We start from the raw sequence: 144,179 nt of genomic DNA on the forward strand, positions 1-144,179 counted from the left end.
AAGAAGTTATCATCAATGCACTGGAGGAACCTCCTAGACTGTGAATGATTGGCTGTGTGAGTCTTCCAGCAAATATCAGGATAGTTAAAATCCCCCGTGAGGACTAAGGCATGTAGTCGCGAGGCTACTTCCAGTTGCCTGTAGAAAGCTTCATCAACTCCTTCATCCTGATCAGGAGATCTATAATAGACCCCCACAGCTGTATCACCCGTACCAGTCTGTCCCTTAATTCGTACCCACAGACATTCCACTTGCTCCTCATCTGGCCCCGGACAGAACTCAATACAATCTAGTTGCTCTCTCACATAAAGAGCAACTCCACCACCTCGCTTTGCTGACCTATCTTTCCTAAAAAGGACATAGCCATCCATGACCACATTCCAGTCATGTGAGCTGTCCCACCATGTCTCTGTAATTGCCACTAGATCATAGCCTTTAGACTGCACACAGACTTCTAACTCCTCCTGTTTATTCCCCATGCTGTGTGCATTGGTGTACAGGCATTTCAGGGAGCGAGCAGAGCATGCTGATAGCTTCCTCGGGAGGCAGGAAGCCTTCTGGTCTTCATTAATACTAGAACAATAGTCCTCCCTAGTCCACCATCCTTTAAGCCCTAGCATATTTCTCATGGGCTTGTCCCTAACAGGCCTAGATAAATCCCCTCCCCCCTTTATATCTAGTTTAAAGCCCTGTCAATAAGCCCTGCTATCTCCTGCCCCAAAACTCTTTTCCCTCTCTGGGACTGGTGTATCCCACCTGCCACCAGCAAACCAGGTGTCTCATACAGCAGCCCGTGGTTGAAAAACCCAAACCCCTGCCTTTGGCACCAGTCACGTAGCCATACATTTGTCTGCAGACTCTTCCTATTTATCTCTTCACCCTTGCTTGTAACAGGTATAGAGGCAAACACCACTTGCGCACCAGACCCTTTAACCAGCTGTCCCAGGGCTCTGAAGTATCTCTTCATTGCCTTTGCCCTCCTTGTAATAATTTCATCACCACCAAGCTGAAAAACCAGCAGCGGATAGTAGTCAGAGGGCTGCACCAGATCAGAGAGTTTCTTTTTAACATCTCTAATCTGAGACTCAGGTAGGCAGCAGACTTCCCTATGGGATGGATCCGGTCTACAAATAGGCCCTTCTGTACCCCTCAGAAGGGAGTCACCCACCACAATTACTCTTCTTTTCTTCTTGGTTGGTGAAGTTCTAAGGCATGGGGGTGAGTGGCAAGCCCTAGGTGACTCACTAGAGTCACTAGATAGATTTACCTCTCTAGATAGATTTACCTCACTAGATAGATTTACCTCTCCATCTCCATTTACCTGGCCCTGTAGATCCAAGACCTCATACCTGTTATTCAAGGGCAACTGGGATGGAGGAAGGGATTGCGAGGGTTTTCGGTTACCTCTCCAAGGAGGGACCACCCTCCATACATCCTTGTCCCTTAAGTTCTCTCCTTCTGTCTGACGGTAGGAGGGAAGGGGATCCATCACTTGTTCAACCACTTCCCTCTGCCCTTGCCTTAGGGTGTGGCTCCACCAATCTATTTCCCTTTCGCATTCTCTGATGGCTCTCAACCTGTCTACCTCCTCCCTCAGTTCAACCACCTGCCTGAGCAGATCACTTATTTGCTCACAGCGAACACAAGCAGTGCCACTGGCTCCCTCCAATACAAGTGCCAGGCCCAGGCATTCGCTGCAGCCAGAGACCTGCACGGCTGCATGTCTGCAGAAAGGCTCAGTCTGGATACCCACATTATTGCTCACTACAGCTTTTGATCGCATTACAACCATGATCTACCTGATCCATCAATCCGTCTATGTCTCTCCACCCAAACAGCACTCTTTACTCCTCCTGCACTCCAGGCGAGCCCTCTTGATGAGGCGGTTAGCCTGCTCACCTGCCCACGCGAACTGCCGCGCAAACTGCCTCGACCTGCTCTGTTTGCCTGCTCTGTTTGCCGTGCTCCTGGTCACCGTGCTCCCTGGGTAGGCTTTTTAACCACTCACAGCTGGTACCACCAAGCCTCCGGGCTCCGCCCCCAGTGAGTCAGCCCCTCGTGGGACTGAGCTGCCGGCTCCTGGGCAAGTCCTATGGAGGACTTAAGGCTTCCTCCTCAGTTGCTCTTGTCACTCTGACGTGAGGCTCCTGGACGCTGATCTCTCCCAGCTCCGTTCTGGTGTTGCAGGCATCCTCTCTCAAGCTACTCACCTCACCACCATTGAGTGCTGCCGTACCGGACATGCTAGAACTTCAGTATGAATTAGAGTCAAAGGCAGCCAAGTGGTATGCCACGATTGATGTTGCCAGTGCATTTTTCTCAATTCCTTTGGCAACAGAGTGCAGGCCACAGTTTGCTTTTACTTGGAGGGGTGTCCAGTTCACTGGGAGCCGACTGCCACAGGGCTGGAAACATAGCCCCACCATTTGCCATGGACTGATCCAGACTGCACTGGAACAGGGGCAAGCCCCAGAACACCTACAAACATTGATGACATTATTGCGTGGGGCGATACAGCGAAAGAAGTATTTGAGAAAGGGAGGAAAATAATCCAAATCCTGCTGAAAGCCATTTTTGCCATAAAACGAAGTAAGGTCAAGGGATCTGCACAGGAGATTCAATTTTGGGGAATAAAATGGCAAGATGGATGTAGACAGATCCCCACAGATGTAATCAACAAGATAACAGCAATGTCTCCAACTAATAAGAAAGAAACACAAGCTTTCTTGGGTGCAGTGGGGTTCTGGAGACTGCACATCCCAAATTACAGTTTGATTGTAAGCCCTCTGTATTATGTGACCCGTAAGAAGAATGATTTTAAATGGGGACCTGAGCAACAACAAGCCTTTGAGCAAATTAAACGCGAGATAGTTCATGCAGTGGCCCTTGGACCAGTTCGGACTGGGCCAGATGTAAAAAATGTATTGTACACCGCAGCTGGGGAGAATGGCCCTACCTGGAGCCTCTGGCAGAAAGCTCCAGGAGAGACTCGAGGTCGACCCCTTGGTTTTTGGAGTCGGGGATACAAAGGATCTGAGGCAAGCTATACCCCAACTGAGAAAGAGATACTGGCAGCCTATGAAGGGGTTCGAGCTGCTTTGGAAGTGATTGGCACCGAAGCACAGCTCCTCCTGGCACCCCGGTTGCCCGTGCTAGGCTGGATGTTCAAAGGCAGGGTCTCCTCTACGCATCATGCAACTGATGCTACGTGGAGTAAATGGGCTGCACTAATTACACAACGAGCTCAAATAGGAAATCCCAGTCGTCCGGGCATTCTAGAAGTCATCATGGACTGGCCAGAGGGCAAAGATTTTGGAATGTCACCAGAGGAGGAGGTGATGCGTGCTGAAGAGGCCCCACCATATAATCAGCTGTCAGAAAGTGAAAAGCAGTATGCCTTGTTTACTGATGGATCCTGCTGTATTGTGGGAAAACATTGGAGATGGAAGGCAGCTGTATGGAATCCTCGACGACAAGTTGCAGAAACTGCTAAAGGAGAGGGTGAATCGAGTCAGTTTGCTGAGGTGAAAGCCATCCAGCTGGCCTTGGACATTGCTGAATGAGAAAAGTGGCCAGTACTTTATCTCTATACTGACTCATGGATGGTGGCAAATGCCCTGTGGGGGTGGTTGCAGCAATGGAAGCAGAGCAACTGGCAACGTAGAGGTAAACCTATCTGGGCTGCTGCACTGTGGAAAGATATTGCTGCCCTGGTGCAGAACGTGGTGGTGAAGGTACGTCATGTAGATGCCCATGTACCCAAGAGTCGGGCCACTGAGGAACACCAGAACAACCAACAAGTTGATAAAGCTGCTAAGATTGAAGTGGCTCAGATGGACTTAGATTGGCAACATAAAAGTGAATTATTTTTGGCCCGGTGGGCCCATGACACTTCAGGCCATCAGGGCAGAGATGCAACATATAGATGGGCCCGTGATCGAGGGGTGGACTTAACAATGGACACTATTGCCCAGGTTATTCATGAGTGTGAAACATGTGCTGCAATTAAACAAGCCAAATGGTTAAAACCTCTTTGGTATGGAGGACGATGGCTGAAGTATAAATATGGGGAGGCCTGGCAGATTGACTATATCACACTGCCACCAACCCGCCAAGGTAAGCGCCATGTGCTTACCATGGTGGAAGCAACCACCGGATGGCTGGAAACGTACGCTGTGCCCCACGCCACTGCCCGGAACACTATCCTGGGCCTTGAGAAACACATTTTGTGGCGACATGGCACCCCAGAGAGAATTGAGTCAGACAATGGGACTCATTTCCGGAATAACCTTATAGACACTTGGGCCAAAGAGCATGGCAATGAGTGGGTATATCACATCCCCTACCATGCACCAGCCTCTGGGAAAATCGAAAGGTACAATGGGCTGTTAAAAACTACACTGAGAGCAATGGGTGGGGGAACTTTCAAGCATTGAGATACACACTTACCAAAGGCCACCTGGTTGGTCAACACCAGAGGATCTGCCAACAGGGCTGGCCCAGCCCAATCAGAACTTTTACATATTGTAGAGGGGGACAAAGTTCCTGTGGTGCATATGAAGAATTTGCTGGGGAAGACAGTCTGGGTTATTCCTGCTTCAAGTAAAGGCAAACCCACTCATGGGATTGCTTTTGCTCAGGGACCTGGATACACTTGGTGGGTAATGCGGGATGATGGGGAAGTCCGATGTGTACCTCAAGGGGATTTAATTTTAGGGGAAAACAGCCAATGAACTTAATTGTATGTTGTTGCCTGCTGTGTAATACTTTAATAGCCCATCAACCAGATGTCTTCAGGCCACCAGCGACTAGCCCTGACTTCCCTTCAACCATCATCCCAACAGAGAATGAACTTTGACAGAACCAGACAAGTTCTACAGTAAGGGAATGATCAGCATCAGCAGGCAACGGCCCAATACTGCATGCAGCCTTTCCTGTTCTGAAAGACTGTTACAAGAGATGGAGCCTGACATCATGGACCAGATGGACTCAGCAGCTTTATAGGGACTAGTCCATGCACTAAGATAGAAGTGCACTGAGATCAGAGTGATGGTATATTGAAAATGTAGGATCTGAGCATGACGTGAATGGTATGGAATAAGGGGTGGATAATGTCCTGGGTTTAGCAGTAGCAGTCATTTTTTCTCCTTCTTGGCAGCTGGTGCAGTGCTGTGTTTTTGACTTTCAGCCTTTTTATTCCCAGAAATTTTAATCTCCTGTTCAGGCCCCTTGACCTTACCCTGGTTTAGGGCAAAACCTGCCTTCAGAAGGATTTTGATTATTTTCCTCCCTTTCTCAAAAACTCCTACTGCTGTACCTCTCCATATGATAATGTCATGAATGAATTGCAGGTGTTCTGGAGCTTGCCCCAGTTCCAGTGCAGTCTGGATCAGTCTATGGCAGATGATAGGGCATCCCTGGGGCAGTCAATTCCAAGTGTACTGGATGCCACTCCAAGTAAAATTGAAACATGGTCTGCACTCTGCTGACAAAGGAATTGAGAAAAATAAATTGGCAGTGTCATAGAATCATAGAATAGTTAGGGCTGGAAAGGACCTTAAGATCATCAAGTTCCAACCCCCCTGCCATGGGCAGGGACGCCTCGCTCTAAACCATATCACCCAAGGCCTCGTCCAACCTAGCCTTGAACACTGCCAGGGATGGAGCATTCACAACCTCCCTGGGCAACCTATTCCAGTGCCTCACCACCCTAACAGGAAAGAATTTCCTCCTTATATCTAATCTAAACTTCCCCTGTTTAAGTTTTAACCCGTTGCCCCTTGTCCTATCATCATCATCATGGCTTGACTTCGCGAACGAAGATTTGGGAAGGGCTTTACCCACACTTACTACAAGCGCGCTGATGACTAAGAAGGCCAATGTGGAATAGGCAATTCCAGCTACAAAAAGCACAGCAGAAGGTCTTCTTGGGTGGAACAGGTGGGTCCCTAATGAAGAGTCCCTCCCCAGCATCCCTATAGGCCCCCTTCAGATACTGGAAGGCTGCTATGAAGTCTCCACACAGACTTCTCCAGGCCTAACAGCCCCAACTTTCTCAACCTGTCTTCATATGGGAGGTGCTCCAGTTTCCTGATCATCCTTGTGGCCCTTCTCTGGATGTGTTCCAACAGTTACATGTCCTGTTTATGTTGAGGACAGCAGAACTGCACACAGTACTCCAGGTGAGGTCTCACAAGAGCAGAATAGAGGGGCAGGGTCACCTCCTTCGACCTGCTAGTCACGCTCCTTTTGATGCAGCCCAGGATACGGTTGGCTTTCTAGGCTGCAAGCGCACGCTGCCGGCTCATGTTCATTTTCTCATCAACCAGCACCCCCAAGTCCTTCTCCGCAGGGCTGTTGTGGCATCCTACTTGGCTGCCTTTGAGTCCAGTTCATATTGAAGTTCTAGCATGTCCAGTATGGCAGCACGCAAGGGTGGTGTGATTTTTCTCAGGCCTTGAGAGTCTGCTGTTTGTCTCCGCTCTCCATTAGACTTTCACACTGGCCATATGGGACTATTAAAGGGTGAGCATAATGCCAATCAATCCCATCATTAGCTCTCCAGTCTACGGATCAGCTTATGGATGGGAATCAGGGGTCTCGGTGCGATATTGCTGCCGGTGCACTGTTTTGGTTGCGATTGGCACTTGTTTTTCTTCAACCTTCAGCAGCCCCACAACAGAAGGATCCTCTGAGCAAGGTGGACAGCTGATCAGTTTCCTCTCTCTCCAAGGCAGCTATACCAAAAGCCCATGGGTACCCTTTTGGGATCTTGAATTACCCTCTCCTGAGCTGTCTATGCCAAAGATGCATGGAGCCTCTTGACCTGTCACGATGGGTTGCTTCTGCCACTCATTTGCAATTAGACTGATTTCAGCCTCCAGCACAGTCAGCTGTTGGGATCCTTCTGTCACTCCAGAAATACAAATGGGTTCCACCCCTTGATAACTTGATGGCATCACGGTACATTGTGCAGCAATGTCTACTTGAGCCTTATACTCCTGTGGGACTGATGTGCCAGGCCATCTGGTCCACACAGTCCAGTAAACCTGATTGTCCCTCTCCTCCACCTGGCTGGAGGCAAGGCCCCTCTAATAGTGATCATGAGATTCTCCACTTATGTCTTGTAGATCGGGATTAGAATTCCTTATCACGGTAGTTGGAGTAAAATCATCTCAATTCATGCACCCGTTCCTCCAGAACTGAGGTAGATTTTCCATACCACTTTCTCATGTCTTCTCCATGATCCCACAGATAAAAACATACTGTGGCCTATGGCGTGTACCTCCTATATCTTCTCTCTTGGGCAACAGAGCGTCTTCTGTTTATAGCTGAGATGTGGATTGGTACACATTGGGAGCTGGATAGATCGTCTTTTGATTGTTTGACCTCCTGGAATAGTTTTTCCACAGATGAAGTGGTGGAAGGGTGTGAGATTGTCTTCAAACTCTCAGAACTGATGACTCATTTCATCCACTCTTGGTGGTGCTGCCTCACTTCAGCTCATTGATGCCAATGAGTGGGCGTATGATGATGGCACACTCCATGAAAGTTCCTGCCACATGAGTCGTGCACATTTGACTTCATCAGTATTTGTGATTGCATTCCCAGCATCCGGCCAGGATCATCTCTAGAATGGCTGATTCCCTCAGAGACTGGATGCCTCTCTTTATTGTGGTCCACTTGGCTGAGTGACACGTAACATTATCCTTGTAGGGATACCTTGCCTTCACAGCTGCCAAGAGCTGCCTCCAAAGGCTGAGGGACCGTTTCTCTTTTGCAATCGCTCTGTCAATTCCTCCTTCCCTAGCAAGTGATGCCATCTGCTTGGCTTCCCTTCCTTCTAGTTTGTGACCGTCAGCTCCATTGTCCCAGCATTGGGGCAACCAGATGACAATGTGGTCCCCTGGAAGATGGCTGAAATCTGTTCGTATATTCTGCAGATCAGTTGAGGTCCAGGTTCAGGAAGTTACCTCTTCTTCTTCTCTCTTCCTCTGATTCCTGTAGTACTAACTCTTGTTCAGATGCTGCCCCCTGTAGCAAGTGCATTGGTTCTTCATTTTTCTTCACTGTACAGGTTGATCTTTGTGCCTCTCATTTTCTTTTCCCCTTGCTTACAGGGGCAGCTGATATTGTCACAGATTGGTCCTTTGGTTTAGCTGCAGTGGCTATCACTGTAGTTGGAGTGGCTGCCATGTCTGTCACTAGGGTTGGAATGGCTGTAGTGTCTGTTGTCGGAGTTGGTGTAGCTGCTATGTTTGGGGGTTGAGTAGCTGCATTGTCTGTTGCTTTGCCATCAGATCCCAAGACATCTTTTTCCTGCTCCTTACAGAGCACGGCTCTGTAGGCCTTGGCCAAGCCCCAGCATGTTGCTGTAATTTGTCCCTCTCTGGTATTGCCAGGACAACAGCACACCTCATTTAAGTGTTTTACTAGTTTTTCTGTATTTTGCACTTTTTCAGGGGTAAGGTTCCAAAGCACTGGAGGGGCCCACTGGCCTAGATACTTGCCCATACTGTCCCACACACTCTGCCAGTCATGACTGTCTAGCCTTGGGGAAAATCTCATGGTGGTCCTCTTAGATCATTGTTTATCCTTAGACAAGACCCAAGCCCGACCCTGCTTAACTTTCGAGATCAGATTAAGTAGGGCATTCTCAGGGTGGTATGGCTGTGGGTAAAGCACATACAGTATTTGTGGTATTATGCTGATTCCTAGCAAAAGCAGCAGGCAGGTTTCAAGAGTATTCAAAGGCCATCCAAAACCTTTAGAATTCTCAAATACTGCTGTAAATAGCCTGTTAGGGGAGCAGAGGGTGTGAGGCCATGTCCCCTTCATAGGTTGACCGTCTGAGGAGGAAAAAAAAGATGTGTAATTGCCACAAATTCCCGTTATATGCATTCCAAAGCATAGAGTTGATGACCACGCTGAGAAGGCGTACCAGACCAGTTTCATGATCAATGAGCCTATTGAATTACAAGTCATTACCATAAAGTACAGTGAAACAAGAACCTTAGCCCAGGCCCCCCAGCCGATAAACACTAAACCAGCAAATACTGGCTGTAAGTAAGGTATGACATGCTGAAACTCTGAGATCAAGTGCAACAACTCTGAGAGCCAATAAATAAGCATTGTGATGAGTGACTATTAATCCACAACAGTGAATGCTTATCACAAATACAATTAGACACACTCTGGTCAGACCTGTTGTTATCTCAGCCCTTTTATGCCCCATGTTAGGTGCCACAAAGAATTGTCCTGGTTTAAGCTCAGCTGGTAGCCCAGAACCACGCAGCCTCTTGCTCACTCCCCACCTTCTTCCTCCCCCTGCTCTTGGAGGGATGGGGAGGAGAATCAAAAAAAATGTAAATCCCACAGGCTGAGATAAGAACAGTCCAATCACTAAGGTATAGTGCAAAACCACTAGTACTACCACTAATAATAATAATAAGGGAAATAACAAGGGGAGAGAATGTAAAACTAACAGGGGAAACACAAAAAAAAGTCAATAACCACAAGTTATGCACAATACAGTTTCTCACCACTGGCTGACCGATACGCAGCCTGACAAGAGCAGTGATATGGGCCAGGTTTTAGGCATTGCTTTATTTGCTTAGCTGATTTTTTAAATGCTACTTATTTATATTACTGGGGGAGATGGTATTTTAGCAGTGACTTTTTCCTAGGGCTTCATGAAGATAAGCACAGTGCCAGCAAATACACTAGTTGCCATCTGTATGACTTCTTATCAGATGTCACCACCATGAAGCTTTGACAGTGGAACAGTTCATGCAAGTGCATTCACTTTAGACAAAATCAACTGGATTACTCTAAATAATGTCAATAGGTGGTATGGGTTCGATGGGCTGATATTGCCTGGAATGAGTTAGGGAACACTCATACAAGCTACTGTGATTGCAGATCTTCAGGATAATAAATTCAGCAGGGGGCAGGGAGGAGCAGCTTGGGGGGGGGGGCATAAAGATTTTGATCAGCACAGCTGGATCCAAAGCTAACATCTGTCTATAGTCTTAGACTTGACACTTTTGTTAATACTGTGAGCTGTATTTGCATTTGTTAGATTATTTTGGTAACAGTACTTTGCTGTGTCTAGTGTTCCATTTCTTTCCATAATCCCCTTTCACAGCACAATCGGTATTGGCAAGAAATAGAACAATTATAATCATATAATAATTTGTCTGCATATTACAAGCATGTTAAGATGCATTGTTCCATCCTCAGTTTACTGAAAAATTACAGCTTTGAGTGGATGACGGGAAGGAAAATATAACTGAGTGGTTTGATTCCTTTTCATACAGATACAGGCCCTCTTTTTGCCATTCCTACTGTTTACCCATTTAACTGCAGTACTGTGGAAAAGATAATGCTGAATAAAGGCTTTGGATATGTCATTCTTTGGTGTTAACAACTTCTCAAATTTCGTTTCAAGTTCTCATAGTGTTGTGTTGATTCTGGGATGATAGTAAGAAGTTTTCTACTACATAGTAAATATGTTATCTCTCCATAAATGAACATGGGGTAGCCTGGTTGTGGGGCTCAGATGTGATGCTGCAAATACTTAATTTTATGACTTATTACTCATGCTGCAAAATTTTTTATTTGAAAGACATGTTTTTGTTTTTTTAAAGAAAATATATTGTAAATTCTGCCACGTCTCAAAATAATTCAAATTTATTGTTATTTCCTTTTTAGTGTAGGTGTTTATGTAGTTACATTACTCTGTTGGAGTCTGATGCCATCTGAATTTTTCCAGCCATATCGCAGTAATCTTATTCTAGAGGGATCATTCCATACTTGTGTGTTGCTGTAACTCAAGATCCCCATCTTCTGCCTTTGTTTTCTGTCGTCTTCCTTATGTTTCTTACCTGAGCTTTCCTTACCTATTTTCCTTTTTCTTCAAGTAAGGAAAAAAAATTAAATGAAGGCAAATTTTTTTAATGCTGTACTTGAAACCTCACTTAGAAGCATTTTCTGAAAGATGTATTAATTTTTATGAATTCTCCATTGATTGGTTTTGATTATATGGTTGATAATATTATAATACAGCTCAAGAATTTAGGACAAAGGATAGAAGTTTTAAGTATTCATGTACTCTTAAATTTGTCGACGCGGGAGTCATGGACAACGCAGGAACGATCAATGTGATCAGCGAATGCCAATTTATTACAAAGCTTTAACTCCTTATATACCATTTCTTACAGGCACTTACAGTGATTTGGCATATTATGATTGGATACATGGCTTGAAAACCCTTAGCGACTCACACACAATTGGTTAAGCACAGGTGCGAGAACTTGACCTCGAAATCTTGCCAACAGTCCACAGTTCTCATTAACTCAGTGAATTACAGCTTCTTCTTATCTTGCTTGCTTAAGCTTCCTCGGACCTCTCACGGCCTTGCTGTATCTTTCAGGATTATTCACTTTTTGCACCAATTATGCATTCTCCTGTGAGAACACTGTCTCCACATCCCCCTCTTTTTGTTTTATGTATCGTTTGGATGACCCTACTTGAGCAGGGGATTTGGGCTAGATCATATTTTCAACATATGCCAACTACAGGCTGCTGGGTAGCCCCTTTTTTCTGCTGTATGGCTCTCTGGTAACAGGGGAGGCCATCCTTCACATCAAGGTCTGGCATGGCATGTGTCCCCACCACTCCATGCCTGCTGGGTTGTAGCCAGCAGCGGAGCTAAAGGGTCTTCTTGGTGGCAAACACAGAGGCTAACCCAATCTTGCCCTTGATTGTGGTAGTAGGCATTTGGTCAGCCTCAGTCCTTGCACCTTGTTGTCAATGCAGATTCACCTGCTTCATCCAATAACAAGTTGTTATTACGGCAAAGAACACGCACAGATTTACATTATCAGAGTAACTATTATAGGGTGCAGCAGCATGTTGAAGATGCTGATGCCAGCAAGGGACTAGCCAAAGAAATTTCTTACCAGTGGAATTCTCTCACCCTCTTAATTTGTTCCATTACCTGCTTAATAACACTACCATTGTATTAGAATATTTCTATCTTTTGCTTTAGCATTTTCTAGCAGCTACTACAAATTTGCATACTCTAACATCTCTTTTACAAGTGACAAATCTATACAAGGTGTAGTTTCTTATTAGCATTTGACTAGTAAATACAGGTGGTTTCATACACAAAATCAAAGCCTCTAACAATAGCTACTTTAGAAGCACACATATTCAACCTGTTACTTTTCAGTTGCCCCCAAATTATGTTTAGCTATCATTGGTTTTTCTCTTCCTCTATCTCATTCTGCTTGGGGTATTCACATTCAGCTCTTGTAGCTGATGTATCAGGTTCCTCCATTTGTCTGTCCTGCTCATGGCAAGACTTGAAAAACTTTGCAGGCAGTTGCCATGGACCTGTAGGCAGGAGGAGACAAATACACCTCCTCCTCAAGGTTATCAGTTCTTGAGAAGTAGACAGGTTAAACAAGGAGTTTGCCGCATCATTGCCCCCCCCTTTTGTTTTTTTCCCAAGTCGCTCATCGCTCATCCTGCTTTGCACAGCACCAAACACCGCACTTTTGCATTAACCCTTTCTTGACTGAAATGTTAAACTACTATCTATTAGAAACTTTTAAATGAACCAACAACAAAAAATACACAGAAGACTGTCTGCCCTCAACACACACACACACACACACATATGGGATCCTACAAGTACACTCCAAACAACTACAATATTTGAAGCACAAAATCCCAACAATCATTACTTCCACTACACAATCCCACGTACAGAACGTGGCACAAGGACCCTGTGGAGACTAACAAGAAACCAGCTCCGAGAAGCATCATCTCAGTGCGAGGTGGCAGGCTTAACCCTGGCGGGCATCCCGCAAAGGCTCTGCCTCCCTCACGTGTCGCATGAGGCTTGAGCTTTTATACTGACCAAAATGCACACTCATTCCAACACAGATGGCCAGCCTATGTTGGAAGAAGTAGCCAGCAGTATTCATAAAGGTCTCCAAAGGTCGATAGAAACCTGGACATACTTATTTTTACCAACTTCTAGTACATGCGTATCACAGAGAGAATGTATTAAATGAGTTGTATATGGGGTCATAAATCCTCAGTCCATCACAGTCTGCCTGATACTCCTGATAAGAGCATACAAGAGACCTTCCCACTGCGGGTCTTTATGCAGAACATACACCACCAGGAAAGCACACAATACATCTGCATCCCCCACTGGTCTCACTTCTCCCTTTACAGCTGTGCATTTAACATGAGGATCTGGGGGATATAAATCAGGCTCCTTTTCCAGATGAATAGGCTCCACCAGGTCAAAAGGACCATCCAGGACAACATCAGAATTATCAGGCATCAGAACCTCAGGAGCAGCGCACAGGCTCCTTCTTGGGGTCAATAGGGCCTAAGTCAAAAGGATCATCTTCATCTGTGTCCTCAGTGTTTACAGCCGCAGTGACAACCGGGGAAGGTTGGGAGGGGGGTGGGGAGGTGGTGCTGTTTTTGGTGTTGGTTTTTTTTTGTTTGTTTGTTTTTTTAACTTTAACATAAAAAAGGTTGCTCCCTTCACTTTAAGAAGGACTGAAAGCATCCATAAAATGGATGTCCTAAGCTCAAATTTCAATTCGTTCAATCACTGACAAGGGGGGTGTCCTGGGGCAGTGCTGACTCTTTCCAGTGTTTCACCCATCGAGCTGGCACCCACCACAGACCAGAGTCTGTAATTACACACATATTACCTTGACCAGTTAGTTTTATTTCTGCAGGACCTTTCCAAATGCCAGTTTCCAAATCCTTGCACTGGACCAGAATACCCAGAGTTTTAGTCATATAACCTGAACCTAATGCCTGACCATGTATTGTAGCAAGGGGGGGTCATTAAAATCTCCTGTCAATCGCAAAAAATGCATAACATATACAGCTTTCTGTATCCTTGCTATTGGTGTAAGTCCTTCTTCCCCCGTTTTTTGTTTTTCCAACAATTGTTTCAAAGTCTGATGTGTTCGTTCAATAATAGCTTGTCCTGTAGGAGAATGAGGAATACCAGTGATATGAGAAATACCCCAAGTATTCAAAAATCTAGAAAGTGTAGCTAGATGCATTGTCTGTTTTTAGCTGTTGCCATAGCTGCAAAACAACCACGCAAATGTATGAGTACATGGAGCACAGTCTCACCAGCCAGGGGAGTGGCCCAGACAAAGTGAGAAAAAGTGTCAATAGTGACATGGACATATTTCAATTTCCTGAAAAAGGGTACATGAATCACATCCATTTGCCAAAGCTGAAGAGGCTGGAGGCCTCGAGGGTTGACTGCAAGGCCTATACCTACTGCTTGGCCTTGACAATCCAGACAAGATTGTACAATGCCTTGGGCATCTATTAGGGACAGTCCAAACTGTCGAACTAACATCTTTGCTGATTGATGGAAGAAGGCATGGGGTGCTCGAGCTTGTTGAAAGATATCTACAGAGGGTCCTGCCCATGCTGGGGGAACTAATTTATCCACTTTGTTATTGCCTTCACTAAGGCTTCCTGGAAGGCCTGAATGACTGCGAATATGCATAATAAAATATGTACATTTACAAGTATTCACAAGATGCAATAAGGTTTTTAACAAGATCCACAACCTGTGATTAGTGACTTCTTGTAAAATTACCCTTTCTATACGTTGAACAATGCTTACAACATATAAAGAATCGCAGACAATGCTAAGAGGGGTGTCAGGCCATCGATGAAATACTGCAATAACAGCACTTAGCTCTAGTGTTTGTAGCGAATTGGAAAAATGACCAAATATCTTCTGCTCTTTCCAACCATCGTCTGTTTGTCAAACATATCCGGCTGTGTGATTGATTTTGCTTGCATCTGTAAAGACAGTTAATCCTACAACAGGTTTACTAGGATAAAAAGTAACATCTTCAAACTGATTATTCTTTAGCATTGTAAACATATTATGAGGTGGAAAATGTATATTAAGAGGACCAACAAAACCTATCAGAGCAAACTGAACAGCAGAGCTAGATTGTTGTGCCCAGTCTAACCATACCTTGGTAAGTGGCAAACAAATTTGTGATGGATCACAGCCCATAATTTCCTGACAACGTGAGCGACCTCGTATAATCAAAAGAGCAAATACTTCTAACCAAGTAGTTACAGTTTTACGTAGGAAAATCCATTCTAAAATGCATAAAGAATCAGTCTTTTGAAGATCCCACTGTGCTAGTAGACTAAATGGATAATACTCAATAACCTGTAAATTTGGATTCCATTGAGCAGCATAAGAGGTGGTGATTTTTGTCATGATGTGATCTAAGGCCTCATTCTGAGCTTTTAATAGAACTTTTTTTTTTTTTTCTTTGACTCACCCTTTAAAAGAGGCATGAGATCAGTCAGATCATCATTTGTGATTCCACACAAAGGGCAGATCTATTGAATATCACCCATCAGTTTCTGCACACCAGACAAGGTTTTTATCTGTGTGGTAATTTTAACTTTTTGAGGCCTAATTTCAGTTCTGGAAATGATCCACCTGAGATATTTCCAAGGGCTTCACGCTGCTCTCTGTCTGGTGCAATTACCAGTCCTGCTTTCGCTAATTCTGATTGTAGCAGGTAGAGCAGATGGTCCTTGTTTAAATCTTTGCCTGCAATTAGGATATCATACATATAGTGATAGATAACACATTTTTGCAGTTTTTATTGGATCGGTTGCAATACTCAGGCAACATACAGTTGACAAAGAACAGGAGAATTTTTCCTACCTTGAAGCAAAACAACCCATTCGTATCTCTTAGCAAGCTCTCCTTTGTTAATTTCTGGGACAGAGAAAGCAAATTTTTCACAGTCGCTTTGGTGTAGAGGAATTGTGAAAAAACAGTCTTTTAAACCGATTACTATTAAATCCCAACCCTGAGGTAACATTAAAGGGCTAGGCAAGCTAGGTTGCAAAGCAATGACATTCAATTGTCTTGTGTCCAGATTTGTCATATCTAATACATTTATCTGCAAAACCATTAACACTACCGGGGGGGGCGGGGTGGGTCGGCGGGCTGCTGGACTAATTTTCTTTACAGTACACTGTTTCTTTTTAAAATGTCCCGTCCGTCCACAATTATAATTTCTCATACCTTTAGCACCCCCACGATCGCCCTAACCTGATTGTAAAAGGGGTTTAACAGCAGCAGAAAAGGCATTAGCCATGTATCTAGCCTTTTCCTCTGCTGTACTCACTTTAAATCATATCTGAAGATGGGGAGTAAGCAACAATTGAGCTATCATACAGATATCATATGGTGCTAAGATATATGCAGAAAAAATATGTGCAATAATTGCGTGAGTATATGATGATTTTAACCCGTAGGATGTTACTGGTTGACGCGCCTCCTTTACTGCCTTTAAATCCAATGCCTCCCCCTCCTTTCCCCCCTGTGGAGTGTTAAACACCCGGAATGCCAAGGGACCCATAGCCGAAAATTCCCCCATAACAATTGCATCTTTGACCATCCCATGCCAACCTTTAGCAGGGTTATTACCATAATCCCCTAACCCGCGCCCAACACCCCCTCCCACTCCCCTTTCTTTACTGCTGGATTGTAGGAGGGTGGGGCAGAGGGTTTGGAGGTTTCTTTTGTCTCCAGTACTTTAATTTCTTCAGCAGCTGTTACAGTTGACCATCACTGAGGCTGGTTCGCATCTGCTGACGAGCCGAACTGTCTGAACCGCCTGAGTCTGAATTGGGATCAGGAAGGGGAGGGTACAAGTCCAGTTCTGTCGGAGATTCTGGGTCTGGTTCCAGTTCTGATTCGGGGTCTTCTTCCTCTAGGTCGGAGGTGACCGCGTTTGCACTTTCTACTTGTACTTTTGGACGCGAGCACCGTTTCACTTTATCTTCCTCCTTATACCGAGGAGGCTTCTGCGGTGCCGTGCTAGACACAACAGGGGGTGCAAATGACATAGACGTAGCACTCTTCTCTACTTCTGACTGACTTTGTGAAGGAGCAGCGGCCAGGAAAACAGATGCCACTGCTACCTGTTCTGATTTCCTTTCCTTTAAAGTTTCAGTTATCAATCTCCATAACGTAGAATAATTCAGGGCTTCCTTTGTCCCTTTACTAATCTCATCCCACAACGCCTGACCTATACATTCCCATTCAGAAACTTCAAAGGTGGCTTGCTCTGTGGGGATAAAGCCACTATCCCGGGCCCACTTTAACAGCCTCTGTGAGGCGGCACTATCATGTTGCAGTCCTCTCTTAGAGAGAATTATGTGGAGGAGCCCCATCACTGCTTGTTCCTCTTTGGAAGGTGAGTGCCCCATCTCCTCCCTGGCCGCTCACCTGATCAGGGCGAGATCCCACAGTTACTCCACTGTTTGCAGACGTCTGACTTCCACAGCGCCGGGACAGCGCTGACTTTCGACCGGCTCTCCGCCCCCTCTTCTTTTGATCGGACCTTCAAACTTGCATGCCACAAGTTACCGATCTGAGGGTCCCTGTTCGGGCGCCATTTGTCGACGCGGGAGTCACGGACAACGCAGGAACGATTAGTGTGATCAGCGAATGCCAATTTATTACAAAGCTTTAACTCCTTATATACCATTTCTTACAGGCACTTACAGTGATTTAGCATATTATGATTGGATGCATGTCTTGAAGACCCTTAGTGACTAACACACAATTGGTTAAGCACAGGTGTGAGAACTTGACCTTGAAAGCTTGCCAACAGTCCACAGTTCTCATTAACTCAGTGAATTACAGCTGCTTCTTATCTTGCTTGCTTAAGCTTCCTTGGGCCTCTCAGGGCCTTGTTGTATCTTTCAGGATTATTCAGTTTATGTACCAATTATGCGTTCTCCTGTGAGAACACTGTCTCCACAGACCCTAATTGACCAAAGAAGTGTTCCATACCACAGCATGTCATGCCCAGGAGGTAACTGAGAGCTACCCGGAAGGGCTAGTGGACTGCGGGGTTGGAGGAGGTATCGGTCGCTGCGTGGTCGGGCTGGGGTGGGCGAGGTATTGGTCAGGTGGTGCTGAATTGTTGTATTCTCTTCTCTTGTTATTTCCTTTGCCATTATTATTATTGGTGGTATGAGTAGTGATTTGTGTTATACCTTTTTAGTGACCAAACTGTTCTTATCTCAACCTGTGGGAGTTGCATTCTTTTGAATTCTCTTCTCCATCCCTCTGGGAGTAGGGGGAGGGAAAGAAGGGCGGGGAATAAGTGAACGAACTGCCTGACTGGTTTTAAACCACAACATTGACATTCAACCCAGCATGTGTAAGATTAGGCTTCCTGTCTGTGTTTATAGTCCTCAGCATAGGTTTGTATCCTCTTGCCATGAATTGAAGTTTTCTAGGTGGCCCCGGAGAAGTTGACCAGCTCACTCCCTTGTTGTAAGGACATTAGAACAGCTTATAATCCTTTTTTTTTAGATTTCTAATTGTGCCTGTCCATTGCTGTGTCTTTATAGAGCGTACATTTTAAGGGAGCTCATTTTCAGATGGGGCTTAAAGATGGATATAGTTACTAATTGACCACCATCCATCCATCTATCCTAACAAAGAGGTAGGTATAATACAGTCTTCAGGGATCACAGGAAAAATGTACTGGTGACCTCAAATCCCACTAGCTGTAGAGATTTTTTTCCCCCTTTTTCATAAAAATTGTGATTCAGGCATTTAAAAGTCACTTCGATAGCAGTGTTACTCAGAAGCATATTGGGTCTTAGAAAAATGCAGGTATAATTTTCCCTTTATAAATTTAATTTTTTGTTCCTCTACAAGAGCCGCAGTTTGAAAAAAGGTCTATAATATAACCTCTACTGAAATGCTTATATCTTCTTATATACACACATGTAGACATGCATGTATGTGTATATATATAATATTTTCTCACTATATGTCTGGTTTACAATCGGCCATTTGATATAGCATTGTAAACTGTTTCAAACATGGCGAAGACTAATCTCAATGAAATTAGAGCAGTTGTGTTCTGTGTTTGATGATTGTAAATTTTCAGGTTAAATTTGATCTTTCCAAGTTTCGGCGTACTACTACAGCGTACTATTCTCTGTAAGGGTGGTTTTGTTGAACTGCCAGCACACATTTATGACCAGCCAAAATTTTATTTCCATTTCCATGACACATAATATATTATTTATTAAAACCATTATTCTAATTGATGCTTCGTCTAAGTAAACATTAGTACATTGGATTCAAACAATACTCTGTTCACAATATTGTTTCCTTTATCGAGTCCTTGCTGCCATCAACCACACACTTTTATTCTCATGCTATTTATTTCATCTGCCCTGAACATTACTCTCACCTGTTTGTCTTTGAATTTATAAATTGCAGAATAGGGTTTGCTTTCGAAATCCACTTAAAATGCTGTATTTCAACAAAATGAGACAAAGTATTAAGTATTCCAGTTACGAATGCTTCCATGACTTTACATGATATGAAAAACTGACCATCACCAGCTAGCAGTTTTATTTTATAAAATAAATGGCAAAAATAAATATAACCATTCTTATTTTTTTTAATTCTTTAAACATAAATTAATGATAGTTTAATCAGTTTTCTGGCTGTTTGCATGTTTTTTCCTAGCCAGTTCTGCATCATGATATCCTTATACATTTTATTATGCTGTGATACAAAAGTAAAATTAATAGCTGCAAAAAGTGACAACATTGTGCTGTAAGGAAGTGCAATACTGTTTATTAAAATGATCCTGTTTAAAGAACATTTTACTCAACTTCATTTTTCTTGAACTGCATACTAATTTTAAAGGTCAGTGTGGTTAGTTACCATAGTAGTGACCTAAAAATAACCTTTCTAGTGTACCTGTATATTTCTTATCTCTAGTGTTAGCATTCAGAAATGTTCTTTCCATTAGAGTTTCAGGAGCTAAATAAGTTGTAACCCCTTCAGCTATATTCATAAAAATTTGTTTCCAGACAATATGGTCTGTTTATTGTGTAATAATTGAAACGGCACTAAATTGCAATGATTGCTGAACACTTAGGAAATGCATTAACCACTTAACTGCTAAACTTTCATTTTCTTCCTCTCTGTGAAGTACTATATTATTTTTCCTCTTTCTTAGAGCTGCTTAACTCAACCTCTGAGATGAACAGAATATTTTAGTAGCCTCATACACCATCATATTTTTAGTCAATCAGTAGTGACCTTGGCTAAGAATTTTCTAGAGGTTTTTAAAACAGCTATCAATCAATCAAAATAGCTTGCGGTGCATTGCCTTGAATCTTTACAGAAAACAGAGGGAAACACAAAACATCTCTAAGTGAGTTTAGAAGAATATAGGGAGGATTAAATCTTTCTCTTTCCTTCTATATTAGGTGTGTTATTTCCTTTTACTTCTGAAAAGACAAAACAGTTAATAGCTTGAAGCCTTATCCAGGGACTTAATAATAGCCTGTAATGTGGTTCTAAGAATATAATTAAAAATCTAAATACACTGACAGGTGAAGGATTTTAGTAGTGCCATTGTTTTCTTTGGGCATGTTGATTATGATTTTTTGTTGTCTACCTATTTGTGGTTAACTGAGGTAAACCAGACAAACATTTGAGCAATATCAAACTTCAAAGCTCCATGACTGCTAGCTAAACTAGTTTTGTTTCCAAATATTTTAGTTTAAAATGGATTTCTGTTTTCTCTCAAAGATTTCTAAATTCTGGTCCTGTTTTTTTCTAAGAAAACTTGTCAGAAAAAAGCAAAAGGGTTTTGGTTTGTGGCTTTGTGTCTTTTTTTTTCTTTTGTATTTTGTTTAAGCAAAACCCTTCTGAAATGTTGCTGCAAAAAAGGAGGGGGAAAGGCTGATACAGGTAAGGAAGAGTTAAATAGAAATTGAGCGGGCATGCTGGGGAAAATTGTAGTGTTTGTGCAAAGGCAAGTCATTTCCCGAAACACTGCAGACATATGGCCTGAGGCTGTCTAAAACCTTTGGAGACCAAAATGGCTCGCAGGAGTTAGAAGTAATAAGGTGTTCTTCCCTTCTTTCTCCTTCACTGAAATTCTGTAAGGTTGCTATGCATTACCAAGGAATAATGTCACTATTTTTGTGCCTTGTACGGGTATTGAGATCCATTCCAATTTGACATTTTTAAGACTGATTAGCCTGTAGTTTGGTGTTAAATTGAAGTTTTTTGTTTTGAATTTAATTCTTTCATTTTTCAAAGGAAAAAAAGGCAGGACTGTTGTGCTGACTGATAGCTTACTGAAGTATGCCAGGATTCGATGTTTGAATTGAATGTTTGCTATCCCAAAATATAGGCAAAATTATCTGTAAAACATGTCTGGGGTTTTATATTTTTTAATCTTTTTAAGTCTGAAAGATGCTTTCTGGGTAGCTTTTCACACTCAGATTGTAGAATATATTGCACATGTAATATCTTTAAGGCATGCTATTTCTGGGATTATTTTTTAAGATTATGTATGTTATGCATCCAAGATGTATTGTGCTTAATTCAACCTGTTTATGATTATTATAACCCTGTATTTTTGCAGCAGCTAAATGAACTCCACATCACATAAATTACTGAAGCAATGTTATTATGCCAGCAGCAATGTTAAGGACATCTGCTAACTCTTTCAAATGCCATGTCCTTACTCATTTATTACAAACATTTCTATTGTTAATTACTACTTAAGTACCTGAAGTAGTCATTCAGACATAGCTGTGAAGATCAGCTGAGGAGAATGAGGCAGGTTTTGGTCCTATCTTTGGCTCTAAATGCCACAGTCAGAGGGGACCTGTAATGTAAATTTTTAGGGTAAACATAGGTAAGCCAGGACAGAGCAATGGATAACAGACATATATTCCCATTACCTAATTACAGTAATAGTCATTGCTTTAGCCAGGGAGACCTCCTCTCTATATCAGCAAGGGTTAGGGTTGGCACAGTCCAAGCAACTTTCTCCACTTAGGCCCTAAAAGTCTGAATTCTTGTTATTATAGCTGGTGAAAAAAATTTGCAATGAAACTTTCTCTGTCAAAATATGTTTTTGTCAAAGATAAAATGTTTAGCAAAAATACATTTGGGTCAATTGCTGAGGTGAGTAGCTCGAGAGAGGACGCCTTGAACACCGGAGCGGGGAGATCAGCGTCCAGGAGCCTCAACTCAGAGAGACAAGAGCCACTGAGGGAGCCTCAAGTCCTCGACAGGACCTGCCCAGGAGCCGGCAGCTCAGCTGACGCGAGCAGCTGACTCACAGGGGGCAGAGCCAGGAGGAAAGGCGCTATCCCTGACTGGTTAAAAACCTGCCCCAGGGAGCGCAAGGGACTAGGAGCACGGTGAGGTAGTTTGCGCAGACAGGCGAGAGGGATGAACACTCGCCGTATGACCAGGTCCCAGTCTGGGAGCTCTGCTCTGGCTGCCCCGGCGGTGGCCACCGTAGGCACTCAGACAGAGCCAATGAGAGGGGAGGCTGCAGTGCAGACTTTGGGGTGTAGAGAGTGCCTGCAGTGGTCTGGTGAGGGAAAGGTATACAATGGGCAGGGCTGCACTCGGTGCTTCCTGGTGGAGGTTCTCCTGCAGCAGGTGGCTGAGCTGCAGGAAGCTATTAATAGGCTACAAAATGTCAGGGTAGATGAAAGGAAGCAGGAATGCTTGCTTCCTGCCCAAACTGTGCAAAGTCCTCAAGCTTCCCCTGTAGCTCATGGAGGAAAGAAGGAGGTTGCTAACCCTCGAAGCTGGGAATTGGTGACAAAAAAAAAAACAACAAAAAAAGGAGGAAAAGGACAATTAAAAGCAAGGTACTTCCTCCTAAAACTGTTGCCCCCATGCAGAACCGCATTGCTGTCCTGCAGGGGGCTCATGAGTAAATGCACTTGCGCCAGAAACAACCGGCTGATGCACTAATAAAGAAGATTTCTACTGGTGCTGCCAGGAAAAAGCGGCGGGTCGTAGTAGTAGGGGATTCTACTTTGAAAAGGACAGAAGCACACGTCTGTCGGCCTAACCCGGTATCAAGGGAGGTGTGTTGCCTACCAGGGATGTGGCAGAGAGGCTGCCTGCTCGCGTAAGCCCCACGGACTATTACCCACTTCTGGTGATACATGTGGGTGCTAGGGATATAGATAGTAGTGATGCGTGGATTGACTCCACAACTCATTAAAAGTTGTAAAGTAGGTATGCTTTTATTCAGTGCTGAGACGCACGGGGATAATTCCTCAAAGTCATGCATGTCTCAGTGTTGTTTCCCTCTACATTTATCCTCTCAAGTCACAAGGTTGCACAATACGCCTATACATATTCATATTCTATCCCCGCTTCGTATTATAATGACCTAGAAAGTCCCCTGTGCCTGCGCAGTGCCCCCTCTGGTCATGGGCAGGGGTCTCAAGATGAAGCAAATGAGTCTTCCTCTTGTGGGTAGGGGTCTTCAAGATGAAGTAAATGAGTCTTCCTCTTCCTGAACTTGTCACCTTTTAGTCTTCACACATATGGCCTTAGGGTTTGGTCGGTGCCCCAGCCATAAACCATCTGCTTCTTCCCATATCCGGTGTCTGCTTTTCCTTATCAATAGCTACTTATCAATAGAATCATGTCTCTGCTTTTCCTTATCAATAGTTACTTATCAATAGAATCACGTCTCTGCTTTTCCTTATCAATGGAACTAGGTGTCTGCTTTTCCTTATCAATAGGACTAGGTGTCTTTGTTCTGCTTAGTAGGCATTTACAACAGACAATACCTTGTCTAGACAAGCAAATTCCTCTAATCCCCCTGTACAACCCCCCTGTACAACCCCCTTGTACAATCTTGTACAACCCCCCTGTACATTGGTCAACCCTCTGCATCAGTAGTAGCCTGGGGAACATAAAGAAGGACTACAGAGCCCCGGGAGAGGTGGTTAAGGGCTCTGGAGCTCAGATAGTCTTTTTGTCTATTCTCCAGGATACAGGGAAGTACCTAAAAAAAAGCTAGGAGGGTTAGCTAGGTTAATAAATGGTTAAAAGGGTGGTGTTACAGTCAGGGGTTTGGGTGTCTTGAGCATGGGACCCAAGTTTGTAGGCCAGGTCTAGCGGGGGCTGATGGAGCTGGTCCGATAAAGAAGGGGAAGAGCAGTTTTAGTAGGAGGCTTGCCAGATTGGTCAAGGAGGCTTTAAACTAGATGTGTTGGGGGAGGGGGGCATCATTCCATCTCAGCACACCCAGTCAGTTGCCAGCACCTATAATAAATGCTTGGACCAATGCAGAGATATTCCGGCTGCTCCAGCCAATGAGCCAGCTTCATTTGGAGCTCGGCTCAGATGCCTCTATACAAACACACGTAGCATGGGGAACAAACAAGAGGAATTACAGATGTGTGCTTGTCTATGGGGTATGATATAACAGGCATCACAGAAACATGGTGGGATGGCTCCTATGACTGGAGTGTTGGAATGGAAGGTTAGAGACTCTTTAGGAAAGACAGGCTTGCCAGGCGTGGAGGGGGAGTTGCCCTTTATGTTAGGGATAGGCTGGAAAGTATGGAACTCTGTCTGGGGACAGGTGAGCAGTTAACAGAGAGCTTGTGGGTCAGGCTTAAAGGGAAAACAGCTATGGGAGACATTACTGTGGGGATCTGTTATAGACCACCTGATCAAGAGGAATCTGCGGATGAAGCACTCTATAGACAAATAGGAAAAGCCTCACACTCACAGGCCCTTGTTCTCATGGGTGACTTCAACCACCCTGACATCTCTTGGAATGACAGTACGGCCCGGCAAAAGCAATCCAGGATGTCGGAGACTCTATGTCATCGCGATGTGGAGGGAACACAGCACAATCAATATGATTGATAAAGTGATATGTTTATTCTGCTTAAGCCTAGGGTATATATAGAGCTAGATTGCTACACACACACATTCTTGGGAAACTCCTGTGATTACATCCCTTTTTCTAACATCCTTGTTCCTCCCTTCAAGATACTCGTTAACTACAAGGTCAGCTTATCCTTTTGCACATCTTGTGTTTTACCGAGCTGGGTTTCTTGCTGAATATTACAAAACTTGTCCCTGGCCAAGTTCAGCCATGGGAACGTGACCCTTGTCTGCTAACCACACTTCCACACCAGGAGGTTCCTCGATTGTGTGGAAGACAACATCCTTCTGCAAGTAATAGAGGAACCGACAAAGAGAGGTGCCATGCTTGACCTTGTGCTCACCAATAGGGAAGGGCTCCTTGGAAATGTGGCACTGCAGGGAAGCCTTGGATGCAGCGACCACGAGATGGTTGAATTTGAGATCCTCAGGACAGTGAGAAGAGCGTGCAGCAAGCTCACTGCTCTAGACTTCAAAAGAGCAGACTTTGGCCTCTTCAGGAACCTGCTTAGTAAGGTTCCATGGGATATAGCCCTAGAGGGCAGGGGGGCTCAAAACTCTTGGTTGGTCTTCAAGGATCACCTGCTACAAGCTCAGGAGTGTTGCATCCCAACCAGAAGGAAGTGCAGCAGGAGGGCCAGGAGACCTCCTTGGATGGATAAGGAGCTGCTGAGGAAAATTCAAATGAAAAAAGAGTTTTATAGAAAGTGGAAGCAAGGACAGGCAGCCTGGGAAGAGTACAGGGATGTTGTCCGGGAAGCTAGGGACCAGGTTAGGAAAGCTAAGGCCCAGTTAGAATTAAACTTGGCTAGGGATATTAAGGATAACAGGAAGGGATTCTACAGGTACATAGCAAATAAAAAACAGATTAGGGAGAACGTAGGCCCCCTCAGGAAGCTCTCAGGTGAACTAGCTACACAGGATTTGGAGAAGGCTGAGGTTCTGAATGACTTCTTTGCCTCGGTCTTCTCTAGCAAAGGCTCTGACCGCACCACCCAAGTCTTGGAAGGCAGACGCAGGGACTGTGAGAATGAAGACCTTGGGCCCACTGTAGGAGAGGAATTGGTTCAAGACCATCTTAAAAATCTGAACGTGCACAAGTCCATGGGTCCTGATGAAATCCATCCGCGGGTCCTGAAGGAGCTGGCAAATGAAGTTGCTAAGCCGCTGGCCATCATATTTGAAAAATCATGGCAGTCAGGTGAAGTTCCTGACGACTGGAAAAAGGGAAATATAACCCCCATTTTCAAGAAGGGGAAAATGGATGACCCGGGGAATTACAGACCAGTCAGTCTCACCTCTGTGCCTGGCAAAATCTTGGAGCAGATTCTCCTGGAAGGCATGCTAAGGCACATGAAAAACAACAAGGTGCTTGGTGACAGCCAGCATGGCTTCATTAAGGGGAAATCCTGCCTGACCAATTTGGTGGCCTTCTATGATGGGGCTACAGAACTGATGGACAGCGGTAGAGCAGTTGATGTCATCTACCTGGATTTGTGTAAAGCGTTCGACACTGTCCCACACGACATCCTTGTCTCTAAATTGGAGAGACATCAATTTGATGAATGGACCACTCGGTGGATAAAGAACTGGCTGGATGGCCGCACACAAAGAGTTGTGGTCAATGGCTCAATGTCCGGCTGGAGACCAGTAACGAGTGGTGTCCCTCAGGGATCGGTGTTGGGACCGGTCTTGTTTAACATCTTCGTTGCTGACATGGACAGTGGGATTGAGTGCGCCCTCAGCAAGTTTGCCGATGACACCAAGCTGTGTGGTTCGGTTGATACGCTGGAGGGAAGGAATGCCATCCAGAGGGACCTTGACTTGCTTGTGAGGTGGGCTGATGCCAACCTCATGAAGTTTAACCATGCCAAGTGCAAGGTCCTACACCTGGGTCGGAGCAATCCCAGGCACAGCTACAGGCTGGGCAGAGAAGAGATTCAGAGCAGCCCTGCGGAGAAGGACTTGGGGGTGCTGGTCAATGAGAAAATGAACATGAGCCGGCAGCGTGCGCTTGCAGCCCAGAAAGCCAAACATTATCTGGGCTGCATCAAAAGGAGTGTGACCAGCAGGTCGAAGGAGGTGATCCTGCCCCTTTATTCTGCTCTCGTGAGACCTCACTTGGAGTACTGTGTGCACTTCTGGTGTCCTCAACATAAAAAGGACATGGATCTGTTGGAACAAGTCCAGAGGAGGGCCACGAGAATGATCAGGGGACTGGAGCACATCCTGTATGAAGACAGGCTGAGAAAGTTGGGACTATTCAGCCTGGAGAAGAGAAGGCTGCTTGGAGACCTCATAGCAGCCTTCCAGTATCTGAAGGGGGCCTATAGGGATGCTGGGGATGGACTCTTCATTAGGGACTGTAGTGATAGGACAAGGGGTAATGGGTTAAAACTTAAACAGGGGAAGTTTAGATTGGATTTAAGGAGGAAATTCTTTCCTGTTAGGGTGGTGAGACACTGGAATAGGTTGCCCAAGGAGGTTGTGAATGCTCCATCCCTGGCAGTGTTCAAGGCCAGGTTGGACGAGGCCTTGAGTGATATAGTTTAGAGCGAGGTGTCCCTGCCCATGGCAGGGGGGTTGGAACTCGATGATCTTAAGGTCCTTTCCAACCCTAACTATTCTATGATTCTATGATTCTACATCTGTTTAAAAAACATATTTGTCAAGAAGGTTTCTCAGCTCCACTATGACATTTCTAGTGAGAAAGTGAGTCTATTGCCAAGTGGTTTCAGCCTTGATCTTGGAAATGAAAGATGAATAGTACCTTAGGCACTGTGTTGACAAGTCTCTTTTCCACTCACGTTTATTACAACACAGAATAGAAAACATTGTTGAGAACTGAAATGTTTTCTAGCTTAGTCATTATTGTGTAGTAAAATGTTACATGTTAGAACCCAATTCATAGTTCTTTTAAAAATTATTTCTTTCAATTTGAAATTTGTGGCAGACCATAAGGTGTTTTGCTGGCACCAAGTCACCCAAGTCTCCTTTTCATTTGCAATTCAGTGAATTGCAGATACTTGATCATGAAAACAAACAGGATGCTATTTTTCAAAGGTTAGATGGAACTTAAGAGCAAACAAGCAATAATAAAAAGTGCTTCAAAAATTCTCTACAGGCAGTGTCTAAAAGGTTTCTGTTGGGAAGTTTGCCAGGATATTGAGAACATATGTAGCTTTCCATCAGCCTTGTAGGAAAAATAGATGCAAAGTAAGGAATACTCAATAAGTGTGTTTTGGTTTTGTCATCTGAGCAATATCTGATTTTCAAATTACAGTCTTGCCTCTCAATGCAATTGAAGCAAACCTGTAGTATATATTTACAGTATTTCCAGTTCAGGTATTTTCTCTTGCTCAGTACTACTGCAATTCAGTTAATTCAAAGTGCATGTGGCTCATTGCAGTGTGTGAAGCTGTGGAAGATCACAGCTTGAGTAGAAACCTCTCATTAAATGATTCACCTGCAGAAAGAGTGAGTGACCGAAGACAGACTAACTGCCTGCAAATGTACAAGTTCAAGGTTGCAAGGCAAGTTCCTGTCCTTTGCCCTCCTTCTCCTTGACAAGGCCAAGGCATCTAAGTGGAGCACTTGACTTCTGGTTGCAAAGCCCAGCAGCTGCCACCAGCCATGACAGGTGTTTCTCCCACAGTGAGATTTCCACATATGCTCCCCAGAGGCTGTCAGGTAAGATCATGGGCTGGCCAACTTTTATTTACGGGCCAATGAATTATGCAGCAGGGGCAACTGGATGTTTTTGTTTTGTGAATCAGGATTAGTTCCTGGGATGCCAGCCAAGGAAAGTCTGTGAAACTGTAAACAAGTCATTTTTATGCAGACATGGAAATATTTGAATGCAAAAGAGAATATGGGGGGCGGAGCCAATGTCCTCATATATTTGTAGTGGAAAAGTTAAATGTAAACTCTAGTTGTTATCTATTAAAGCTTTTATTTCTCTTGCATTGTATAGGGAAGGAAGAGGCTGGTTTAGCATAAATTCCAAAGGAAAAGAAGGACTTCTCTCTTCCCCCAAGTAGAGCTATAAAATATAGATGCTTTTGTGTAGTTGGAAATCATATATGGAATTATAAATGTATATTCAGGGACTCTGTACAGTCACTGTATGCTATTTGTGTAATAGGAACCTAATTACAATTAAATTCAATATAGTTTCCATGATATCCTTCAGATGCATATATTTAAAGACATTTGAGGTTGCAGCTAGTTTGGGTCAGGTGTCCTGTCTCTGCTTCCTCTCGGCTTCCCCTCCTCCCTGGCAGGGAATGAGACTCAGAAAGTCCTTGGTCAGAGTAAACATTACTTAGCAACAACTTAAAACACTGGTGTTATCAGCATTGTACCCAAGCTGAAAGTCAAAAACATGGCACTGCACCAGCTACTAAGGATGAGAAAAATGACTGCTACTGCTGATCCCAGGACAACGGCAGCACACAAAGAGTTGTGGTCAACAGCTCAGTGTCCAGTTGAAGACCACTAATGAGTGGTGTCCCTCAGGGATCTGTCCAGGAAGCTAGGAGGCAGGTTAGGAAAGCTAAGGCCCAGTTAGAATTAAACTTAGCTAGGAATGTTAAAGATAACAGGAAGGGATTCTATGGGTATGTAGCAAATAAAAGACAGATTAGGGGCAATGTGGACCCTCTCCAGAATCTATCAGGAGAACTGGCTACCCTGGATTTGGAGAAGGCTGAGGTTCTTAATGACTTCTTTGCCTCAGTCTTCACTGGCAAAGGCTCTGACCACACCACCCAAGTCTTGGAAGGCAGATGCAGGACTGTGAGAATGAAGACCTTAGCCCCACTGTAGGAGAGGATCCGGTTCAAGGCCACCTTAAGAACCTGAACGTGCACAAGTCTGTGGGACCTGATGAAATCCTTCTGTGAGTCCTGAAGGAGCTGGCGAGTGAAGTTGCTAAGCCGCTCTCGATCATATTTGAAAAATCACGTCAGACAGATGAAGTTCCCGATGACTGGAAAGAAGGAAATATAAACACCATTTTCAAGAAGGGGAAAATGGATGACTGAGAGAATTACAGACCAGTCAGTCTCACCTCTGTCCCTGGCAAAATCTTGGAGCAGATTCTCCTGGAAAGCATGCTAAGGCACATGAAAACAAGGTGCTTGGTGACAGCCAGCATGGCTTCAATAAGGGGAAATCCTGCCTGACCAATTTGGTGGCCTTTTATGATGGGGATACAGAACTGATGGACAGCGTTAGAGCATTTGATGTTATCTACCTGGACTTGTGCGAAGCATTCGACACTGTCCCCCATGACATCCTTCTCTCTAAATTGGAGAGACATCAATTTGATGAATGGACCACTCGGTGGACAAAGAACTGGTTGGATGGCCGAATGGAAAGAGTTGTAGTCAATGGCTCAATGTCCAGCTGGAGACCAGTAACAAGTGGTATCCCTCAGGGATCTGTGTTGGGACTGATCTTGTTCAACACCTTTGTCAGTGACACGGACAGTGGGATTGAGTGCACCCTCAGCAAGTTTGCCGATGACACTGAGATGTGTTTATGTTGATACTCTGGAGGGAAGGGATGCCATCCAGAGGGACCTTGACATGCTTATGAGGTGGGCTGATGCCAACCTTATGAGGTTTAACCATGCCATGTGAAAGGTCCTACACCTGGGTTGGAGCAATCCCAGGCACAGCTACAGGTCAGGCAGAGAAGAGATTCAGAGCAACCCTGCAGAGAAGGACTTCGGGGTGTTGGGCGACGAGAAAATGAACATGAGCTGGCAGTGTGAGCTCACAGCCCAGAAAGCCAACTGTATCCTGGGCTGCATCAAAAGGAGTGTGACCAGCAGGTTGAAAGAGGTGATCCTGCCCCTCTGCTCTTGTGAGACCTCACTTGGAGTATTGTGTATAGTTCTGGTGTCCTCAGCTTAAAAAGTACATGGAACTGTTGGAACAAGTCCAGAGGAGGGCCACGAGGATGATCAGGGGCCTGGAGCACCTCCTGTATGAAGACAGGCTGAGAAAGTTGGGGCTGTTAAGCCTGGAGAAGGCTGTGTGGAGACCTCATAGCAGCTTTCCAGTATCTGAAGCGGTGGCTATAGGGATGCTGGGGATGGACTCTTCATTAGGGACTGTAGAGATATGACAAGGGGTAACAGATTCAAACTTAAACAAGGGAAGTTTAGATTGGATATAAGGAAGAAATTCCTTACTGTGAGGGTGGTGAGGTACTAGAATGGGTTACCCAGGGACATTGTGAATGCTCCATCCCTGGCAGTGTTCAAGGCCAGGTTGGACAGAGACTTGGGGTGACATGATTCAGTGTGAGGTGTCCCTGCCCATGGCAGGGGAGTTGGAACTTGATGATCTTAAGGTCCTTTCCAACCCTAACTATTCTATTCTATGAATCTATGATATAATTTATTTCATACAGTGTTGTTATTCTTTGAGGTGCTGACAGTTATTACTTACTTTTCTGTATTTCAGGGGAATACTAATTTAAGGATGCTTTGGTTCTCATTTAAGTCAGTGAAATCATTATTATTAGCCTCAGTAGGGGATGTATTAAACCCTGAATTATGTGGGACAGTGTCGTGTTTTAAGCCCAGCTGGCAACCCAGAGCCATGAAGCCAGTCACTCACCCCACTCCCAGAGGGATGGGGAGGAGAATGAAAAGAATGTAACTCCTACAGGCTGTGATAAGAACAATCCAGTAACTAAGGTATAACACAAAACCACTGCTGCTACCACCAATAATAATAATGATAACGGAAATAACAAGGGAAGAGAATACAACTGCTCACTACCTACCGACCGACACCCAGCCTGACCCAAGCAATGATCTGGCCCTTCTGGGTAACTGCCTCCAGTATATATACTGGGCATGACGTGCTGTGGTATGGAATACTTCTTTGGCTAGTTTGGGTCAGGTGTCCTGTCTCTGCTTCCTCCCGTCTTCCCCTCCTCCCTGGCAGAGCAGGAGACTCAGAAAGTCCTTGGTCAGAGTAAACATTACTTAGCAACAACTAAAAACATTGGTGTTATCAGTGTTGTTCTCAGGCTGAAAGTGAGAAACACAGCACTGCACCAGCTACTAAGGAGAAAAATGACTGCTACTGCTGAACTCTTGACAGACAGCTAATCACACATAATATTATACCTGGTTTTCATGTATAAAGTGCCTTTCAGCCAAAGATCTAATAGCACTTTGTGCAAGTAAACATCATTGTTGCAAAATATCTCCACAGTATCTCTTATGATCCAAGACCTGTTATTCAAAAGAGCAGACTAATACATACCTTGTCTTCCTACTCCTCTTCAGTGCATGGAGGTTGGAGAGACAAAATTCCTGGTATTTTTTCACTCCATAGATAGCTTGTCTTTGATTTGCTACCATTCGATTCCCACATTCAGACTTGGGCTTGAAGTGCAAGGCTGCTTCAAGGGTGTGCCATGTAGCTTGGGAAGAAACCAGCAGATCTTTTATCATTATTGCCTTGTCTTTCTGGGTGACAGAGAAGCAATAGGCACAGATCAAGACTCTGCTCTTGTGAGACCCCACTTGGAGTACTATATGCAGTTCTAGTGTCAACAGTACATGGAGCTGTTGGACCAAGTCCAGAGGAGGGCTATGAAGATGATAAGGGGGCTGGAGCTCCTCCTGTATGAAGACAGGCTAAGAAAGTTGGAGCTGTTCAACCTGGAGAAGAGAAGGCTGTGTGGTGACCTCATAGTAGCCTTCCAATGGGGGGCTACAAGGATGCTGGAGAGGAGCTCTTCATCAGGGACTGTAGTGATAGAACAAGGGGTAATTGGTTAAAACTAAAACAGGGGAAGTTCAGGTTAGATATAAGGAAGAAGTTCTTTACTGTGAGGGTGGTGTGGCACTGGAACTGTTTGCCCAAAGAACTGGTAAATGCTCCATCCCTGGCAGTGTTCAAGGCCAGGTTGGACAGAGTCTTGGGTGACATGGTCGAGTGTGAGGCATCCCTGCCCATAGCAGGGGGTTGGAACTAGATGATCTTAAGGTCCTTTCCAAACCTAACTATTCTATGATTCTATGATTCTGTGTTCAAAGGAGATATGTCAGGACAGAATTGTTTTCTGGTTAAGGAAGGATGGATAAAATATTAAATGCAATCCTCTATTTGCTCTTATCTTTGTGTTTCCTGACAAGAATATCATGCTGTATTTCCATGGTTCTATAATTCAAAGCTGAGGGTATACAGATTTGTGAAAAAAATTGATATGTGTTCAACAGTAGAAATCATTATTATAAAAATAAGTACAGATTTTTTGTATTACATGTGCTTTCTTATGTGAAAGCACTTCTATCTCAAGAAAGGAATGGCACACTTTGGAAAGTTACTTGGTTTAATTTTCATACACCTGCTGCTGTAATTACTGTAATTTAATGAACAAAGACATTTTTACTTTCTGAGCAGTTTGTCTATGAAAATTTCAGAAGAGGTGTGTCCGTTTCAATCCTCTTTCCCAGTTAAACCTTTTGGTATAGTGGTGGAGACCAGCAGAAGGGGGACAGAGGTAGGAAGGGGCTCAAGATTTTAAGTCCCTGCAACTTCCATGCGAACTGTTGGCTTGCATACAGGAAGGAGAAACACACCAGTCTCGCCATTGAGAAAGAGGCTATGGTATGAGCTCAGCAAGCTCTGTGGTACATTTGGCTTCGGGGCCACATATCTGATGGGTGGCTGATGAGCACAGGCAGCCTGGTGGGTCATCCACCCCATGGGACAATGCTCGCCTAACTGGTGAGGATGGGAGAGGAACCAACCATGCAGTAGTTCCAAGAATGTTTTGATAAAGATGAAGGTTTGGGAGGAAGGGGGGAGTTTGTGATAGGTGGAGGGTAGTACAGTGGACCGAGAGTATTTCTGAAGGAGGCAAGAGGTGATGAATGCTCTGTAGAGGAGCTGATTTTATTGTGGTAAGTAGTACCAGAGCAATGTGACACCATCTGTCAGAAATGAGGCTTAATTAACTTCTCTGCAAAGGACTATTTGTTTTAATTCCTACCTTATCACTGTGAGAGCATGTTTCTTTGGCAGACTGTTGGTCAGTATTTTATAGTAAATTCCTGCATTTGATTTTACTTGAAGTTATTTTGTCTTCAGTCACAGCTGGGAGGAGGAGAGGGGGAATCTCAGGAAAACCCTATTGTAGCCTGGCGAGGGACACATGGAGCACAAAATAATTTGCTCTGTGTCTTCCTTGCTGTCCTGTGGGAGTCGCAACTGCCAAGTTCAAGGCTGCCACCAGTCACTTTGGTGTGTTACCAAGAGAGTAGGATTGAAGTGGCAAGGGAGGAGAGCCAGTGGGGAAAAGGAGAGGATGAGATGGGAGAGGATGAGATAGAAGGGGATGAGAAGTTTTTATGCCTCATGTATGTAAGCAGTCTCATAATGAAGAGGAGAAAGAATTCATATATAAGTTAAATTCTTTTTTTCTGGTCTAGAACAGCTTAAATTTCCTTTGAATTTAGCTGGATACCAAAGCTGGTACCGATATATATTTGAGTGGGTATGATTTGGGAATAGCTTAGCAGTGGCAGGCCAGGAAATAAAGGATGTAAACATCTCACAACCATTTTTTTAATTCGAGCTTTTGTCTTTGTATCTCTTATTAGTTGCCATAGACACAGAAAACAAAGGGCTTGTTGGGGTTAATGAAAAGTCTGTCATGCTGGCAAAAGATGTAATTTTTCTGGAGAAAGATCTGCATTACTTCAATTCCACTATTCTTGGCAATTAATTTTAACTGTGGTTGCTTTCACATATATAATTAAAAAATCACGGCATTTAGTAGTCTGCATTTCTTATATGGCATCTATGGAATAATTTTGAGTACAATGCAGTACCAAACTAATTGGTCTTTAAATTAGAAATCATATTGGCGGATCTAAAACCCTGTTCTGTTAATTTAGAAGTGCTTCTGTACTTCCTAAAATCTTACAATTTTTTTATCCACCTTGCAGAACAATTACACATTATCAGGTAACTGACTGGCTTACCAGTGTGGTTATGAAGGTACACAACTTCATGTCATGATATTGCATGAAGCATATGCTCTTCCTATGTGAAAGTTCAGTATCTCAAGTGATAAATGCAATGAATACAGAATCCTAGAATGGTTTGGACTGGAAGGGACCTTAAAGCTCATCCAGTTCCAACCCCCTGCCACAGGCAGGGGCACCTTTCACTAGACCAGGTTGCTCCAAGTCCCGTCCAACCTGGCCTTGAACACTGCTAGGGATGGGGCAGCCACAACTTCTCTGGGCAACCTGTGCCACTGTCTCACCACTCTCATATCTTAACTCCAGCTACTCTGTCCAAATAGAAAGCAGTTATATGCTGTACATATACCTCAATTAATTCAAGAAATGGGTTTATGTGAAGAAATAATAAATTAAGTAGCTTTTCTATTACTATTTGGTAAGTGTATGCAGGATGGTTCCAGTCCTGTATGCTATGGACAGTATTTTTTAATAAGTGGCCGCATTTCTTACAAGTGTGTTTGTCACTGTTCAGGAACTGTAGTCAGGATGAATCTGAAGTAAGTATTACTTAGGGCAGGAGGGAGAGATACACCATGTGGGGAGCAGAGAAGAAAGAAAAATATTTTTGAGTCACCTTGACTTAAAGATCTATTTGGTGGTTACTTGGAGAGTTGGAAACAGTGGCAACAGCCCTGGTAAAGCAAATGCATGATCAGAATGCAAGTGAGAGGCAACTTAATGTAAGGGATTATTCCAGACCTGTGGAAGATGAAGAGTAGGAGTTTAAATGATGCTATTTATTTTTTTTTTTTAGGAATGCAGTGTTTTGGCATAAAGGCTGAATTCAGAGCACTGCTAAATAAATGGATTGTGCACAAGGGATGTATACAGCTTCAGCATAGATGAACAACCCTTGCAGCTGCAGCACATGCTTTTCCTGTGAGCAGTGAGGTTAGGTAGCAAAATCAATTAATCTGTTAACAAAAGCTATTCCATACTGGAGAACAGAATCACTCAGATCAAATGATCATGGTGCTCAAAGGTTGTGGGCTTCACCCTCTCTTGCTTGCAAGCTTAGCCATATTCATTTCACTACATTAAGCCTTTTGTATTTCTGGTTACAAGAGAATAGGATTTGCCCCCCTACTGTAATTTAATAATCAGGTATAGGAGAAATACCTTGAATGCCACAGCTCTGCAAGGAGTCTGACTTGGTACACTGGGAGAAAAGCAACAAACAGAGCCATGTCTTACTTGCAGTGTATCACTGTTGTGGTTTATGCCCAGCCAGTAAATCAGAACCATGCAGCCACTTGCTCACTCCCCCCCTTCTTCCCCCCCCACTCCCGGAGGGATGGGAAGGAGAATCGAAAGAATGTAAATCCCACGGGCTGAGATAAGAACAGTCCAATAACTAAGGTACAATACAAAACCACCACTACTACCACTAATAATAATGATAAGGGAAATAACAAGGGGAGAGAATATAAAACTAAAAAGGGAAGGGAAAAAAAACAATAATAAACACAAGTGATGCACAATACAATTGCTCACCACCTGCTGACAGATACCCAGCCCAACCCAAGCAGCAATCTGGGCCTTCTGGGTGACTCCCTGGAGGTTATACACTGGGCATGATGTGCTGTGGTATGGAATACCTCTTTGGCTAGTTTGGGTCAGGTGTCCTGTCTCTGCTTCCTCCCAGCTTCTCAGACCCTCCTCACTAGCAGAGCATGAGAGACTGAAAAGTCCTTGATCAGAGTAAGCAATACTTATCAACAACTATAATCATTGGTGTGTTATCAGCATTGTTCTCAGACTAAATTCGAAACACAGCACTGCACCAGCTACTAAGAAGGAGAAAAAGAACTTTTACATCTGAACCCAGGACAACCATACATGTTTCCCTACAATCTTTCAGTAATAGAATTATAATGAACTGTATTTTTAATGGCTAGAATCAAGATCCTAGAATAAGTATTTCCTGGGGAAAAGTAGGTTATTAAGAGCAGCAGTATGTAAAATTGGGATTTCAAAAGTATTGAAAACTTTTCCAGATGTCTTAAAGGTTTGAAAAATAATTTAAACTTTTAACTTAGAAATATAGGTTTTAATCTCTGAAATGGTCTATTTTGCCAGAAATAAATTGGAATTAATAAAAACAGTGGTTTCCTAAGGATGATAATGGTTGAATGTGTGTATGTATCACGTTTCAGTTTTAAACTCAACAGGACTGCAGTGTCTGTAATTTTGTCCTTTCAATTTCTAAATAGTCAGAGCACAGTGCTCTCAGGCCCAGTTTGTGCATTTTCTCTCTATATATATAAAGCCAGGATAAAGTATGCTGTAATTCAGTACCCTTGAACCAATTTAAACAACAAAAATAAAAATTATTTAGCATATCCTTAGAAAATAGTATACTGATATTTGACTTTATTATCACACAATGTCCTTGTGATTTTTCCACTTCTCAGCTGAGCATTGGTTGTGTACTGGGGCATGGTTGCTCACTATTTTCCCACAATGAGCCTTTCTCTTCAGTAGATTCAGAGGAGAGAATTGGGGTTCCCATGGGTCTCACAGCTGCAGAGGTTATTGCAGTAGTAGCATCCTGATACACCACTCACCTTTTTCCAGTCCTAGACTCAGGATGTACACATGTAGGATGCTGTACACATTTGATGTACTGAAGATGGCTTTATTTGCTGCAAATAGTTTTGTCCTAAATAGGTTCCTGAAATTAAACTGGTCAGATAAGTCTATGGTTAACATGAGTATAGCAGGAAAATTAGTCAGACATACTTAGTTGTAAATGAACTGAGGTCTAGCCTCATGTGTTTTCAATTGAGTTTCTTTACTCAGGATAACTTGGTAAGACTCAAAAGAATAGAAAAAAAAAAAAAGAAAATCTCATGTAATACTTTCAGAATTAAACTCATAATAATACATTTAAGATGTTTCAAATGATCCAGCAGTCAGTAGTTGTAAACCTGAGAGTACAAGGAAACTCTTTGCCATTTCAGGGCTTTTGACTTTGCTGTGTTCTCTTTGCAGGGTCTTGGTATGTCTGGTGGAGGTCAGGCTGGCTTGGGCACTCCTTCATCCCGGCAGCATGCACGACAGAAAATAACTCGCGTAAACCTCAGGGACTTCATCTTCTACATGGAACAGGAAAGAGAATCAAGCCATTCTCTCCTTCTCTATCGAGCTCTGCTTAAATAAAGCCAAGAATTGTACTGAATTCTCCATATAGAAGCTCAGCTTGCATTGAAAAGCTGTCATTTTAATGTGCCTTCTATTTTTTCAGAAGTCAATGTTCCAGTAATTTTGTTTTGTAAAATTGTCAGACACATGCAATAATTCCCTTTATGTTAAAAAAAAAATAATATAAAAAACACAGGAAAATGTGCAAAAGGTTTTAAAATGTTAAATACAGAGAGACAACCAACATCAAAGTCTTGCTCCATTTGTCCACTTCAGCTGCAGTGGATGGCGTTGACTGGCAAGGCTGCTATGATGACTCACCACAACTGTCTGTGTAAGGAGCACTGGGACAGGTTCACAGGATTAGGACCTAACTGTGGTGTTAACCTGTATGTTCATGGATGGTACTAGGTTTGTTTACTTTTTAGCTTCACTGGCACTATTTCTGCTAACCATGGTGATACCTGTTGTTATTTTAGATTAGTTATAATTGCAATCTTTGGCACAGCTAAGAGAATAGCCACTGCACACTCTTACAAATTTTATATAGTTAAGATTTCTGCTTTTACTGCACAGCTCATTTCTTCTGAGCCATTTGCTGAACCAAATCCTAAGTGTATGAAATCTGTGTGTGTGGGTCTTAGCTGAGTTACCTTGACTAGCTTCCAGTTGTTTTCTGAAATCTTCTCAACCTTTTGTGCATTTTTAGCAATTGGTTAGTAACACGAATCAAAGTTGGGTTTTATTTTCTAAGAAAAAAAAAAATATTTATTGCAAAGTGTATTATTTAATGGTGGTTTTAAAAGAGAATATCGTTCAGTTAACATTATAGAGTATTCTATATGGATTTTAAACTCACTGTAAAGGAAGTTTTGGGGCCCAGTTCCACTAGTGGAGGATCAGGCAAGCTCCAGTGCCGCTGTGCCAGGGGCCTGGCCATGCCCTGGCCTTGGACAATTGGACCTGAGGACGACGGTCAAGAGAGGCTTATGAACAAGAGCATGACTTGAATCATAATGAGTAGATGTAAGTACTTAAAGGTTGGATGAATGCTTTTTAAATGCTTTGCTGAACTGGGATTTAAGAGGCCCACACCAAAGCCAAGTGGCATTAGTGTGAGTCTTTTAAATGGGTATTGGCTAAGAGTATTGAGCAGGCACGTGGGCACAAGTTGTACTTCAAACATAACAGTATTAGCAGTAACCATGGAAGAGAGAAATTTGCTTTTCTATCTTGCCAATTTTTTGAGTCTCTTTTTTTTTTTTTTTTGGATGGGGAAACCATAGCAAAAGCACAAATAAAACTATTTGCCCAATAGTTTTTAAAAAAAAGTTTTATTTTTTTTAAGGTTTATGAAAAGCAGAAGAAAATTTATTCTGCTGCTGTTTAGCCAAAAGATTATTCATAAAATATTTAAGGCCAGGAAATGTAAAATTATGTTTTAAATGTACTGATAATTTGTACATATTGTTTATAAAGGCCTTGTGTTTATTAGAATTACATTATTTTGATGATTTATGTACATACTCTTAAATACCCCTAATTTGTGTGAAAACATACTCTTATTTGTATTTATTTTGTAAATAAATAAAAATTTACTAAAGTAACACATTGAGTGATATACAGTATTAATTTATCAAACAGGAATTTCACAGTCTTGTCATTCTTGAGCATTGTTCAGAAACATTTAGCATTAAAATATTAACAGAATGCCCACAAAGAAATAAACCCATATACTTCAATGTTTTGTTGTGCTGATCCTTATCCTTTGCAAACATCTAATAAAATTGTCATCAAATGTTGATGCCGTTAATACAGTAAATGAAATGCACTCAGCAGTTTCTTTCTCAAAAGCCATCAGTCCAAGAAGCACAACAGAACATTTTCCCTCTCTCTTTCCTTCAGAGGCTCAAGAGCACAGCAGTGGGAAATGTACGAGAAGTCTTAGTAAAGACGTGAGTTCTTCCAGCCACAGATTCAGTGCTCGGCACCAGAGAATCAGAACCATTTTGTGCAGTCGAATTGGGTGAGAAGCCTAGCTACATTTGCTTTTGGGCTTTTTTTTTCTTTTTTTTAGCCTTTGCTGGGCTTGTTGGGGTGTTCTAAAATCCATCCTAGTGATTCTGAGCAATGTTCTTAATTAAGTTATGCTGCTACGGTTTAAGGCCAGAAGTAAGAATTCAAATCAGTTTTTGCTGCCATTGCTGCCTAAACATATAGGGAAATAAGTAAAAAAGATATAAATGAAACTGTAATAAACTTTAAATAAGTGACCTGAAGTTACTAACTAAAAGAACATGTCTTAGCTTATTTTTTTTTTTTAAAGGCATATTTCTTCTAACCAAGAGATTGTTTCCACATCTTCCTTGCCTTAGTGCTATTTTGCAGTCAACACTGTGATGCCATGGCTCAAACTTTCCATCTGAAGTTCACATTTAACTTGGCTGGCACAGCCTGGAACCCTTTCCAATGCCACCTTAACAAGCTGCCCAAAGCACTGGAGCTGCTTTATTGAGCTCTAAAAAAACATACAGTAAAAACCACTAATCTGAAGAAAAACCAACCAACCACAAACCTCCCTGTCCAGGAGGGCAGGACATAAGCGTATGTAGGATTAAAACAAGAAGCTAAATAGCTTACTTAAGAATACTTTGAACTCAAAGTGAACTCAGTGTATGAAAGTAATAAATAAAACACTTTTTTTTCTCTTTGTAAGACATGGCTACATCGAGCTGAATGTAGCAAAAGGCCGGAGGAGATGCAATTGAAAACTCTCTTGTCTATCAAACAACATGGGAGATACAGTGAGTGTTCCACCCTACTTGCTTATTTTTGATCATTTACTTTACAGGAATGTTTATGGCATGAAGTACTAAGAAATGTGCATACACAAATACATGACAATTATACGTTAAGTTCTTTACAATATTAAACATATAATATACAGATATCTTACAAAGGTGAATGGTGTGCCATACATTCAAATATGGCAATGCCTAGCAACTTTAGAATGTCATACAAGTATAAAACCACAAAATAAAATAACTTTACAACTCTTTTGAAGTAGGCAGATGTGCTCAACTGTTCTGCTAAGTTAGCAGGCCAACACTGACCAGCTATGAGATTGCTGAGTTGGGTAACCAAGGTGAGGAAACCTGCAGAGGTCTGATTTTCCATGTACTGGTATCCAGCCCTCTTAAAAAAATTAGACCCCTGCCTAGATTGTCCCTTGGGCAGTCAGTACAGCTCATTGCTTTTGAAAATATTAGTTGTAAACATGATTTTTTAACTTTGCCTGATTGTAATCAATTGGCATTAAGGAATTGTTGACCACTTCATACTCTGTCCCTTATTTTTGCCGTATTTATGTATATAAAAAGAGTTTCATTAAAATTCAGCATCTACAACAGTATTCTATAAATTAATGTGGGAGAAACTAAACTGTCATTAACACATGAATTAGCTACTGACAACTCAATCATGCCAAGCAGCAATCAACAGGATTTAGCATAATGCTGTTTATAACCTTACACCTGAAAACCCAGTGCCGTCTCCTGAGTTAGGAAGCACTGTGAGTCAGAGTCGATACTGATGCATGGAAGGAGCAGTCAGTCACCTCCTGAAGACAGTCTGCTTCAATAGACAAAATTACAGGTAGAGAGCAGCTACCAAACTGTATTTTAATAATAGTTTAAAATAATAGAGGGAAACCAATCTAAACAAGCATGTCCAACTTTCATCAGACACTGGCAGTATAGAGGGTTTTAACATAGTTTTGCAAAACTCCAGACTCATAAAGAGTAGGCTTGTCCAAAATTCTTAATTTTTCCTCCTAAATGTGGGTTTACAACATGGTTAGTAAATGATTAACAAGGGGTGTCAGAGCTTGCTTGGCAGAACCATGCTGCTTAGCAGTTTCTGAGTCAAAACAAGATTGGCTTTAAGAGAACTACAGCTCCATGTTGGGTATGTGACCCACATGGGATGGCAGCTGGCATTTTATTTTGTGCTTCCAGATCCCTACTTTTGCAAACATTGCCATAATTGGCCTTGTCAATTTTGTTGTCACATTGTTTTGTGTGGGGTTTTTTAGTACAGAGCACCAGTTGACTATAAATCAGTCCCTTTCAGATTCTGGAGTCTGTCCACAGGGAGATGTTTCCGTTGGAAATATAGTATAAAAATAAGCCATTTGCTAATACAAGCAAGTACAATCACAGAAGTGTCACGTCATGTATGGAGGTGTAAACCACATTTGATATGAAGGAGGTGCAACAGTCAGGGAAGATACTCAGTGCATTTCTTAGGGAACCATCTTCCTCTCAGAGGCTCCTGCTTCCATGCATCACAGCATCGGGGTACGGCTGGAAAGGCTGTCAGAACTGCTTCTTCTGCTGATCTATTCAAATTGCTTTAACTGCTCTTTCAGAAATCCAACCAATGGACAGGGGTTGATGAAGCTTTGTCTTTTCCACCACCACAGCTGTTCAGCCCAAAGTACGCTCCCAGCAGGGCTGATATGCTGAGTATGCTCAGGAATTCCATAATGAAAAATGGACAAATATTTTTTCCAATGCATGTCATGGCTGGCTATGTGACAGGTGGTTTCAAAGTACCACTAACTGGCTACTTAAAGTCAAAATCTGTTTGCTAATATTGTTTTGCAAATCCTTAGTGTTTCACATAAGGGACTATTAAACACTTCTACGGTTACAAAGAAGTAGGGGTAAGGTCTAGTCCAGGGGCTCCTGTTTTATTCTGATTGTTGGGGTTGGTTGTGGTCGTCTGTCCTCACGACACAGGACGTATTCACTGAACTGAGAGGAATCCACCCCACCACCGCATGAAGCTGCCACATTAAATCCCTTCTGAAATAATCTTTCAAGCACCTGCAATGGGGGGGGGGGGAAATCAGATTAATATTTAGCTAATTTTAGTGATAAAAGCGTTCAGGAAGACCACATCTAAATGATGGATTTAGTCTTTTGAGTTAACATTGAATGAATATTATTCAGCTATAATTCTGTAAGTTATTGTTAAATGACTTATTGTTAAATGTGATTAAAGTCTTGCTCTCAGCAAGCATCTGCAGAAAAAAATTAATCAAACAAGCACTCTGCAGAACAGTTTAGTACATTATATAGTAAAATACTGGACTGTGGTGATATGGATACTCTCTCTTACTGTTTAAAGAAAGCAACATCAGATTTATGTCGTAATAAAAAGCATCTATTATTCATTAGTAATATGAACAGGCTTACAGAATGGGGCTGAAAACTTTTCTCTGCTCTTCCTTGGCAGATGACAATGTCTTAGGAGGCTGAGTAACACTTCCACTAGATCTCCACAAACATCATAGCCATGATTTTCCCTTGCCAGAAGGGAGTGCTGCTGCATGTGCATGCGGAGCATGGCTGGGACAGGATGCAGAGCCAAGACATGGACAACCAGGAAACGTTCCAGCCCAAGAAAGCGGTTAATTTGTAATGCCCAAATAAATATTTTCTCTTTCTCCTCCTAAAGAAAAGTTGGTGCAATTTAGATGCATGAATCTAAGGAACCCAGAAACAACTTTAATTTCTGAGGCTGTCACACAGCACATTACCCTAGGACATAGTGATCTTGGCAACATGATCAGGCCTGTGTTTTCACATGCATTAGCATGTTAATATATGGCTTCCCAGCAGTGCAGGACACACACAGACTTTTCTCAGAGCAGATGCCAGGTCCACCTTCAGCAGATCCACAATGCCAGATCTAGTGGAGGAGATGCCATTCAGCCTCCCACCCAGCATTGGCTCTCCTGGGTCCAGGGCAGCAGCCTGGAAAAATGGTTCCTCTACTGGTAAATGCCATCAAGGGGGGCAGCCTGTATTGGTCTCGCTCAAGGCACCACTTCTATTGCTATAAAACACAGGCCACTGTGCTGGGAACTGAACCTGATGATTGATTAAACCTGATGATCTTGGTAATACCAGCATCCCCATGTGACAGCTGTCTGCTGCCCACAGTGACATACTAGGGACAGAAAAGGGATTAAACCACTTAAAAACTTGATTATGGAATCACAGACTAGTTTGGGTTGGAAGGGACCTTAAAGCTCTTCTAGTTCCAACCCTCTGCCATGGGCAGGGACACCTTCCACTAGCCCAGGTTACTCAAAGGCTCGTCCAACCTGGACTTGAACAGTCAGGGATGGGGCAGCCACTGCTTCTCTGGATCGTTCAACCTAGAGGAGCATCTAAGCAATAGACCTACCTTCAGACAGAGGCAACACATATGCTTTCACAGGTTTACATTATAGTAAAACTTTATTTCTTTTTTGGTTTTACTAGCCCTGTGAGCACTGCAGCAGTTACACCTACTGCAGTAGTACTGAAAAGTCTTATGTTTCAAGGCCCAAGCTGACTGTTAAAGATCTGCACACCACACTGCTGCCCTGACAGAGACCCATGCAAGGCCATGGTGCATTTCTTAGTGCACCCTTTCCTTGGCCTGAGCATTGGCTTTGCTTCCTCCAGAAACATCAGTTTGGAGCTTTTATTAAGGGTAACTGAATTCCAAAGGACAACTGTATGCAAACCATGGCAGCAGTGTTTGCTGGTTTTAATCCATGGGAACCGAAAGATCAAAAAAGAACACCAGTGTATGGAAGAAAAGTGAACCTGAGGATATTAAAAGAAGGGGTGGAAGGGTAGTTTATCAAAATATATTTAAGATGCTTACAACTCTCATATCTGGGCTGCATGCTGCCTGTAGGACAGAAATGGTGTGTGGACACTAACACTTTTTCCACTTCAAAGAGGAAAGCAGAAGTTTGAGAGGGAAGGAGAAGTAAGATATCATCAGACTGCTGTTCCACAGGCTGGAGAGTATTTTGACTGTATTACATTCCTAGAGCTGGCAAAATGAAGATGAGAGGCAACCCAGCTACAGGAAAGGAGGCTGCTTCCATTGACCTGGATAGCAAACCAGAGGACTGAGAGGTAAGGTTTCAGAGAGAGACACAACTTCAAAATCCTTGATAAAAACTTTTTCAAATCAATTTGCTTGTAAGAAAAACCAAGCACAGAGGTGCCCTTGGCTTGCCTCCATCCAAAGCTGTGGAAGGCTGCCTGTTAACATAGGACTCCCCTAAGCCAGCTCTCTGCAAACACACAGTCTAGGTACATTACACCTTAGAACACCACACAGAACGTGATTTGGTTTTGCAACCTAAGTGCTCAAAGGACTAGACTGCAGGCTATCGTCTAGCCTTAAAAACCTTGGTACCATCCAGTTTCTCAGCAAGAAGCAAACCAAGCCAAATCCCATAAACAATGAAGAGAATATTTAAATATTGTAGAGTTTTAAGTGTAACTTCGATGAGGTTGAAGTTAGCTCTGTGGAGAAAGGCTCCTAAAGGCTGTTTCCATGTGTGCTGAGCACTGGTTTGTATGTGCTGGTGCATGCACAAGACAACAGCATGTTGAACATGAACAGTTTTAAATGCCATTTACTGCACTTGGTTCTATGCACATTACTTTTTAAAAAGGTAATTTACAGACAGAGGGAAACTAGTGTCTCTGAATCAAATCGGAGCTTCTGTCCTGTAAACCTCCAGAGAAAGTATGTAAAAAACTGACCATTAGCTGTGATTCTCCTATGTATGGGGCGCACACACATTACAAGAGGATTTGTGAGTGGTGAGGCACTTAATGCTTCTTGTTTAAAATTTGCAGAATGCTAACGAATACATTCTTAATTATGAAGACTCAGTGTTCAACATAAACAAGCATCACAGCATTTTCTCTAAGGTAAGCTCATGTATCTCAACAGAACCAGGATCTGAAAAAACTGTCAGTCTTAAGAAAACTCCATACCTGTAAGTAATAACAAATGGGCATTAAATGAAGAGCTACTGTTATGTTTTTGGCTACCACTATCTACTCAGTGTTGACATTCTTTGCTTGATATGCACAGCTCTTGACACAAAACATTTAATGAAAATACCTTCCAAAGATAGGAAGAATTTAAAAATATTGCCATTTTGCCACAAAATATATTCAGCAGGGCACAGGGAGGCAAAAGTTCTGTATCTGAGCAAGCAGCAGGCAGACTTACTGTTTACTCTTTGAGCTTCTTTGGAAATTATTCTGCTCTTCCACCCACTTCCCCCTCCTAACCCATTTCCCTTAATCTGTGCATCTGCTTCCCTGTACTTACAACTTTATGGCTTAATATTCTTTTGCCAAAATACCCTGAGAAGGGAAGGGGCAAGCACCTCTGTGCTGACCAGAGTCCCATAGAGCCAATAATAACTAGCTGCTGATTTCATCAGCCTTTGGTCTCAGAAATGCATCATTTTGCAGAAAGTGTTTGAAAACACTTTCTATTAATTATATAGTAAAATCATGTAATTTAGTAAAGTGATGTAATTTAGTATTATTTATACTGTAAGCTGACAGAATTCTTTTTTTCAACATGAACTTGTGAAGAGACTGATTCTGTCTGAATTTTGACTGAATTCAAAGCACATTCAAATATTAATAGTAATTAGCATTCAGCTTTTACTGCACATCACTTTGGCTAACCCAGACCCAAGTGCTCAGCCAGGTGAACTGAGGTATCAGTGTCAAATGGACATTGTTAAAATGACTGCATCCACCTTTACTGGTCTTTACAGTCTGTCCAGCCAGTCCCATGGGCCAGCTCTTCTGTGGGTATTTGACCACAGGGAAGTTTATCAAGGCCACTAAAGCATTTCCCACATCCCAGTTAACATCTGCAGCCACAGCCCATCTGCAAGGGACAGCAACTTCCGAGATATTCCCCACAGGCTGATTTCATTTCCACAGTATTTACAGCATATTTTAAAGGCATACATGCAAAAACCTACAGCTGTCTTGCCCTTGTTAAGTAAGGCACAACTTAACAGTATCACCAACACCATTCCTTCTCTGCAGCCCAAGGACTCTGCAGCCCAAGGACAAATCTGCAGCCCAAGGACAACTACAACACCACAGTGGTGGAGATCCCTTGTGAAATGGCATTTCTTATCCATAAGGCTGCTGCCTAAACACAAGGCACAGATTTATTTCTGCTACCATCTACCTATCTGTCCAGTTATCTTCATTTCATATGTTTCATTTTAAGCCTAATGGCAAAACTCTTGAGTATAAAATGAAATATTTTTTAAGTCCATCCCACAGGCACCATCATTTAATTATGAGTAAGATATAAATTATGCATTTACACATTGTTGCATTTTCTATAAAATGGTGTGGAGATATTTTTTTTTTAGTTTTTGGAACTCTCTTTTTTCCTGAGGGACACTTTGGAGAAAAAAAAAAAAAAAGAACAACCCTGCTGCAGGCTATACATTGATGAAAAAATTAGCATTTATCAGTATAACACCATTATGAGACCAGTATGGCACTAACATACACAAAATCTAAATCTGTTTTTCTGCTTAAACTTAGGAAAATCAGAAAGGCTGTGATCTCACCAGGCAGAAAATATCTCCTTACAGTATAAGCACTGAAGGTAAGTGGGCAGAAGTAAATAATTTTCACATAATTGAACAACAAATACTAAAAAAAACCACCTCAACAAATAGATGAGCCAGCACTGAAAGGCCATTACATTACCTGCACTGAGTTCAACCGGCAATATCCATTCAAAGGAAACCTAATAACATGGGTAGGGTCCTGGTTCCAGTCGGCATTCACAGAGTTGCACATGACATCCCCAGTCTCTGGGAAGATCTCTTCTATTAAAGCTTTCTCCCCGCTCAATGCAATTCTCTCCCCCAAATCTGGAGTCACTCTTACAACCAAGCACTCATAAGGCTGGAAATGTTTCCTTTGTTCTTTCTCTTGTTTCCATTGCTCAAGTTCCTTAATCATTGGCTGCAGCTGGTAATACTTTGCTTCCTCATATAAAAGATTAAAGTCCTGGGGGGGAAGAGAGAGAGGAAGAGAGAGAAATTAGAAATGCTTATATAGGTCTCTTAGCAACGAGTATTGTTCCTGTTTGATCTACTTAGGCTTATGCATTGTCAGCAAGAGTGCAAAGACAACAGGTACCCACAGACTTCATCTTCTTTGTCTTCACCTACACAGAAAACCACATTGTGTTAGTGGTGAATCTGTTACAGCTGACTGTGAAGTTCCCGCTGCACTAAATTATTTGTTCATTTGTCACGCCACAAGCTCAATGCCAGAAGGCTTTACTTTTGGATTAAGAAATCAAAATAACTGGTTGCACTAAGCAAAACCTGCTGATTTAAGAGATGTCCCAAGCCCTAATCTTTATTCTTGGCCTCAGATAGTCACTTCTGATCTTATAACAGAAGATCTCAGACTTTGCTGTCACCTCTCGCACACGTTAGGAGATGGAGATGTCAGTTCAGCTTCACTTCTCACCTGTCTTTGCTGAGTCTGAAATTCAGCTACAGCATCTGCTTCCTGTGTTTCATGATTATTCATGTACTGAAAGCCTACTTTGGATCCTGGAAAATTATACAGAGGTAGTGACCACCTCACTCCAACGACTTAAAAGAAACAGCTCTCCCCAGCCATTTGTCCATGACCTCATCTGGGCTTTGGGCAAATGTGGAGACAGTGTTCTCACAGAAGAATGGATAATTGGTACATAAACTAAATAATCCTGAAAGATACAGCAGGGCCGTGAGAGGCCTGAGGAAGCTTAAGCAAGCAAGATAAGAAGAAGCTGTAATTCACTGAGTTAATGAGAACTGTGGACTGTTGGCAAGCTTTCGAGGTCAAGTTCTCACACCTGTGCTTAACCACTTATGTGTTAGTCGCTAAGGGTCTTCAAGACATGTATCCAATCATAATATGCCAAATCATTGTAAGTGCCTGTAAGAAATGGTATATAAGGAGTTAAAGCTTTGTAATAAATTGGCATTCGCTGATCACATAGATCGTTCCTGCATTGTCCGTGACTCCTACATCGACAAATGGTGCCCGAACAGGGACCCTCAGATCGGTAACTTGCGGCAAGCAAGTTTGAATGTCCAATCAAAGAAGAGGGGGTGGAGAGCCGGCCGAAATTCAGCACTGCCCCGGCGCTGTGAAGTCAGACGTCTGAAAACTGTAGGATCTCGCCCTGATCAGGTGAGCGGCCGGGGAGGAGAACGGCACTTGCTATCCAAAGAGGAATAGGCAGTGATGGAGCTCCTCCAACATATTCTCTTTAAGAGAGGACTGCAACATGATAGTGATGCCTTACAGAGGCTGTTAAAGTGGGCCCCACAGCGCAAGCTACCTTTGAGGTTTCTGAATGGGAACATATAGGCCTGGCGTTGTGGGATGAGATTAGTAAAAAGACAAAGGAAACCCTGAAGTATTCTACGTTATGGAGATGGATAATTGAGACTTTAAAGGAATTAAAATCAGAACGGGCAGCAGAGGCATCTGTTTTCCTGGCTGCTGCTCCTTCACAAAGTCAGTCAGAGGTAGAGAAGAGTGCTACATCTATGGTATTTGCCCCTCCCCCCCCCCCCCCCCCCCCCCCGTTGTGCCTGGCACGGCATCGCAGAAGCCTCCTCAGCATACGGGGGAAGATAAAGTGAAACGGCGCTTGCGCCCAAAAGTACAGGCAGAGAGTGCAAATGTGGTCACCTCTGACCCAGAGGAAGGAGACCCTGAATTGGAATTGGAGCCAGACCCAGAGTCTCTGGCAGAACCGGACTTGTACCCCCCCCCTTCCTGACCCTGACTCAGACTCAGACAATTCAGATAGTTCGGCTCGTCGGCAGATGTGAACCAGCCTCAGTGATGATCAACTGCGACAGCTGCTGAAGAAATTAGAAGCATTGGAGACAAAAGAAACCTCCAAACCCTCTGCTCCACCCCCCTACAATCCAGTAGTAAAGAAAGGGGAGTGGGAGGGGGATGTTGGGCACGATGCAGTTGTTACGGAAAGTTTTCGGCTATGGGTCCCTTGGCATTCCCAGTGTTTAACACTCCAAGGGGGGGAAAGGAGTGGGAGGCATTGGATTTAAAGGTTGTAAAGGAGGCGCGTCAACCGGTAACATCTTACGGGTTAAAATCATCATATATTCAGGCAATTATCGCACGTATTTTTTCTGCATATATCTTAGCACCATATGATATCTGTATGATAGCTCAATTGCTGCTTACTCCCCACCTTCAGGTATGATTTAAAGTGGACACAGCAGAGGAAAAGGCTGGATACATGGCTACTGCCTTCGCCGCTGCTGTTAAACTCCCTCTACAACAAGGTCAGGGTGATCGTGGGGGTACTAAAGGTATGAGATGTTATAATTGTGGATGGATGGGACATTTTAAAAAGCAGTTTACTGTAAAGAAAATCAGTTCAGCAACCCGCCCCCCTCAGTGTGGTGTTACTGGTTTTGCAGACAAATGTATTAGATGTGACAAATTTGGCCACAAGACAGTTGAATGTCGTTCAAAAAGAACTCCCCCCCCCCGAACCTCCAGGGAAGCGAGACCAGCGCGGGATACAGACATACTGTATGCTTTTTCGGTGGTGTGAAGGTCTCTCGTATGCTCTTATCAGGGGTATCGGGTGGACTGTGACGGGCTGTGGACTTATGACCTCATATACAACTCATTTAATATAGTCTCTCTGTGATATTCATATACTAGAAGTTGGTAAATATAAGTATGTTCAGGTTTCTATTGACCTTTGGAGACCTTTATAAATACTGCTGGCCACTTCTTCCAACATAGGCTGGCCACCTGTGTCAGAATGAGTGTGCATTTTGGTCAGTATAAAAGCCCAAGCCTCATGCGATGTGGGGGAAAGCAGAGCCTCTGCGGGGACACCTGCTAAGGTTGAGCCTGCTACCTCACACTCTGATGATGCTTCTCGGAGATGGTTTCCTGATATTCTCCACAAGGTCCTTGTGCCACGTTCTGTACGTGGGATTGTGTAGTGGAAGTAATGATTGTCTGGATTTTGTGCTTCAAATATTGTAGTTGTGTGGACTGTGCTTGGGGGATCCCATATGTGTGTGTGTGTGTGTGTGTTGAGGGCAGACGGTGTTCTGTGTATTTTTTGCTGTGTTCATGTAAAAGTTTCTAATAGATAGTATTTTAACATTTTGGGCAAGAAAGGGTTAATGCAAAAGTGCGGTTGCCAGCAGATATTTATCGTTGCTGCTGAAGCAGGCAGGCAGCTGTAGCTGCTGCCGAGCAGGCTGCCATTTGTAGCCATGCAAAGCAGGGTGAGCGACTTTGGAAAAAAAAAAAAAAAGAAAAAAGAATACATGTTATTTGATGAGAATTCGTTCCCCATGTTCAAAAGAAATCGAACAAGAAGCTTAACTCATATTGAGTCGTCTTCTTGGTTCGGGTTGCTCTCTCTGACATTTAATTGGCGCCCGAGATGGGGCCTCAAGGTTCGACTCGGACTTCTCCAAACTGTGTCCAGCCGTTGCAGAAAAGGCACAGACGGGGGAAGCGGAGGGGACGACGGTGCAGGAAGCGTCTACTAGCAAAAGCGGTGAAGCTTGGCTACTAGCAAAAGCGGTGAAGCTCAGCTACTAGCAAAAGCGGTGAAGCTCGGCTAGGAGAGACAGCTGATGTGGCCTGCGCACCCACACCTCCATGGGTAAGACCGCACTCTAAAATCCACCATGGATCGAGAGGCGGCACTCACACTTTTAGAATAATTATTTGCTAAGCGGGAGGCTAGTGTGAGTACGAAAAAGCTCAGAGAGCTATGTCGGTGGGCAAAGGAGAAAGGACATATTAAGGATCCACAGCTAATGTTCAGCATTACTGAATGGAGGGAAATTGGGGACTCTTTGTGGGACGCTACCATTGTGGGGAATAAACCCGCTAAAGACCTGGGGGTCACCTGGAGGAAGCTCATGAATCAGCTGCAGCAGATGGTGGCAGATAAAAAAAAAAAAAGGGGGGGGGAGGAGAAATGCAGCAAACTCCTCGTTTAACCTGCCTGCTTCTCAAGAACTGACAAACTGTAGGAGACAGTGCATTTGTGTCCTACTGCCTACAGGTCCATGGCAACTGCCTGCAAAGTTTGTTAAGCCTTGCCATGATCTGGACAGACGAATGGAGGAACCTGATACCTCAGCTACAGGAGCTGAACGTGAATACCCCAAGCAGAATGAGATAGAGGAAGAGAAAAACCAATGATTGCTAAACATCATTTGGGGGCAACTGAAAAGTAACAGCTCGAATATGTGTGCTTGTAAAGTAGGTATTATTAGAGGCTTTGATTTTGTGTATGAAACCACCTGTATTTACTAGCCAGTTGCTGATAAGAAACTACACCTTGTATTATATGGATTTGTCACTTGTAAAAAAGATGTCAGAGTATGCAAATTTGTAGTAGCTGCTAGAAAATGCTAAAGCAAAAGATAGAAATATTCTAATACAGTGGTAGTGTTATAAAGCAGGTAATGGAACAAATTAAGAGGGGGGAGAATTCCACTGGTAAGAAATTTCTTTGGCTAGTCCCTCACTTCCATCAGCATCTTCAACATGCTGCTGCACCCTGTAATAGTTACTCTGTTAATGTAAATCTGTGTGTGCCTTGCCATAATAATGACTTGTTACTGGATGAAGCAGGTGAAACTCTGCATTGACAACAAGGTGCAAGGACTGAGGCTGACCAAATGCCTGCTACCACAATCAAGGGCAAGACTGGGTTGGCCTCTGTGTTTGCCACCAAGAAGAACCTTTAGCTCCACTGCTGGCTGCAACCCAGCAGGCGTGGAGTGGTGAGGACACATGCCATGACAGACCTTGAAGTGAAGGATGGCCTCCCCTGTTATCAGAGAGCCATGCAGGAGAAAAAGGGGACAGGCCTAGCAGCCTGTAGTTGGCATATGTTGAAAATATGATCTAGCCCAAATCCCCTGCTCAAGTAGTGTCATCCAAAACATATTAAAAAAAAAAAAAAAGGGGGGAGATGTGGAGACAGTGTTCTCACGGGAGAATGTATAATTGGTACATAAACTGAATAATCCTGAAAGATACAGCAAGGCCGTGAGATGCGCGAGGAAGCTTAAGCAAGCAAGATAAGAAGAAGCTGTAATTCACTGAGTTAATGAGAACTGTGGGCTGTTGGCAAGCTGTCGAGGTCAAGCACACCTGTGCTTAACCAATTTTGTGTTAGTCACTAAGGGTCTTAAAGCCATGTATCCAATCATAATATGCCAAATCACTGTAAGTGCCTGTAAGAAATGGTATATAAGGAGTTAAAGCTTTGTAATAAATTGGCATTCTCTGATCACATTGATCGTTCCTGCATTGTCCGTGACTCCCTCTCCGACAGGCAAATTCCTAATTTTATCCGATTCCCAATTCACTGAATGAGATGTCTTTTGCACATAGAATCATAGAATCATAGAATAGTTAGGGTTGGAAAGGACCTTAAGATCATCAAGTTCCAACTCCCCTGCCATGGGCAGGGACACCTCGCTCTAAACCATATTACCCAAGGCCTCGTCCAACCTGACCTTGAACACTGCCAGGGATGGAGCATTCACAACATCCCTGGGCAACCTCTTCCAGTGCCTCACCACCCTAACAGGAAATAATTTCCTCCTTATATCCAATCTAAACTTCCCCTGTTTAAGTTTTAACCCATTGCCCCTTATCCTACCACTACAGTCCCTAATGAAGAGTTCCTCCCCAGCATCCCTATGGACCCCCTTCAGATACTGGAAGGCTGCTATGAAGTCTCCACAGAGACTTATCCAGGCTGAACAGCCCCAACTTTCTCAGCCTACCTTCATATGGGAGGTGCTCCTGCACCCAGATCATCCTCATGGCCCTCCTCTAGACTTGTTCCAACAGTTCCATGTCCTTTTTATGTTGAGGACAACAAAACTGCACACAATACTTCAAGTGAGGTCTTAGGAGAGCAGAGGGGCAGGATCACCTCCTTCGACCTGCTGGTCACACTCCTTTTGATGCAACCCAGGATACGGTTGGCTTTCTGGGTTTAAGTGCACACTGCTGGCTCATGTTCATTTTCTCATCGACCAGCACCCCCAAGTCCTTCTCCGCAGGGCTGCTCTGAATCTCTTTTCTGCCCAGCCTGTAGCTGTGTCTGGGATTGCTCCAACCCAGGTGTAGGACCTTGCACTTGGCATGGTTGAACTTCATGAGGTTGGCATCAGCCCACCTCACAAGCATGTCAAGGTCCCTCTGGATGGCATTCCTTACCTCCAGCGTATTATCCGAACCACACAGATTGGTGTCATCGGCAAACATCCTCATTAACAACTTTGCATCAGATCTCCAACAGATCTTTCCACCTCAGCTGTTGAGTATGATGAGGCAAGGGGTGTCAGCACCCCACCAGACCAAGCCAGAGAAGAAAGAGAGGGGCGAACACTGGGAGAACAGTTTGCTTACAGTAGCCTCACCGCCTCCTGAAGACAAGAGAAGCAACAAGAGCACAGCAGCAGCTCCTCTGTGCAAAGACCTGTCATTTGCTTTCCTGGCTCTTATGCCTGTCTACAGATGGAAATGCTGCACCACAGGTATGCTATGTAACTTTTGTGGAGCATGATGTAGGTCAAACCTGGACATAAAGACTGCAATGCAATGAAATGAAATGAAAAATCGCAAGAGTAAAATGTCTGGAATCATTTGGACTGGGAAGAATGGCATGGCAAGAAGGAATCAAGAAATGGGCACCAAAATTACATGAAAAATAACAGCAGTGCTGCTGCTCCAGGACTTGGGAAAGTGGGGAAATCAAAGGCCAATTAACATGCAGCACAAAAAGGTGTGACACTTCATAGTGGCTTGGAATTAACCTGTAAAATCTGCTGCTGCAGGATATTATTGAACCATAGCAGTTAGCTCTGTTCAAATTTGGCACACAGACCCACCATTGGTATTGGAGAGATGCTTTCTCCCCAGGGCTGCCTACAGCCTGGAGATGTATAAATATTCAGTGACACTGGTAAGGGTATCGTGTTTCAAAAGGGACATCCAATCCTTTACATCTCTCTGATGTCTTTTAAGGCTGGGACAATAAGCACACCACTAAGGGAGAAAAAAGGAGCAGAGAAGGCCCAGAGAGGGAAGAGGGATAAGAGGCAAGTGGGAAGAAATGAAGGCAACAAACACACAGGAAGTACCTGGATGATTAAAAACATCAGGAAGATTAAAGAAGAAATCCTATAGAAAGCATGCTGCAAACAACCAGAGCTGGGAACAGGCCAGATAAAGAAGCATGGAGACTGGCTGCATCACCTGGTCTCAGGTAAGACAGCATCAGCCCTAAATCTTTGTCCCCTGATGGATGGTATTTTTTTCCCCTCCCCAAAATCAGAACTCTCTGCTGAACCATTGCTACTTTTCTGTGTCCATCAGTGAATCTCCCTGGTTACCAAGCATGGGATTGGTTTAAACCTACAGGGATTAGTGGCCTACATTCAAAACAGCCCCTTCCCTAAACTATTCAAAGTCTCTGTGCGGGACACTGGAGCAACACAGCCCACCACCTAACTGTCTTCATTCAGCTGTGTGCAGGGGCCTATCAAACATTCATTGGGCATCTGTGGGCCCCATGTATCTTTTTGAGCAGAGGAAAACATGCAATGCTAAGGAACAATGTAACTCTGGAGAGTGAACAGGAGCATCCCATGCTTCCTGAAGGCAATGGACAGTCTTGCTGTTTTCAGTAGGTCCTGAAAAACTAGTTTTAGCCTAACTAGTTTTAACCAGGATCACACCACCTCTACGTCCCCCCATCCAGCTGTTAGCCCACCGCATCAGATGCAGCTCTTAGTGACTCCTGCTAGCCATCATTTCTCCTAAAATAAATAAGATAAATTTTATATTCTGATATAATTTTGTGATAAGATGACCAGTTTTCAAATGAAACAGCTCTTCCACTACTGTTCCCAGAGGGTACAGCCATGCTTCAGATGGCTGTGTGGAAATCATGGCTGTGCTGGAGCATCATGTGTTCTGCAAGATAAGGTATGCACCTGGTCGCAACTGCCTGGGTTAAGCCAAGCTGTTTGGGCTAATTTGATAAGCAAGACTCTCATCTCTGTGTCCATTCCACACTTGGGTTGAGCACAGAAGGGATTTGCAGCAGAAGCTGGGAATCTGAGGCGTGCTGGTGAGGAGAAGCAACATACATGTGCAGCATTAGGGAGTCTGGGCATCTATTATCAGGCAGTGGCAATAAAGGGAATTTGTTGCACTGTAACAAAGAGAGGGGATGAAAAAAGTGTCTTCTGTTAGGCAAGAGAAGATTCACCTTCCGTGACCCCCCCTTCCATGTACCACACGCTACCCAACCCAGCCACCACCAACCCAGCCTGCCCCACCACCCTGACCCGCTCTGGCTTTGTACTGGACTGCTAGTGTTTCTGCACTGAGTCACTTGGGCACTGCTCAGGCATTTGACCACATATTTAGGGAGGGAGGAGGACTTTACCAAACCAGGAACAAAGAATGAGTGGCTCACAATGTTAAGGGTCCAGTTCTCTGAAGCCTGTGCTTGGGCAGGTTAATGGACTCAACACACTGATAACTACACAATCTTCTCATTCAGGTTTTATACACCACTCAGAGTACTGTGCATCTGAGACCGAACTGGAAGCGATGCCCAACTCTGTATTGTCTGCCTACACAGGATACTCGGGATGCCTAGGTAATACTGTCTTGGCTATATCCACCCTTGCACTGTATATAAAATCATACCCTGATGATTTGCAAGTTTAACATGAAATGTGAAGTAGAATTCAACCCACAAGGGACCTTGCCATGAAGGTTCCACAGAAGCTGCAAGGAAACATTTCCATGTTGCTAGTTTTGATAAGCTACCAAAGGCAGATGCAGACAAGAATCTTCATAGACTTATCCAGAAGAGGCACATGAGTAGCTACAGGGCATTAACTGACTAGCACAGTGGCAAAGTGCACACAGTCTCATTGAAACTCAGCTTCAGAGCAGCCTGGTACAGCTTCTGTCCCAGGTGTACACTGATAGATGCACACAGATATTGCACACTCTCTCTCACAGAGGCTGCAGTCCTGGTGTCAGTGCAGTGCTGCTGAGTTCAGACAGCATCCCACAGCAGATTTTGTACAGTTTTAGGAGTTCCTTTTCCTGCAGGACTAATGATGCATCTCCCATTTCTTCTAAGGATTATTTCCCTACCTTTCCAGCTTCTTAACAGCACTGCACTTGTGGCAGCACAGCCCAGAGTCAAGCACCGTGTATGGTAGCTAATGGACCTGTTTGTGTTTAGCCAAGGAAAATCACTTTACTCTGAAGGTGATTCCCACCAGACAAGGTCCCTGCTCATGAGAAGGTTGCTCCTTGCTAGACTGAAAGGGGAGATGGACAGACAAACCTGTGGCTTTGCTGTAACATACTACAAAAATTGGATGCTCAGTCCCTGGCAACGTTCAAAGCCAGGTTGGACAGGGCTTGGAGACCTGGTCTAGGGGAAGGTGTCCCTGCACATGGCAGGGGGGTGGAACTAGATGAGCTTTAAGGTCCCTTCCAACCCAAACCAGTCTGTGATTCTGTGATTCTATGATTCTATGAAAAAGCCTTCATGAGCTACCATAAGCCTTCAACTTGTTGTGGCTCTTATAGGAACTAGTGAGGAAGTTGTATCAGGTCACCTGGAAAAGGAAACAGACAGCCAGGTGGAATGCACACAGCCTTTCTCCATCCACAACTTCTGGACATTTAGATCTCATAGGAAAGGTAAACATCTTTCAAAGACACAGCTTTTTGCCTTTCACAAAATAATTTGGTCTAGTGGAAGGTGTCACTGCCTGTGGCAGGAGGTTGGAGCTTTATGGTCCCTTCCAGCCCAAACTCTGGGCTGCAGAGGGGCAGCTCCTAGGCCAGCCACCCCCTAACCCAACAGCATGGCATACCAGAGGGTACTGGCTCCATGCTCTACTCCAGGATATTTGTTGCTCAAGATGTCATAGTTCCACATGCAGGTCTCTGAACCTGTGCAGGAGGAGGGAGCTGTGAGCAGCTCCAGGCTGCTCACCATTGCCTGGCTCAACACAGGCTGGCTGAGAAGGAGAACTGAGCCAAACAACTCACAGTAATTTCTCAGCATACTTCATGTGGCTTAAAATCCCCCAAACCAAGGAAAATTATATGAACTATTAGTGTTGCTTTCAGCAGGGAGACCTATCAGATACTGAACACTTTCAAGTTCTGGCTTATTAGTAGTTGGAAGTGTAACTAATATTCACTGTAAACACACCAGTCAGACTTGATGATAAAGAATTACTAGCCTTGGAACACATGCCCCACTTTCTCTGCATTTCACTGTTAACTTATTCTGAAAACAACACTTAAATAGCAAACACAATAACTCTGGTGCGGTACTAACATTCCAAACTTTCCAAAATAACCATCTGAGCAGCAATTCAATTTGCAAAGCAATTTGGCTAAACCTTGAGGCTAATAAACTGCTTGATTAAATTAAGGAGTAAAAGGTAATAAATATTCAAAACACTTGATAATGCTTTGTTTTACATAAAGAACATTTAATGCGAGTCTCACTGGAAAACCTGTCAGTTTTTATACCTTAAATAGTGTTTTGCATTTAGAAACACCAAGTGATTCCATTTGCTGCCTTTGATTATTGTCTTCTGTCACTTTAATCATGCTGATAAAATTACACAATTTCTTTGAAGTAAAATCTGTTTACAATGCAGTTTTAATATAGCTTTGCAGCACATACTTCTATGCATTTTTATTTAGTTACTCCTTACCTAGCAATACTTTGCTTTGTTCTTGAGCCCTCATCAGCCTGGGGTTTGCTCTAAAGTTCTCCCAGGGAGGAACTAAATAAAATGCAGTTAACCCTTAACAAAGAGATGGTCTGGAACAATGGACTGAGCCTGGGCACGGTGACAGCTCTCCCAAGTCTCTCCCAGCCCTGCCAGTGGCTCACTGCACAGACATGTCCTTGGCACCCACCAGCACTCTTACTGAATCCTGCTGGTTTTGTTTCACAGCACCTCTGAAATCTGGATGCCAGTTGAGGCCACGATCAGCTCGAACTACATCTTTTCTACCCTCTTTTCTCACACTTCCTTGTCCCACTAGATCGTCCAAAATGCTGCCACCAAAGCATCCCTCTGGCCTTTCACCTGTACCACTTCTCCATCCACGCCCCTTAACTTAATCCATTTTACAATCCACAGGACTGGTCTGGTCTTTAGCTTCACTCCTACCTGCGTGTTTTCTCTCATTTCTCTGTAAAGAACTTTTCTTGCATCTTCTCCTCCGTGCTCTGGCTCTACCCTGCCTTGTGGTACCCCAACCCATAGGCCCCTCTCCCCAACCTGACTGCCACTTTACAGAAAGAACAGTGCCAGGACAGCCCTTCTGAGCTGGAGCTCCAAAACCACCCATAAATGCCAAAACTTCTCAGTGCCTTGGGATTAGATGTGTTCTCCCATGGCACAGCATGTCTGCTCAACTTTAACTGTAAACACTCCCATGCCAGGGTCAAATACAACTGTACTCGCAACTTAGGCAAGAATAGCTGAGGAGAGGTTTGCAGCACGAGGATCAGCTGTACTCCAAAGCTAAAGCCACCAGAGCAACCACAAATCTGGACTGACTCAGTCATGATTGGCCAAATTATCTTGCCTACCTAGGCCAACAGGCAAAGTGAATTCTCGCTGCACAGCACAAGAACTTTCCTTTCCAGCAACCCTCCATATCTTGTAACTGAGCAGATCCCCATTGCCATACCAATTTATTCATCATTTCATCCTGGAGTTAGTGCTTTTCTTGAATTTTGTCATCTACAGTCTGGACACTTTTGTCTTCTAATTTTCATACATAAGGATGACAATGTTGCAAGTTTCGTAAGTGCAAAGCGAAGTGCTCTCCATAGGAGAGCTTTTAGAAACAATCAGGATTTTCAAAGTGACAAACAGCACCATTATTTCATAGAGAACACATAATGCTCCTGAAAAAGCCCTCAGTAAATTCCATCTCCCAATAATATTTTTACATTTATAAATTGCGTAAAAGCTTATTTCCTGAAATCAAAGTATCTGCATCCAACACAAATCCTCATGGGTTTGTTAAAGGGTGTTTCTTTTTTATACCAACAAGAAAAAGAATTATACAATTTAAGTCCTCTAAGTATCAAATTTAAAATATTTCTTTCAGATCTTGAGCATTAAACCCTGGTAAGTGCTAGTTGCTGATGTTGCTTCTTAATTGTTGTTATACACTGATAAGTAAGCTAAAACTGTGAGAAAATACAATTAGTTTAGAAAAACTGATTTAGCCATAAGCTGCCTCTTTTAACTTTTTACGGTATCCATGACAACCATTGGTCCATTTATTAAATAATACTGGTGTAATACACAAGTACTAAAAGTCCTAACAATAAACAGCAACATTTATTTAAGTGTGTTGAGGTCAAGCACACAATTCAACCTGTACTAAAACAAAAAGGAGGAAAAAATAGGCTTCAGACTATAGCTTTCCTTACCTTAAAGTCATCTGGGAGCAGTAACTTGGATGTCCTTAGGAAGCTTAATATATATCTGAAAATTTCGCCATCTCGATCAATGAAATAATGTTGTTTTAAACTGTCCAAGACAATAGGCTCCATGCCATTAAACAGGTGACTTATTCTGAAAAAAAGAAAAGAAAAAGAAATGGGCAAAAGAGACAAAATATCATTACACCCTCAGGGCTTAAGAACATCCAGCCAATTTAGTTGCATCAATTCAGTGTGCATGAAGTAATATCTTAATTTGGTGACAAACAAGTGCACAAAGACAGATGCCTTAGACACATGTGTGCACCCACATGCTCAAACACATGAAGCATGTGTGCACATGCAGACACAGGCACATACCAGTAGCAAGTGCCTTGAGCTCATGCTGCCCCAAATCAGGGCTGCAAATTAGGACAATGATCCCAACAAGGAAAGCGCCTACAAAACCCTTTCCCCATGGCTGGCAGAGTAATTTTGGTGAGAATATTTGTCACAAATATACAACCCTGTCCACATGTCCTACTAATGGAGAAACAAATGGTTAGTCAGAGATGGGTTCCTGGACATGAGCTTTTCCTCTAGTTTGGCTGTCATTTTTATCAACCACCATCAAAACCTTTCCATGTTAGAGGAGAGGCTGTCCATCCATGGAGATAAGCTCTATGGATCCCTCAGTGCTGGATAAGTGACCATCCAACACTAAATGTTTTAGCAAACCAGCAATCAAATCAAATGCAGCATCTGTAGCATTGCCTGTGGGACAAGAGTCCCACTGCCAGCGGTCCTGGGGATAAGAGTCTGGCAGAAGAAAAGCAATGTGGCACATCTTTTATGAGCAAAGAAAAGGAAGTGAGACCTATGAGACCTGGGGATCAGCTGGTTACAGGACCAAAATCAGCTCTAAATGCCTGGCTTCTCTCAGAAGACTTAGTCTTCCCATGAGAAATAACACAGCTGAATATATATTCCTGTTGTGGTTTAAGCCCAGCCAGTAACTCCTTACCATGCAGTCATTCGCTCATTCCCCCCTCTTCCTCCCCCCATTCCTGGAGGGATGGGGAGGAGAATCAAAAGAATGTAACTCCCACAGGCTGAGATAAGAACAGTCCAGTAACTAAGGTATAACACAAACCACTGCTGCTACCACCAATAATAATAATGATAAGGGAAATAACAAGGGAAGAGAATACAACTGCTCACCACCCACCGACCGATACCCAGCCTGACCCAAACAGTGATCTAGCCCTTCCGTGTAACTGCCCCCAGTTTATATACTGGGCATGATGTGCTGTGGTATGGAATAACTCTTTGGCTAGTTTGGGTCAGGTGTTCTGTCTCTGATTCCTCCCAGCTTCCCCTCCTCCCTGGCAGATCATGAGACTCAGAAAGTCCTTGGTCAGAGTAAACATTACTGAGCAGTAACTAAAACCATTGGTGTTATCAGCATTGTTCCCAGGCTGAAAGTCAAAAGCACAGCACTGCACCAGCTACTAAGAAGGAGAAAAAATGACTGCTACTGCTGAATCCAGGGCATTCTTGAAAGGAATACTGCAGGAGACAGACAGTTATGACCTATTAAGTAACTTAGTCCATCTCTCTGAGAGTGCAGCATTGTTCCCAACTGCAGAGTGTCTTGTGTTTCGAAGTCAAATCTTAAATAACCTTGCCAGTGGGGACTCCTCCACTTCCCAGAGAGACTATCCCACAGCCCGCTGGATTTCACTATTGAGCCAGCCCTTCAACTCGGCCATGCAATCCTGCTGTATCCATCACTGAGAGCAGGGCAGGGCTTTCCTCTGCCACGGGTAACAAGCTCACCAAACCCTTCCAAAAGGCAGTGGCCAGCACAGCTGATAGATGCTGCAGCTGCACCCTCACTGCCTCCATGCTTCCCATAGCACCACCCCAAGCTTTTCAACCACTAGCAAGGGAAACAGATGCAAGGGGAAGGTTTGCTCCATCACCCTGACAATGGGAAGGGGCAAGTTTGCTCCCCCACCAATGCTGGTGCTTCCAGCTGCACCCCAAAATGCATGCCTGTGGGTTCATGCAATGTGGTAAGATTTGCTCTCCACAGCTGCACCTCAGCCTGATCTTCTAACCTGCTAATTTACTTGAACATTTAATTAATGTGCCATTAATTTCTAAATTAGCATCAAAAGAAGCATGACCAGCAGGTGGAGGAGGTGATCCTGCCCCTCTACTCGGCTCTTGTGAGCCTCACTTGGCATATTGTGTGCAGTTCTGGTGTCCTCAACATAAGAAGGACATACAGCTGTTGGAGCAAGTCAAGAGGAGGGCCATGAGGATGATCAGAGGGCTGGAGCACCTCCAGTATGAAGACAAGCTGAGAAAGTTGGGGCTGTTCATCCTGGAGAAGAGAAGGCTGTGTGGAGACCTCATAGCAGCCTTCCAGTATCTGAAGGGGACTAAAAGGCTGCTGGAGAGGGACTCTTCATCAGGGACTGCAGTGATAGGACAAGGGGTAATGCATTCAAACAGGGTAAGTTTAGGTTAGATATAAGGAAAAACTTCTTTACTGTGAGGGTAGTCAGGCACTGCAATAGGTTGCCCAAGGAAGCTGGGAATGCTCCATCCCTGGCAGTGTTCACAGCCAGGCTGGATGGAGTCTTGGCTGACATGGCTTAGTGTGAGGTGTCCGTGCCCATAGCAGGGGGGTTGAAGCTAGATGATCTTAAGGTCTTTTCCAGCCATAACTATTCTGTGTTTCTATATTAAAGAAAACTGGCTTAGCAAGTGCCCACTGAATTCAGCTAAAAAAGCTTTCCTGCCCTCTTAAGCAAGCTCCAGGTTTTACTGCCTGCTCTCATGTCTATGTCAGCAATCATCTAGTCTGAGTTACTTAAGAGAATAAACAAATGCTCCCCTAAACCCTAATTATAGTATTTTTACACTTTTTCATCAACCTCTAGGTTTTCAGTGGTCGACCCTGAGACAAAGGGGCACAAAATCACAAAATGGAATATAGAAACCTTTAGAATTAGTTTTAAGTAATGTTAAGTTTGATGGCTTTGTAACAGTAGCAATGGAAAATTACTGAGGTGATACATATACATAGAGGAAATACATAGAGGAAAATACATAGAAGAAAAAAAAACAGAGTACAGCTAGAGAACATACTGAGAATTCTCACAAGATAAATCGTTATAGTTGACATAGTTTTAAGAAAATCAGTCTAGAAGAACAGGACACAGGGATAAGGAGTATCTGGGAACCACAGGTGTCCAGGATGGGCTACAGTTAAACTAACTAATAAGTACGATTATTATGTCTCTGGTGCTAACAAACCAATTAAACTGGTATGAGCATCTACTGCGCGTGCTTCAAAGGCTGCCAGAAGTGATGAAGACTGTTGGAAGAAGTAAACGACCCTCAGAGACCACCATCACAATTCTGTATGCATGCGGGGAACTTTCTGCAAAATTATGTAATCCATACGTAGACTCATGAATATGTATGTATGCCCAGGGACTATAAAAGGACAGCTTGTGTGGAAATTGGGAGACACAGGTTAGGAGGAGCTATCCCTTGTGTCTCCTGGCACCGCAATAAAGAATACCTGCTTGTCAGCGTGAAAAGTTTGTTGGCAAGTTTGTTCCGGCAGTTTTCTCTGAATCAACCCCTCAGCTTTTGGAATCAGGAATACAGAGGATCAGAGGCCAGCTATACTCCAACTGAAAAAGAGATACTGGCAGCCTATGAAAGGGTTCGAGCTGCTTCAGAAGTGATTGTCACTGAAGCACAGCTGCTCCTGGCACCCCGGTTGCCTGTGCTGGGGTGGATCCTCAAAGGCCAGGTCTCCTCTACACATCATGCAACTGATGCTACATGGAGTAAGTGGAATGCACTAATTACACAAGCTCAAATAGGAAATTGCAGTCGTCCAGGAATTCTAGAAGTCATCATGGACTGGCCAGAGGGCAAAGATTTTGGAATGTCACCAGAGGAGGAGGTGATGTGTGCTGAAGAGGCCCCAACATAAAATAAACTGTCAGAAAGTGAAAAGCAGTATGCCTTGTTTACTGATGGGTCCTGACATGTTGTACGAAAGCATCAGAGATGGAAGGCAGCTGTATTGAGTCCCCCACAACAAGTTGCAGAAACTGATGAAGGAGAGTGTGAATAGAGTCAGTTTGCAGAGGTGAAAGCCATCCAGCTGGCCTTGGACATTGCTGAACGAGAAAAGAACCCAGTACTTTATCTCTATACTGACTCATGGATGGTGACAAATGCCCTGTGGGGGTGGTTGCAGCAATGGAAGCAGAGCAACTGGCAAGGCAGAGGTAAACCCATCTGGGCTGCTGCACTGTGGCAAGATACCACTTCCCCGGTGCAAAACCTGGTGGTGAAGGTATGCCACATAGATGCTCATGTACCCAAGAGTCGGGCCACTGAAGAACACCAGAACAACCATCAGGTGGATAAAGCTGCTAAGACAGAAGTGGTTCAGATGGCCTTAGTTAGGCAACATAAGGGTGAATTGGTTTTAGCCCAGTGTGCCCATGACACTGCAGGCCATCGGGGCAGAGACGCAACATACAGATGGGGACCTGATCGAGGGATTAATTTGAAAATGATCACTATTGCCCAGGTTATTCACGAGTGTGAAACATATGCTGTGATTAAGTAAACCAAACAGTTAAAGCCTCTCTGGTATGGAGTATGATGGCTGAAGTACAAATATGGGGAGGCCTGGCAGACTGATTATATCAAACTCCCACCAACCTGCCAAGGCAAGCGCCATGTGCTTACCATCGTGGAAGCAACCACCGGATGGCTCGAAATGTGCTGTGCCCCACGCCATTGCCTGGGACATTATCCCGGGCCTTGACAAACAGAACTTGTGGTGAAACAGCACCCCAGAGGGAACTGAGTCAGACAAGGGAATCATTTCCAGAACAACCTTATAGACACTTGGAAGAATTTGCTGGGGAAGACGGTCTGGATTATTCCTGCTTCAAGTAAAGGAAAACCTACACTAGTGGGATTTCTTTTGCTCAGGAACCCAGATATACTTGGTGGGTAATGTGGGAAGATGGGGAATTCCGATGTGTACATCAAGGGGATTTGATTTTAGGGGAAAACAGCCAATGAATTCAGTTGTACCATAGAATCATAGAATAGAATCATAGAATAGTTAGGGTTGGAAAGGACCTTAAAATCATCTAGTTCCAGCCCCCCTGCCATGGGCAGGGACACCTCACACTAAACCATGTCACGCAAGGCCTCTTCCAACCTGGCCTTGAACACCGCCAGGGATGGAGCATTCACAACTTCCCTGGGCAACCTCTTCCAGTGCCTCACCATCCTTACAGTAAAGAACTTCCTCCTTATATCCAATCTAAACTTCCCCTGTTTAAGTCTGAACCCATTACACCTTGTCCTATCACTACAGTCCCTAATGAACAGTCCCTCGCCAGCAGCCTTGTGGACCCCCTTCAGATACTGGAAGGATGCTATGAGGTCTCCAAGCAGCCTTCTCTTCTCCAGGCTGAACAGCCCCAACTTTCTCAGCCTATCTTCAAAAGGGAGGTGCTCCAGTCCCTTGATCATCCTCATGGCCCTCCTCTAGACTTGTTCCAACAGTTCCATGTCCTTTTTATGTTGAGGACAACAAAACTTCACACAATACTCCAAGTGAGGTCTCACGAGAGCAGAGCAAAGGGGCAGGATCACCTCCTTCAACCTCCCTCACGCTCCTCGTGATGCAGCCCAGGATATGGTTGGCTTTCTGGGCTGTGAGCACACACTGCCGGCTCATGTTCATTTTCTCATCGACCAACACCCCTAAGTCCTTCTCCACAGGGCTGCTCTGAATCTCTTCTCTGCCCAACTTGTAGCTATGCCTGGGATTGCTCCAGCCCAGGTGTAGGACCTTGCCCTTGTCATGGTTAAACTTCATAAGGTTGGCATCAGCCCACATTACAAGCATGTCAAGGTCCATCTGGATGGCATCCCTTCCCTCCAGCGTATCAACCAAACCACACAGCTTTGTGTCACTGGCAAACTTGCTGAGGGCACACTCAATCCCACTGTCCAAGGTCACTGACAAAGGTGGTAAGCAAGACCTATTCCAACACCAATACCTGACGGACACTGCTCATTACTGGTCTCCAGCTGGATATTGAGCCACTGACCACAACTCTTTGTGTGCGGCCATCCAACCAGTTCTTTATGTGCTGAGTGGTCCATCTATCAATTTGATGTCTCTGCCATTTAGAGACAAGGATGTTGTGTGGGACAATGTCAAACGCTTTGCACATGTCCAGGTAGATGACGTCAACTGCTCTACCCCTGTCCATCAGTTCCGTAGCCCCGTCATAGAAGGCTGCCAAATTGGTCAGGCAGGATTTCCCATTAGTGAAGCCATGCTGGCTGTCACCAACCACCTTGTTGTTTTTCATGTGCCTTAGCATACCTTTCAGGAGAATCTGTTCCAAGATTCTGCCAGGGATGGAGGTGAGACTGGTCTGTAATTCCCTGGGTTATCTATTTTCCCTTTCATGAAAATGGGGGTTATATTACCCTTTTTCCAGTTATCAGGAGCTTCACCTGACTGCCATGATTTTTCAAATATAGTGGACAGTAGCTTAGCAACTTCATTCGCCAGCTCCTTCAGGACCCGCAAATGGATTTCATCAGGTCATATAAACTTGTGCATGTTCATATTCTTAAGATGGTCTCGAACCAAAACCTCTCCTGCAGTGGGCCTAATGTCTTCATTCTCACAGTTCCTGTGCATGCTTTCCAAGTCTTGGGTGGTGTGATCAGAGCATTTGCCAGTGAAGACTGAGGCAAAGAAGGCATTAAGAGCATCAGCCTTCTCCAAATGCAGGATAGCCAGATCACGGCTCGGGTCAGGCTGGGTATCGGTCAATGGGTGGTGAGCGGTTGTATTCTCTTCTGTTGTTATTTCCCTTATCGTTATTATTATTGGGGGTAGCAGTAGTGGTTTTGTGTTATACCTTAGTCACTGGACTGTTCTTATCTCAACCCGTAGGAGTTACATTCTTTCGATTCTCCTCCCCATCCCTCCAGGAGCGGGGGGTGGAAGGAGGGGGGAGTGAGCTAGCGGCTGCGGCATTCTGAGTTACTGGCTGGGCTTAAAACACAACAAACAGTATCAGAGAACACCGTTTGGTTCACGCTGCGATATTTAATTTATATAATCCCAAGGTTTGGTAAGCCTACAGTAATTCATTATTTTCTTTTTCATTGTCATTTTAGGTTTAAATATATCACCTTGTACAGTATTAAGTTTTATTCCAGAAACCATACTGTTAATTTATTTCCTTAGGCATGCACATGAGCAATTGTGCTGTGAGGGTTAGACTGAAATCATAGGAAACACTGATAGAGCAGGTCATGTTTCAGTACGGTACATTTATTGAATAAATTTGTGTGGCTACTGAAAGTTTTGAGATCTTACACCTAAATAAGCTGTGCTGTGGCTTCAACCTCCCCCCTTTTGCTGCCCTTGGTCTGTGAAGCCTGTTGGGCTCTGCCACACATATGGGGGAAGGTTTGCCAGCAGCAACAGGGCACAGAGAAGACTGTGTACAAAATGTTAACTGGCCACTCTTTAATGTAGTGAAGCACTTTTTTGGTAATGAAAACACGAATTTTAAGGCCTTTGTGGAGTGCCCTGAGCTGTATTTCTTCACCAGCAAAATTACTGCTGGGGAAAGAAACTTGCGAATTGTGGAAAGATTTAACTGCCACCCCAAAACCAGAATGATGGATAGTTTAAGGATTTATTTGATGTTTTAGGGTGATGCTATGTTCCGCAAACCAAATTAACTGCAGCATGTTGTAACAGTGCTTGCCGGAAGTGCTCCTGCTTCTCCCTTCTTGCCAGTATAAACAGTACCTGTAGAAAGTCCATCAGAAAATGCAACATTGTGAGAACACGAAGGGAATTCATATGGCAGATGCAAAAGGGAAGTTCACCTGACAGGGTTACTCATCATGTGTGAAGCCATGGAAAAGAGCACAGTGCCTGGGGGTAGCTCCACAAGCCCCACCAGGACCTGATGGTGCTTTGTGTAGGGGTCTTGGGAGACCAGAATGAAATGCTGCGTGCAGAAGCATGGAAGCAAAATGTGTGCAGGCAAGTCAGCAAGTGCAATGGGATAAGAATGGTTTTGCACTGTGCAGACTTGTTAGTGTTCAGTCAGAAATGAGGTACCAATCTGGCTGGTGGGCTCAGGAAGTTGCTCCCTCCAGTGCCCCACTATGTGATGAGAGCTAAAAGTCATGGGGAGCAACTGCAGCTCTCAGATGAGCAGTGATCACCCCAAGAATGGCTGGGTTTTGGTGGACAAATTGGGTAATGGTGTTTTCAGGAGGCACTTGCTTATGGCATGTGGGAATGGTACTTCTATTGATGTTTGCGAAGAGGTGGGAGGCACAAGAAAACAGTCACAGCAAAAAGAGCCGCATTTGGATCCTACAGCAATGGGTGAGTCTGAGCAATGAACACTTCTTCAGCATTCCCACCTTTTGCAAGAGATGCTTCACTTTCTAATTTAAAAACCCTTTTAAGATTTCTGTCCAAGATTTAATCTCCAGAGAGGGAGCAGACTGAGCCAAGATCAATCCAAGTAGTTGCAAGCCTAAGGATGGTAAACTTGCCTTTCCATTGCCTCTACTTCCCTGGACAGGTCCTGCAATGCTCACACCATCTTCCCAGTGCACGGGCTCTTCCTAGCCATCTATCCCTACTCCCCAGTTCCGCCTGCCCTCCCAGCAATGAGCTCTTCCCCACCACTCTGCAGTGCTGCTCACCCTGACCCTCACCTGGTCTCTGCTCCTGGCCACCACTACACCATGCAGAGCAGAGTACCAATAGGGTCAGTGTCCAGCCTCCAGCTCAGCAGGTGTCACCAGCACCTCAAATCCTGTCTGGATCCTCTTCCTTGCTCCTCCCAACACCCAAAATACAACCTGTTGATCCTATTTCTACAATTTCTTTGTGCTTCTGCTGTTTCTAATAAAGGCTTTTTACATTTTCAGTAATGTTTCGCCAAAACATCAAGGGGCAAGTTTTTAGCTTTGTACTGATTTTACTATGATATTAATTGTATTTATTGAATTAAAAACAAACAACACAGCCAGCTGTCATAGTTTAAGCCCAGCTGGTAACTCAGAACCCTTCAGCCACTTGCTCACTGCTCCCCTTCTTTCTGACACCACCCCCCCCTGCTCCCAGAGCAATGGGGAGGAGAATCAAAATAATGTAATTCCCACAGGTTGAGGTAAGAACAGTCCAGTAACTAAGGTATAATACAAAACTACTACTACTACCACTAATAATTATAAGGGAAATAACAAGGGAAGAGAGTATAAAACTAAAAGGGGAAAGGAAAAAACCCCAATAAACACAAGTGATGCACAATACGATTGCTCACCACCAGCTGACCCATACCCAGCCCAACCTGAGCAGCAATCTTGGCTTTCTGGATAACTCCCCCCAGTTTATATACTGGGCATGACATACTGTGGTATGGAATACCCCTTTGGCTAGTTTGGGTCAGGTGTCCTGTCTCTGCTTCCTCATAGCTTCTTGTGCTCCTTCTCACCAGTAGGCTATGAGAGACTGAAAAGTCCTTGATGGGGGTAAGCACTACTTAGCAACAACTAAAACAATGGTGTGTTATAAGCATTGTTCTCAGACTGAAGTCGAAAACACAGCACTGCCCCAAATACTAAGAAGGAGAAAAATAACTGCTACATCTGAACCCAAGACACCAGCCAGCTCACAAGGACAGGAGTGAAAGTAAAGTATTTTCTTAGTTTCTTGGGCAGGGGAGGAAGCTGCATGCAAGCACCTACTGACGCCTGCTGCTACCCACAGCCCCCACAGTGCTAGGACATATTTTCCATGCAAGGTCCTTGCAGCACCTGTCAAGATGGGAGCACAGAGGGGGCCTGTGGAGCAGGGACTCCAGCCCCCAGAGCAGAGCTCACCACACACCATCTCTTTCATAAATTCACCCAAATCCATCTTGGAAGCTCTCAGAGCTTTTTGCATACCCAGCTTCCTCTGAAGCAACCTCAAATCTTCCCGACTGAGCACAGCCACAGCTCTGTATATCACAAACACTGTAAGGGAATTTAAGGGCACTTTGAGATAGGAATGTTTTGGGGGTAGAGGGGGTTGCTTTCTGTTTTAAGGCCAGTTCAGCAATTTTCTTGACAGCTCCTTTCTTTTATTATTAAAAAAGAACTTCTGTTTTCTGTTCAAAGGATTTAGAGGCTGAGACACTTGAGCTTGTTCAGCCTGGAGAAGAGAAGGCACTGGGGAGACTGAGTCTTACAATACTGCGGAGAAGGACTTGGGGGTGCTGGTCGATGAGAAAATGAACATGAGCCGGCAGTGTGCGCTTGCAGCCCAGAAAGCCAACCATATCCTGGGCTGCATCAAAAGGAGTGTGACCAGCAGGTCGAAGGAGGTGATCCTACCCCTTTATTCTGCTCTCGTGAGACCTCACTTGGAGTATTGTGTTCAGTTCTGTTGTCCTCAGCATAAAAAGGACATGGATCTGTTGGAACAAGTCTAGAGGAGGGCCACGAGAATGATCAGGGGACTGGAGCACCTCCCATATGAAGATCGGCTGAGAAAGTTGAGGCTGTTCAGCCTGGAGAAGAGAAGGCTGCATGGAGACCTCATAGCAGCCTTCCAGTATCTGAAGGGGGCCTATAGGGATGCTGGGGAGGGACTCTTCATTAGGGACTGTAGTGGTAGTACAAGGGGTAAGGAGTTAAAACTTAAACAGGGGAAGTTTAGATTGGATATAAGGAGGAAATTCCTTCCTGTTAGGGTGGTGAGGCACTGGAATAGGTTGTCCAGGGAGGTTGTGAATGCTCCATCCCTGGCAGTGTTCAAGGCCAGGTTGGACGAGGCCTTGGGTCATATGGTTTAGGGCAAGGTGTCCCTGCCCATGGCAGGGGGATTGGAACTTGATGATCTTGAGGTCCTTTCCAACCCTAACTACTCTATGATTCTATGATTCTATAATACCTAAAGGGGATCACAAAAAATCTAGAGAGGGACTTTTTACAAGGGCATGTAGTTACAGGACAAGGGGGGAATTGTTTTAAACTTAAAAAGGGTAGATTTAGATTAGAAATTAGGAAGAAGTTCTTCCCTGTGAGGGTGGTGAGACACTTGAACAGGTTGCCTAGAGAAGCTGTGGCTGCCCCATCCCTGGCAGTGTTCAAGGCCAGGTTGGAAAGGGCTTGGAGCAACCTGGTCTAGTGGAAGTTCTGTGGGGAGCTGTTACAGACTGCCTGATCAAGAGGACTCTGTGGATGAAGCACTCTATAGACAGAGAGGAGCAGCCTCATGCTCGCAGGCCCTTGTCCTCATGGGGGACTTTAACCATCCTTATATCTGTTGGAGACAGTACAGCCCAGCACAAGCAATCCAGGAGGTTCCTCGATTGTGTGGAAGACAACTTTCTTCTGCAATAGAGGAGCCAACAAGGAGAGATGCCAGGCTTGACCTCATGCTCACCAACAGGGGGGAGCTGGTTGGAAATGTGATGCTCCAGGGCAGCCTTGGTTGTAGTGATCATGAGATGGTCGAGTTCGATATTGTCAGGACAGTGAGAAGAGTATGCAGCAAGCTCACTTCCCTGGACTTCAAGAGAGCAAACTTTGGCCTCTTCAGGAACCTGCTTAGTATGGTTTAATGGGATAAAGCCCTAGAGGGCAGGGGGGGAGAAAGACTGCTGGTTGACTCTTCATTAGGGACTGTAGTGATAGGACAAGGGGTAATGGGTTAAAACTTAAACAGGGGATGTTTAGATTGGATATAAGGAGGAAATTATTTCCTGTTAGGGTGGTGAGGCACTGGAATAGGTTGCCCAAGGAAGTTGTGAATGCTCCATCCCTGGCAGTGTTCAAGGCCAGGTTGGATGAGGCCTTGGGTGATATGGTTTAGAGCAACGTGTCCCTGCCCATGGCAGGGGGGTTGGAACTTAATTATCTTAAGGTCCTTTCCAACCCTAACTATTCTATGATTCTATAATTCTATGACAAGAACAAGGAGAGACCTCGGTTCCCAAGCCCCACCACTGGGGGAGCCACCATGGTTCTGTCCCATCCCACCCACTCAGCCAGCACAGCAACACCATGTGAGTAAAACACTATCACAGCATTTCACTAAAAGTATTAATTTAAGTAATTACATGATTAATATTTAACTGTTCCATGATATTTTTGTCATTCATAATTTAGTTGTTTACATTTATTAAAAATCGATTCTGTAGACACTTTTCCTGCCCAATGTCAAATCAGCAGTGAGTGCACATTTCAGCAAACTCTCATTAAAATGTGTCTCTTTCCTAATTTTATGGGAGGAAAGGAGAAGAAGAGAGAAATGCACCCTCCTTCTCCACTCAGCACATATGCGCAGCGAAGCCGACAAGATCTCTGCAGCTCTCCCTGCCTTTTATCCAGCGGCTGTCAGTCATACTTGGCTGTTGGACTTTGCTGTGGAGCTGGAGGAAGAGGAAAAAGGTTGTTTAGAGCTGGAACACAGAGCATGACCTCAAACTGCCCTATGGGGCACATTAGCAAAGGGTCCCAGGTGTACAAGTGCAGTCATTGCTGTTGAGAACAAGCAGTGCTGTTTATCTCTTAAATATTTGCTCAAGGTGGGTAGGATAGATACTGTTATCTGCTTGGAAATGAAAAAATGCTGTGAATTGGAGCAGATTTGCTCAAGACCAGGGAGCCTTACGCTGTGTCTGGCATAGCTGTGTCTGTTACAAGCCTGTATGTCCCATCACAAAGAAGTAACTTCTGGGAAAGAAAGGGAAAGCCACTACAGCAGTTGTGCCTACCCCAATGCCTGCATGGCAGGAGCCAGCTCTCTGCTGGCACTGCTACATCCCAGTCACAGCAGCACAGTCTGGGGTAGGCACAGGACAGTGCCGCCAGGGCTTCACAGTAATGCTTTTCATATTTCTATTATTTTAACTGTAAAACTCCTGGGGTTTATGCATAAATTCCTAGCAAAGCAAACTAATGGAGAAAGCACCTGCAGCTGCTTTCCCCAGGGAGGTATGTTAAACACCCAATGCATTGGTGTCCTGGGTTCAGCAGTAGCAGTCATTTTTCTCCTTCTTGGTAGCTGGTGCAGTGCTGTGTTTTGACTTTCAGCTGGGAACAGAGCTGAAAAACAATGATGTTTTGGTTTGGCCAAGGACTTTGTGGGCCTCATGCTCTGCCAGGGAGGAGGGAAGCTGGGAGGAAGCAGAGACAGGACACCTGACCCAAACTGACCAAAGAGGTATTCCATACCACAGCACGTCATGCCCTGGATGTAACTGGGAGAGTGACCCGGAAGGGGGATAGAGAGTGGACTGCAGGGTTGGAGGAGGTATTGGTCGGTGCTTGGTCGGGCTGGGGGGGGCAAGTAATCGGTCGCCTGGTGATGAGGTGTTGTATTCTCTTCCCTTGTTATTTTCTTTATCATTACTATTATTGGTGGCAGCAGTAGTGATTTGTGTTATACCTTAGTTACTAAACTGTTCTTATCTCAACCCGTGGGAGTTGCATTCTTTCTGATTCTCCTCTCCATCCCTCCGAGAGTAGGGGGAGGGCAAGAAAGGGGGGGAGTGAGTGAGTGAAAGCTGTCTGGTTGAGGTTTAAACCACGACAGTTCATTTTGGCGCCCAACGTGGGGCACGAGGGGTTGAGATAACGACAGATCTGACCGTCACAATGATGATTTATTGGATCTCAGAGCTTCAGAATGTTGTAACTTACTTAGAGCCGGTATTTGCTGTGTTAGTGTTTATCAAGTGTGGGGCTTGGGCTAAGGTTCTTGTCTCACTGTACTTTATGGCAATGACTTGTAATACGGGCGAGCTCCAGCAGCAGGGCGGGACGGACGTGGTCGTGGACTGGTCCCTGGCCGTCCGGCTGCTCCTCACCGTCCTGGCCCTCGCCCTCACCTCCGTCTGCGTGAGGCTCTGGGAAGCCGAGGGGGTGCGGCCCCGGGAGCCGGCGGCTGCTGAAGCGGCCCGGGAGAGCGGCCCCGGGGACCAAGCGGGAGCGGGACCGGAGGCCGCGAGGGGAAGGCTGCCGGTGGAGGAGGTCGGGGCGGTCGAGGAGCGGGAGGAGGCGGCTGCTGAGCAGCGGGAGAAGGCGGCGGAGGAGCCGAGCCCCGTAGAGGAGCCGAGCCCCGCGGCCGAGCCCAGCCCCACGACGGCCGAGAGCATTCCCCGGAAGCCGCCCGCCGAGCCCCAGGAGGACGCAGGAGACCCCGCAGCATTTCCCAGCAAGGCAGAGGAGGAAGAGCTGGACTCGGGAAAAGAGAAGCTGGTGATGGGAGAGCCGGCAAGCACAGCAGCTGCACCAGCCCCAGTGACAAGTACAGCAGCATTGTATGAGAGTTCTGAAGGTTTTGAATGGCCTTTGGGTATCCTTGGGACCTGCCTGCTGATTGTGATGGTGTTCACTATGTTGGCACATATGCAGAGTGTGTTTTACCCACCACCATTGTGTCTGATCCCAAAATTTAAGCAGAGTCGGGTTTGGGTCTTGTCTGGGGTTAGACAACAATATGGGAGGACCAAGAGGTTTTCTCCAAGACTGGAGAATCATGAGTGGCAGGGCATGTGGGACAGTATGGGCAAGTATCTAGTCCACTGGGCCCCTCCAGTGCTTTGGAAACATTGGAGATGGAAGGACAATGAATTATTTTGAGCCTGGTGGGCCCATGACCCTTAAGGCCAACAGAGCAGAGATGCAACATAGAGATGGACTAATGATCGAGGGGTGGACCTAACAATGGACACTACTGCCCAGGTTATTCATGTGTGTGAACACCGCACACAGCCTCTCCTGTTCTGAAAGACTGTTACAAGAGATGGAGCCTGACATCATGGACCAAATGGACTCAGCAGCTTTATAGGGACTAGTCTTTGCACTAAGATAGAAGTGCACTGAGATCGGAGTGATGGTATATTGAAAATGTAGGATCTGAGCATGACGTGAATGGTATGGAATAAGGGGTGGATAATGTCCTGGGTTCAGCAGTAGCAGTCATTTTTCTCCTTGGTAGCTGGTGCAGTGCTGTGTTTTGACTTTCAGCTGGGAACAGAGCTGAAAAACACTGATGTTTTGGTTTGGCCAAGGACTTTGTGGGCCTCATGCTCTGGCAGGGAGGAGGGAAGCTGGGAGGAAGCAGAGACAGGACACCTGACCCAAACTGACCAAAGAGGTATTCCATACCACAGCACGTCATGCCCAGGATGTAACTGGGAGAGTGACCCGGAAGGGGGATAGAGAGTGGACTGCAGGGTTGGAGGAGGTATCGGTCGGTGCTTGGTCGGGCTGGGGGGGGCAAGTAATCGGTCGCCTGGTGATGAGGTGTTGTATTCTCTTCCCTTGTTATTTTCTTTATCATTACTATTATTGGTGGCAGCAGTAGTGATTTGTGTTATACCTTAGTTACTAAACTGTTCTTATCTCAACCCGTGGGAGTTGCATTCTTTCTGATTCTCCTCTCCATCCCTCCGAGAGTAGGGGGAGGGCAAGAAAGGGGGGGAGTGAGTGAGTGAAAGCTGTCTGGTTGAGGTTTAAACCACGACAATTGGAAAAGAATGCAGGTCTGTCTGGAGAAAGACAAGGAGCAGCTGAGCAGCAATCAGGTGTCTTCTGCCTTCTGGCCTGACAGTAGTAATGAGGGAGGGATGATAAAACATTGTCTCTGCTAGGACACATGATCCCTCATGCCCTGTATAGTGAGGAATGTGGCTAAAGGTTGCATCTGGCTGCAGTAGGTTTTCTGATCTGCCTTAATGTAAAATTTCAGCTATAATTAGCACAAAAATCCATATACAAAGCTCTGTTGTATGGTTATACCATACCTTCACACACTGCTACCTGATCAGTGGTTTTAATCCCTTCTCTAATTATGGGAAACTAGCATGAAGGAGAGGCACCATCTGCAGCGCAGGTCTGTGCACAGATGACAGGCTGCAGTAACTGTGTGGGCTTCAGCCTTACATCTCTGCCACAGTTCCCATTTTAATCCAAGATAACATTTTGACCATCTCAGATTGCTTCAGACACACATTTGACTTGGAGGGTGCTTCGGCTGGGAGAATTTTGGTTTAAGCATCTTAAAAATGTTTTATTTGTACAGTGATGGGAAAAAGTGTGTGTGAGAGTATCAGTCTTAAATTGGAAGTATAAACTGCTGCTCTTCAAACTATAAATCCAAGCAATCATGTGTGCTTTGGGACCAGTTCATGTGCCTGAAGACATGGAGAGATGCTCCAAAGGGGGTTTCTGGCATAAACAAGCTCAAAGCAGGTACTTCTCCCACCACTCCTACAAGATCAGGGTGAGCACCCACATTTCAGCAGGGCAGCCTCAAATGCCAGAGTCCTCCAGTCACTGCCTGGCCTTGTACAGGCATTGCTCAGCCCCAGTCCCTTCAATCCTGATGGCACAAGTGAGCAACCACAGATATTTAAGTACAAAACTGACATGTGAGACCCAAATGGAGATACTAAAGCCTGTAACCCCAAAGCCCCTCTCTCAATTTTGAACAAAAAAAGAACATCAAATAGTAGGGTCTGATCTCAGCAGAGGGATGGAGGAGGTAACGCACAAGGTAACAGGTTTTATCCATCTCCAGTTTCTACAACCTCCTGTTCCTGCCTTCCAGTACTGATCCTGGAATGTCACAGGAGGTTTTTTTGAGCCATATGCTCACTTTGCTGTGCTTTCGAAGGATATTACACGCATTATCTATTAAGCACCTGAAGGAACTACAGGATCTATTACCTAGATTTAATACTTCATATTTTGCTGCTCAGGCTAGAATATCTATTTTTGCAATAGCTCAGAGCTAGTGTATATAGCATCAACATGTATTTTTAAGTCAATCATCCATAAAGAACATTATCATCTACCACACAGAATCAGTCTTAGGAAGTTCTGGAAGGTGTTTTTTTTCTGTTCTTTATACCATCACTAAAAAGCAAAATTTGATATGTAATGGATTTTGTAGTTAAGACAAAGGCACAGACAAGTATGTTTTCAGTTCTCTGTTACTATCAAAGTCCACTGAAGCAACAGGTAATAAAATCCACTGAAGTGGAAGTTACCTATTATTTTTGAAATATCACAATGCATTCATGGTAAGGATAAGAGGTCTTACAGTTCTTTCTTTTCCACCTGTTGTTAACAGCCTGTCTCCATACTTAAGACAATTTGGTGGGTGACTGTGATATATAATTTCATGGAAATATATGTGTAATTTTAGATTTTAATACATGGTACTTATTTTTTAATATGTAGAGACAGTATTGCCTATACATAAATTAGCAGTTAAGAAATTAAGAACACTAATAGCAGCTAGAGAAGCCAGTCTCTTCCTGCATTAAAAAATTGTCTTGGTAGTCAAGAGCCACCCTGTTCCTGCATCCATGCGGCCAAGCATCCCATCAGGTCTTGAGGGAGTAGGAGGAGTGCTTAAACAACTACAGCGAGCAGACCAGCGACTAAGAGAATTGAGACTCCCATGAGCTTTCCTTTCCAGGCTTTTCATTCCCACCAAATTTTCAAGGATCTTAACCCTTAGCCCTTCACCTCATTGGGATAGTGGGATTAGGCACATCAGAACTTGCAGCTCATCTCAAATTTATTAGCAGCACATTTGTCGCCAGGGCCCTGCTTCTACCACCCATCTCACAGGAAGTCAATAGCTCAGGAACAAGTGCTGCTTAACCCTGAGTAACGGTGGCAGAATCCAGCTCTCCATCAGGCTAATGGTTTTATTCTGCCTTATGAAAATAGCATTTGTCTATTCCAGTGTGTTATTTTAACAGCTATAAAAAAACTTCATTGAAGAAACAGTTTCTAGTATGTTAATGCTATATTACAAATTCTTTCATTGCATTTGTCCTATAACCACATTTATAAGCAGAGTAAGACACAAACAGAACAGCACTCATCACTACACACACCAGCATCCCACCACATTTATTTAAGTCATCAGTCCTGAAATGTCTTTTCTGTGCTTAACAGCAAAGTTACAAACCTGTAACTTACAAATACAGGTACAATTTGCACTTCTCCATTAAAAGTTCCCTATGTAACAGTTCATCCTTTGTAACAGGGACAGTGCCAAACAGCCCCCCATCATTTTTTTATGCTTAATCATACCGTTTGCATTCATTTAGTCTGGCAATGCTGCGCTTGAATAACCATGAACAGAACAGAGGCTTTGGCCATGGATGGTGTGCACATGCAAGGCAGCACAACGAAAGCAGTTACTGTAGTTCAGGACAGGCCAGTTCTGTCTCCCTTACTCCTAAGTAGCAGTAACTGCTTGCTGAGAGTAAGAAGGGCAGAGTCTGGCTGACTTGCACATTTTTAATAAAAGTAACCAAATAATATTAGAATGTAATAGAAATCCTCAAAATGCAGAAATTGTTAACAGTAGGAGCTAAATATTAACTTTCCAGCAAAATATGCCGAAGTCCAGGTAACTGCAAAGAAGCTCATACATTCCTGTAAATACCTAGCTCTATGGGAATTCCTCTCAATTTAAAATTATGGATTTACATTTAAAGAAGCACATTAGCTGGATTTCCAGTACTGTCATTTTTTTTGGTATAAAATTCAGGTTACTTTTAGTCTTCTTGTGTCTTTTCATAGAATCATAGAATAGTTACAGTTGGAAAGGACCTTAAGATCATCTAGTTACAATCCCCCTGCCATGGGCAGGGACACCTCACCCAAGGCTCTGTCCAACCTGTCAGTGAACACCATGAGAGATGGAGCATTGACTACTTCCCTGGGCAACACATTCCAGTGCCTCACCACCCTCACAGTAAAGAATTTCTTCCTTATATCCAATCTTAAACTTCCCCTGTTTAAGTTTGAATCCATTACCCCTTGTCCTATCACTACAGTCCCTAATGAACAGTCCCTCGCCAGAAGCCTTGTAGACCCCCTTCAGATACTGGAAGGTTGCTATGAGGTCTCCATGCAGCCTTCTCTTCTCCAGGCTGAACAGCCCCAACTTCCTCAGCCTGTCTTCATAAGGGAGGTTCTCCAGCCCCCTTATCATCCTCATGCCCCTCCTCTGGACTTTTTCCTACAGTTCCATGTCCTTTTTATGTTGAGGACAAAAGAACTGTACACAGTACTCCAGGTGAGGTCTCACAAGAGCAGAGTAGAGGGGCAGGATCATCTACTTTGACCTTGGCTTTCTGGGCTGTGAGTGCCCATTGCCAGCTCATGTTAAGTTCCTTATCAACCAACACCCCCAAATCCTTCTCCACAGGTCTGCTCTGAATTTCTTCTCTGCCCAACCTGTAGCTGTGCCTGGAATCGCCCTGAGTCAGGTAAAGGACCTTGCACTTAGATTGGATGAACTTCATAAGGTTGCCATCAGCCTACCTCACAAGTATGTCAAGGTCCCTCTGAATGGCATCCCTTCCTTCCAAAAAACCACACAGCTTGGTGTCATTGGCAAACTTGCTGAGGGCACAAACAATCCCACTGTCCATGTCACCCACAAAGATGGTGAACAAGATCAGTTCGAATACTGATCCCGGAAAGACACCATTCTGGTTTCCAAATGGACATTGAGCCACTGACCACAACTTTTTGCGTGCGCCCATCCAGCCAGTTCTTTATCCACCAAGTGGTCCACTATCAAATTAATGTCTCTCCAATTTAGAGACAAGGAGGTCATGTGGGACAGTGTTGAATGCTTTGCACATGTCCAGGTAGATGACGTCAACTGCTCTACCCCATCCATCAGTTCCGTAGCCCCATCATAAAAGACCACCAAATTGGCCAGGCAGGATTTCCCATTAGTGAAGCCATGCTGGCTGTCACCAACTACCTTGTTATTTTTAATGTGCCTTAGCATGCCTTCCACGAGAATCTGCTCTATGGTTTTGCCAGGCACAGAGGTGAGACTGACTGGTCTGTAATTCCCTGTGTCATCCATTTTCCCCTTCTTGAAAATGGGGGTTATATTACCCTTTTTCCAGTCGTCGGGAAATTCAGCTGAATGCCATGACTTTTCAAATATGATGGAAAGTGGCTTAGCAACTTCAATCACCAGATTTCTGCAGGAACTGTGAATGGATTTCATCAGGTCATATGGACTTGTTCATGTTCACATTCTTAAGATGGTCTTGAAGCAGATCCTCTCCTACAGTGGGGCTAGGGTCTTCATTCTCACAGTCCCTGCATCTGCCTTCCAAGACATGGGTGGTGTGTTCAGAGCATTTGCCAGTGAAGACTGAGGCAAAGAAATCATTGAAAACCTCAGCCTTCTCCAAATCCAGGGTAGCCAATTGTCCCAATAGCTTCCGGAGAGGGCCCATGTTTTCCCTAGTCTGTCTTTTATTTGCAATGGAACTATAGAACCTCTTCCTGTTATCTTTCACATCCCTAGCCAAGTTTAATTCTAACTGGGCCTTAGCTTTCCTAAGCTGGTGTTGTGGTTTAAGCACAGCTGGCAACCCAGAAACCACGCAGCCATTCGCTCACTCCCCCCTCTTCATCCCCCCTCTCCTGGAGGGATGTGGAGGAGAATCGAAAGAATGTAACTCCCATGGGTTGAGGTAAGAACAGTCCAGTAACAAAGGTATAACACAAACCACTGCTGCTACCACCAATAATAAAAATAAGGGAAATAACAATGAAGAGAATACAACCTCTCACCACCCACAGACTGATACCCAGCCTGACTCGAGGAGTGAACTAGCCCTTCTGGGGAACTGCCCCCAGTTTATATACTGTGCATGATGTGCTGCAGTATGGAATACTCCTTTGGCTAGTTTAGGTCAGGTGTCCTGTCTCTGCTTCCTCCGGACATCCCCTCTTCCCTGGCAGAGCATGAAAATCAGAAAATCCTTGGTCAGAGTAAACATCACTGAGCAGCAACTAAAACTATCGGTGTTATCAGCGCTGTTCCCAGGCTGATAGTCAAAAACACAGCACTGCACCAGCTACTAAGAAAGAGAAAAAATGACTGCTACTGCTGAACCCAGGACAGTATCCACCCCTTACTCCATACCATTCACATCATGCTCAGATCCCACATTTTCAATATGCCACCACTCATCTCCTATGCACATATACACATCCACACACACGCAAAGAGAGTGATCATTCCTAAGTGCATGGACCAATCCTTATAAAGCTGCTGAGTCCATCCAGTCCATGATGTCACGGTCCATCTCTTGTAACAGTCCTTCAGAGCAGGAGAGGCTGTGTGCAGTGTTGGATCTTTGCCTGCAGATGATACTGCAGAACTCGTCTGGTTTCATCAAAGTTCATTCTTTGTTGGGATGATGGTTGGAGGGAAGTCAGGGCCAGTCTCTGGTGACCTGAAGACATCTAGTTGGTGGGCTATAAAAGTATTACACAGCAGGCAACAGCATGCAATTGAGTTCATTGGCTGTTTTCCCCTAAAATCAACACCCCCTGAGGTACACATTGGACTTCCCCATCTTCCCACATTACCCACCAAGTATATCCGGGTCCCTGAGCAAAAGCAATCCCACGAGTGGGTTTGCCTTTACCTGAAGCAGGAATAACCCAGACTGTCTTCCCCAGCAAATTCTTTACATGTACCACAGGAACTTTATCCCCTTTTCCTTCTGCAACAGGTGACTGAGCTGCGGGATGCTATTAATAGACTGCAAGATGTCAGGGTTGCTGAGAGGAAGCAGGAATGCTTGCTCCTGGCCCAAACTGCGCAGGGACCTCAAGCTTCCCTGCTCATGAAGGAAAGAAGGAGGCCGTTAACCCGGGAAGCTGGGAATTAGTGACAAAAAAAAAAAAAAAAAGGAGGAAAAGACAATTAAAAGCAAGGGACATCCTCCTAAATCTGTTGTCCCCACACAGAACAGCTTTGCTGTCCTGCAGGGGGCTCATGAGGAAACGCACTCGCGCCAGGAACAGTCGGCTGATGCACTGGTAAAGATCTCTACTGGTGCTGCCAGGAAAAAGCACCGGGTCGTAGTAGTAGGGGACTCTACTTTGAAAGGGACAGAAGCACTCATCTGTCGGGCTGACCCAGTCTCAAGGGAGGTGTGTTGCTTACCAGGGGCACGGATCAGGGATGTGGCAGAGAGGATGCCTGCTCTAGTAAGTCCCACAGACTATTACCCACTTCTAGTGATACATGTGGGTGCTAGGGATATTGACAGTAGTACCCTGGGGAACATAAAGAAGGGCTACAGAGCCCTGGGGGATGTGGTTAGGGGCTCTGGAGCTCCAATAGTCTTTTCGTCAATTCTCCAGGATACAGGGAAGGACCTAAAAAAAGCTAGGAGGATTAGCCAGGTTAATAAATGTTTAAAAAAGTGGTGTCATAGTCAGGGGTTTGGGTGTCTTGAACACAGGACCCAAGTTTGTAGGCCAGGTCTACCGGGGGCTGGTGGAGCTGGTCCGATAAAGAAGGGGAAGAGCAGTTTTGGTAGGTGGCTTGCCAGACTGGTCAAGGAAGCTTTAAACTAGATGTGTTGGGGGAGGGGGGCATCATTCCACCCCAACACACCCAGTCACCTACCAGCACCTATAATAAATGCTCGGAGCAATGTAGAGATATTCCAGCTGCTCCAGCCAATGAGCCGGCTTCATTTGGAGCTCGGCTCAGATGCCTCTATACAAACACACGTAGCATGGGGAACAAACAAGAGGAATTACAGATGTGTGCACATCTACGGGGGTATGACATTATAGGCATCACAGAAACATGGTGGGATGGCTCCTATGACTGGAGTGTCAGAATGGGAGGTTACAGGCTGTTTAGAAAAGACAGGCCCGGCAGGCGGGGAGGGAGAGTTGCCCTTTATGTTAGGGATAGGCTGGAGAGTATGGAACTCTGTCTGGGGACTGATGAGCAGTTAACAGAGAGTTTGTGGGTCAGAGTTAAATGGAAAACAGCTATGGGAGACAGTACTGTGGGGATCTGTTACAGACCGCCTGATCAAAAGGACTCTGTGGATGAAGCACTCTATAGACAGATAGGAAAAGCCTCACGCTCACAGGCCCTCGTTCTCATGGGTGACTTCAACCACCCTGACATCTGTTGGAATGACGAAACGACCCGGCACATGCAATCCCAGAGGTTCCTCGATTGCGTGGAACACAGCTTCCTTCCGCAAGTAATAGAGGAGCCAACAAGAGAGGTGCCAGGCTTGACCTTGTGCTCACCAACAGGGAAGGGCTCGTTGGAAATGTGACACTTTGCTGATGACACCAAGCTGTGTGGTTAGGTTGATACACTTGAGGGAAGGGATGCCATCCAGAGGGACCTTGACACGCTTGTGAGGTGGGCTGATGCCAACCTCATGAAGTTTAACCATGACAAGGGCAAGGTCCTACACCTGGGTCAGAGCAATCCCAGGCACAGCTACAGGTTAGGCAAAGAAGAGACTCAGAGCAGCCCTGCGGACTTGGGGGTGCTGGTTGATGAGAAAATGAACATGAGCTGGCAGTGTGAGCTTGCAGCCCAGAAAGACAACCGCATCCTGGTCTGCATCAAAAGGAGTGTGACCAGCATGTTGAAGGAGGTGATCCTGCCCCTTTACTCTGCTCTTGTGAGCCCTCACCTGGAGTATTGTGTGCAGTTCTGGTGTCCTCAACATAAAAAGGACATGGAACTGTTGGAACAAGTCCAGAGAAGGGCCACAAGGATGATCAGGGAACTGGAGCACCTCCTGTATGAAGATAGGTTGAGGAAGTTGGGGCTATTAGGCCTGGAGAAGTCTGTGTGGAGACCTCATGGCAGCCTTCCAATATCTGAAGGGGGCCTATAGTGATGCTGGTGAGGGACTCTTCATTAGGGACTGTAGTGATAGGACAAGGGGTAATGGGTTCAAACATAAACAGGTGAAGTTTAGATTGGATATAAGGAGGAAATTCTTTCTTGTTAGGGTTTTGAGGCACTGGAATAGGTTGCCCAGGGAGGTTGTGTATGCTCCATCCCTGGCAGTGTTCAAGACCAGGTTGGATGAGGCCTTGGGTGATATGGTTTAGTGTGAGTTGTCCCTGCCCATGGCAGTGGGGTTGGACCTTGATCTTAAGGTCCTTTTCAGCCCTAACTGTTCTATGATTCTAGAGAACGTAAAAGTTCTGACTGTTCTGGGCCAGCCCTGTTGGCAGACCATCTGGTGTTGACTAACCAGGTGGTTTTTGGTAAATGTGTATCCCAGTGTTTGAAAGTCCCACCACCCATTGCTCTCAGTGTAGTTTTTAACAACCCATTTTACCATTCGATTTTCCCAGAGACTGGTGCTTGTTAGGGTATGTGATATGCCCACTTAATGACATGCTCTTTAGCCCAAGTGTCTATGAGGTTGTTCCGGAAATGAGTCCTATTGTCTGACTCAATTCTCTCTGGGGTTCCTTGTTGCCACAAAACCTGTATCTCAAGGCCCAGGATAGTGTTCCGGGCAGTGGCATGGAGCACAGCATATGTTTCCAGCCATCTGGTGGTTGCTTCCACCATGGTAAGCACATGGCGCTTGCCTTGGTGGGTTGGTGGGAGTGTGATATAATCAGTTTCAGGCCTCCCCATATTTGTACTTCAGCCATCGTCCTCCATACCAGAAAGGCTTTAACCGTTTGGTTTGCTTAATCGCAGCACGTTTCACACTCGTGAATAACCTGGGCAATAGTGTCCATTTTTAAATCCACCCCTCGATCATGAGCCCTTCTGTATGTTGCATCTCTGCCCTGATGGCCTGAAGTGTCATGGGCCCACCGGGCCAAAAATAATTCACCCTGATATTGCCAATCTAAGTCTATCTGAGCCACTTCAATCTTAACAGCTTGATTCACTTGTTGGTTGTTCTGGTATTCCTCAGTGGGTCATGTGATAGAGAGGGCTTACAATCAAACCATAATTTGGGATGAACATTCTCCAGAACCCCACAACACCCAAGAAAGCTTGTGTTTCTTTCTTATTAGTTAGTGGAGACATTGCTGTTTTCTTGTTGATCACGTCTGTGGGGATCTGTCTATGTCCATCTTGACATTTTATTCCCAAAAATTGAATCTCCTGTGCAGGTCCCTTGACCTTACTCTATTTTATGGCAAAACTGGGTTTCAGCAGGATTTGGATTATTTTACTCCCTTTCTCAGGGAGGAAAGGGAGGACACCTGGTCCCTAGCTTCCCGGACAACATCCTTGTATTCTTCCCAGGCCACCTGTCCTTGCTTCCACCTTTTATAAGCCTCTTTTTTCCCTCCAAGTTTCCTCAGAAGCTCCTTATTCATCCATGGAGGTCTCTTGGCCCTCCTGCTGCACTTCCTTCTAGTTGGGATCAAACACTCCTGAGCTTGTAGCAGGTGATCCTTGAATATCAACCAGCAGTCTTTCTCCCCCCTGACCTCTAGGGCTATATCCCATTAAACCATACTAAGCAGGTTCCTGAAGAGGCCAAAGTTTGCTCTCTTGAAGTCCAGGGCAGTGAGCTTGCTGCACACTCTTCTCACTGTCCTGATGATCTCGAACTAGACCATCTCATGATCGCTACAACCAAGGCCGCCCTGGAGCATCACATTTCCAACAAGCCCTTCTCTGTTGGTGAGCACAAGGTCAAGTATGGCATCCTCTCCTTGTTGGCTCCTCTATTGCAGAAGAAAGTTGTCTTCCACACAATCGAGGAACCTCCTGGATTGCTTGTGCCTGGCTGTACCGTCCCTCCAAGAGATATAAGGATGGTTACAGTCTCCCATGAGGACTCCCAGGAGGGCGCGCGAACGTGAGGCTGTTCCTATCTGTCTATAGAGCACTTCATCCACAGAGTCCTCTTGATCAGGTGGTCTGTAACAGTTCCCCACTGTAATGTCTCACATCACTGTTCTCCGTTTAACCCTGACCCACAAACTCTCTATTGACTGCTCACCTGTCCCCAGACAGTTCCATAGCCTATCCCTAATGTAAATAGCAACTCCACCTCCCCGTCTGCTGAGCCTGTCTTTTCTAAAGAGCCTGTAACCTTACATTCCAACTCTCCAGTCATCTTCTGGACTCATCTCAGTCTCTAAGTGACATTCCTCCTGACCACTGCCAGTCTGCATAGAGATGCCTGTTCCCTTCAACTGAGTCAAGCAAGCTAGTATCTGAATAGGAATGTGCAATTTTCTCAGATTCAGATTTTTTGAAAAGCCTGTGCTAGGCATAGCACCATACCCATAACTTTATTTCTGTAAGTCAAACAAATGTTGATTTCCTCTCCTCTCCATGACTAGCTTGGTTTGCTCCTTCCTAGATACCATAATACCCATTTATGCCTAGATCTCCACACAACCTAGGCTGTATGTGTGTATGGAGAAACAATAGCTTTCCAAATTGTGTTCATGAGAGACTATCTAGGCAGTATTTTCTTGTACATTCCATCATATATTCCAAGTAAAAACACAACGAAGTTGGACATTGACAGGGCCTGATCTCAGCACCCAATTATAGTAAGATTTGTACTCCCAAAAGGTAAACTCTGCTTTCTTCTCCAGAGCCTGTGGGCAGTCCCTGGGCAGTGCTGTGCTGGGCAAAGTGGTCATGAAGAAGTCCAGTGAGTAGCAAATGCCTTTATCGCAGCAGACAGCTTAGCTCTCATGTGGGTCCCTACATGCCAGCTAGTATGAGATCCCGGAGAGGTGGACACAGGCATGTCTGAAGAATCAGTTTCCATATAAACTCCTTCCCTCCCATCTCCCCAAGTCACTTGTGTGAAGGGTTAGGGTTACAGGGACTATTCTACTTTACCACCAAAGCCACCACTCCAGCTGTGCAACAAGAGCCCTGGGTAACATGGCTAAATGTGCTATTTATGGAAGCTTCACGGGCTCTACCAGACCCTGAATCCAGGAGTTTTTCCCATTAGTGAAAGCTAGAAACAGGGTACCTAAAAATCCTCATTCCCAGCTTTAATTACATCCCCATTACAAATTATTTTTATTTTCTATAGAGGCCAAACCATTTGCCCCTTTTCTAGCACAGGTCATGCCCTGGTACTCACATACCTGGGACAGTGTGACTCCTGCCATAGTGGCTCTGGCCAGTCTGCAAGAGGAAATGGTTCCTCACCTCTACCCACTGTGCTCTGCCCCATGGGAGCTGTACTGGATGTGTCCTAGCAACAATGTGCATATGCCCAAAGGAACAAACGCTTCACACTTTCCCCAGAGCTTATCAAAGTGCTGGATGGACTTGTATGATTTCAGCCATGCAGCACCCATACAAAACTGGCTTTGCAGATGGGGAAAGACTCGTTCAGCAGCTGGGCAATATGATTTCCTTCACTTGTGCCAGTTCCCACTCTGGTAAGTGCAACATCCACAGGCAGGCTGGGAGGAGACAGAGGATGGGAAGGGGAAAAGCCCTTTTTAGGGTCAAAATTCCCTTGGAAACCAAGGAGAGATTTACCCAGTCAACAACCAAGTAAGAAAACCTCAAAAGTTATCTCTAAATTGCAGATGTGTGAAATGAAACAAAATTATTTTAATCTCCATGAAAATTCTTATGTTAATTCAGAAAAGGCGCTGCATGGAACCAAAACCTCTGGTTTTCAGCTTTTTTACTTGTTCTCATCTACAGCATACACCTGACTGCCTTAAACAACTGTGGAGCTCATCCCTCTGCAGAGTTTCCATGCTGGTGTACTGTGTCGTTAGGTGTGTTGTAACAGTTGTGCACCATGCCCATGACCTGCACCTCTGAGCATTTGTAACATGCAGGTAAAACACTTGTTCCCGCCTCTTCAGATGTTTTGCTTTAAAGTCCGTGTACGGTTTAATTTCACAATACCTATTAAAATTAACGAGCTTTACACTGCAGCTCACATGGAGGTACATTTTGTAGCACTTTGGCTGAATGTGGACTTCTGTCTCTGACTCAGGAACTCTTTTTGGGTGATATACAATTCAGAGCCTGGTGTCACCCTACAAGCAGGGTGGTCAACAGCTGACCTCAGTGGGAAGAGTGGTAGCTTATGAAGGGTGAAAAGTGCCACGGCAGCATGTTTGCATATGTCCTTCACCATGCTTAAATCAGAGTCATTTAGCAGATGTGCAGGGGTGAGAGAGGGACTCAAGAGGAACAAGACACTATACAGATGTTGGGTGGGTGAGCAGTGTGGAATGGCAGTGGCATGGGAGAGGCTTGGGAGACACCTAAGTTGGGATGAACGCTACTAATCAGTACCAATCACAGTAGTACAGGACTGCTGTGGCACTGGGCTGGCAGGAGACTGTGCTGGCCCAGGAGAGCAGACACCCACTTCTGCTCCAGACCAGGATCCTGCCTTTGAACATACCGTGCTTTCACAGCCACCAATAATCTCTGGTTATGAACGAATCTGGTTTTCACTTAATCCATCTGGAATCCAGGCCTTTTTCAGGACTGACTGACACCCAAGCTGCACGTTAGGAGCTTGGACTTTTGGTGTGGGTTTTCTTAATGTAAGAATTATATCACTCCCTTGGATAAATTCACTTTGCAACTCACTCCAAAGATGTGCTAGAGATTTTGCAGCCTTCACAACCTGCCATACAAATCCATGTTCAAGTGTCAATGTGTGAGGGGGCTACTTTAGAGGTCCTCTGGGTGAAAACATGAACAGAATTTCTAGAGGAAATGCTCTCAAAGATAAAAAATTTGTCTACTTATCCAGTTACTTCAGAAATAAGATGCTGATGGTAAGAGTCACTAGACTGAATCCAACAGGGTTGGGGTTTTTTTTCTATCTGTAACTCACAACTACCAGAATTAGGAGTTTTGTTGGAAGAACTTGGTATGTCAAACTATAGAAATTGGGCCTCAGATCCAGGTAAGACAATATTAGCCTCCATATGCCCCCAAAGCTTGTTAACTTTAATGGCAATTTTGGGTATGCACAAAAAGCAGCCTCAAGTAGCTAAAGTGGGATTAATAATATCATTTCTGAGGTAATTTCTGTGACCACCATTGTTATGCTGTTGTTGATCACAATTTCTTTTGTTTTTCATTTTCCTTGCATTTCACCCTCTTTCTTGTATGGTGTTTCATTCAAAAAGCCAACTGGAGAGGTGTGTAAGAGTAGTGCATAAGGTAAGCATGAGTGGTTTAGAAACCATCTTTGACAGTGGCTCTCCAACCCTCTTCTCCTTTGTCACACCAGTTGTGCACTGCTCAAGTTTTCTCCTTCTTAGATGAGAGAATTTATGTAGCTTGTAAAAACTTACTGGAAAGAGGGTGTCTGCCCCTGTTAATGCCTAATGTGGCACCCTTTACTTACACAACTTTAATCAATGGATAAATGCTTTTCTCACAGCAGCTACACTAATACAAACAACATCAAAGACTGTCAAAGCTTCTCTGAAACAATTCTTAGATCACTGAAATGCAAGAACTGGCCTCCAACTTTACATCACCAGTCATTCATTCATGCAAGTAAGACTTCCAGAACTTGGTCCAAATTAGAGCCAACCACCTAACTTGGGAACAGCCAGGCAGAGCCAGCTGAGTGGGCTGAGCAGTGAATCCTAACAAATTACAATAAGAAATGTACTACGCTGCCTGCTGTCAGGTGTAATTTATATCATACCAGAGGGGTGACTGGAGAGCAGGTATAGGCAGGAACTGGTTATACCTATACTTGCTCCTGCTGGGCCTGATCTGGCAAACTGCTGGGATCTTTTCCTTCCCACTGAAGTCAAAGTGAACTGAGATTGTTCACGACCTCACAGGATTGGACCTCCTCAAAGTACTATGGAGCATAAACATGATTTGATGATTTATTTTCTTGTTTTCCATTAGCATGTGATGTCTCTGTGCATGCACACCCTGACTGTATTTATATGCATGCTCACAATCTGTATGTATCCTTTTAAACGTTCATATATAGTATATACTACAAGCTAAAAGCCTACTTAGGATTTTGGAGCACTGAGAGAGATTGTAACACAAGCAGGAAGCATATTCCCACAACATTCAATTTTAGTGAGCACAAATTATTTTATGCCACTGGGGCTATGATTTAGCAAAGCATTTCAGCATATGCTTACATCTTTTGCTGAAATACAATCTACAAATCTAATTTCTTAGATTTGAAGCTTTTAAACTCACACTCAAACCAAGAGTTGAATATGCTGCACAAAGTAATCTAGAAAGCTCTGTGTGTGGATGAGTATGATTATGCCTCTATATATGGCCATGCATGCTCTTGCTGAGCATAAGCTCTGGCATTATTTCCAGATGTCTTGCTCAGAAAAGTTATCTCTTTCTTCCTGCACCTGTGAGAGACCTGAGATTCCTCTGTCCCAGCAAGATCACTGTGAAGACAAGTCTGTACCTTATGGAAGATACATAGCAGGGAAGCAAAGCACCATCACGAGTTCCAACTATCCCCACTGAAATAACTGCAAGTACTTTGCATTAACCAAGAATGAGAGCAGGCCAGACTCAATGGGGGGTAATCAACCAAGTCTACTATCAGCACTGCAAAGAAACAGATTAAAAAAAAAAAAAAAAGGGGGCTAGGGACCAGGTTAGAAAAGCTAAGGCCCAGTTAGAATTAAACTTGGCTAGGGATATTAAGGATAACAGGAAAGGATTCTATAGGTACGAAGTGAATAAAAGACAGCCTAGGGAAAACAGGCCTCCTCCAGAAGCTATCAGAAGAACTGACTACCCTGGATTTGGAGAAGGCTGAGGTTCTTAAAGACTTCTTTGCCTCAGTCTTCACTGGCAAAGTCTCTGACCACACCACCCATGTCTTAGAAGGCAGATGCAGGGACTGTGAGAATGAAGACCCTAGCCCCACTGTAGGAGAGGATCTGGTTCAAGACCATCTTAGGAATGTGAACATACACAAGACCATATGACCTGATGAAATCCATTCGCAGTTCCTGCAGAAATCTGGTGATTGAAGTTGCTAAGCCACTTTCCATCATATTTGAAAAATCATGGCAGTCAAGTGAAGTTCCCAACAACTGGAAAAAGGGAAATATAATCCCCATTTTCAAGAAGGGGAAAATGGATGACCAAGGGAATTACAGACCAGCCAGTCTCACCTCTGTGCCTGGCAAAATTTTGGAGCAGATTCTCCTGGAAAGCATGCTAAGGCACATGAAAAACAATGAGGTGGCTGGTGACAGCCAACGTGGCTTCACTAATGGGAAATCCTGCCTGACCAGTTTCGTGGCCTTCTATGATGGAGCTATGGGACTGATGGACAGAGGTAGAGCAGTTGACATCATCTACCTGGACATGTGCAAAGCGTTTGACACTGTCCCACATGACCTCCTTGTCTCTAAATTGGAGAGACATCAAATTGATAGGTGGACCACTTGGTGGATAAAGAACTGGCTGGATGGCTGCACACAAAGAGTTGCAGTTAATGGCTCAATGTCCAGCTAGAGACCTGTAACGAGTGGTGTCCCTCAGGGATCGGTGTTGGGACCAATCCTGCTCAACATCTTTGTTGGTGACATGGACAGTGGGATTGAGTGTGCCCTCAGCAAGTTTGCCGATGACACCAAGCTGTGTGGTTCGGTTCACAGTATCACAGTATGTTACAGATTGGAAGGGACCTCAAAAGATCATCTAGTCCAATCCCCCTGCCGGAGCAGGAACACCTAGATAAGGTTACCCAGGAACGTGTCCAGGCGGGTTTTGAGTGTCTCCAGAGAAGGAGACTCCACAACCTCCCTGGGCAGCCTGTTCCAGTGTTCTGTCACCCTCACTGAGAAGAAGTTTCTTCTCAGGTTTAAGTGGAACCTCTTGTGTTCCAATTTGTACCCATTTCCCCTTGTCCTTTCATTGTTTGCCACTGAGAAGAGCCTGGCTCCATCCTCGTGACACTCCCCCTTTATATATTTATATACACTAATAAGGTCACCCCTCAATCTCCTCTTCTCCAAACTATAGAGACCCAGCTCCCTCAGTCTTTCCTCATAAGGGAGATGCTCCACTCCCTTAATCATCTTAGTTGCCCTGCGCTGGACTCTCTCCAGCAGGTCTCTGTCCTTCTTAAACTGAGGGGCCCAGAACTGGACACAATATTCCAGATGAGGTCTCACCAGGGCAGAGTAGAGGGGAAGGAGGGCCTCTCTCGACCTACTAACCACCCCCCTTCTAATACAACCCAGGATGCCATTGGCCTTCTTGGCCACAAGGGCACAGTGTTGGCTCATGGTCACCCTGTCGTCCACTAGGACCCCCAGGTCCCTCTCCTCTACACTGCTCTCTAACAGGTCGTTCCCCAACCTATACTGGAACCTGGGGTTGTTCCTGCCCAGATGTAGGACTCTACACTTTCCCTTGTTATATTTCATCAAGTTACTCCCTGCCCAACTCTCCAGCCTATCCAGGTCTCGCTGGATGGCAGCACAGCCTTCTGGCGTGTCGGCCACCCCTCCCAGCTTAGTTTCATCAGCAAACTTGCTGATAGTACACTCAATTCCCTCATCTAAATCATTGATGAATATATTAAATAATGTTGGTCCCAGTACCGACCCTTGAGGCACTCCACTAGATACAGGCCTCCAACTAGACTCCGCCCCATAGACTACAACTCTCTGGCTTCTCTCCTTCAGCCAGTTCACAGTCCACCTCACTACCCGATCATCCAGACCACACTTCCTCAATTTAGCCGCAAGGATGCTGTGGGAGACTGTGTCAAACGCTTTGCTGAAGTCAAGGTAGACCACGGTTGATACACTTGAGGGAAGGGATGCCATCCAGAGGGACCTTGACATGCTTGTGAGGTGGGCTGATGCCAACCTCATGAAGTTTAACCATGACAAGGGCAAGGTCCTACACCTGGGTCAGAGCAATTCCAGGCACAGCTACAGGTCAAGCAGAGAAGAGATTCAGAGCAGCCCTGCAGAGAAGGATTTAGGGGTGTTGGTCGATTAGAAAATGAACATGAGCCGGCAGTGTGTGCTCACAGCCCAGAAAGCCAACCGTATCCTGGGCTGCATCAAGAGGAGCACGACCAGCAGGTTGAAGGAGGTGATCCTCTGCTTTTGTGAGACCTCACTTGGAGTATTGTGTGCAGTTCTGGTGTCTTCAATATAAAAATGACATGGAACTGTTGGAACAAGTCCAGAGGAGGGTCACAAGGATGATCAGGGGACTGGAGCACCTCCCTTTTGAAAATAGGCTGAGAAAGTTGGGGCTGTTCAGCCTGGAGAAGAGAAGGCTGTGTGGAGACCTCATAGCAGCCTTCCGGTATCTGAAGGGGGTCCATAAGGCTGCTGGCGAGGGACTGTTCATTAGGGACTGTAGTGATAGGACAAGAGGTAATGGGTTCAGACTTAAACAGGGGAAGTTTAGACTGTATATAAGGAGGAAGTTCATTGCTGTAAGGATGGTGACGCACTGGAATGGGTTTCCCAGGGAAGTTGTGAATGCTCCATCCCTGGGGGTGTTCAAGGCCAGGCTGGACAGAGCCTTGGGTGGCATTGTTTAGTGTGAGGTGTCCCTGCCCATAGCAGGGGGGTTGGAACTAGATGATCTTAACGTCCTTTCCAACCCTAACTGTTCTATGATTCTATAAAGGGAAAAATAATAGTTTAAGGTTTATCCTTCATAATAACTTCATAATATACCTAGCAATAATCCTACTTGGGATACTAGTAAAGGTTTATCTTTTGCTATAAAAATGTCATCTACAGGTCTTGTCCTGCAAGCTTTTACTCCAGTGAGAACTGAAGTTTGAGCAGCTGAAAAAGCATTCAAGACTTATAACACAGGAATACAAATGAAAGAGGGAACACAGCAATTTATCAGGCAGCACATGAGCTCTGGTCACAGTTTCATATTTTCAGTTTAAACGAAGTATCAAATCTGAAAAAATACTCTTTTGTTACTTATCAAAGGGAAGGTTTTAGATCAGTACTCCATTCTCTTTAAATAAAATCTGTGAATTTATGTATATTCTCCCAAAACATCCATAACTGAAATTTTCAATGTCTTATATAGGCATATTTTAAAAACAGTGTCAGCAGTGATATTTTAAAAATGTGGAAACAGATTGCTACCCTATTACAAGTACTGTTGAATCTTCCCTGTATTTTTTTATACTATAAAACATTTGTCTGCTTCTATTATAAATCTCTCCCCACTGAACAGATTTCTTCTCCGTGATTAAAGTAGCACCACACAGACATCATAAAACCGGCATTGTCCAGAAAATTCATATTGTTTTGGCCTGAGCATAAAATATAGGTATTTTAGAAATTTTCTTTTCCATAGAGAATTTCAGCAGCTCCCTTTCCTTACAATAAAATCACAGCCACATGCTTTATGACATCAGAGGCATTTCAAGGTGTCTCCATAAATGTAATTTATTGCTTGGGAACCCCAAACCTGTCCTTCATGAAAATACTGGGCATGCAGATAGGAAAACCTCTGGCAGCAAAAGCTGCTGCTCTGGTTTGTTTTGGAGTCCTTTAACCAGTCTGCTGAGCACCCTGACACTGCACATCCACAGTCTCTTGGTGTTACGTATGAGGCACTTGCCTTTCTGAAAAATAAGCAGTCTAAATGATGAAAAGCTGAACTGGTTTAGTGATCATAACTGTAAATCAAAATCAGTTAGGTCTTAATATACTGCTTAAATTAATTTGCTTTAGCCCTTAATGCAGCAGTCCCTTCCACATTACCAGCATGGGGATGATGCTGTCCAGGATCCCGCGGGAGTCAATGCTACACACACAAATATGCTCTCATGCCACATCTATTCATAATAGGGCATATATGGAGTCTAATCTGAGATAATGCTGGACAGATGTGTCACCAACCTGTCCAGCACAAATCAGATACCTTTGAGCATGCAAAGATTCAATCCAGCCTGCAGCTATGAGCAGACAGAGTAAGTCAGCTGGGTGGCCACTGCCCAAAGGAAATGACCACTGAGGCACACAGCTACCGCTGAGGTTAGGATTTTGGCTGGCCAACAGAAGCATCCACGAGTCCCAGTATAACAAAGCCACAGTTTTCTTAAGGAAAGAAAAAATGATTTTCTTTTGTTTTCCCCCTAAATCTGAAAGAAATAAGTTGCTTGGTACAGTTGGAAATAATCTAGAGCAGCATGCCAACAGATGCTTCAAATGTATTGACAGAGCACAGAAGACATTGAGAGAGAAAATGAATAGACTCTCTAAATAATACATACATTTTACAGGCTTTTTTTTCCTGTAGGACCCCAGTGAAGTTACTGTATAAATCAAAAACTGAATTATTCATAAGTGGTGAATATATAATAAATTTTATTTCACATTGAAATATTCCTCACAGGTACATGCCTCTCTCCATGCAATGAACAGAAATGGGTAATGAGCCTGAAAACACCAAGGTCTTACCTGGAGTCTGGGTACTTTGTCAAGGTAGCTAGGCTGCTGGTATACATGTGTCCTCCTACATCGATGTGCACAGGAGCGTTTGACTTGGTGAGTTGGGCTGGGAGAGGAATTCCTTGAGCAGCCAGAGGAGAAACTGGGGACCGTGTTAGAGACAGACGGGACATGCTTCTTCCCTCCTGCAAAAGGAAGACAAAAAAGAACAGTTTCTCTTAAATCTATCAGTGTTACCTTTCTTTCCAGTGTGATCACATATCTAATCAGATCATTTTTGCATCTTCCTGATCGCATATTCAGTTAACAAATTATTGCCACCACTGTAATTACGTGTATTTGCATCATTTTCTTCAAAGTACCAGAGGGGAAGAGAAATATGCTTATTAGAAATAAGAAATCAAGAAAAAAAAATGTTCCAGGTGTTAGCCTCAAGGAGCATAAAACAAACTGCAAAATTCTAATTAAAGGTCGTGGGCTTATGTGTTAGATGTGAAATATCCCCTGACAAACAACCAATTTGTGAATTGGGATTCAGGGGGTTTTGCAAGTTTGTCTCAGTAACAAGACACCTCTAAATTAGTGAATTCCTCAGTACCTAAGGCATTTAGTTTATACATGTAGTAAATTTTACATCAAACTAAGATCAATTTTCTGGTTTATTTTCAATAATTGTGAAATAAATGGATAATTTTCAGTTAAGCCTTAATATTGGACATAAAGAACTAATAAGCTTTCAAACTGAAAGTAATTCATACATGGAAGTAGTGAAAACAGAAAGATAAATAAACTGACCTATGCTTTCATGGCAAGAAATCACTGTACAATCTGGCATGTGAAATTACAAATTCAACAATCCACCTAATGTTTACTGCCCTGAAATTACTTGAAAAAAATCAGTGAAATTTCTGAATTGAGTCCAAAAATCTTCAGCGGATGTACAAAGCAAAGAAAAAACAACAAACCTGAAATGTCTTAAAAATGAACAGGATAACTATAGCAAACGAAAATTCCTCAATTCTCTTCTGGAAGAAAAGCACAGATTATCCTGCATGAAACATGTGTCTCAAAGCTGATTTTGGTTAAATTGTATAGAGGGCATACATGTCAAACAGAAAAAAAACCTTTTATAAATGTTGAAGAAAATATCTATTCATTCTCTCCCTTATGGGTAAAGCAACATATGCAAAACATTATAGTTGAAGACATTTTTTAATATAATCTAATTTTCTTGGTATTTTGTTCTGCAAGCAGGCTACCAAGCACCGGGGCTCTTCCTTGCATCTGACAAGCACTTTACATGCAGCATGGCAAAGTGAATTCCCATTTCTCCCTCATTACTTTGACAATCTGTCTTAAAATTTAAACTTGGTCTCACCTTTCTTTTAGCAGTATTTTGCATTTGCACAAGATGTCAAGATGCCCATGCCACTAGATGAACAGACAATTAACAACATTCTTTGTAAAAAAAATAAATCTGAACTGTATATAAAGGGATTGAGAAATGTTAATACATCTGGACAGCTTCACAAAGTCACTGAAACGTCTCCATTTACTGTATTTCATCTTGGTTAGCTCCTAAACTAACCAAACACAGAAATACATCACCTCATTATGAATCCACATCCTTTCCTCTTTGGAAGCTGGACAAACATCTGCACTGAACATGAAGCAAATACCAACTCTGCCTTAGGACTTCTGTGTCAGACGATGCAAAATTGAGCATTGACATTTTTACTATAGCACCACCTTTGAGGAAAGTGATTGAATCCTTTCATGACTGAAGACATTGCTTTCTTGTTTCCCACAAGAGCCTGTTGTGGGCAATCTTCAAATAAATATGACATATAGCATAAATAACAGAACTAACTTTTTAAAACAAATTAGTATGCATGTACCTACAAATATTTTAGTGATGTGCTTACTAATCTGTGGGTGCCTCATCTGTCTGCCAACAAAGGTTTCTGTTTGGGGTTTTTTTTCCTTACCAAAGAACACTGTAAACCCATGTTCACTCTCTACTCCTTCACTTAAATGAAAGGGTCAGAAGATCCAGACTGAATGTCAACCCTGTCTTTGTTCAGACCCCAACCATTATAACTAAAGATAAAGGTACAGACCTTGCAAGGTACAGAGCTGCCTTAGAAATAAATCTCACACAGTTTCACAAAACAAGTGCCTAATTAGGGCTTATCTGCACCCCTTGTTACAATTTCCAAATTAAATCAAAGGACTTCCAGTCCTCTGTAAATGCATCTTACATTTAACCATTTACCTTGAAATACATACTTCAGTTTTAAAATATGCACAGATAGCTAAAGATCAAGTGATCAGAATCTATTTGTGCATATTTAAACGCTGCTGCTATCTCAGGATTGTGTTTAATGTTAGTATAACAGCAAATTCCTTGATCTGTAGAGAGTTTGAGATTCTCAGTGAGGCCATACTCACAGTAGATATTTAATTTATACTATTCACTGGAGTGACCTTTTGAACAATCCTCTGCTTTTGGCATCTCTCAGCTAGAGCATGTGTTGAAAAAAACTTAAATTATAGAAAAATCATTGGAAAGCTAAAATAGTTCTCAAACTTTTATGGCTTTTTGTACTTACTGAGGGTGCCACTGGCTTTCTGGGGGAGGGGAGAAGGGGAATTAAAGCACAGGCTTTTCACCTAGTTGGAAAGGATTCATATTGTGATAAACATAAATGTATTGGCTTTCGCAAATCATAGGTGTTGCTATGTGGATATAACTGTATGAGTTTGCAAAGCTCACTAAAGACAAGATTAGACAACAAGTTGAAAATGGCCAGAACTCTTGAGCAAAATGGAGTCACATAGCAAAAGATTTTGTAAAGATAAAAGAAAAGGGGGGGCGGGGCTTGATATAAGAAAAGCTAGTGCCTGGAAAACATAGGGTTAAAGTACTTTTAGCCTAACTTAGGTCGAAGATAAAGAACAATGTTTGTGTTGTAAGTCTGTAGAATTTAGTGGTGCACTAAACATGAATGAATGATTTCACACCATCCTTCTACTTATCATTTAGTTTAGAGACAGTGCCTCCCAACTATCTGCTAGCTCTGGATACTGCTTGTCTGCCCATCCTGTTTTGCTTGCAGTCTTCCTCATGAGGGTAGGGGTCTTCAAGACGAAGTAAGCACTCTCCCTCGCAGTGTACTTTTCACCTTTGGCACAGTTGGATTCCCCAGCAATCACAAAACTAGCTGAAACCAGCCATATCTGTAATTCTTCTGATAGCTGGCAAAGATTTAGAATAGTATGACCTTCGTGCAAAATTTAGAATAGCGTGACCTTCCTGCAGAATTTATTGCAGGATGGGCAGAAAAGGAGTATCCCAAGCTAGCAGATGTTTGGGAGGCTCTGTCTCTAACTGATAAGTAGAAGGATGGTGTGAAATAACTCATTCATGTTTAGTGAGGCCACTAAATCCTGTTATCTCACCACAGACTTACAACACAAACATTGTTCTTTAAAGCTAAAGATACTTTAGAAGATTAGTGTGAAACAATTAACTCATGTTTAGTGGGGCCACTAAATTCCAGACTTACAACACAAACATTGTTCTCTTTCTACAACCTAAGTTAAGCTAAAAAGTGCTTTAACTCTGTTTTCCAGGCACTATCTTTCCTTATATCAAGTCGTCCCATCCCCCCCTTCCTTTCTTTTACCTTTACAAATTCTTTTGCTATGTGACTCCGTTTTGCTCAAGAGTTCTAGCCATTTATAACTTGTTTTCTAATCTTGTGTCTTTAGCGAGCTTTGTTTCTGTTATTCTAAACTCCTACAGTTATATCTACATAACCACACCTATGATTTGCAAAAGCCAATACATTTACGTGTTTATCACATGCCTTTCTAAGCTAACTGCATAAGTACTGCTTGTAAAAGCAATTTGCCCATGCAAAGTGAAATAATCACAATGCCATGCTGATTTACACACAAAATGATTTTGTGGCCCATTGTGCTCACAGTTGTTCAGCTCTCTAGGGGTGATTAAACCAGCTATGCTGCTACAGGCAGGTAAAACTAAGACCAGAGGCAATGTAGGCCCGCTGATGAACGGGACGGGTGCCCTGGTGACAGAAGATACAGAGATGGCAGAGTTACTGAATGCCTTCTTTGTCTCTGTCTACTCTGCCGGAGGCAGTCCTGAAGAGCCCTGTACCTCTGAGACCTCAGATGAAGACAGGTCAACGGAGCGGTTTGCCTTAGTCGATGAGGAATGGGTTAAAGACCAGTTGAGCAATCTGGACATCCATAAATCCATCGGTCCAGATGGGATGCACCCGCGGGTGCTGAGGGAACTGGCGGAAGTCATTGCTAGACCGCTCTCCATCATCTTTACCAAGTCTTGGGAAACGGGAGAGGTGCCTGAGGACTGGAGGAAAGCAAATGTCACTCCTGTCTTCAAAAAGGGCAAGAAGGAGGACCCAGGTAACTATAGACCGGTTAGCCTCACCTCCATTCCTGGGAAAGTGATGGAACACCTTATCCTTGGTGCCATCTTAAGGCATATCAAGGATAAGAGGGTTATGAGGGGCAATCAACATGGATTCACCAAGGGGAAGTCATGCTTGACCAATCTCATAGCCTTTTATGAGGAAATAACACGGTGGATGGATGATGGCAGAGCGGTGGATGTGGTCTACCTTGACTTCAGCAAAGCGTTTGACACAGTCTCCCACAGCATCCTCGCAGCTAAATTGAGGAAGTGTGGTCTGGATGATCGGGTAGTGAGGTGGACTGTGAACTGGCTGAAGGAGAGAAGCCAGAGAGTTGTAGTCTATGGGGCGGAGTCTAGTTGGAGGCCTGTATCTAGTGGAGTGCCTCAAGGGTCGGTACTGGGACCAACATTATTTAATATATTCATCAATGATTTAGATGAGGGAATTGAGTGTACTATCAGCAAGTTTGCTGATGAAACTAAGCTGGGAGGGGTGGCCGACACGCCAGAAGGCTGTGCTGCCATCCAGCGAGACCTGGATAGGCTGGAGAGTTGGGCAGGGAGTAACTTGATGAAATATAACAAGGGAAATTGTAGAGTCCTACATCTGGGCAGGAACAACCCCAGGTTCCAGTATAGGCTGGGGAACGACCTGTTAGAGAGCAGTGTAGGGGAGAGGGACCTGGGGGTCCTGGTGGACGACAGGGTGACCATGAGCCGACACTGTGCCCTTGTGGCCAAGAAGGCCAATGGCATCCTGGGGTGTATTAGAAGGGGGGTGGTTAGTAGGTCGAGAGAGGTCCTCCTTCCCCTCTACTCAGCCCTGGTGAGACCTCATCTGGAATATTGTGTCCAGTTCTGGGCCCCTCAGTTTAAGAAGGACAGGGACCTGCTGGAGAGAGTCCAGCGCAGGGCAACTAAGATGATTAAGGGAGTGGAGCATCTCCCTTATGAGGAAAGACTGAGGGAGCTGGGTCTCTATAGTTTGGAGAAGAGGAGATTGAGGGGTGACCTTATTAGTGCATATAAATATATAAAGGGGGAGTGTCACAAGGATGGAGCCAGGCTCTTCTCAGTGGCAAACAATGATAGGACAAGGGGCAATGGGTACAAACTGGAACACAAGAGGTTCCACTTAAACTTGAGAAGAAACTTCTTCTCAGTGAGGGTGACAGAACACTGGAACAGGCTGCCCAGGGAGGTTGTGGAGTCTCCTTCTCTGGAGACATTCAAATCTCGTCTGGACACGTTCCTGTGTAACCTTATCTAGGTGTTCCTGCTCCGGCAGGGGGATTGGACCAGATGATCTTTTGAGGTCCCTTCCAATCTCTACCATACTGTGAGACTGTGTGATACTGTGATACAGCTTGAGATGATTTCACTGAACCGTTTCTCCACGAAGTTGCTTCTTTGCTAAGCTGTTATTTTAACCATAAAATGTAAACAGAAGGCAGTTGTAAGCTCCATTCAGCTCCGTGCCCAGGGCTATAACAGTAGGGCAGAGAATGCTGAAAGACGGCAGAATTTTCCAGGGTGTTGCCTTTCTTGCTCTAAAGCCTTCAGGAATACTGTTCATTTAATACACACTCTAGATGATACGTTTCAGATCCCACTAAAAGAAAGGCTTCAAAAGTGTAAGAACTTTTGGGTGGAGGAAGCTTTCCCCCCTCTGCATACAGCTCAGGGCCATCGTAACCAGTAGTGCTCTTGGTGTTGGGAAAATACAGCAGGAATAAACTGCACAGAGCAGACATATAGGGACAAGGGAGGTGAAAGGTTGCAAAGAAATCAGCAGCAGACTGGAAGGGGCAACGAAAAAGGGGAGAATGAAAAAGGAGGCGGCTCAGAAGGAGGAACATAGTTAAATCAAGGAGCAGGCACTTAAAAGACTACAGATGGGAAGCAAGACGAATTAAAGATGTAAAAGAGCTTTGTTTCTTAAGTTTAATTGTTGCCAGGATAAAAATCAATTGAAGATAATGCTATTATTCACTCGTGCTGTTTAATTCTTCACACACATTTAGAACATGAGCTAAGAGTGGCAGGTTTAAGGACCTGCCATGAGGCATCTTGTTCCTCCTGATATAAGGAAAGCAAGTGCCTGGAAAACATAGGGTTAAGATACTTTTAACTTAACTTAGGTCTAAGACAGAGAACAATATTTGTGTTGTAAGTCTCTGGTGTGATAACAGAATTTAGTAGTCTTCGTAACAAGAGTGAATTATTTCTTTCCATCCTTCTAATGAGTGACCATCCTAATTATCGGTTAGTTTGGAGACAGTGACTCCCGAACATCTGCTAGCTTTGGATACTCCTTGTCTGCTCTATCCTGTTCTGCTTGCAATAAATTTTGTACAAAGGTCACACTGTTCTAAATCTTTGCCAGCTATCAGAAACTTGCAGATACGGTTGGTTTCAGCTAATTTGTGATTACTAGGGCATTAAACTGTGTCAAAGGTGAAAAGTGCACCCTGAGGAAGACTGCTTAGTTCATCTTGAAGACCCCTGCCCACATGAGGAAGACTACTTCATCTTGAAGACCATTGGAGGGCAGTGCGAAAGCACCAAAAGAGAGCTTATGATAATGAGTACCTAAACTAATTGTAATATCCCTCGGAACTCTCGGGAACCTAATGAATATGCATTTTTTGTGTGTAATATCTGCTTGGTTAACCCCTCGGTGAGCAAGTTAGGAGTGATCACCCTTGCAAACGGCGCCGTAATAAACATGCCTGGTTTATAACTCTCTCAGTTGTTGAGTCTGATTTCGTGTTTCACTCCGGGCTCATGCTCCCCGGGACTGTTCCCAGACCGGAGTCGGGAGGGGGGAAGGGGGGGAAGCCGTTCTCCCCCCTCTTCCCCCTCCTCACGCAACCTCCATTCCCATGCCAGGAGGCCCAGGAGAGCTCTGGGGTAAGCTCCCCCAGCAGCCCAGCACCCCGGGGTGTTTACCGGCTGCAGGAGTCACCCAGCATGAGAGCCGGCGCGACCGGAGGGACACGACGGCTGCGAACCCGGCAATTACCTTTGTCTCTACACAGCCAGGGATGGCGACCGCTCGGGTCTGCCTCCGGAGACACCCAGAGACAACCGCTCACGCCGTGAACCGGGCCTACAAACAAAGCGGGTCGAAGGGGGGTTGCAAACCGTGGAGCTCCATGGCTCCAACACTGAAAGTCCGTAAACATTTGTGCACTCACCTCCCCGCTGCTTCCCTCAACACTAGATCGAGTGACAGAGGAGACGGTGCCCAAAACGTTTACAGTGGAGGTGGGGGAGCTCCCTCGGAAAAAAAAAAAAAAAAAAAAAAGGCTTTACCTCCCCTTCCCAACCCCCCTATCTCCAGCCGATTTAATCCAAGTTTCACGTCACCCAAACGCCTTTCCAGGCGTGATGTCCGGGGAAATCACCAGCAAGCAACGCACCCAGTCACTCAACTTCTGCCTTTCTCTTTTAAAACACAGTGTGCCCAAAGGTAAAATTCAACAAAAAACGAAACAAAACAACCAAATAAAAAAAAAAAAAAACAACAACACGGGAACAAATCCCACAACATGGCGTCATTTACTTATTCCCACATAACAACAGAGATGTCTTAGATGAATGCAAGAAAAAAAAAAAGGGAAAAAGAAAAACAAAGCAAAAAAGCCAGCCCCGAATCCCCGCTCCTGCACATTTTCCGCGCAGCCACTGGTGGTGAGCATTAGCCAGGATAATATATTAATTTTGCAGAAGTGTGCCACATCACATGCAGGAGCAGAAATGCAAACTATAGCCTAGAGTGGTTTGAAGTCTAACCCAAACCAAGCCTTCCACTCTTAATGGCGCCAGATTCTTTCACAGCCCGCCCGTGTTTTCCATACGCGCCGCTCCCCATTGTCGCCTGCCTTCCCTTTGTGCGTAGCCGCCCCACCGCCAGCCCCCGCACACTGCCTGGCCGACACCCGCGTCTCCGCTGTACCATGCAAGAGCGCGGAGAGAGCTTGGACGTTATCTTCAGAGCCGGGGCGGCAGCGCAGGCACACCAGGCCGCGGGGCTCCCCAGACGCTGCCCATGCTGGAGCGGAGCAAACCCAAACATACACACAGAGACACGGCACTATCAAAGCTGGGCGGCTGCAAATGGGTCCTATATCTTAAACAAACAAACAAACAAACAAACAAAAAGCACAAACAAACAACAAACCACCCCTCCGCCGCTTCTCCAGATCCAAGAGCCAAGTTAGTTTGAAGAGGCACTTTAAAAAAAATAAATAAATAAATTTAAAAAAAGGAGAGGGAAACGGGAGAACGCGATAGCGCGGTACGATGCAATGCGATGCATGGCATGGCGGAGCCGCCGTCGTATTACTTACCTTGAGGATGGAAAACATACGTGAGCCCCCGTTTGGCTTTGAGCTCTGTTGAGTTTGCGTGTGATGGGCTCAGCTTTTTGCTTTTATTACTATCTTTGCTCCTCAGATCCTGCTATGATTCTTATTGTTTTTAAGGCTCCTCTCTCTCTCCCCCCCCCCACCCCCGTTTTTGCTGCTTCCTTTTCTATTTTGTGTGTATATCTGTGGATATGTGTGTGAGAGGAAAATAAAAGCCTTAAAATGAAACTGCAGAGGCTGTTATGAGAAGAAAATCAATAATTCCGTCTCTAAATAACAGAGGGAAGGGAGGAGAAAAAAAAAAGCGAATTCTTGCTCAGAGCTTTGTAAATGCCTGCAGGGCAGAGGATTAGGCTACAATCAGCTCAGCCTTTTGCTCTCGCCCTAGTTAATTTTGCGATTAAAACGATATTTTCCCCCCTTTTGGTGGATGGTCTCCAGATTTATTCTCCCCCCCCCCCCCAAAATAAAATAAAACACAACCCTTGAAAATGAAATTAGACTCCTCGGCCCCGCCATCCGCAGAGCCCTTCCATTGCAGCGCAGGGAGGTCGGGGCGGGAGTCCCGCGCGGCCCGGCCCGGCCCAGCCCTGCCAGGGGATAATGGTTCGGTGTTGGGGAGGATCAGGCCATTGTCATACCCTTCAAGAGACTTACAGAAAAGAAAGAGGAAAAGGGGGGATGGGGAGGTGGAGGGGGGGGAAGTTGATTTTAATTACTGTCCTTGTCTGATGTAGTATTTCCCTAGGTGTTTTCTGAAACTGATGTGGACTATTGTGTACAGGGGGGTTGTACAAGGGGGTTAGACAAAATGTACAGGGGGGTTGTACAAGGGGGTTAGACAAAACGTACAGGGGGGGTACTGCTTAAGTCATAGCTGGTTTAACAAGCTCGGCAGATGTCTTATCAGGCAGTACCAGGACAGAGCCTCCTAATGAGGAGAATAGGGGGGGTTGTACAAGGAGTACTGCTTAAGTCATAGCTGGCTTGACAAGCTCAGCAGATGCCTTATCAGGCAGTACTAAGATAAAGCTTCCTAACGAAGGGAATAGCTCATTAAACCAGTTAGACATAGACCAGACCCATCCAGCTCCTAAAGAGCATGCGTGAGGACCAGAGGTAAAAAGTTCAAGCCTGAGGAAGACTCGTTTACTTCATCTTGAAGACCCCTACCCACAAGAGGAAGACTACTTACTTCATCTCAAGACCCCTGCCCAAGACCACCAGGAGGCACTGCGCATGCGTGGAGAGCCTTTTAGCTCATTATAATACGAAGCGGGGATAGAATATGAATATGTATGACTTTACAGGATAAATGTAAAAGAAAAACGGCACTGAGGCACGCATGCCTTTTGGAGGACCAATCCCCCGTGCGTCTTCAGCTGAATAAAGCATACCTACTTTACAACTTTAACGAAGTTGTGGAGTCTATTCCGCTATCAATTTGGCGAGCCAGACAGGAGACCTCTGTTCGGCTGCAGGATCGGCGGAGGGGCGGACCTCCTAGGCGCCCCAGGCCACTTGCCTGGAGGGGCTCCACTCCTCGTCCGCTCACTGCGGGGACAGAAAACAACCTGTGCCGGCTGCGGAGAAACGGCGTGCTTGGAATTTAGGTTTGTAATTGTCCTAGGACTTGTAAAGGCCTGTAAGACGTACGCGTGGCCGGGGCTGCTTTTAAGGCGCTCAGAGACATCTGGCGCACAGCGCAGTTCCCGTTGGTAGGTAGGGCTTGCAAGCAGGGGACTCACCGACCGATAGAGCGGCCGCTAGCGACCCTGGTGGTGGGTCGGGTGAGTCTAGGGATTGGTCTGCTGATAGAGCAGCAGTTGGTATGGGACGAATCCAAAAGGAGCTCCGGGCTAAGGGAGCCCGCCGACAGAGCGGCTGAATCGAGCTCCAGGTTTCACTGAAGGGTGCAAGCGGCATCTGGTGGTGAGTAAACTGGTGTAAGTGTGGGGGATCCCGAATGCAAGTAGTTTGTGTTTGTGTGACTGAGACGTAGCGTAGCTACGAAGCGAGTGCGGAGCCCCGACCGCAGTTCCGTGTTCTCCGCGAGGAGAGCGGGCGGGGACGGACAAAGTGTCTTTTGTGTTGTGTCTAAATGTTTTGTGTGCGAATATGTCTGTCGTTGCTGTTAAAGATTACAGTGCTTAAGCGGTGGGGGAGCAGTAGACAAAAGTAAACTGTTGCTACTGGGGGGGGTGTGTTCAGAAGAGTTCACTCTGCGCCCCAGTGGCTGTATAACAGAAGTATAACCTCTAATGTCTGTAATCCTACTCTTGAGACCTGAACTTTACACTCGGTACCAGAGGCTTGTAGCCTCACATATGGGTGCATAATAACTTTTGAATAGTGGAACCTGCCGTGGACACTAGGACAGTGTAAATTTTGATGGAACTGAAACTGTGATCTAACAACAGGGGAGTTGATCTGCAGAGCCCAAAGGTATCATTTTACTGAACCCCCTGAGAATATCATAAAATTCGTGTGTAGGTGCTCTCATATTTTTTTAAGTGCATTTGCAGAGCACTGGGAAAGAGAAGCTATAGAGATTTGTAAAAGACTGTTTGAAATGGGAGCCAGTCAAAACAAGGGAATTCTGAAGAAAAGCCCATTAGGTTACATTTTGGCACACTGGAAAGAACTGGGAGAGTCTTCTGGGGGCTCGGTAAACAAGAAAACATTGATAAAATATTGTAACCAATGGTGGCCTTTATATACTTTGGAAGATCAGGAGAAATGGCCTAAAAATGGAACTCTGAATTATAATACGTTGTTACAATGAATGTTGGTTTTGAGGTTGCCAGGAAAATGGGATTAAGTGCTGTATACAGATATGTTTTTCACTGTGGGAGATCACCCGGAGTGGCAGGCAGAATGTGAAATTAATATAGCTCTGCCAGATCCCTAATTTTGGCTCTGGAAAAGGACAAGGAAAAACTGGAAGCTAAGCTGGAGAGATGTTGTTTGGCCTGGGATATTGGGGAATGATGTTTGAAAGTTATAAATAGGAAAATTATGTATCACAGATACCTCCGAGAGAAGCACCCTCTGTACACCAATGCGCGCAGCATGGGAAATAAGCAGGAGGAGCTAGAAACCTGTGTTAAGTCAGGAGATTATGATCTGGTGGCAATTACAGAGACGTGGTGGGACAGCTCACATGACTGGAATATAGTCATGGAGGGCTATGTCCTTTTCAGGAAAGACAGGCCAGCCAGGCGGGGTGGTGGGGTTGCTCTTTATGTGCGAGAGCAGCTACAATGAGTTGACCCAGTTCTGTCCGGGGACAGATGATGAGCGAAGTCGTCAGAAGTCTGGGTGGGTGAGAATTCAGGGCAGGCTGGCAGGGGCGTCTGACTGTTGTGGGGGGGTCCTGTCCACAGGCCACAGATCAGGGTGAGGAAGTTGACCCTTCTACAGGCAGCTGTGAGCGGCCTCACAGTCACAGGCGGTGGTCATCGTGGGGGATTTTAACTTCCCTGATGTTTGCTGGGGAAGGAAAACTACTTTGCAACACACCCACATAGTCCCAGGAGTCTCCCTCCAGTGTATGTGATGATAACTTCCTAATGCAAATGGTGGATGAGCCAACCAGGAGAGGTGCGCTGCTGGATCTCATCCTCACTAACAAGGAGGGTCTGGTTGAAGGAGTGAAGGTTGAGGGCTGCCTTGGTTGCAGTGACCACGAGATGGTAGAATTCAGGATCTTGTGTGGTAGGGTCAGTAGAATAGCAAGTAGAATCGCAACCCTGGACTTTAGCAGGGCAAACTTTGGCCTCTTCAAGCAATTGCTAGGGGAAATCCCATGGGCTAGGCTGCTTGAAGGTAAAGGGGCCCAAGATAGTTGGTTGATGTTCAAGGACTGCTTTTTCCAAGCTCAAGATCGGAGCATCCCGACACGTAGGAAGTCAAGGAAGAGGGTCAGGAGACCTGCGTGGCTAAATAAGGAATTGCTGGGTATGCTCAAGTGGAAGAGGAGAGTTTACAGGTCATGGAAGGAAGGGCTGGCCACTTGGGAAGAATATAAGGCTGCTGCTTGTAGAAGGACTGAGGCCTGTGGAATATGGAGCCACTGAGGATGGCCTAGGCTTTGCTCCTTGCAAGTCCCATAACCCAGGGTGAGAGCTTTTTCAAATACATGGCAGATAAAACTAACACCAGAGGCAATATAGGCCCGCTGATGAACGGGATGGGTCCCCTGGTGACAGAAGATACAGAGATGGCAGAGTTACTGAATGCCTTCTTTGTCTCTGTCTACTCTGCCGGAGGCAGTCCTGAAGAGCCCTGTACCGCTGAGACCTCAGATGGAGATAGGTCAACGGAGCGGTATGCCTTAGTCGATGAGGAATGGGTTAGAGACCAGTTGAGCAATCTGGACATCCATAAATCCATCGGTCCAGATGGGATGCACCCGCGGGTGCTGAGGGAACTGGCGGAAGTCATTGCTAGACCGCTCTCCATCATCTTTACCAAGTCTTGGGAAACGGGAGAGGTGCCTGAGGACTGGAGGAAAGCAAATGTCACTCCTGTCTTCAAAAAGGGCAAGAAGGAGGACCCGGGTAACTATAGACCTGTCAGCCTCACCTCCATTCCTGGGAAAGTAATGGAACACCTTATCCTTGGTGCCATCTTACGGCATATCAAGGATAAGAGGGTTATGAGGAGCAGTCAACATGGCTTCACCAAGGGGAAGTCGTGCTTGACCAATCTCATAGCCTTTTATGAGGAAATAACACGGTGGATGGATGATGGCAGAGCGGTGGATGTGATCTACCTTGACTTCAGCAAAGCGTTTGACACGGTCTCCCACAGCATCCTTGCGGCTAAATTGAGGAAGTGTGGTCTGGATGATCGGGTAGTGAGGTGGACTGTGAACTGGCTGAAGGAGAGAAGCCAGAGAGTTGTAGTCTATGGGGCGGAGTCTAGTTGGAGGCCTGCATCTAGTGGAGTGCCTCAAGGGTCGGTACTGGGACCAGTATTATTTAATATATTCATCAATGATTTAGATGAGGGAATTGAGTGTACTATCAGCAAGTTTGCTGATGACACTAAGCTGGGAGGGGTGGCAGACACGCCAGAAGGCTGTGCTGCCATCCAGCGAGACCTGGACAGGCTGGAGAGTTGGGCGGGGAATAACTTGATGAAATATAACAAGGGAAAGTGTAGAGTCCTGCATCTGGGCAGGAACAACCCCAGGTTCCAGTATAGATTGGGGAACGACCTGTTAGAGAGCAGTGTAGGGGAGAGGGACCTGGGGGTCCTGGTGGATGACAGGGTGACCATGAGCCGACACTGTGCCCTTGTGGCCAAGAAGGCCAATGGCATCCTGGGGTGTATTAGAAGGGGGGTGGTTAGTAGGTCGAGAGAGGTCCTCCTTCCCCTCTACTCGGCCCTGGTGAGACCTCATCTGGAATATTGTGTCCAGTTCTGGGCTCCTCAGTTTAAGAAGGACAGGGACCTGCTGGAGAGAGTCCAGCGCAGGGCAACTAAGATGATTAAGGGAGTGGAGCATCTCCCTTATGAGGAAAGACTGAGGGAGCTGGGTCTCTATAGTTTGGAGAAGAGGAGACTGAGGGGTGACCTTATTAGTGTATAGAAATATATAAAGGGGGAGTGTCACGAGGATGGAGCCAAGCTCTTCTCAGTGGCAAACAATGATAGGACAAGAGGAAATGGGTACAAACTGGAACACAAGAGGTTCCACTTAAACTTGAGAAGAAACTTCTTCTCAGTGAGGGTGACAGAACACTGGAACAGGCTGCCCAGGGAGGTTGTGGAGTCTCTTTCTCTGGAGACATTCAAAACCCGCCTGGACACGTTCCTGTGTAACCTTATCTAGGTGTTCCTGCTCCGGCAGGGGTATTGGACTAGGTGATCTTTTGAGGTCCCTTCCAATCTCTAACATACTGTGATACTGTGTGATACTGTGATCTGTTCTATCAGATATTGATAAGGAGGAGGAGATTGCTGTCACCTGGGACAAGCAGCACATTAACATTCAGAGTTAAGAAAGGGTTAAACTAGAAGTGCTGTTGCAGAGGCAAGCATCTGAAACCTCTGCAGAGCAAGGGGAGCAACTGTGAGGAAAAAAAAAAGGAAACCAAGTGTAAAGGAGGGGAGCTCGAGCAGCTCCTGTGTTTGAGCACAGAATGAGTGCTGGGAGAGGAAAACAAGTGGGAACAGACATGTTGACAGACGGGACTGAGGGGTTGTTGAATAAATGTGGACAGAAGTGCTTTGAAACTGATGGAGGAGGAATGTCGGACAAAGGTGGGGGAAGTGGATTCTTCTCCTATGGGACCGGATCGGTGTGTGTGTGCTGTGGGGAGTTTTAAAAGTTGGAAGTGAGACTGCCCTGTGGGGGAGGGAGTGCCATGGGGTGGGTCCAGTGGCTGAATTGGAACTAGACTGACAAGGGACCTGGGGAATCCTCCCTAGCGGATCCACTGGTTACATTAAAACTATGGACTAGAGGAAATAAAGTGGAATTTTTAGTAGACACTGGGGCAACGTATTCGGCTCTGAATAAGGCATTGATACCTGTAGGGGGAGACTATGTTACTGTAAAAGGGGCAACTGGCCAAAGTGAAAAGGCATATTTTTGCAAGCCACTGAAATATCAATTGGGAAAGCAATGGGACATTAATAAATTTTTATATATGCCTAATGCCCCAAAGGCTCTCCTGGGGAGAAATTTGGTGGAACAACTGGGGGCCACTATTACCTTCAAAGAAGGCGAGATCACCTTGAAAGTAAATGATCAGCAATACATAAAAACGTTAAGCTTAAAACTGATCACACACCAGACAGAAGAGAAGGTTAGGGAAGATATATTAGATCAAGTATTCCCAGGAGTATGGGCTACAAACATACCCGGGAAAGCCAGAAATGCACCCCCAATACAGATTAATCTCAAGGAGGGAAAACAACCAGTTAGGATTAAACAATACCCTCTAAGAAAAGAAGATAGGGAGGGAATTTGTCCAATAATTGAAAACTTTTTACAGTTAGGATTATTAAAAGAATGTCAATCTGATTTTAATACCCCTATCTTACCAGTCTGTAAGCCTGATGGATCATATCGGGTGGTACAGGATTTGAGAGCTGTCAACAAGATCACTGAAGATCTTTACCCGGTGGTAGCAAATCCATACACGCTACTGACTTGCTTAATTCCAGAACTAACTTGGTTTACTGTTTTAGATCTAAAGGACGCCTTCTTTTGCCTCCCTCTCCATGAAGCCAGTCAGAAAATTTTTGCATTTGAATGGGAAAACCCCAAAAGTGGGTGCAAAACTCAGCTCACATGGACGGTGCTGCCTCGGGGATTTAAGAACAGTCCCACTTTGTTTGGAGAACAACCTGCCAAAGACTTAGAATCCTGGGAAGCCCCACCGGAGGAAGGAAGAATACTGCAGTACGTGGACGACATCCTAATTGCCACCCGGAAACTTGTGTGGCTTGGACGGTAAGCCTCTTAAATTTCTTGGGACTCCAGGGATATCTCATACAATGTCTGCCGTACTGGAAGTAAAAGGTGGACACTGACTTTCTCCTCAGAAATTTCTAAAGTATCAAGCCATCATGATAGAGCAGAATAATGTTGAAATTGTGGTAACTAACATTATCAATCCAGCCTCTTTCCTCAGTGGTAATGAAGGAGAACCTGTACACCATGATTGCCTGGAAACCATTGAGGCTGCCTATCCTAGTCGTCCAGATTTGAGGAGTATCCCTTTGGATAACACAGAAACCTGATTCACTGACGGGAGCAGTCATGTCATCAGCCTGGATATGCAGTTACCACCTGAAAAGAGGTAACAGAATCTGGACCTTTGCCTATAAACACTTCCGCACAGAAAGCAGAATTGATTGCTCTGACCAGACCCCTGGAATTGAACTGTAAATATCTACACAGATTCAAACTATACAGTCGGAGTCGTACATGCGCATGGTGCTATTTGGAAGGAGAGAGGACTGTTAAATTCACATGGGAAAAACATCAAACATGCACAGAAAATATTGAGACTATTGAAAGCAGTCCAATTGCCTGAGAAGGTGGCAATTATGCACATCAAGGCACACCAGAAGGTGAGCTCTGAATTAGAAGAAGGAAATGAGCTGGCGGACAGAGAGGCAAAAGAAGCAGCAAAAGGTGAGGTACCAACTGAAGGAGCATTGATCCCTGATGGGAAAGTTTCCTTAGAAGGTAAGCCAAATTATAATAAGGAAGATCAAAAATTGATTGCAGATCCAAATGGAATATTCAATGAAGAAGGGTGGGCCAATACACCACAAGGAAGGGTAATTGTTCCCTTATCAATGTTATGGTCTTTAGTAAAGAATGAACATCAGAAAACACACTGGGGAGCCAAAACCTTACATAAACATTTAATAGGCAACATTATGGCTAGAAAATTATATGCCACCATTCAACAGGTAACTCGCCAGTATGATCTTTGCCTTAGGACAAATCCCAGAATTATACCCAAGCTCAAAATGGGTCAAATTGGAAAGGGTAATGGACCAGGACAGCAATGGCAGATCGATTTCACGGAACTGCCGAGAAAAGGGGGGTATAGATACTTGTTAATATTAACAGACACCTTTTCAGGTTGGCCAGAAGCCTTTCCAACTAGGAGTGCAAAGGCACGAGAAGTGACCAAAATACTGTTACAGGAGATAATACCACGCTTTGGAGTTCCAGCCATAATATCTTCAGACAGAGGGACACATTTTATTTCAAATGTGGTACAGCAAGTAAGCAAATATCTTGGAATTGATTGGCAACTTCATATCCCTTATCATCCACAATCAAGTGGACAAGTAGAAAAGATAAATCATTTAATCAAACAACAAATTGTGAAATTGGGCCAGGAGGCCAGGCTACCTTGGCCCCAGTCCCTTCCATTGGCCTTGTTGAGAATTCGAACTAAACCAAGAGCACGAGAAGGACTGAGTCCTTTCGAAATTTTATATGGAAGGCCATATGGGGTTCAACAGGGAATGTCTCCCCAAGCAGGAGAAGAAACCATGAACACCTATATAATAGAGTTAGGAAAGCAGCTTACTAGAATTGAAAAACATGTGGCTGGAACTCGAAGCAGAGGCTTGGACAGCTCGGTACATAATATACAGCCTGGAGATTATGTGTATGTAAGATTTTTCAAACCTACAGGAGATGATGATCTCGAGCGAAGGTGGAAAGGGACATTCCAGGTGTTATTAACTACATTCACAGCTATCAAGATTAAGGAACAGAACGCCTGGATTCATCATACTCGAGTTAAGAAAGCCCCGAAGACACCCTGGAGAGCAATCCAAACTGAAAATGAACTGAAACTAAAGCTAATTCGTAACAAGTAACACTGCAAATTGATAAGACTGTATTGATGATATTTTTAACCTTCTTGTTTAAAGCTTTAATACTTTTCTCTTGTTTGCAATTATAACCAGTGAAAGGTCGAAGAATGATGAAAATAATTAGAGGATTAATTGTGATGCTAGGGGTCACACAAAGTCTTGACAAAATGTTACCATTATTAGGTAGAGACAAATGTTTAGCTTACTTGGGCAAATAGAACTGGTGTTACTGATTTTTGTTTATCACTCACACAAGTAGGAAACCCATTCCAAACGTGTTTAATCGGAGTTCCTTATCTAAGTATGGATGGGTGAAGAATGATTCAGTCTTGAACCTTACAATAGTAACTAGAGTAGTTAAGAGAACTTCAGGCGATTGGACAGTTGCATCTGTTCAGACAGGAGGAATTATAAAAGGACTAAATCGCTCTTTCACGGACACCCCCTTGTCGTGGGGAAAGAGCTTGCGTGCCCTTGTGAGGTTGGGAGTTATGCTGGTGGTGGCTTATGCTTCCGGTAGGGTCTCCCATGCCAGTCAGCTCTCAAATGAAGGGTCAGACAAAGTGTGTCCATGGGCAGGATGGGCTCACTAGCCTTCAGGCAACCATCCTAGGAGAAGGACAACTCCAACTTCAAACCCGGGCAGATGGAGCTTGTATAGCCCTGTAAGGCCATCCATCTAAGAGAAGGATACTCTAATTAAACCTACGACCTGAGGACTTTGCTGTCACCGTCCAAGCTCGCTAGGCCCTGGCAGATAAACCTCAGGTGTAAAGGGTGAGGCCAGTTCTGCGCACGCTGTGCCTCACCTAAAATAAATCCACTGTGCAGGCCCGAAGGGTTTACCCACACTTGCAAAGCCCTGCAGCGACAGGCGAGGGACGAAACGGCAGGTGATAAGGTGCACTGGAAGTCGCAGACCCAACCCTGCATGCAGGCGGTTCAGGACATTGGTCGCTCAAGTCTGACCCAGGAGATGACAGTCTTGTTCGGCAGCATCCTGAATGACCAAGCAGCCTTTTTCAAGGACAGCACTGCTTGCTCCATATGGAGAGAGGCCTAGAAAAGGTGGCCTAACCAAAGCTCATCTCCCCCTCCACCTGGTTGGCTAGCCGCGGCCAACGGGCATCCTCTATTGCGGTCAATTAAAAACAAAGAGACAAAGGCATACACCTGCCTCCAAAGGTGTGTCCAGATTGACACTCGCATGTTGGAACATCAGAACCATGCTTGATACAGTGAACAGTGGGCGTCCTGAGCGCCGTTCTGCGCTAATTGCCCATGAATTGTCACGTCTTAACATCGATATCGCTGCACTCAGTGAAGTTCGCCTTCATGAGGAAGGTAGCCTCAAAGAACATGGTGCTGGCTATACACTCTACTGGTCAGGCAAACCCAAAACTGAAAGTCATCTTTCTGGAGTCGGCTTCATGATTAAGAACTCCATAGCCTCCAAACTTGAAAATTTGCCGATAGGTCATTCCGACCGTATTATCTCCTTACGTCTTCCACTGCACAGTAAGCAACACGTTGTTCTTTTCAGCATATATGCTCCAACTCTGCAAGCTGACCCTGCAGAAAAAGAAAAATTCTACTCCGACCTGCGTCACCTCACTCAGAATGTTCCTATAGAAGATAAGATCATAATCCTTGGTGACTTCAACGCCCGAGTAGGAAAGAACTTTGAAGCCTGGAAAGGAGTACTAGGCAAGCACGGTGTTGGCAACTGCAATGATAACGGTCGTCTCTTACTAGAGTTCTGTGCAGAGCAACAGCTTACCATCACCAACACTATCTTCCAGCAGAAAGACAGCTGGAAGACAACCTGGATGCATCCACGATCTAAACATTGGCACCTTATTGATTATGTTTTAGTGCGCCAGAGAAATATTCGTGATGTCTGCCAGACCAGAGTGATGCCTAGTGCAGAATGCCAAACAGACCACCGCCTTGTGCGTTGCAAACTTAATTTCCACTTCAAGCCCAAACCTAAGAGGGGCGGCATTCCAAGGAAGAGGCTCAATGTTGATAATCTTCAAATAGCTGCAGTGAGGGACAGCTTTCAGGCTAACCTTCAAACTAGGCTTGAAGACCAACTTACAGATTCTTCTCCTGAAGCGCTTTGGCAACATATCAAAAACAGCATCCTTCAGTCCTCCGTAGAATCCATTGGGTTCTCCTCAAAGAAAAACAAAGACTGGTTTGACGATAGCAACCAGGAGGTCCAGGAATTGCTGACAAAAAAGAGATCTGCTCATCAAGCACACCTCGCTCAGCCACTCTGCCATGTAAGAAAAGCAACCTTTTGTCTTGCATGTAGCAAACTCCAACAGAAACTTAGAGACATCCAGAACAAGTGGTGGGTCAACCTAGCAGAAAAGACTCAACTATGTGCAGATTTGGGTGACCACAGAGGATTCTATGAGGCTCTGAAGGCAGTGTATGGACCCACATTCCAGGTTCAAAGCCCCTTACTTGGTGCAGATGGCCAAACGCTTCTTACAGATAAAATCTCCATCCTGAATCGCTGGTCTGAACATTTTCAAACCCTCTTTAGTGCTAATCGTGTAGTTCAAGGCGAAGGAATCCAGCACATTCTGCAACATCCGGTGAAAAACGAATTGGATTTAGCCCCTACCATGGGAGAGACTCTTAAGCCCATACAGCAGGTGAAAACTGGCAAGGCAGCTGGGGTTGACGGAGTCCCACCTGAAATATGGAAGCATGGAGGCCAAGCACTCCACGCTAAATTTCATAAGCTAGTTGTGTGCTGTTGGGAACAAGGCAAAATACCGTCAGACTTTCGTGACGCAATCATCGTCACTCTGTATAAGAAAAAAGGTGCCAAGTCAGACTGCTCAAACTACCGTGGTATAACTCTGCTCTCCATTGCTGGTAAAATTCTTGCAAGAATACTATTGAACAGACTAGTACCTGCTATCGCAGAAGAACTTCTACCTGAAAGTCAGTGTGGTTTCAGGGCTAATAGAAGTACCACAGACATGGTATTTGTTCTCAGACAATTGCAAGAAAAGTGTAGAGAACAGAATAAGGGGTTATACGTAACTTTCGTTGACCTCACCAAAGCTTTTGACACTGTGAGCAGGAAAGGCTTGTGGCTGATCTTAGAATGATTAGGTTGTCCCCCCAAGTTCCTGAAAATGATTATTCTGTTACATGAGGATCAGTAAGGCCAAGTCAGGTATGGTGATGCACTCTCTGAGCCTTTCCCAATAACCAATGGTGTGAAACAAGGTTGCGTTCTCGCACCGACCTTATTCACAATCTTCTTCAGCATGATGCTCCAAAGGGCTACAGCAGACCTCGACGAACAAGACGGCATTTATATTCGATATCGTACCGATGGTAGCCTATTCAGTCTAAGGCGACTGAAGGCCCACACTAAGACCCTAAACCATCTTGTCCGTGAACTGCTCTTTGCTGATGATGCCGCCCTTGTTGCCCACACAGAAGCAGCTCTGCAGCGTTTAACATCTTGCTTTGCGGAGGCGGCTGAGGTTTTTGGGCTGGAAGTCAGCTTGAATAAGACAGTAGTCCTCTACCAGCCTGCACCCCAAGAAGATTATCGCCATCCCCATATTACCATCGGTGAGTCAGAGCTTAAGACAGTTCAGCAGTTCAGCTATCTGGGAAGCATCATTTCCTCGGATGCCACGATCGACAGAGAGATAGACAACAGAATAGCAAAGGCATATAGTGCCTTTGGAAAACTCCATAAAAGAGTCTGGTGTAATAAACACCTGAAGAAAAGTACAAAGATCAGTGTCTACAGAGCCATTGTATTGTCTACTCTTTTATATGGGTCTGAATCATGGGTCATCTATCGTCATCACCTGCGACTCCTGGAACGCTTTCATCAGCACTGCCTTTGTACAATTCTAAACATCCATTGGACTGACTATGTGTCTAATGTCACTGTCCTCGAACAGGCAGGGGTCACCAGCATCGAGGCCACATTGCTGAAACTGCAACTGCGCTGGGCAGGGCACGTCTCTAGGATGAAGGATCACCGCCTCCCCAAGATCGTGTTTTACGGTGAACTTGCCACCGGTAGCCGCAAGAGAGGTGCCCCAAAGAAGAGATACAAGGACTCCCTGAAACAATACCTTAGCCTTGGCCATATTGACTACCATCAGTGGTCCACCTTGGCCTCCAATCGGGAGACTTGGAGGCACACCATACATAATGCCACTGACTCCTTTGAGAGTTCACGAAGAACTAGTCTCGAGGAGAAAAGACAACGCAGGAAGAATCGTGTCCCACCTGTTCCACCCAAGGAGACCTTCTGCTGTGCTTTTTGTAGCCGGATTTGCCTATCCCACATTGGCCTTCTTAGTCATCAGCGCGCTTGTAGTAAGCGTGGGTAAACGCCCTTCCCAAATCTTCGTTCGCGAAGTCAAGCCATGAAATCGTTCAACTACCCCAGTTCAGGAACTCTGACTTCTGGGGTCTGACCAAAGTAATCAGAGCTGTATAACGTTCAATTCTTGGTCAGATGAAACTCCAGAAACTAAAGTGACTAGTAGGAAAGATTGGTATCATAATGTTACCTCATATTGTCTTGGGTCTTCTCCTTCACTCCCATATGATGCTACCATCCCTAAGGCACTACCCCCAAGATGATTCTTAATATGCAGAGCAACTGGGCATGGCCAAGCAGACCCTCAAGCCGCATGGGGGACCATGCTATTTAGGAAAATTGTCCTTGTTTGCAGCTTCCAAAAAACATATAATCCAAGCCCTACGAGAAGACCTTCATAAAAATAAAATAAAAGATCTGTTCACCAATTAGGCCCTACGTGACCCCACATTAAAGATTTGGGGCCATTCTCTTACTAGCCCATGGTCATGGATGCGAAGATTTTGAAGGTATGTGTTGTATGAACACGCATGCGCAGTGCCTCCTGGTGGTCTTGGGCAGGGGTCTTCAGATGAAGTAAGTAGTCTTCCTCTTGTGGGTAGGGGTCTTCAAGATGAAGTAAAAGTCTTCCTCTTGTGGGTAGGGGTCTTCAAGATGAAGTAAACGAGTCTTCCTCAGGCTTGAACTTTTTACCTCTGGTCCTCACGCATGCTCTTTAGGAGCTGGATGGGTCTGGTCTATGTCTAACTGGTTTAATGAGCTATTCCTTTCGTTAGGGAGCTTTATCTTAGTACTGCCTGATAAGGCATCTGCTGAGCTTGTCAAGCCAGCTATGACTTAAGCAGTACTCCTTGTACAACCCCCCCTATTCTCCTCATTAGGAGGTTCTGTTCTGGTACTGCCTGATAAGACATCTGCTGGGCTCGTTAAACCAGCTATGACTTAAGCAGTACCCCCCTGTACATTTTGTCTAACCCCCTTGTACAACCCCCCTGTACACAATAGGCCACATCAGTTTCAGAAACCACCCGGAGTGGCAGGCAGAATGTGAAATTAATATAGCTCTGCCAGATCCCTAATTTTGACTTTGGAAAAGGACAGGGAAAAACTGAAAACTAAGCTGGAGAGATGTTGTTCAGCCTGTGATATTGGGGGAATGATGTTTAAAAGTTATAAATAGGAAAATTATATATCACAGATACCTCCGAGAGGAGCACCGTCGATATCTGTCCTATCAGATATTGATCAGGAGGAGGAGATTGCTGTCACCTGCAACAAGCAGTGCATTCACATTAAACCACAAGCACTGTTGCAGAGGCAGGCATCTGAAACTTCTGTAGAGAATGGTGAGCAACTGTGAAAAAAAAAAAGAAAAAAAAAGGGGGAAACCAAGTGGAAAGGAGGGGAGCTCGAGCAGCTCCTGTGTTTGAGGATAGGATGAGTGCTAGGGGCAGGCAAACAAGTGGGAACAGACATGTTGACAGACGGGACTGAGGGGTTGTCGAATAAATGTGGACAGATTGCTTTGAAACTGATGGAGGAGGAATGTCGGGCAAAGGTAGGGGAAGTGAGTTCTTCTCCTATGGGACCGGATCGGTGTGTGTGTGTGCTGTGGGGAGTTTTGAACATTGGAAGTGAGACTGCCCTGGGAGGGGGCAGTGCCGGGGGGGGGCGCAGTGCCATGGGGTGGCTCCGGTGGCTGAATTGGAACTAGACTGACAAGGAACCTGGGGAATTTACCCTAGCAGAATCACTGGTTAAATTAAAACTATGGACTAGAGGAAATAAAGTGGAATTTTAGTGGATACAGGAGCAAATTATTTGGTGTTAAATCAGAGGGAAAAGAATTTTTTACAGATGTGGGAGCTACTGGCCACCAAGGAAAAAAAAAAAAAAACGAGGAAAAAAAAAACCCATCAAACCCCGGGGAAAAAAAAAGAAAAAAGTGCAAAACGACTCGACCCTTAAAGTAGAAATTGGGATAACAAATAGGAATGCATAAAATTTTTTTCTGCATGCTAAATTCTCTGAAATCTTCATTAGGGCAAGAAGCAACATTTAAAGAAGGCATAATGGAACTAAGAGTTAAAAATCAATTAATTGCAGTTTTGAGTTTTAACAGAAAAAGCAAACAGGAGGACCTCCCTGAAATAGAAGAAATCCTTAATCAGGTATATGTGGGAGTATATGCATCTGAAGTTCCAGGTAAGGCGAAAAATGCTTTGCCTGTTAAAGTAGAAATAACAAGGGGGGCCTGTCCAATTAGAATATTAATTGAATGTGAATTGGAATATAATGCTCCTATCTGGACAGTAAGTAAATATGATGGGAAAATTTGCAGACTGGTTCATGGTCTCAGGGCAATCAACAAAATTGCAGAGGATATTCGTCCAGTAGTAGCTAATTTGATGACTTATTAACTAAATTGAATAATAATCAGAAATGGCTTGCCATTCTGGATTTAAAGGACATTTTCTTTTCTTTACCATTAGCCAAAGAAAGCCAAAGTTATTTGCTTTTAAATGGGAAAATCCTGACACAGGAAGGGCAACTCAATTAACTTGGACAGTATTACCTAAAGGATTTAAAAACAGTCCAGCAATTTTTGAAAATCAGCTAGCATGAAAACCTGAATCACGGAAGCCACCTGCTCAGACAGGGACTCTGTTACAATATGTGGATGATCTGTTAATTGCTACAGAAACAACGGAAGAATGTATCCAGTGGACAATGGAATTATTAAATTTTTTTGGGGACTGAATGGTTATCGGGTATCCAAACAAGGCCCAACTAATCCAAACCCGAGTTTCCTTCCTAGGATATGAAATAACAAGAGGACAGAGAGAACTTGGAACTGCTAGAAAAGAAATCATTTGCCAGACTCCACGACCGTCGACCATCAAGGAGCTCCAGACGTTCCCAGGAATGACTGTATGATGCAGACTTTGGATGCATGATTATGGTGTTCTGGTAAGACCCCTAGATGAACTGTTAAAAGAAACCCCTCTCTCTTTTGAATGGACTGATTTAGCAGAGAAGGGCTTTAGAAATTAAAAACCAGAGCTAATAAGAGCTGTAGCTCTGACTTCTGGATATGACTAAATCCTTTTGGCTATATTCCTGTGAAGAACGGGGGATAGCTTTGGTGGTCCTTACTCAGAAATTAGGACCCTTTAAGAGGGCAGTGGTGTATTTTTCAAAACAGCTGGATGAAGCGAGCAAAGGATGGCCTGGATGCATAAGGGCTGTGACAGCAGTTGTCATGAATATTGAAGAGGCTCGCAAATTCACCTTGGGACAAAGGATTACTGTCCTAGTGTCCCATGTGGTATCAGCAGTCCTGGAACAGAAAAAACCCACTGTTTATCTCCTTCATGTTTTTTTTTTTTTAAATACCAGGCCACCCTTGTGCAACACGATAATACAGAAATCGTGGTCACTAATGTTGTCAATCCAGCATCCTTTTGCAGAACAATCAAAAGAGCTATTAACACCTGACTGTTTGGCCACTATGTGAAACTGTATATTCAAGCCAACCAGATTTGAAAGAAACCTCTAGAACGTGCCCTAGAATTGGCTAAAGACAAAAGGATAAATATTTGGACTGATTCTAAATATGCATTTGGTGCGGTCCATCCACAGTGTGCCATCTGGAAAGAATGAGGACCTTTGCACACACAGGAGAAACAGATTAAACATGCTACAGAAATTCTATAGAAAGCTGTTCAGCTACCTGAGGAAGGAGCTATTATGTATTGTTGAGGGCATCAACCAGGTGAATCTGGTCAGGAAATTGGAAATAATTTGGCCAATTTTGAAGCCAAATGATCAGCTGAACAATCTAAACTCATTCCCTTAATCCCTGACAGCAAACTAACAACTGAGAAATCTAAACCTAGATATTCAAAGGAGGATAGAAAATTGATTGGAGATCTCAAGGTGTTAGCGTAAGAACTGACACATAACCACCGGAATGGTTATATGAGGTGCTTTATTGCAGCGCTGGGAAACGAGGGGCACGTGCCCAAATCTGTCTTCCACCCCATCGCATCGCGTTCGCAATTTATACACTGAAAGTTACATAACTAATACATATTCAATACAGATTACATCATTAACTAATACATATGCATTAAGGATTACCACATCAGTCTATTACGACATCAGCCTCTTCTGCGCTTGAGCAGCCCCCTCTGGTGGTCGTCTTGATGAAGTAAGGAGTCTTCCTCAGATGAAGTAAGAAGTCTTCCTCGGCTTGTTCTTTTCACCTTTTTGTTCTTTGGACATATCCCAATGTCCTGGGTTTAGCAGCAGCAGTCATTTTTTCTCCTTCTTGGTAGCTGGTGCAGTGCTGTGTTTTGACTTTCGGGCTTGGAACAAAGCTGATAAAAATGGTGTTTTGGTTTGGCCAAGGACTTTGTGAGTCTCATGCTCTGCCAGGGAGGAGGGGAGGTCGGGAGGAAGCAGAGACAGGACACCTGACCCAAACTGACCAAAGAGGTATTCCATACCACAGCACGTCATGCCGAGGGGGGAACTGGGGGGGAACCCGGAAGGAGAGGGGGTCGGCCGGGTCGGACTGGCGGTTCGGCGCGTGGTATTGTACTCCTTTCCTTTGCTGTTTTCTCTTATCATTGTTGTCGTTGGTGGTAGCAGTGGTGATTCGTATTGTACCTTAGTTACTAAACTGTTCTTATCTCAAGCCATGGTAGTTGCATTTCTTTTTGATTCTCCTCTCCGTTCCCCCAGGAGTAGGGGGAGGGCAAGAAGGGGGGGAGTGGGTAACAAGCTGTCTGGCTGTGGGTTAAACCACGACAGTTCTTTTTGGCGCCCAACGTGGGGCACGAAGGGGCTGAGATAACAACAGATCTGACCGGATTAATAGTCACTCATCACAATGCTGATTTATTGGCTCTCAAAGTTGTTCCTCTTGATCTCACAGCTTCAGAATGTTGTAATTTACTTAGATCTGGTATTTGCTGTATTAGTGTTTTTCAAGTGTGGGGCTTGGGCTAAAGTTCTTGTCTCAGTGTACTTTATGATGATGACCTGTAACACAATAGAATTATTGATCATGAAACTTATCTGGTTTATGTTCCCAGTATGGTCACCACCTTTATACTTTGGGAGGTATATAATAGAAATGCTTAGCAATTACACATATTCTTTCTCCTTCTCGGGTGGTCAACCTGTGAAGGAGGCATTCTTTTACCCTCCCATTCCTCCCCCCAGAGCATTTACAGCATCATTTGAGAGTTTTGAATGGCCTTTTAATGCTATTGAGACTTGTTTGCTGATTGTGATGGGGATCACCATGTTGGCACGTATACAGAGTGTATTTTGGCCACAACTATTTCATCTGTTTTCAAAAGTTAAGCAGAGTCAGGTTTGGGTCTTCTCTGGGGTTAAACAACGAAGTAGGAGGACCAAGAGATTTTCTCTGAGGCTGGACAGCCATGAGTGGCAGGGTGTGTGGGACAGTATGGGCAAGTATCTAGGTCAGTGGGCCCCTCCAGTACTTTGGAATTTCACCACCGAACAACTGCAAAATCCAGAAGAATTAGTAAAACACTTAAATGAGGTGTGTGGTCAGTCTGGCCATACCAGAGACGGACAAATCATGGCAACGTGCTGGGGCTTGGCCTACGCTTACAGGGCCATGTTCAATGCTTTCCAGCACCTTCAAAAGGAAAAAAATGTCGCTGGATCTGAGGGCAAAGCAACAGCCAGTACAAATACTCCAGCTCCAAGTACAGCAGCTACACCACCCCCAGCAACAAGTACAGTCGCTACTCAAACCACAGTGATAACAACTGCAACTAAACCAGAGGACCAATTTGTACCAATATCGGTTGCCCCTGTACGCAAGAGAAAAAGCAAAAAGGAGGCAGGAAGGTTAAAGCAAGATGAAGAAACAATGTGTTCACTACTCGATCCAGAACATGATCAGGAGTCATCATCACATGATGAAGAAGAAGAAGGAAAGGTGACTTCTCGACTTCGGACCTCAACCGAGCTACGGAATATGCGAAAAGATTTTACCCGTCAACCAGGGGAGCACATCATCACCTGGTTGCTCCGATGCTGGGACAATGGGGCCGATGGTCACGAATTAGAAGGTACAGAAGCCAAGCAGTTGGGATCACTTGCTAGAGAAGGGGGAATTGACAAAGCAATTGCAAGAGAGAAAAAGTCCCTCAGTCTTTGGAGGCGGCTCTTGGCAGCTGTCAAAGAAAGGTTTCCATACAAGGACGATGTTATGAGTCGTTCGGCCAAGTGGACTACTATAGACAAAGGCATCCAGTCTCTGAGAGAATCAGCCATCGTAGAGATGATCTATCACGTCAAGCCGAATAACGGGAATATACCCATAGATCCAGATGAAGTCGAATGTACACGACCCATGTGGCGAAAACTTACACGGAATGCACCATCATCATACGCCCATTCATTGGCAACAGTAACCTGGAATGACATAGTACCACTAACAGTGGATGAAATGGTTCATAAACTCCGCGAGTTCGAAGACAATCTCACCCCTTCCATCATCTCAGCTGTGGAAAAACTGTCCCAGGATCTCAAACAATTGAGGGACGATATATCTGACTTATCCAACTCCTCGCATGTACCAACACACATTTCAGCTATTAGCAAAAGGCGTCCCACTGTTCGAGAAAGGAGATACAAGAGGTATACACCACGGTCTACCCTATGGTTTTACCTGCGGGATCACGGAGAAGACATGACAAAGTGGGATGGAAAACCTACTTCAGTTTTGGAGGAACGGGTGAGTGAATTGAAAAGAGGAGCAAAGGCCAAGACTGAGCGTCCCATGAGAGCTACGGCTTCAGTCTCTGGTGAGCAGTCTCCCAGGTGGAGTGGAAGAGCTGATCTTACTCCAGCTCCTGTGATAAAGAAGAATAATCCCTTTCAACATGACTTAAGCATCCAATCCTGTGATGACTATTAGAGGGGCCCTGCCTCCAGCCAGGTGGAGGTAGGGGACAATCGGATTTACTGGACTGTGTGGATCAGATGGCCTGGCACATCAGTCCCGCAGAAGTATAAGGCTCTAGTAGATACCGGTGCACAGTGTACCCTGATGCCATCGAGCTGTCAAGGGGTGGAACCCATCTATATTTCTGGAGTGACAGGAGGATCCCAACAGTTGACTGTACTGGAGGCTGAAATCAGCCTGACTGGGAGAGAATGGCAAAAGCACCGTATTGTGACTGGCCCAGAGGCTCCATGCATCCTTGGCATAGACTACCTCAAGAGAGGGTACTTCAAAGACCCAAAAGGGTACCGATGGGCTTTTGGTATTGCTGCTTTGGAGACTGAAGAAGTTGAGCAGCTGTCCACCTTGCCTGGTCTCTCAGAGGATCCTTCTGTTGTGGGGCTGCTGAAAGTCGAAGAACAACAAGTGCCAATTGCAAACACAACAGTGCACCGGCGGCAATATCGCACCAACCGAGACTCCCTGATTCCTATCCATCAGCTGATCCGTAGACTGGAGAGTCAGGGAGTGATCAGCAGGACCCGCTCGCCCTTTAATAGCCCCATATGGCCAGTGCGAAAGTCTAATGGAGAGTGGAGACTAACAATAGACTATCGTGGCCTGAATGAAGTCACACCACCCTTGAGTGCTGCCGTACCAGACATGCTAGAACTTCAGTATGAACTGGAGTCAAAGGCAGCCAAGTGGTATGCCACGATTGATATTGCCAATGCGTTTTTCTCAATTCCTTTGGCAACAGAGTGCAGGCCACAGTTTGCTTTTACTTGGAGGGGTGTCCAGTTCACTTGGAACCGACTGCCCCAGGGCTGGAAACATAGCCCTACCATTTGCCATGGACTGATTCAGACTGCACTGGAACAGGGGCAAGTGCCAGAACACCTGCAATACATTGATGACATTATAGTGTGGGGCGATACAGCAGAAGAAGTCTTTGAGAAAGGGAGGAAAATAATCCAAATCCTGCTGAAAGCCGGTTTTGCCATAAAACGAAGTAAGGTCAAGGGACCTGCACAGGAGATTCAATTTCTGGGAATAAAATGGCAAGATGGATGTAGACAGATCCCCACAGATGTAATCAACAAGATAACAGCAATGTCTCCACCAACTAATAAGAAAGAAACACAAGCTTTCTTGGGTGCAGTGGGGTTCTGGAGACTGCACATCCCAAATTACAGTTTGATTGTAAGCCCTCTCTATTACGTGACCCGTAAGAAGAATGATTTTAAATGGGGACCTGAGCAACAACAAGCCTTTGAGCAAATTAAACGCGAGATAGTTCATGCAGTGGCCCTTGGACCAGTTCAGACTGGGCCAGATGTAAAAAATGTATTGTACACCGCAGCTGGGGAGAATGGCCCTACCTGGAGCCTCTGGCAGAAAGCTCCAGGAGAGACTCGAGGTCGACCCCTTGGTTTTTGGAGTCGGGGATACAGAGGATCTGAGGCAAGCTATACCCCAACTGAGAAAGAGATACTGGCAGCCTATGAAGGGGTTCGAGCTGCTTCGGAAGTGATTGGCACCGAAGCACAGCTCCTCCTGGCACCCCGGCTGCCCGTGCTAGGCTGGATGTTCAAAGGCAGGGTCTCCTCTACGCATCATGCAACTGATGCTACATGGAGTAAATGGGCTGCACTAATTACACAACGAGCTCGAATAGGAAATCCCAGTCGTCCAGGCATTCTAGAAGTCATCATGGACTGGCCAGAGGGCAAAGATTTTGGGATGTCAACAGAGGAGGAGGTGATGCGTGCTGAAGAGGCCCCACCATATAATCAGCTGTCAGAAAGTGAAAAGCAGTATGCCTTGTTTACTGATGGGTCCTGCCGTATTGTGGGAAAACATCGGAGATGGAAGGCAGCTGTATGGAATCCTCGACGACAAGTTGCAGAAACTGCTGAAGGAGAGGGTGAATCAAGTCAGTTTGCTGAGGTGAAAGCCATCCAGCTGGCCCTGGACATTGCTGAACGAGAAAAGTGGCCAGTACTTTATCTCTATACTGACTCATGGATGGTGGCAAATGCCCTGTGGGGGTGGTTGCAGCAATGGAAGCAGAGCAACTGGCAACGCAGAGGTAAACCTATCTGGGCTGCTGCACTGTGGAAAGATATTGCTGCCCGGGTGCAAAACCTGGCGGTGAAGGTACGTCATGTAGATGCCCATGTACCCAAGAGTCGGGCCACTGAGGAACACCAGAACAACCAACAAGTGGATAAAGCTGCTAAGATTGAAGTGGCTCAGATGGACTTAGATTGGCAACATAAAAGTGAATTATTTTTGGCCCGGTGGGCCCATGACACTTCAGGCCATCAGGGCAGAGATGCAACATATAGATGGGCCCGTGATCGAGGGGTGGACTTAACAATGGACACTATTGCCCAGGTTATTCATGAGTGTGAAACATGTGCTGCCATTAAACAAGCCAAACGGTTAAAACCTCTTTGGTATGGAGGACGATGGTTGAAGTATAAATATGGGGAGGCTTGGCAGATTGATTATATCACACTGCCACCAACCCGCCAAGGTAAGCGCCATGTGCTTACCATGGTGGAAGCAACCACCGGATGGCTGGAAACGTATGCTGTGCCCCATGCCACTGCCCGGAACACTATCCTGGGCCTTGAGAAACACATTTTGTGGCGACACGGCACCCCAGAGAGAATTGAGTCAGACAACGGGACTCATTTCCGGAATAACCTTGTAGACACTTGGGCCAAAGAGCATGGCATTGAGTGGGTATATCACATCCCCTACCATGCACCAGCCTCTGGGAAAATCGAAAGGTACAATGGGCTGTTAAAAACTACACTGAGAGCAATGGGTGGGGGAACTTTCAAGCATTGGGATACACACTTACCAAAGGCCACCTGGTTGGTCAACACTAGAGGATCTGCCAACAGAGCTGGCCCAGCCCAGTCGGAACTTTTACATATTGTAGAGGGGGACAAAGTTCCTGTGGTGCATATGAAGAATTTGCTGGGGAAGACAGTCTGGGTTATTCCTGCTTCAAGTAAAGGCAAACCCACTCGTGGGATTGCTTTTGCTCAGGGACCTGGATACACTTGGTGGGTAATGAGGGATGATGGGGAAGTCCGATGTGTACCTCAAGGGGATTTAATTTTAGGGGAAAACAGCCAATGAACTTAATTGTATGTTGTTGCCTGCTGTGTAATACTTTAATAGCCCATCAACCAGATGTCTTCAGGCCACCAGCAACTAGCCCTGACTTCCCTCCAACCATCATCCCAAGAGAGAACGAACTTTGACAGAACCAGAGTTCTACAGTAAGGGAATGATCAGCATCAGCAGGCAACGACCCAATACTGCACACGGCCTCTCCTGTTCTGAAAGACTGTTACAAGAGATGGCGCCTGACATCATGGACCAGATGGAATCAGCAGCTTTATAGGGACTAGTCTTTGCACTAAGATAGAAGTGCACTGAGATCGGAGTGATGGTATATTGAAAATGTAGGATCTGAGCATGACGTGAATGGTATGGAATAAGGGGTGGATAATGTCCTGGGTTTAGCAGCAGCAGTCATTTTTTCTCCTTCTTGGTAGCTAGTGCAGTGCTGTGTTTTGACTTTTGGGCTGGGAACAAAGCTGATAGAGGTGATGTTTTGGTTTGGCCAAGGACTTTGTGAGTCTCATGCTCTGCCAGGGAGGAGGGGAGGCCGGGAGGAAGCAGAGACAGGACACCTGACCCAAACTGACCAAAGAGGTATTCCATACCACAGCACGTCATGCCGAGGGGAAAACTGGGGGGGGACCCGGAAGGAGAGGGGGTCGGCCGGGTCGGACTGGTGGTTCGGCGCGTGGTATTGTACTCCTTTCCTTTGCTGTTTTCTCTTATCATTGTTGTCGTTGGTGGTAGCAGTGGTGATTCGTATTGTACCTTAGTTACTAAACTGTTCTTATCTCAAGCCGTGGGAGTTGCATTTCTTTTTGATTCTCCTCTCCGTTCCCCCAGGAGTAGGGGGAGGGCAAGAAGGGGGGGGAGTGGGTAACAAGCTGTCTGGCTGTGGGTTAAACCACGACACCCAACCATTATGCGGACACCAGCATTGTTCTATTTTCCCTTGACTACCTCTGGTAATTTCTAGGTTCTGCTTGGATAGAATTTCACAAAATACTTCTCTAAATTCACACATACACCCTTTACCATATATGGTTATATAAGCTCTTGCTACCAAGACTACCATTGTATCACTGGTTACAGGTTAACCACGATACCGGACTGCAGACGGAACTGCAAAGTTAGAACTCTTTCTAATATACAAAATCCCACTATTGATTTATAAACTTCTCAAACATAATTGTTCCTACCATTTTATATGATTACTTTATCTTAAAAACTTCACTCTTTTCTAACAAAGGGAGAGGAAAACAAAGAAGATTAGGTTCAGGTACCTGATAGTCTCATTGAGGTAGCAACCCTTTTTATAAATACTTAGATGAGCAAATTGAAGGAAGGAATTTATATAACATAGTTCAATTAATGGCAATGTCATCTCTGTCTCAAGAATAACCCTAAAATTACAACTGGGGAGGAAGCTATCTGGGACAGCACTGACAAATAATTTTTTCTGAATTATCAAGACCAATATTTGTTGGTGTTAACGAATAGTTTTTCAGGGTGCCCAGAAGCATACCAGGGGCAATTTCTTCCGACTGAGGCTTACCCTTTAGTATAAAACAGTTACAAGAACTTAGTAAAAATTAGAAATTGATAAGTAACTACATGTTCCAGACAGGCCTCAGGCCAGTGGGTAGGTAGACAACACTTTCTCTTATTAGCCCATGGTCATGGATGTGAAGATTTTGAAGGTATGTGTTTTATGAATTTAACAGACCATTCAAAATCCATCTATGCCAAATTACAAGAGTTACAGGAAAACATGAAGAAATTGGAAGTTGTTGGAGGGTTGGATGATTGGTTGAATGGATTTGGGATTACAGGGTGGATTAAGGAGTTAATCAAACAAGAGGTTTGGATTCTGGCTGCAGTTCTTTTAGTTTTAATGACAATTCCATGCTTAATCCAATGTGTATTGAATATGTTTCATAGATCCATTGAAGGGACCTGGGTACCTCTTAAGTAAAAGAATTTACTTATTTTATAGAAAAGGGGGGAATTGAAACTGGTGTGGCCTATTGTGTACAAGGGGGTGAGATAGAATGTACAGGGGGGTTGTACAAGGGGGTACTGCTTAAGTTATAGCTTGTTTGACAATCTCAGCAGATGCCTTATCAGGCAGTACCAGGACAGAACCTCCTAATGAAGAGAATAGCTCATTAAATCAGTTGGACATAGACCAGACCCATCCAGCTCCTAAAGAGCATGCGTGAGGACCAGAGGTAAAAAGTTCAAGCCTGATAAAGACTTGTTTACTTCATCTTGAAGACACCTACTCACAAGAGGAAGACTATTTACTTCATCTGAAGACCCCTGCCCAAGACCACCAGGAGGCACTGCGCATGCATGGAGAGCCTTTTAGCTCATTATAATACGAAGCAGGGATAGAATATAAATATGTATAGGCGTATTGTGCAACTTAATACATATGTATGACTTTGTAGGGTAAATGTAGAAGGAAAACGGCACTGAGGTGCACATGCTTTTTGGAGGATCAATCCCCTGTGCGCCTTCAGCTGAATAAAGCATACCTACTTTACAACTTTAACGAGTTGTGAAGTCTATTCTGCTATCAGTCCCGACCCTCCTTTTTCCCGTGCAGCACCCAGCACCGCCATGACTCGGACGGTGGTCTCGAAGGCAGAGGGGGTGAAATTATTTCCGTCTCTCCCCCCCTCCCCTTCCCTTTCACCCTTTGCTAATGTCTTGCATTGTAAAAGCCAAATTTCCTGTAGGCCATTAAAACAAAATGACATCTATCGACATGCATTGTGCTATTGCAAAGCACCCTGGTAGTCCGCCCCCAGCAAAAGATGCCATTTCAATTAGAGAGCGTGGAGCAATGGCGTGTTTGGACGAAGAAGCTGGGCCTTTCTGTGCTCTGTAGTGCGTACAGCGGCGTCTGCTCAGGCTGCAGCGCCTACTAGCTTCCAGCTGTAGTAGAGTAGCTTTTTTAGAGTAAAAACTACAGAAGAGGGAAATTTTTGCATTAAAGTTACATCCCTGCAGTTAGTTCAATTACTTGATATACGCATAAGATATTATGAATTTAAAGATTTAAATAGCTTACAAAGATGCTGGAGGCTCCATCAGTTAATTTCCTTAATTTATGGATTTTTTTGCCTCGCTTGTGTAATGAAAAGGAGAATGAGAACTAGGTCAGCAGAGAGATTTGCATCCAGAACAGACTAAAATTTGTTTTCCTTGATGTTGTGGATTAAAACCAGTCAGGCAACTCATTTACTCACTCCCCCATCCCTTCTTTCCCTCCCCCTACTCCCAGAGGGACAGAGAGAACTGAAAAGAATGCAACTCCCACGGGTTGAGATAAGAACAGTTTAGTAACTAAAAAGGTATAACACATATCACTACTGATACCACCAATAATAATAATGGTAAAGGAAATAACAAGGGAAGAGAATACAACACCTCACCACCTGCTGACCGATAACTTGCCCCACCCCGCCTGACCAAGCACCGACCGATACTTCCTCCAACCCCACAGTCCACTAGCCCTTCCGGGTAACTCTCAGTTTCCTCCTGGGCATGACGTGCTGTGGTATGGAATGCCTCTTTGGTCAGCTTGTGTCAGGTGTCCTGTCTCTGCTTCCTCCCAGCTTCCCCTCCTCCCTGGCAGAGCATGATGCTCACAAAGTCCTTGGCCAGACCAAACACTTGAGCAGTAAGTAAAAACATTGGTGCTATCAGCACAGTTCCCAGGCCAAAAGTAAAAAACACAGGGCTGCACCAGCTACCAAGAAGAAAAAATGAGTGCTGCTGCTGAACCCAGGACATTATCCACCCCTTATTCCATACCATTCATGTCATGCTCAGATACCACATTTTCAATATACCATCACTCTTATCTAAGTGCACTCTCATCGTAGTGCATGGACCAGTCCCTATAAAGCTGCTGAGTCCATCTGGTCCATGATGTCAGGCTCCATCTCTTGTAACAGTCTTTCAGAGCAGCAGAGGCTGTGTGCAGTGCTCACACACATGAATAACATGGGCAATAGTGTCCATTGCTAAGTCCACCCCTCGATCATGAGTCCATCTTTATGTTGCATCTCTGCTCTGATGGCCTTAAGTGTCATGGTCCCACCAGGCTCAAAATAATTCACTGTCCCCTTCAGCAGTTTCTGCAGCTTGTAGCTGGGGAGTCCATACAGCTGCCTTTCATCTCCAATGCTTCCAAAGCGCTGGAGGGGCCCAGTGGACTAGATACTTGCCCATACTGTCCCACATGCCCTGCGACTCATGGCTGTCCAGCCTTGGGGGAAACCTCTTGGTCCTCGCATATTGTTGTCTAACCCCAGACAAGACCCAAACCCAACTCTGCTTAACTTTTGAGATCAGACAAAATGGTGGTGGGTAAAACACACTCTGTGTGTGTGCCAACATGCTGATCCCCATCACAATCAGCAGGCAGGTCCCAAGGGTACCCAAAGGCCATTCAAAACCTTCAGAACTCTCAAACGATGCTGCTGTACTTGTCACTGGGGCTGGTGTAGCTGCTGTGCTTGCCGGCTCTCCCACCACCAGCTTCTCTTTTCCTGAGTCCAGATCTTCCTCCTCTGCCTTGCTGGGAAATGCTGCGGGGTCTCCTGCGTCCTCCTGGGGCTCGGCGGGCAGCTTCCGGGGAATGCTCTCGGCCGTCGCGGGGCTGAGCTCGGCCACGGGGCTCGGCTCCTCCGCCGCCTTCTCCCGCTGCTCGGCAGCTGCCTCCTCCCGCTCCTCGACCACCCCGACCTCCTCCACCGGCAGCCGCTCCCTGCTGGCCTCTGGCCCCGCTCCCGCTTGGTGCCCCGGGCTGCTCTCCCGGGCTGCTTCAGCAGCCGCCGGCTCCCGGGGCTGCTCCCCCTCAGCTCCCTGCAGCCTCACGAAGACGGAGGCAAGGACGAGGGCCAGGATGGTGAAGAGCAGCAGGATGGCCAAGTACAATTCCACGGCCACATCTGTCTGTAGAGAGAGAACAATGTTTATGTTGTAAGTTTGCGGAATTCCACATCTGGAATATTGTGTCCAGTTCTGGGCCCCTCACTTTAAGAAGGACAGGGACCTGCTGGAGAGAGTCCAGCGCAGGGCAACTAAGATGATTAAGGGAGTGGAGCATCTCCCTTATGAGGAAAGACTGAGGGAGCTGGGTCTCTATAGTTTGGAGAAGAGGAGATTGAGGGGTGACCTTATTAGTGTATATAAATATATAAAGGGGGAGTGTCACGAGGATGGAGCCAGGCTCTTCTCAGTGGCAAACAGTGATAGGACAAGGGGCAATGGGTACAAACTGGAACACAAGAGGTTCCACTTAAACTTGAGAAGAAACTTCTTCTCAGTGAGGGTGACAGAACACTGGAACAGGCTGCCCAGGGAGGTTGTGGAGTCTCCTTCTCTGGAGACATTCAAAACCCGCCTGGACACGTTCCTGTGTAACCTTATCTAGGTGTTCCTGCTCCGGCAGGGGGATTGGACTAGATGATCTTTTGAGGTCCCTTCCAATCTCTAACATACTGTGATACTGTGTGATAATTTAGTGGCCCCACTAAACATGAGTTAATTGTTTCAGACTAGTCTTCTAAAGTATCTTTAGTTTAAAGAACAATGTTTGTGTTGTAAGTCTGTGGTGAGATAACAGGATTTAGTGGCCCCACTAAACATGAATGATTTCGCACCATCATTCTACTTATCAGTTAGTTTAGAGACAGAGCCTCCCAAACATCTGCTAGCTTGGGATACTCCTTGTCTGCCCATCCTGCAATAAATTCTGCAGGAAGGTCACACTGTTCTAAATCTTTGCTAGTTATCAGAAGAATTGCAGATATCACTGGTTTCAGCTAGTTGTGTGATTACTGGGGTGTCCAACTGTGCCAAAGGTGAAAAGTACACTGTGAGGAAGACTGCTTACTTCATCTTGAAGACCCCTACTCACAAAAGGAAGACTGCTTACTTCATCCTCAAGACCCCTGCCCACAATCACCAGAGAGCATTGCGCAGAAGCCAAGAGGAGGAGACTTATGATAATAAGTTCATGGAGCTAGTTATAATATTCCCTGCCTATACATGGGAATTATGGATATGTATGAGACTAATGCAATAGTGAAAGTGTATAAACCTGTAAGAAATTCTAATCACTTGCGCCTATGGCTCCGGTCATGCGCCCAGCGCTGTTGCTTTTGCCTTATTAACTTTGTCCCTCAATAAAACCTTGTTATCTTGTTTAGAGGAGTGAGTTCGTATTTCACAAATGGGGGCTCGTCTGGGATAAAGCCTGCTTTGCTTACGTGGGCCTAGGGGAATCCGAATGAAAGGCGCGCCCTGCCAATTTCAGCAGTTTGTTCAGTTTCTTCTGGTCTCATCGGTGTTTGCAGGTTGTATCCTCAGCAAAGAAGTGGACTCATAAAGCAAAAGCAGGGAAGGGCTCCCAGGAAAACTGTGGTCGCCTGTAATTTACGTGCACGAAGACCCGGACAAGAAAACAGACTGTAAGTATTGTTCAGTTAGGTGGGAATTTGGGGGTGATCGGTGTGTGACTGAGACACTGACCGGGTAACCTGGATCTGTGAAGACATGGACCGGGTAGCCAGGATCCGTGAAGTGAGTGCGGAATCTTTCTAACTGCGGTTCCAATCTCCCACGAAGGAATTGGCTGGTGAAGAGGTGAAGTGAATGAGTAACTGAAGAAAGACTGAAAGACCCCCCAGGGTATAAGTATGGGACAAGGGCCAGGTAAGCCAAGTCCCGGGAAAGAAAGGGAGCAAAGAAATCCTGGCCGAAATACCCCCGGGCAGACCACTGGGGGTTATGTTAGCTAACAGGGGATATGGTTCAGGGAGGAGAGGCAAGACTAGGGGTGTCAGGGGCTCTACCTCCTGGGGAATATCAGGTAAAGGGGATACCTATAAGTCGTAAGGAGACATACTATGCAAGGTAAAGAGCGTGGGTACTCACCCCAAGGGTTGGTTTGGTACAAGGGTAACTGTACTAAGAGCTTTACAAGCCTTCGGCAAGTAAACAATAGCTTGAGATTTATACGTCACCAATTATTGGCTTAAACAACATTCTGTGTGAAGTGGGTGACTGAGAGATGGGCCCTTGTGTGAACGTTTTGTGTGAGACGTGGCATAGCTACGAAGTGAGTATGGAGTCCTGATCCGCAGTTCTGTGCTCTCCATGAGGAGAGTGGCCGGACACGGATGAAGTGTATATGTCCTTTGAAATTGAATGTATTGTTGAGTTTTGGTGTCTTGTCCACCATAGTGTTGTGTGCAAACCAATTTCTGTCTTTGAATGTTTTATTTGTGAGGATAAAGTGTGGGGGAATTGTATCAGGATTTTTGGTGTGTTAATTGCCTGGAAAATTGTTCCAACTGGGACCAGACTGAACATCTGGATGAATTAGTATGAGTAATTTGTGGAAACTTGGGAGAAGAACCAGTAGAGCAATATAGGGGTTAACTGTCAAAGTAGTTTTCAAGATCCCTGGCGCAGAGCTCGAACTAGCCCTTGCTCTATCTGTCATCACTGTAGTTTGTATATCCAAGCTAAGTGTCCTGCTTGTTCAAAATATATTATCTCTTTTGGTGGGAAACGAGGTTTATTTACAGAACTGTTTGGAATTTAGGTGTATCCGCTGTGGGTGCAGCACCCCATTATACCTTTTAACTCTGGGTAAAATGTTAGTGTTGCAGGGCTAACTGTATCATATATCTAAAGGATTACAATGGGAGGACAACAGAGTGGGGGAATTCTCAGAAAGAGCCTATTAGGTTGCATTTTAGCTCACTGGAAAGATATAGAGGTGCCACCAGGAGGAAGTGTGAATAAGAAAACACTGATCAAATATTGTAATCGATGGTGGCCTTTATATAAATTGGAAGATGGGGAAAAGTGGCCCTTCAATGGAACTTTTGAACTATAATATATTGTTACAATTGATATTGTTCTTAAAGTGACAAGGAAAATGGGATGAAGTGATGCATGCAGATATGTTTTTCACTTTAAGAAACCACCTGTCATGACAGACTGAATATGAAATTAATATAGCTCAGCCAGATCCCTTAATTTTGGCTTTGGAAAAGAACAGGGAAAAACATAAAGCTAAGCTGGAGAGATGTTGATCAGCCTGTGATACTGGGGAAAGATGTTTAAAGCTAAAAACAAACAAGCAAACAAAAAACCCAAACCCAGAGTAATCAAGAAGATAGGTTGAAAAATCGTGTATCACAGGAACCTCTGAGAGGCACACCCTCCGTATCTGTCCTATCTGATATTGATAAGGAGGAAGAGATTGTTGTCACTGGCAACAAGCCGCACATTCACATTCAGAGTTAAGGAAGGGTTAAAACAGAAGTGCTGTTGTACAGGCAGGCATCTGCAACCCCTGCAGAGCAGGGTGAGCAGCTGTGAAAAAAAAAAAAAAAAAAAAAGGAAAACCAAGGAAGGGGGAAAGGAGGGGAAGTCACGCAGCTCCTGTGTTTAAGCACGGGATGAGTGCTGGGCCAGGCAGACAAATGGGAACAGACATGTTGACAAAAGGGACTGAGGGCTTGCTGGACCCTCACTGGACAAACCCTTTTATTTGTATGAAGTGATATTAATTAATAATGATGATTTAACATTAATGGTGGACAGAAGACTAAACCCTGCTCATTTCTTATATGGGGAGCACAAAGAAGGTTTACCCCACAACTGTTTAGAAGTTATACAATACCAGACCAAGATCTGGGAGGATTTAATGGAACAGGCTCTCCTGGAGGGTGAAAGAATATAGGTGGAGGGATTGTTTAGAAGTCTACAGGGAAAAAGGATGTCAGGGTATGCACTAGTTAACGGAGAAAAGATGCAAATCATTGAAAAAGGGGAAATTACCCTCAGATTGGTCTGCTCAAATGTGTGAGCTATATGCTCTGAAAAGAGCCTTAGAATACCTAGCGCATAGGAAGGGAACTGTTTATAATGACTCAAAATATGCATTTGGTGTAGTGCATACCTTTGGGTAAATTGGGGAAGAATGGGAACTTTTAAATTCAAAAGGGAAGGGGTTGATTCATGAAGGGCTTATCTTGGAAGTGTTGGAAGCATTAAAATTTCCTGAAGAAATAGCTGTAGTGCGTGTTAGGGGATATCAGAGAGGAATGACACCTGAAAAAAGGGAAATAATCTAGCAGACCAAGAAGCTAGAGATGCAGCAGAAAACAGAATTGAGAGAGTCATGTTGGTTCTGTTACCTGAGGAACAGGAATTAGAGATTACAAAATTCAGTGAATCAGAAGAGAAAGGGTTGAGTAAAATAGGGGGAGAACAAGATCAACATTGGAAATGGAAACTCCCTGATGGGAGGCAACTCCTTAATAAACCACTGACCAGGCAGATATTAGAAAACATACATCAAAAGACTCACTGGGGCACACAGGCCCTGTGTTACCACTTTTTAAGGGAGTATGGATGTATTGGAATTTTTGGGTTAGCAAAACAAATAACTGATAAACGCATTACTTGCCAAAGAGTGAATAAAAAGGTTATAAGAAAAACCACCTCCAGGGGATGTGAATTGGTAATGCGTCCCTTTCAAAGCATGCAAATAGATTTCACTGAACTCCCTCCTGTGCAGAGGTGGAAGTTCCTATTAGTAATAGTAGATCACTTAACTCATTTGGTGGAAGCAATTCTGGTTGTCAGGGCTACAGCAAATACAGTATCAAAAAATCTTTTGGAACTAATTATCCCTAGAATTGACTCAGATAGGGGAACACATTTTACATCAAAAATTGTACAACAAGTAACCCAAGCCTTGGGGATAAAATGGGAATTGCACAACCCATGGCATCCTCAAAGCTCAGGAGTGGAAAAAATAATCAAATCTTGAAACAAACATTAACTAAACTGATGATTGAGACCCAAATGTCCTTGGTAAAGTGTTTGCCTTTAGCATTGTGACAAGTTCGAACACAACCCAGATCGGATTTAGGGATATCTCCTTATGAAATTATGTTTGAATTACCTTTTATAACAACACAAAAAGGAGAACGCTACTTATGAAGGAGGAGAGGTGAGTATCAGAAGATATATCGCCACAATAGCTCAGACTCTGGAACATTTAAGATTAAAAGGATGGATTCCCCAGTCAACGCCTCTAGACTTGAAAATTCATAACATTAATCTCAGGGAGTGGGTATTGATTAAGACCTGGAGAGAGCAATCTTTAACTCCACAATGGAAAGGTCCCTTTCAGGTATTGCTAACAACGGAAGCTGCAGTCCAGACCAGAGAAAGAGGATGGACCCACGCCAGCAGGATTAAAGGACCTGTAGAAGAACCTACGGAGTGGACTGTAATATCTATGCCAGGTGACACCAAACTGACTCTCAAGAAGAGGACTATGTAGTAATATATAAGTAATAACTCGCAAATACAGGGAGACAAAAGGTTAAGGGTGAGCTTATATGACTGGTTTCAAATTCCCTCATTACACTTTGAGGAAACTCCGGTTCTCTTACTGGTGAGGTAATATTCCCCAATTTGGGGATCTGGATTATATTATTCATGGCAGGATGAGATTTATGATAATAAATTCCTGGAGCTAATTATAATATTCCCCACCTGTACACAGGAATTATGAATATGCACATTACTAATGCAATAGTGAAAGTGTATAAACCTGTAACAAATACTAATCACTTGCGCTTCTGGCTACGGTCATGGGTCCAGGGCTGTTGCTTTCACTTTATTGAATTTGTTGCTCAATAAAACCTTGTTATCTCGTTTAGAGGAGTGAGTTCGTATTTCCAACATTTACCCAGTTAGTTTTGCTTACCTCCTGTAGAGCTCTCTCTCTGCTGAAGAATGGGGTTAATTGAAGAATAGGGTGGATTGAAGAATGGGGTTGATTGAAGAATAGGGTTGTAAATAAGTAACCTCAAGAACCTTAGGCTTTGTTAGCAACTGTAGAGAAAAGAAAATTACTAAAATAAGCTTGTCAAAACCACCTGTTGGTTACTGGTATGACTGATATGACAGCGATCCTAAAACAAAGTGATGAAGAAATAACCACCAGGGGTCCAAAAGCCCACTACCACATTTTTGTATGCATACAGCAGACATTCTCTAAAAAGCATGATGAAATGTATGTAATCTAATGAATATGTATGTTTAAGGACAATGTAATCACAGCCTTCGACAGTATGACAGAATGATATAAATTGTAGATCTACAATCATGGACTAATTGTTAAGCCTCTATATGCACACATTGCCAATGGAGATAGAGATTTCCAGTGGACAAAGAAGGCCATATAGGCCTTTGACCAGCTGAAGAATACTCTGATGTCAGCTCCAGCTCTAGGACTTCCAGACGTGAGTAAACCATTCTTTCTATTCTCCCATGAGAAACAGGGGATTGCCCTGGGGATAATGGCACAGAACTTTGGTCCATACCGACGACCAGCTGCTTATCTGTCTAGTTAGACACAGCGGCCAAAGGATGGCCCAGATTCCTTAGAGCCGTCGCAGCAGTTGTGCTAAACATCCAAGAAGCACGCAAATTCACCTTGGGCCAGAAAATAACTGTGCTGGTGTCCCATAAAGTGTCTGCAGTGCTGCAAGTGAAAGACGGACACCAGCTTTCCCCTCAGAGGTTCCTGAAATATCAAGCCGTCATAGTGGAACAAAATAATGTAGAGATAGTGGTGACTAACATTGTCAACTGAGACAAAGGGTCACAAAATCACAAAATGGGATATAGAAACCTTTATAAATAGTTTTAAGTATTGTTAAGTTTGATGGCTTTGTAACAGTAGCAATGGAAAATTACTGAGGTGCATGATACATAGAAAAAAAATAGAGTACAGCTAGAGAACATACTGAGAATTCTCACAAGATCAATCGTTATAGTTGGCATAGTTTTAAGAAAAAAAACAGTCTAGAAGAACAGGACACAGGGATAAGGAGTATCTGGGAACCGCAGGTGTCCAGGATGGGCTACAGTTAAACTAACTGATAAGTAGGAGGATAGGTCTCTGGTGCTAACGAACCAATTAAACTGGTATGAGCATCTACTGGGCGTGATTCAAAGTCTGCCAGAAGTGATGAAGATTGTTGGAAGAAGTAAACGAACCTCAGAGACCACCACCACAATTCTGTACGCATACGGGGAACTCTCTGGAAAATGATGTAATCCATACGTAGCCTCATGAATATGTATGTATGCCCAGGGACTATATAAGGATGGCTTGTATAGCAATACGGGGACACGCGTTAGGAGGAACTATCCCCCGTGTCTCCCGGCGCCGCAATAAAGAATACCTGCTTGTCAGCTTGAAAACTTTGTTGGCAAGTTTGTTCCTGGAGTTTTCTCCGAATCAATTTGGCGACCCAGGTGGGACCCTCTCTGCTCGGCTGCAGGACCCGCTGAGGACAGGGCTCCCTAGGGCCCTCGGGAATTTTTCCCGGAGGGACCCCTCAACTCATTCGGATCGCTGCGGGAGCAGACAAGGACCATCTCATAAAAGGTATTCTTTTTTTGTATAGTCTGTAAGGTGCAGGGGGCACCTCGGTTTGGTAAATTGGTTTGGTAAATTGGTTTGGTAAGCGTACGCATGGTTTGGAAGCCTTCCGTAAATCGAGATAAGAAATCTCGTAGGTAAAGGCGTATACCCAGCTGCTAGCGTCCGTTCGGTATACACCCACAAGAAGCAGGGGGCTTCTTGTGGTTTGGGTCCTGCAAGACACAGGGGGTGTCTTGCAGAAAAGGTTTTGGATTTTACTGGTATACACCCAAAGGAAGCAGGGGGCTTCTTGTGGTTTGGGTCCTGCAAGACGCAGGGGGTGTCTTGCAGAAAAAGGTTTTATCTAATGGTATTTGATTCCATTTTGTGGCTTGTTACATTAATATTTTGGTCTTGTGAATTGGTTTGGTAAATTGGCTTGGTAAGCGTACGCATGGTTTGGAAGCCTTCCGTAAATCGAGATAAGAAATCTCGTAGGTAAAGGCGTATACCCGGCTGCTAGCGTCCGTTCGGTATACACCCACAAGAAGCAGGGGGCTTCTTGTGGTTTGGGTCCTGCAAGACGCAGGGGGTGTCTTGCAGAAAAAGGTTTTGGATTTTACTGGTATACACCCAAAGGAAGCAGGGGGCTTCTTGTGGTTTGGGTCCTGCAAGACGCAGGGGGTGTCTTGCAGAAAAACGTTTTGGATTTTACTGGTATACACCCAAAGGAAGCAGGGGGCTTCTTGTGGTTTGGGTCTTGCAAGACGCAGGGGGTGTCTTGCAGAAAAAGGTTTTGGATTTTACTTGTATTTGATTTATTTTGTGGCTTGTTATATTAAGGATTTTGGTCTTGTGGTTTTGGTATCAGTGACAGACTGTTATAACTAAGCAGGGGGCATCTTGTGATTTAGGTCCTACAAGACACAGGGGGGTGTCTTGTGGAAATGGTTTTGGGTCCAGTGTGCTATCAAGAGCCCATAAGGGATTTTATTCAGTGATGCTGTCAGCGGGGGTCCCTGAATAGGTTAGTAGAATCACCCTCCGATACAGTGGGCTGTTCAGTATGGTTCCCACAGTGGGACGCAGACAGGCTGGTCGGACACAAGGGTCTCATCCTTCCTGGGACACTGACAGGCTGGTCAACTATAAAGGGTTCAAGGAAACCCCCCTATTAATGTTACAATATGGTCTGAGCTATAAGGGTTAGGAAGTATTGCTTTTGATTCTACTGGTATTCGCTTATTTTGTGGCTTGTTACAGTAATGATTTTGGTCTTGCGGTTCTGGTACTGGTGACAGGATGTTATAACTGTGTTATTAACTGTTGTTTGTTTGGTTGAATTTAAGTCTCTGTCTTTGTCTCAAGTGTTGTAACTGTGTGGAGTATGTCTGGGGATCCCATCTGTGTGTGTGTGTGTGAATGTGAGATTGATAATGGAAAATCAGCAGAGTGAAGAGATCTTGAAGAAGAATCCTTTTGGGTGCATTTTGGCACACTGGAAAAAACTTGGAGGGTCTCCTGGGGGCTTGGTAAATAAGAAAATATTGGTAAAATATTGTAACCAATGGTGGCACTTTGTATACTTTGGAAGATCAGGAAAAATGGCCTAAAAATGGAACTCTGAACTATAATACATTGTTACAATTAATGTTGTTTTAAGGGGGCAAGGAAAATGGGATGAAGTAATGTATGCAGATACGTTTTTCACTTTAAGAAATCACACAGAGTGACAGACTGAATGCAAAATTAATATAGCTCCACCAGATTCCTTAATTTTGGCTTTGGAAAAGGACAGGGAAAAACTGAAAGTTACGCTGGAGATGCTCAGCCTCTGATATTGGGGAAAGATGTTTAAAGTTAAAAAACAGTAATCAGGAACATAAGGTGGAAAATCACGTACTACTGGTACCTCCGAGAGGAGCACCCTCTGCCTCTGTCCTATCTGATATTGATAAGGAGGAAGAGATTTCTGTCACTGGCAACAAGCGGCACATCCACATTCAGAGTTAAGAAGGGGTTAAACCAGAAGTGCCGTTGCAGAGGCAGGCACCTGCAGGCCCTGCAGAGCAGGGGGAGCCGCTGTGAGAAAAAGAAAAAAAAAAAAAGGAAAACCAAGGGGGAAAGGAGGGGAGATCGAGCAGCTCCTGTGTTTGAGCGTGGGAGGAGGGATGTCTGCAGGAGGTGGGGGAGTGGGCTCTTCTCTTCTGTGGGACCGGACCGGTGTGCGTGCTATGGGGGGTTTTGGACGCTGGAAGTGAGACTGCCTGGGGAGGGCAGTGCCATGGAGTGGCTCCGGTGACTGAACTGGAACTAAACTGACGGGGACCTGAGGAATCTACCCTAGCAGATCCACTGGTTACATTAAGACTATGAACTAGGGGAAATAAAGTGGAATTTTAGTGGATACAGGAGTAACTTATTTGGTGTTAAATAAGAGAGAAAAGAATTCGTTACAGATGTGGGAGCTACTGGCCACCAAGGAAAAGAGGGAAAAAAAAAAAAAAAAAGAGTCATTCTTTTTGGAACCTTTAAAGTACAAATTGGGAAAACAAATCGGAATGCATAAATTTTTATGCATGCCAAATTCTCTAAAATCTTTGTTAGGGCGAGAAGCAACATTTAAAGAAGGCAAAATGGAATTCAGAGTTAAAAACAATTAATTGCAGTTTTGAGTTTAATTCAACAGAAAAGCAAAAAGGAGGACCTCCCTGAAATAGAAGAAATCCTTAATCAGGTGTATGTGGGAGTATGGGCACCTGAAGTTCCAGGTAAGGCGAAAAATGCTTTGCCTGTTATAGTGGAAATAAAAAGGGGGGGCCTACCCAATTAGAATAAAACAGTATCCCTTAAAATTAGAAGATCAAAGGGAATAAAAAAAAATTGATAAATTTTAAAATATAGATTATTAATTGAATAATAATCAAAAATGGTTTGCTGTCCTGGATTTAAAAGACACTTTCTTTTGCTTACCACTGGCCAAAGAAAGCCACAATTATTGGCTTTTAAATGGGAAAATCCTGACAGAGGAAGGGA

The 144,179-nt window shown here is 44.6% G+C and overlaps 1 protein-coding gene across 2 annotated transcripts; it reads right to left on the reverse strand.

Moving 5' to 3' along the window:
- Positions 1–39,754: 39,754 nt before the first annotated feature.
- On the reverse strand, positions 39,755–104,366 carry LOC133212141 (BTB/POZ domain-containing protein kctd15-like). 2 transcript variants are annotated; one of them, XM_061353210.1, is made up of 5 exons: positions 104,351–104,366; positions 95,934–96,109; positions 60,540–60,684; positions 47,675–47,980; positions 39,755–42,934 (listed from the first exon to the last, which is right to left on the reverse strand). In XM_061353210.1, exons 1-5 carry the CDS (start codon positions 104,351–104,353, stop codon positions 42,779–42,781), a joined length of 786 nt encoding a protein of 261 aa, XP_061209194.1. In that variant the 5' UTR covers positions 104,354–104,366; the 3' UTR covers positions 39,755–42,778. The 2 variants fall into 2 exon arrangements, with proteins under 2 accessions (XP_061209194.1, XP_061209187.1); XM_061353203.1 differs by lacking the exons at positions 39,755–42,934; positions 104,351–104,366 and adding exons at positions 44,383–44,710; positions 97,518–98,303 and having other exon boundaries at positions 95,934–97,479.
- Between the last annotated feature and the right edge of the window lie 39,813 nt (positions 104,367–144,179).

This window comes from Neopsephotus bourkii, unplaced genomic scaffold (genome assembly GCF_033783945.1).
Source record: "Neopsephotus bourkii isolate Nb327-2 ecotype Australia unplaced genomic scaffold, CSIRO-AGI_Nbou_v1 NB_59, whole genome shotgun sequence".
Lineage (NCBI taxonomy): Eukaryota > Metazoa > Chordata > Aves > Psittaciformes > Psittacidae > Neopsephotus > Neopsephotus bourkii.

Bases quoted from the DNA above. Each gene is read 5' to 3' on its own strand.
- LOC133212141 (XM_061353203.1), bottom strand. From the start codon at position 96,097: ATGTCCCGTCTGTCTCTAACACGGTCCCCAGTTTCTCCTCTGGCTGCT. The intron at 60,685-95,933 runs GTAAGACCTTGG...TCTTTTTTTCAG, and splicing joins ACAAAGTACCCAGACTCCAG to AATAAGTCACCTGTTTAATG. The intron at 44,711-47,674 runs GTAATGTAATGG...TAATATCCTCAG, and splicing joins GCCGGTTGAACTCAGTGCAG to GTTCACTTTTCTTCCATACA.